The following is a 144,179-nucleotide window of genomic DNA, read 5'->3' as shown; positions in this document are numbered from 1 at the left end:
AGAATAACCATTATCTTATTGCTGGAATGAGTTTCCAGAGTGTGCATTGAAACAGCCCAGAACATTCTCAACCATTTAAAAAGAAGGTGGAGAACTAAACTGTTGTCTGCAGTATTTTCCTTTCCTTTATAGCAGAGTGAAAAGGTAATAATGTGTGTAAATCATGGTAAATAGAATAACACTGTGTTTAACTTGCAAGAATTCTTGCAGTATTTAAGACACACACTTGCAAAACTGAGCATCTTAGTGTTTAGATGAACTTTGTAGAAGTGTATTAGAGAATTAAAGGTAACTTTGCTTTGAGTGTATCAAGTGTCATTCATTAGGGGTTTTTTTCTCCTTTCTTACGGTTTTTGAAACATAATTTAACCCAGAATCTGAAGATTAAGCTAAGTCTGTGCTTTGTACAAGTTGTCTCCATAAATACCATGTGTGAGGCCACAAAGTCTGACAGAAGACCAGTTTTACTGTTATTGCACATGTCATTGATTTGTATTTAGCAGGGAATAAAAAGGAGAAAAATGATGTAATTTTGAAACCAAATACTCATATAGCATGTATTATAAGTAGTATTATTTCTGTATAGCTAATTTCAGAACTCTTACTACTTCATGTTCACTGGAATTCTATCTTTTTGTAAAAAAATTCAAATTGGTTTGGTTTGGGTTTTTTTGACTATACCCATTTCAAAGTGCAGACCTTCCGACTTTTGTGTTTTTTTCCATGAAGTGAACACGACCGTTAGTGATTTGTACCTTATTAACTCATTTGAATTGTGTGCTTAGATCCAAGCCCCTTCCTTCAGTATCTCTAGTGCTGTTTGCCTTTAAATTCTCTTGATCTGAAAAGGTGCATACTAAGGGGTTGTCACTCTAATATTTCAAAACCCAAAATACATTGTTGACTAATTCCCTTGTGTTTATATCTATCTATCTATCTATCTATCTATCTATCTATCTATATCCTTGAGACAGTTCATTTTTTCTGTCATTGTCACAGAAGAAATTAAGCCTAAAACTTAGGGAAGGAAGCTGAAAGACTTGTTTTTAATCCTGTATATTGTCAGAAGTTTGCTTATCCTTGTCTGTTACTGGAGGATTAGACAGGATTTTTAATGGATATTTCTGTTAGCAGCAGTCAGGTCCCCAGCTGAACCACAGCACTGCTCTGTGAGGTGTGGCCAGTTCCACCACTTCCAGGGGCTCTAAGGAGCCCTCAGGGCAGTGCTCAGCTCCTCAGGGGGAGCAGGAGGCAGAAAACTCAGGGCTGAAGTTGAGCCTGGGAAGAAGGCAGGGAGGTGGTTTTAGTTTTTGGGGTTTTTTGTTAACTGGTGAGGGAGCTCCCTGCCCTTACCTACACCATGGAGATTTTTTTCATCTTACACTCTCGCCCTGTCCTGCTGAGAATGGCAGTGAGGGTGGCTGACTGACAGCCAGGGCTAACCCACCACAGATCCATCTATAATCCTATTTCCAAAAAAACCAGCACCAAACAAGCAACAAACCCCCACAATTCCAAACAAACAAAAAAAGCTGCTACTGAAAATTTTAAAAATGTCACAAGAATGATGGCAATTACTTCCATTTCCTTTTCAGAAGGAAATGAAAATGGTGCTGTTTAGAAATGTCAAATAAAGTGCCTCCAGCATTTTAAATAAGACTTTAAAATATTATATTAAAATTAGTATTTTTCACCAGTTTGTTTTTTAAAAAAGAAAAACACCAAGATGCAGAATAATTACTATAAATAAATTTTTAAAGAGAAGTCATTTTTATTGCATTGCCTGCATTAGCAGTGTAATAATTTCTTTTGAAGAATGCCATTACCTCCAGTAAATATTTAGTCCTGTGCTTACACAAATCCAAACTGACTTTATCTGAAATCAGTTGGACGGCCAAAGGCAGTAAACTGTTGATGCATGTGATAAATGGTATGTAATTATTTAAGCATCTTAGTGCAAATCCATTTCCAAATAAAGCAAAGAACACTCAGTTATGGAGATGCTACGAGTCATCATTTTGGGGCTTGGTGCAGGAATCACGACCTTCCATCTTGGGCACCGGCTGGAATGTAGATGTCCGAATGTAGGAGTTTGGTGTCCTCGCAGCTGCTGTTAGGACAGAGAGAGGACACGAGTAATGCTGTGACAGCAGATTCCTGGTCCTCTCTCTTTCCCTTCTTTCCACAGACCTCCTCGCTCTGTTTCTGGTGCTGGGTCCCAGGAAAGCTGTAACAATGAGTGGCAGGTGCCTGGGAGGCAGCATCCTTGTAGGAGCAGGGTCTCTACCATGGCATGACTGCCGATGGACACCTGTCTCACGCTGGCACCTGTGTAGGCTTTGCCAGTTAGGTGTCCCTATATATAAACTGTGTGAAGGCCTCTGTAAACATTGTGCAGATGAGTTACGTGGAAGACCAATTTAGGAAAGCAGCCAGGTAACCACAGCCCTGCTGATGTTAGTGTATCCTTCTCTTTGGTTAAAATAAATGAAAGTCCTTCCCCTGAGATTAAAAATCCGTTTTTCAGGGTAAAGATTTGGTTTAAGTTTTCAACTTAGAGGGAAAAGGCAGAACAGAAAAGAGTTTTCTAGTGCAAAGTGATGAGAGGGTAAGAAAGGACTCTTTCCACCTATGGGAAAGTGCTGGCAGTGGTGGCAGAGCACAAGCAGGCAGATGTGTCTCTGTTTAGGAGACAGGAATGTTGTCCCATGCATGCAGGACCAGTTTTAATCTAGTGGTTCATTTTTAACTTGAACCTCTATCTGGCTTGCTGTTTTTCTGTGTTTAAAGAGTCAGCCGAGCAGTTCCATTAGTGTGTTGCTTTTGAAAATGGGAGGACAGAAATGGTCTATAACATTCTAACATTAGTAACATTCTAAAATTACTAATCTTGAGAATTTCTTCCAGTCCTTTATTTATAATCAAAGCATTTTCAAGACAGTTACAAGTCATTGTAGCCACATGAGGTAGATCTGGTCATGCTTTGATGGTCTGGAGAAGATTATGTTCAGAGTAGCTTTTGCGTGTTCTTTCACTCCGCCATTTATGAGTGAATATTCATAGATCATTTCCTTTCAAATATTTACTGGATTGTCTGTTTTCACATTTTAAGTCTTCACTTGAAATAGGCAAGATAATTTTGAGAAAACACTTTGATTAGAGCCAGAAGCTATAAGTATTCCACTATTTAATAAAACAGCGCTGCAATATGTAAATGATTAAGTGGAACATGTTTTAGATGCTTTAAATTGAATAACTTAAAATTACATATGCTTTCACACTCCCAGATGGAACAAAGCCTTGACATATTGAAACCCATATTTTTTGTTTCTCAGTGACTAAAATGATTTCTTTTCCCCCCCACACCCTTTTTTTCCAGTGTGGTACCGTAAGAAATGGTCCTCCTTCACTGAAAGCTAAAATACAAGGATTCCTTTTGGAAAAGGTAACTTGGTTTGCAGTTTTATCTTCAGTTTATGGACTATTTATTTAAATAACAATGCAGTCTCTTTAATTATCTTGAAAGATCATAAAGAAATCATAAGTAATAAAGCTGAAAATAGGAGGCATCAGGGTCAGGTAATACGATTTAGGAGTATTGTGAATACTCCTAAATTGTGAAGTTAAGTCTCATTGTACTTCCCCTTACTGAAAAGGTCAGGAGTGATTTTTGTTTAAAATTCTGAATGCTTTCTATTTGAATAATGAAAACAGGAAATGAAAGGTATAAAAAAACCCCTCTGGTTAATGCAAAGTGGTTAAAATGTGTATTTTCCTTCAGTGCTGTAAAAAGGTTTGTGTTGCAAGAACAATATTATTTTCAGAGTTTATTGCATCTGTATTCAATTTCTGCTGCTTTCCTTTCTGAAACACAAAGCTCAAGCTGCATTACTGTGCTGTGAGAATTTCATCAAAATTGAATGCAGCTATGTATTTGCATCTTGGCAGTCTGGGAAGGAGGGTCACACATTTACAATAAGTACAAAGCACTTTGATGTTCTCTTTTGTCCCTGAGAAGAGGGCAGACTGCATGAATGGTTTTGATAGCTTTTTCACGACAAGCTTATGTGAAACTTAACGGCAGACTCTGCTTTGAAGCAAAGTCAAAAATGAGGGAACATAGATTTCCAGTTAAAAACGAGAAGATTAAATAAGTAAAAATAGAAATAAGGGTTGAAAAAGAAAAGAAAGTGTAGATTAAGCAACTCAGATAAATACATAAGTAAGATTAATTTGTGACTTGGGCATTGCTTATGGCTTTCTTATGTTCTTGGGATTTTTTTGCAATGCTACTGAATGCACTCTTTCTGTATTGGGGTCACTTCATTTTTTCTTTTTAAATCTGGTGGACCATTTGCTTTCAAAGTCCCAAGCTCAGCTCTGATATTATGTTCCCAGCTGGAGGTTCTATAACAACCTGAGACTATTTCCTCTTGGAATAGAGGTACATATCTTGTGGTAATGTTTTGATAATACATGTCTACAACTAATGCTCAGATGTTATTTGCTGCCCTTACTGTCATCTGGTTTGCAAGATAACAAACGGATAAATTAAATTATATGGATTCTTTGACATCACATGTGATTTCTCGAGTGGTATTTTGACAGTAACTTGTACAATTTCTAGTGGAAATTAATTAAGAAATTACCACCAGGAATTGTGAAATAGCTAATTTTGCCCCCTAGCTGGGAGAAAACTAGAAAAAAATATGTTTTGTTTTTAAAAGAAAAATAGCCTTTTGCTTAACTCATCTAGATAATATAAATTAAATATTGTACAAGTATGAGGTTTAAAAATATTGTGAGTATACAAGAAAATGGTGTACATTCCTTGCTTAAAATTAAACCTTCACTGATATTGGCAGTTGAATAGTCGAACAGCAAAAATAAACTTTTCTGTCCTAGTCTGCTACATTGGAGTCTGGGGAATTAAAAAAAAAAGAAAGGTAGATTTAGTATTATAAAGAACAGCTGCTAAATACCTGCACCCTGCACTTCATCTCCAGGTAGCTCAGCACTTTGAGGGGTGGGCAGACTGAATGACACACAGAAGTATAAGGTAGACTTAGGGATATTACAAAGAGAATCATAAGACAGATGGCAGCACTCCCCTGCACCTGCCTTAGACAGATGAGCAGGCTTTCTTTGGAATTTCTTGTATTTCTTTAGAGTAAGGTGTCTGGAGGTTCAGTTATGTTTGACTTGGATTTTTAAGTGCTAGTGGTTATAAGACACAGACATTTTGGTAATTCCAGTGAGGTCATCAGAACTGTGTCCTTGCATCAACTGGAGATGATTTAAATATTTAAACTTCAGAAACTCTTGTTAATCTCTTTTGTAGGTTTTTATTTGCCCAACACATTGTAGAAATTACAAAAATTTTGTATACTGGCATAGGTTTTTTATTGACTTGGAATAATTATTAATTCATATTTCATAACTTTAACTCTGTTAAGATGAATGGTCCCTGGTGGAAGGAGGGAAAGCACAGAACAGATCAGAAAATCTTTGTTGTAACAGTAGTATGAGTACAAATGAATAAACAGAATGGAAAGGCAAATATAGGACTGAAGACTAGTCAGAATCATGCAAATGAACAGATGCCCTGCAATCAATATAAGAAGAGATGGGTATTTAATTAAACAAATAAACAAAAAAAGTCGTTTTGGCTAAAAATAACATCTGCAAAATTTATTTTATGGTATCACAGCAGCAGGTGTTTTTATGTGGGGATAACTTAACTCCGTTTTGAAAGTATTTTGCAAAAGCCAGATTGTGACAGCACTGCTTCAGCTGCCAAGTATCCTGCTCCGAAAGTGGTCCCATTAGTTTCAGCTGAACTCCTGCTATGTTTCTGGTGATTTCAAAGGGAATAGTTATTGCTGTACAAACCTGAGAATTCCATTCGAGTATTAGACATGCCAGCTAGAACGGACAAGACAGAGCTTGCAGGTCTTCATGTATTTTTACATTAAACATGGTTTTTACTGCCCCATAGAGTGGGAAGAGTAATCTTGCACCTCAAATGATTTGCATCTAACCTATTTCCAGTTTTGGAAAAATAAAACCGGCCAGACTTTCTTCTTAACTGTAGTTCCTGTCACTTCATATTATTTAGGTGAAAATTTTAAAATGTAGCTTTTTTGTCCCTTGACTAGAAACTTCAGCCCTTTGCTTGTAAGAATAGAATATATCCAAATGAAAATGAAGGACTTGATCCACCACATGATGTTGGCTCTACTCCTCTGAAATCAGCAACAAGACCACAGGAAGCTGTACAAACTCTTACTTACTTCTTGAGAAAACCGATGATGAAGAATTTTATCCTTGATTTTGGAAGAAGGAGAATACAAGTTTAGAGGAGTAATTTACCTTCCTAATCAGGTATATGTGACTTCCTTTTGAGATCTGCAGCAGCATTAGAAGGGACCAGTGGTGGAACTGGATTTCAGCTGATGTGTGGTAGATCATAAGCCTCTATAAAACTGTGAGATGGTGAAGCATACTGGTAAACTGGTGGGACTGGCTAACACAAAAGGAGTAGAGAAGTGAGGTGAAAGAAGCAGCTGACGGAACGTGTGGCAGTAGCAAACAGGTGTTTTCTAGTGTTTGCTGCACTCCTTGCTTCACAGGATTTTAGAAACACACTAAAGCAAGGTTTTGCCTTCTTCACTGAGAAGCCTTTGGAACAGTCTCAAACTGCAGTACCAATAGTAAAGAGTTTGAGAATAAAACAAGAATATGAACTGTAGCAAATCTAAGGTTAGCATGGTATTACCTTGGAGTCCTTGGGAAACTAAGAAATTAAGTGACTGAGTGAGTGGTTGTGTAGCATGACCTTGCACTAAATCAGCCCTGATTTCAAGGGAATAAAAGCTGGTGACTGCAAATACTGCTTTTATTTGACTTTGTGAAGAATGTTCATGTGATGCGACTAAAAGTCATGCAGAACTACACTATTCATAAATGCAAAGTAATGAATGCACTTAAGGACAAGTTAAAAGAGCTGCACTGACATATATCCAATGCTGGGCTCTAATTTAGTTCTCAGCACTTAAGAAAGACAGCTTGGAATTGTATTCAAAAACCAGGTAAGGCCCAGAGTGGGAAAGAACAGAGGTGTGGAAGAGGGGAAGTTCTTAAAAGAAAGATGAAACTGACTCTTCAAACGACAGAAAACTGGTGAGATGAAATATGATGGAGATTTAAGAAATCATGAGAGTATAGAGGAGGTGAATGGGGAGTGATTGCTCACTGTTTCTGACAATGCTGGTTCTAAAAGGTGCCCAATGCCATTATTCAAGCAGCAGTTCTAAAGTGGAAAAATAATACCCCTCTTCCCCCTTGGGGAGAGGTTAGTAGTTTAAACTTATGCTTTCTAGAGGTAGGGAGTCCAAGAGAATAAGAAAAAATTTGGAAAATACGGTGTCCATTAGTGACTATAAAACATCTTCCCTAAAATTGATTGTCAGATGCTTGTATGGTATTGGAGGGAGGGGTCTTTCTCCTGGCACATACTGTTTGTCACACTCATGCTCTTTTCCTGAACACCTGTGAGTAACTTGTTATTGGAAGTCGGGTAACAGGGTAAGTAAACCTTTGCTCTGATGTTGTAGAAGGGCTTCTCCATTCATATATTGTAACTGTATTTTAAAATTTAGTTGTCCTGAAGAAAAACATGTAACAATTTTCGTACTTAATCAGAGACACTTTCAGAGTTGCAGCTGATGAGAAGCAGTTGTTCAAGTCCACTTTGAAGAAAAGTAAGGCCTGGCCTTCAGCAGTAGGCATGGATCTAGTAGTTTTGGCTCTCTGCTGATATTTTACTCTGTAAGTGCCTGAATTACTTTGGTAATTGCATATGCTGTGAAACCCTGTGACAAAATGGAGCAAAAGCTGAATTTAAAGCTCTGCAAATTGCCTGGCAAAGGTAGGAACCTTGTTTACTGAGTTTGAATGCTTAGACCTGGCAGCTCTGAGTGTCTCTGATCCAGATGAAATTGATTCACAGTGGGCCTGAAGCATGCTGGTTATGACAGAGCAAGTCACTGGGATCAGTGTGTAAGTGCATCAGCTTTTGGAAGGTACTGCAGCATTACGTATAGGCACCAGGTGATCAGAAGTTTCCAGACCCATGGGAGTGCTCTGTCATCTAAATGGGGGTTCAGTGCCTAATGTCATTTGTGGCTTTATCCCTGTATTCTAAATCACTATTTCTCTAATTCTCTCGCTTTAACCCTGTATCAGCATATATTGAAAGAAAAGTCTCTCAATGCTGTTACTTCTTTTTCTTGTCCTCAATGATGATTTAGAATACCTGAGCAATAACCAAATTGATTGCATCCAGTCCTTAAATTTAGTAAAAGTTTAAGTTCTGGTAAAGCTGATAGCTGGGAAAGATTTTTAAAATTACCTCTCTGGCCCCTTCTGTCTTCAGTAGAATGGCTCGTCAGTGAGCTTCAAAATAAGAAACTCTCTAAAACATCCAGTGTTCTCTGCTTGTCAGAGACCTGTTTGCATCTGTGGCTGTATGTCTGCTGTCATTCTACTCAGCTGTATTGGAGAAATGTCTTTTGATATAGTTTTCCATGCAGCTCTTCCCAATCATCTGTAACAATCCTACAAGTTCATCTGATGACCATATTGTTAGGGTAGGGATTACACTATTATCAGGCTTGGGATAGCCAAAGATAATTATTAGAATGAAAAGACATTCTCAGTGCTAAACCAGCAGAAAACTGTAATGACATCAGGTATATCAAAACTGCTACTGTCACCTGCATTTACACTGGCATAAAAGAAAGTTTCTCTTTTTGGTTCTAAAATTTGTTAAGGAAATTTAAACACAGGAATTCTAAACCATTTTATTATATTTTTGTAGACCATTCTGTCTGTGTATACAATTCACATGTGTTTAGCTATTACTTACTGATTTTTTAAAACATGCTTCTATTAGTAACGTTGACTAAAGTAAATTAAAGTTTTTCACTTTCACAAAAAGTATGTAATATTCTTCAGAATTCTGTGGTTTGCTGTTATATTGTTTAAAAAGTCTATTTTTCTGACCTTATGTGCTAACTCAGGCTTTTGCATAGAGGCCTACAGAATAAAAGTTAAGTACAGGTTTATGCTAAAATACAATTTGTTTGCAGGCTAAATGTTGAGGTAGTACTTCAAAAGGAAACAGTAGAATCAGAGGAAATACCATAAGGATGGAAAAACTGAACAAACAGTGTAATACATTTTCTTTTATTTTGCCTAATGGTACTAAAGACATGTAACCTTTCATAAATTGACTCCACTCTTCTCTGGCTTCAACAAGGATGTGACTTTGTAGTGTTCTTTCATTTCTTTAATTTACTTTCCGATAATCCTATTAAGATGCCTATGTTGCCTTGTGCTCTGAACCAGATAACTAAAGAATATTTTTTAATTGATGAAAGGTATACTGGAAAAAAGTTATTTAAGTGACTAATATCTACTGATGAAAAGTAAGTAAAATACTTAAAATACATGCCTTTTCTAACTAAGATCTGCTTTTGTGTAATTATGTTTTTGAAACGTATTTCAAATATATTTTGAAATACATTCCAAACAAAAACCAAATTTTTTTTCTTTGAGGCTTGTTTTGTATTTTTCAAATGTGATTTTTTTTATAAATGGTCACTGAATAGTACTTTCAGAAAAAGACGTTTTATTCATATTAGAAATGTCTACATCAAAATAGTGTAAAGGTCATTCTCAGAATAGCCAGTCTCATTAATTCAATAATAATATATGAAATAACCTCTCATTCATCAGAAAAATGGATTTAGATATTGTTTGTATTCACCAATTATTCTCTTTAGTATTCTTTTTTTTTCAGTTGAGGTGGAGTAATTTAGACGACCTGAAGCAAACTATATTAGTATATAGCAAGGAGTACTATTGTTTAACCTTGTTTAAGTTTGTTTTTAGGTTTTTTTGATTGTCTATTTTTCGTTTGTTTTTAGTATTTTGTGTTTGCAGCAGCACCCAGCAGACCAGCAAGTATAAAGCTGATGTAAAATTGTACTTTGTCCTCCCACAGCTTCTTCCTTAGGAGAGAACTGTGGAGCTCTACAGATTAAGCTAGAGAGCAGAAGTCATAGAATGCAGGTTTTGATTTCTTAGGAGGGTGTGAGTTACTAGTACTGTGGTAGTATATAAACTTTTACCTCCTTAAAAAGAATGTTTTTTCTGTCTGAAGAATTTTTAGAAGCCAGGAGTTGATCAGAGAAGTAGCTGGTGGCACTCACAGTTCAGTGTCACTGTTAGGGTGTTTTTGGAGCTTCCTGCTGTGCTGTATAAAAGTTGTGTTCACCTCTGAAGGCAGGAACTTGTTAACACCTAACCCTGCTGAATGCTCCCTCACACAGCAAAAGGACAAGGTTTGTTGCCCCCTTCACCGAGGCTGGTGAAAAATCAATTTCCCGCTTGTCACACAATGGTCTATAGCTATGATATATAGCTGAAAAACCTCAACACAATATCCAAAAGGGGATATTTGTGTCCCCTGATGTCGTTCTGGTCATTAAGAGCAGATGCCAGTGTGTGCAATTGCCCCCATGTCCCTCCTCATCCTTAGCTTGTCCTTTATCTTGACTGGTAAGAGGTTCTTAGAGCCAGGAATACATCCAACATCCCTGATTTCCAGAGAGAGATCTGCCCAGAAGGATTTCACACGCACTCTGTGAAGCGTCTGCCAAATGGTACATCCCAACATTTCCTGTGTTCAGATTCTGCTGCTGTGTGTTGGCCCATCTCAGGAGGTACACAGTAGCTCTCAGGGAAGTGTAGAAATACAACCTACTGTGTCCCTGCTAGAAGTGATGCCATGTCCTTCTGTGGTCCATATCCTGATGTGCCTAATCAGTGGAGAAATACTAGAAAATAACATGAAATCCCATTGCCTTTCCCCATGCTGTTTGTCCTTGTCACACACAGGCATATTATCTGCACACATACTTATGCCCAGGAAGAAGACAAGGAGAAGGAAGATTACTATATCTGACCAAATGGTATCCACGTTCAGGATTGTTGTGCTTTAAATAAAATACTTCTCACATTTGAAGCTGACCTTTGGTTTTAATCTGGAGTTGTTGGTTCTTATGTTAGTGTGATCTTGTGTTCTTTCAAGAACTTCTTACTTGTACATTGCTTTCTCTTTAGTTGAGAGCAAACATTTGTTCTCTTCTTTTAGAAATGACATAAGAAAAAACTAGTAATATTATATATTTATTAATTTGTGCTAAATCCTGGATTTATTTTAGGCCTAAGCCTACAAAATGAATCATGCAGCAGATGTTGCTTTTTTGTTACCTACAGTAGGAGTCAGGCTGAATGACTAGAAGAGATGAAGAGGTAGAATTAACTATGGATTGTATCCATCTTTCTTCCTGCCCAGCAATCTATTTTTGCTTGTATGGTCATAGGCCAATAAACGTGCAATGGAGTACTGCCCTAAGCTATAGTATTTAATAGAATATGCTTGCGTTATGAGCTAAGAAGAAATTAAGAAAAATAAAAGATTTAATCACATGCTGCTGAAAGGTACAGTTTAAAACAGTGAACATATTTTTATTCTGTATTTTAAAATAAGCTGGCTTGTTTATACTATGAGGAATCTTCAAATTAATTGAAGTGAATATTCACTGGAACTATATTAAAAAATGTCGGTATGTTCAGTAATTTATGAACCTCTAGATTCTAATCTATTCTGCTGAATGCATTTATTATATAAAAAAAACTACTAAATACACTTTGTCAAATAAATGCATACATTTTTTCTCCCCTTTTTTTTCTCCTGTATAAGTTGAACAATGATCATAGTGCAGTTAACATAAAAAATATATTTGTAATCAAACAAAAGAAATTATGCAGGTTACAGAATTAGAACTGTTTAGGCAGTGGATTTAAACAAAACTCTTTAAGCATGTATTCATTCAACTTTTAAGATTGTATTTAGTCACGGATTATTACTAACTGAAACTTTCCTGCATTCTGTTCTAAAAGCCTATAATTTCCCGCTGATGAAGTTAGCAATTTAAATAAAATTGTAAGGTGTTCACAGAGACAGACTGAAGAGTCCATGAGAGGAGTATTTGGTCTCTAAGGGTAAATTTCTTTCTTTTTTGAATTGTCTACCAAGTAGCTTGGAGATAGTGAGGTGATTACATCTATAATTCAGTTCCTACAACGTAGGAGCTGAGTATAAATTGTATGTGTTCTCTCTCAACACAGGCACCGTACCCTATACAAAGACACAGGGTAAATGCAAAGGCTGTATCTTTTGGCAATGCAGAAATGAGCATCTGCTACTTCATGCAGCAAACGAGATTTTTCACAAAGTTCATGAAACAGTATGCTACAGAACCAAGCCTTGCTCCCCCATAGTATTCACTTATTGAATATAAAAGTGAACAAAACCAGAGGTTTAATCATCACTATCTCAAACATTTTAAATGCAAGCCGTATTTTGCTACTTAATCTTGTTTGTCTTTAAAGCTTCTTTACAGCTGTGGGACTAGATACCTTGCTGATTCACATGAGAATCCTGGTTTACTTTTTTATTTTAATGCTCTGATTCTTGGGTACAGTCAGCTATTATCCCAGAATGTTCTGACTTGCATCCAATCTGTCAAAGTCCCTATGAATATGTGAAAAAAGTGGAGGTTCACCTCTGTACTGAGAGAACTTGCTGAAAGGAGGAAGGAGAACCAAACCCTCTGAGTGTCAATGTTATGTGTCAGTTAGCTAATATAAGTAAGCCAGGAGCAGAATTTATTCCTTGATAAAAGGAAAGGTAAAAACATGAAAATAATAACTTGCCTTTGGACTTCAGGTCCATGTTCTCCTGTATGGCAAACTGAATTGCACAAGAATGACAATTCTAAAAGAAGAAAGGAAATGCTTTGTTATCTATGCTAAAATACAGTATAGTTTTTGGTATATTACCATTTTTCAATTAAATTTATAGCTTTAATTATGGAATTTAATTTTACTAAATTTATTAAATTTTAGCAATGCATTTTTTTACTGGCTAAAATTTTATTAATGACAGAATGGGTGAGGATTATTCAGTGTTGCTTGTTAATTTTAGAAGCTTTTTCATTCTGATGATACATTTTATCTTAAAGATACTGTGCTTTATCTTGGTAACATGTCATTTAGGAAATGTTTTGGTGAGGTCATCCTTGCTTTCTTTAAAGGCTGTTTATACAACAGTTCTCTTCAAGCTTCTGTTTCTTTGCTCCTAGAACACAGGACCTCTCTGCTCTGCATTGTGTTCGTATTGGTAGCCTTTCCCCATCTGCTCTTCTTGCACAGCTTCCTTATTCCTTTCTTGCTAGGCATATTTAGAAACTGCAAGCCGTGGAGTCTCATCCCAGGCTGTGCTGCTTGGTGACATTCTTTCCTGTAAACCTTGAGTTGGCCACGTTTTGTTTTGTTTTGTTTCTTTTTCTCCTCCATCTTTGATTCCACCAAGACCTTCAGAGGTTGTACTCCTTGGTTCCTCATGCTAGCAGAGAAGACATCCTGCATTAGGCTTTTCCCACTGTTTCTGGTTCTTAAGTGTGAGCATCTGCCTCATGACAGAAGCTGACAATAATTAAACAGTTTAGGTGGAGTCCCAGTGAAATTAAAAATAGGAAGGTCATAGACTTGACCAGATCAGTGAAATGTTTATAATTCTATCTATTCTAAAAATAATATGAAAAGAGTTTTCTTTCAGACAGTTTGTTGGTGATTTGAAATTTTCTGTCTGTGTAGAGCTTCTAAAAAATTTCTTAGAATTTGTTTTTGAGTTTTAACATCAAAGAAGGAGGAAAAATTCCCATGTTTTATAGTTATAATAGAGACCTATGACAAAATTAACTGGAATTTAGGAAAAGTGTTGAGGACTTTTTGGCACCTGTAGAACACGTTCTATTTTTTATAGTATGGTTACATTTAGAGTGATCCAGTAGTAATCCTATGTAAGAATCACACATTTGCTTGATTTGTGTGGGAATGCTGAGGACTTTTTGCTATGAGACTTCCTAAACTTAGTTGTTAAAATGTGCCAAAATGTTGTTTGAAAACTGACTCAACATACAAAGTACCATTGTAATTTCTCGTTTGGTTTTATTCTTAGAAACCTCTGAATATTCTACTCTTTTATGCTGGAAAATGTCTAGCTCTTCAGGGTTTCTTTATCTGAAAGATGCAACTTTTCCAAAAGTTTCAATTACCAAATAAGTGGGTTTTTTAAAATTCTGTTGATTCTGAAATGAAGATTATTTTTTCTTGAATACGATAATATTCTGGAGAAGATTTACACTTGTGGCAAGTGCTGAGATTGCACACTCTGAAATAGGGTTACAAAACTATTTTCTTATGAGCCAAATGCAATTCTATTCATTTGCAAAAATGAAAGTCATTAAATATTTACAAGCAGAGAGAAAATGGTGATTGAAGAACAGCAAGGCAAGTTTTTAAAGGATTTTGGTGGTTGATTCCAATTACAGCTTTCTAATAAAATCATAATTTGTGTTGTCAATATATGTAAATTAATCTGGATAATTACATTATGAAGATTTATATACACTTTTTATTTTGTCGTCAATTGTTTTGGCTCCCTGAAAATAAACTTTAAGTGTGTTTCTACAAAACAGAGACATGTTAAACCAAAACCGTCTTTTTTGGATCCATAAACGGTTCTCCTGACTGCTACCAGACATACTAGAAAAACAGTCAATTTCATTCACAAACAGATCATTAGGAAGAGCTGGTTTGCCTTACTTGTAGATGTAAGGAATACCCTGTCTTATGTGCTGCATGAGAATGACTTCTATTATAAGCAACCCTTCTGTGGTGAATCTGGTGAGTGAAAAAACAAGTTACTTTTTGTTGAAATACTAAAGGATTTAGAAGTGCAGAAATAAACTAACTGTATTGCTGCAACATTGGATTGTTGCTGCTCAGATTGGTGTGTTTGATTTTTTCATCTAAAATGACAAGAGTTTTCTTCTATTTAAAAGATTAGGAAAAATACCTCAGATTGGCAGAATTGCCTGTATTTTACCTGTTATTGAAGGAAGTTATTGTTCAAGTAATAGGCAACTTAGAGTACCCTGAATCACAGGAGTTCCACAAAGAGCTGTGACAGAAAATGTAGAAAATCATGATTTGTGCAATTAAGATAATTTTTTGTGAAATGCAGTGAGAAGATAAGCTTTCTTCCTTGAGGATGTTTCAGTATAAAAAGAAATTAGAGGTTTCCTAGAAACCCCTAAGTACACCCCCCCACCACCCCCGACCTCAGTATTTATGTGCAGGATATTTATTATATCCAGTATTACTGGATCCTGTAAGTATGGTGAAACAGGGTAAATTTTGTGGAGAGAGTTGAAAGAAGCAAGATACATCCAGATTCTGTCACCTTTATTGGTTTTGAGAATCATGGGAGTGAGGGCAATAGACCTTAGCGTTATGGTTAATGAAATACATAAAATGGAGTGTTAAAAGGGTAATGCTTTCAAAACACCCCAAACAAACAAACAAAAAACCTGTGATTCTCTAGTTCCTTTCATTTTAAGAGCTGTAACTCCAGGTGGAAAAAATAAACTCTTGGAAATGTCCAAGCTGGGGCTGACAGGGAAAGAAGGCTTTGGGTGAGCTCCCCAGGTGACTCAGCGGGCAGCAGGTGGATTAGCAGAAGCACTGTGCTATCTGGCCCTGCACTTGGATGCTCTGGGAATCTCCTGTTTCTAACGCAAGTGTAATGGTTTGGCTTGATGAATGTAAAAATAAGGGAGTATGGGTTTAAGTTTCAATTTGTTAAAGTGTTCACACCATGTTTAAAATTTCTACAGGAGTGTGATAATATTTACTAATATTTTTGTGTTAAATATTCCACCATTTGTGTTTTTCCTTGGCATTGAGCATATTGAAGTTATTTTCCTTTCATTGCTTTTTTTTCACCTGAATAAATTAATTGGTATACATTTTTTTTTCATCTGAAGTTGGTTGTCTAGTCAAATTTGAAGATTCTTACGGTCTTTGTGGCTTAGCAGAGGTTGGTATATCACAGTAATGATAGTTTAGTCTGTATTTTGCTGGAAATAGAAATTGTAAATAATTAATACTGAGTATATCTTCAGCTCCAGAACAAGTGTAGCATTTTCCAGTACTAGCACTTGCAGATAAAGGAATTCTTATTTGTATAGGATATTGGTTTACACAAAAGCTTGTTTCTTTCACAGATGGTTACAATATTGCTGAAGTTTTTCTGATAGTTATTCATGCATAAATTTGTTAAGCATATGTCAGGGAGGACAGTTGTTTTTTTCAGTATTTATGTATTTTTTCTCCATTGTTAAGGAGAACAGAGGATATATGCCTATGATAGGGAGGCATTTTGCAGTGGAAAAATTCAATTTGCTTGGTATATACATTATGTGATTTATAACAAGTTTCATGACAAGTATGGCTACTGGCTTGAGTGCTGTTTAAAAAAAACCCAGTTCATTAATCAATATTCATTTTTCATACAAAAACATTATTATTTTTAGGCATCTAAAGGCCATGAATACCCAAGAGTCAACACATTATTAAAACTGTTGAGTGTCACACTCGTCCATTTGTTTCAGTTTAAAGGCTGACAAAAAATTTCTTCTTGAGTAACTGGATCAGAATTCAATGTGCCTGTTTGCAACAACAGAACACCCTAATGATGAAGTGCAAGGCTATGTAATAGAAACGAATGAAGTGTAAAATAAAATAATAGAATAACATGACAAGCTAAATGCTTTCTGCAATGCAGTACTCTTGAAAGTGAGTGCAATATAAAAAAAAAAGTTGCTTTCATGTTTCCTAATTTCACATAGGAGATATTGCTGATTTATCATCTATCTCTTTGAACAATATTTTGTTGTTTATCTGGTTTAGCAGATCTCTGGATCCAAAGTTCAGGATTTAGTAGCCATGGTAGCTGCCATGCAATAAATCTTAACTCAAATATGCAGCAGTTCAGGACTAAATAGTTTGTGTTCTCACTTTTAATATATTTACTATATAATTTGCAGTGTATTTGCACAGTTTCAAGAGAGAGGCTTAAAATCACTCCGAAATTGGAACTTGCCAGCTTATTTCAAGTACTCCAGAAGTGCAACACGTATTTGCTGCACCATGCCATGTTCAGGGAAAGCTTCAGTCTGCAAAGGTGAGACCAAAAAACCACAGTAGGCTAAGGAATAATGAAGGAAATGCTGTGAAAGTTGGAAAATATCTACAACCTCAGCTTTATTTTACTAGTTTTGAGGCCACTATTCTCTCTTTATATCCAGTTAAATTGTGGTCAGCCTGCACAATTAGTCTACAATTAAGCAAATGAGGCGATTTTAATAAGTGTACAGACCACTTGCCTTGAAGCTCTTCCACCCTCGTTTGTGGAAGATGGCAGCCAGCAGTGGCACTGGGACTGCCTCTTGCAGCTGAAAATTTTGTACTTCCAAACATTTCCAGTTCCAGAGCAGGGCAGACTGAACTACACGTGACAGTCTTGGGGTAAGGTTTACCTGTTTTGGCAGCACTGTGCATCTGCCTCTTACAGACAGATTTGAGACCTGCCAAAGCAGTAGATGTGCAATCTGGAGGGTGCAGGGGGCAACAAAGAGACTTCAGAAGTTCCCCATACTTCATGTTTAAGATTCTCTGTGAATGAGCAATGCTTCGGATCAATTCTGATGAAAACTTAAGTTTGTTTGCCATCCTTCTTCCCATGCATTTGCCCTCTCTGAAATGGCAAACCATTGGTTATGTGGCATTGTGCCTGGGCCTGAGATAGTGGGGATTCCTTCCCTAATAGCCACAGGTGGTCATCCTGTAAGTCAGAGATTTGATTACCCATATCATTGGCTTAGCTTGCATAGCTGCAAATGCTATTAAAGGTAATAAAATAACCCAACCTTTACATCACTGTGCTGTGGGCAAAGGATATTGTTCTCAGCAATCAGCCTTTATGTCCAACCATTTAACACTGGTGAAGCTGTGCTAATGGCTTTCTGTGACATTTTTGAAAGGACAGCCATTAGATCAAATGAACAGATATGTACCTAGAAAAATGTAACATTCAAATATTTGGGAAGAAATGGAATTACCAACCTTGTTATCAAATTAAATTAGTAAACAAGGCTGTGTAGGTCTTAGGTTCAGAAACAGACCTCTGGCTCTTTCTTTTCACAGTTTAATAATTCGCTGCTGTGGACTGAAATTGGAGCTGATAGTGTGATTGGATTTGTAGAATGATATAGTTTGTAAGGCTTCAGATTAGTAGAAGAGTGAAATGAAATTGCAAACAGGTAGACAAAACAGGCAAGAAAGGCAATTCATTTCTTTAATTAGAAACAGTATGAAGTAAGAAGGGGGCTTTATGGATGGTATTATGGGCCACCCATATGGCCCCTGGCATATGTGATAATTCTGCCAGGGGTGGACATCAGGTCCAGGGAAAGGTAAAGTAACGATCTTATCATCTTTTTGCCTGGATTCATGCATCACCAGTACCCAGATTTTGCTCACTCCCTTTAAATAAAAATTGCTTTCTACAATTATTTTTAATATCTGAACGACATAATGTCCAAGCCATTTCCTTTTAAGTGATCCTTCTCTTTCTCCCTAAGTAAAAATGTAAACACAGTGTGTTGAATCAGAATGCTTATATGATGCTGGATGTTCATTCTGGTTATTCCATGTTCCCGGAAAAACCTAATATCCAGTGTATGCCTTTCAAATCCTAAATAATTCTTGTATATTATAGAATAATGTTTTAGATCAACAATGGTTTGCTCTTTTCTATCAGTGCAGATAATTGAAGTATTTAAGAGTATAGAAGTGACATAAATAGTGCTCATTACAGAAAAATCTAATTTTACCTATATGAGGCGTCAGGATTATGGTTTGATTTGGAGTCTCATCCTACTTTTATTCATTTGACTTTAACAGAAACCACCTTCTAGTCATTATTTAATCCTTAACACTAGTAGTACTGCTAAGGTCAGCATGTATTCCATAGAAACTGAAGTTAGTGCTAGGAGTGAAAGTTCTCAGAAATTAGTTTTCAAGTGTAAGTGAAATAGGTGAGGATAATGATTACCACCATATCAATTTGTAACTTTTAAAACAGTTAGAATATGTAAATATAAAGCCATAAAATATGGCTGTTAATACCATGACTTCTAAGTATATATGATAATGTAATTGAAAGGTCATAGAGAAGACCTCTTCTTGTAAATACTTAAATGAGAAATCTTTGCTCATGAATTATTCTTTTTAGGTGAGCAGGAATGGGCATTTCATTAAGTATTGCTCATGGGAATAAGCACTGCAGGATCAGACCTTCAGTACTTCAGTGTACTAAGCAGGAAGTTTATAATGTCACTCTGATAAATTTTTTAAATCAGTTTTTTGCAATGATCTGGTTAGTTCCCAAAGCAACTGGAATAGAAATCAGTCCAGTTCCAAAAGGCAATGCAGATCTGCTTCAATTGCTGGGTACCGTACCATTAGTCTTGCTTGTGGTACCAAGTTGAACACTGCACACTGTTGAAGAGCAGCTGATTCATGATCCATGGGAAATGATTCCACCCCACAGGCTGTTTTAATGTGGAACTATGCTAGTGATAAAATATAAATCTGGTGTCTCAGTTGCTGCTTAGTTTTATATCTATTTTTCTAACAACTCAGGCCTTCCTGTTGGGTATTTCACTCATTTCTAATGTTCTAATGTTGAAACCTTGACATTTTAATTTGAGCCTTCTGTATACCCTAATGACTGGAAGAGAGCTGTCTTCCACTGTTTTCCATCTGTGAATTGTTCAGCAACTTTGGTCACATTTGAAGGCAACAAGAATAATGAAAGTGTGAAGGGTTTGGGGTTTTTTCTCCTCCTGAATCCTTGGGATTAAGAAAAAAGCAGAATTCTTTGTTCAGTATCCAGATAGTAGTTTTTTGTTTGCTAAATTCTAATGAAAAGTATCAAAATTCATATATTGCTCCAGCTGTATAATACAAAAATAATTTGAAGATTTTGCAGGTTTTATCCTGAGGTAAGCTATGAAGCTGGATTTTGCTTTCACTTGGGTGGATACAACATTACAGAAACTCAGTCTAAATCTCCAGTTAAAAAATTACTGTGAATGGTCAGATTTAGATTTGTGGAGCAATTAACCCTGGGCTTCTTAGGAAAAGCAATAATTAACCCTTGTCTCCTCAGTCTGGTCCCATAATCTTTATCTTGTCTGTGTTAAAATATTTGAGGGCTAATTACATAGATCACCTTCAAATGTGTAAAGGCCTGGTTTCAAAGTTGTGAAACAGTGCATTTTACTACTTGATTAATATTTGTGCATAAATATTTTCAGTTTCAATTACTGTGGTGAAGTTAGATCTACATTCAGAGGATAACCATTTCACAACTATTGTGGAGTTGTATTTAGACAGTGGAGTCACAACATCAGAAACTTTATGCTATCCGCTGACTACTCACACACAAACAAAACAAATCTTCAGAGGAAGTTTTCTGTATACGTGCACATGCTAAACATTTTCATATAGGTAATGTTTTATAGTTTGATTTTGCTTCTTTCCAGATTTTGGCAGCCACAGAGGAGTGTCTCCATTCATTGGTCTGTGATACAGCACTGATAATGTGACTGATAGTGTGGTCCTTGCCTGCAGCATACTGCACAGAGCAACATGAGATGCATTTGCGGGCATTTGAATTCTGTGTGCAGAGATTACTGAATGTAAACAGCTGGTAATTCAGATACAGAAATAAAACACAACTTTTTCTATTTCTCAACTCGTTTAGGCTGCTCCACATAGTACCAGTTATTGCCCCCATCTTAATACGATTGTAAAAAACAGGAAAAAATTACAGGATATGTATCACACTGGCTTGTAGTACGTACATGCTACAACATGCTGCTTGCAATGTGCAGGTATCTACACCATATATTTGGGGATGGGGGAAGAGATTATTCTGCTGCTGGCTTGTGCTGGTTTCCTCTGAGTTGCCATGCTGATGGGTCTCAATCCCTGGAGTCCATATGCCATAACTTTGGGGAAGGTACAAGGTCATCATCACTCTAGATGTGAGAGCAGAAGGACTTAGAAGATATCTCAAAACCGTGGAAAATCAAAATGTCTGTTTGGAATGACTTGGTTGGCATCACTTAACTTTGTCCATTACCAACTGCAGAGCCCCAGTTCTTGCTCAGAGAGTTTATTTGAGGTATTACGTTTCCCTGAAATGGGCACACAGGAAAAATGCAACAGCTTTCTCAGGAGGTTAAAAACCAAACTTTACTGGCAAACTTTAGAAGATCAGGAATTTGGAAGATTTAAAACAAAACATTCAATCAACATTAAGCATTTCACTGAGCATCAATTTAGCAAACTCTGCCCATCCAATCTTAGATTACCCATATCTCAAGAAGAAAAAATTAGCAGTAGAAAAGAAGAGAAAGAGAGAAAAGAAAGAGAGAAAAGCAAGATTTAGCTATAGCCTCTTGGATTCTAGCACAATCTCAGATAACATAAAATCCAAGGACAAAAGTGATGTGACCACATGTGCCTCAGGGCAATGGTTTTTATCTGCTCTGGCCTCCTGTGGCCACCCCTCCATGCAGGAGAGCCTTCTGGTCATCCAGCTGCTCTGGGGTTAGGTTGGGGCTCCAGGAGTGAGCTGTGGGGCTCTGCTTCCAGTGTGCCAGTGACAGACAGCAGTTCTGGGCTGGACTCGAGACTCCAAGGGGATGGGTGTGGAGCAGTGCGTGGTCCTGCTGCTGCAGAACTTGCCCTGCCCCCTCACACACACACTTCAGTTGTTTTCTCCAGTCTCTCATAGCAACTATTGCTGATATCTCTCTCTCCTCCTGCAAATGAAATATGATCAGTATTTTAGTTTCAAACAGTGTAAATGACCATTTGTCTGAATTAAACACTTTCATTATAGTTATAGTCAACATTTCAGTGTGTTTGATCTCACTTTTCATTTCACTGATCAGCTGATGAATTAAAAATCTGAACTCTTTCACCACCAGTTTCACATGTGGAATTAAAGAAAGCATCATAGTTAGACACAGTTCCTTGTGCTAAGTGTGTGTCTGTATCCCATGCTGGCATCATCTGAGATTTAAAAGGTCACTAACTTGGGTATGCATTTCCATTATGGATGAAGAGCAGCATTCTTTCTTGCATAAATATAAGAAAAATTCTATTTATAAACCACAACTCTAAGCCTGAAAATTATGATCAGTGCCAATTCCTTAATGAACAGCATTTAACTCCTTGTGTGTTGTCCTAATTTTGCTGAAAGAAGAGATTGCCTTGGTGCCCTTGTCACTAGAGTGCACTGAAAGCACAACACAAGTAGCTTTTTATGGGAGGTAACAGCAGCAAAAACTTGTGTGGGGAGAAAGGGAACATTCTCACTTGTTTGATGTTTTGTTCTTTTGCTTTTCCAAATCTGTGAAAGTTATCTTTGGTTAAATTTTTTTCCCTTAAGTGCTCGAACATATTGATTTGAGACATCAAAGAAAACTCCCTTGTTTGTACTAGTATGATTTCATTTCCAGGCTGGTACTCCAGGCCACCAAAGAGAGAACCTACTCGGAACAGGGAGGTTTTCTGAGTGCTTGCAGCTTCTGGGGTCTTAGATCAAGGAGGAATTTTGGAGGAAAAAAAAAAATTTAAAATTGGACTGAAGTAGAGTTCAAGAGGTTCAGGAACCACTGGACACATTCCCAGCAGGTCTACAAAAAATATGGTGAGGAATCAGCCTGGCTATAGTTGAAACATCAGAATGGTTAACTTTTTTTTATTCTAGTTTAATGCATTTTAGGATCTATCTGAAGTAAAATGGAACTAACATTCAAATGCCATATAAGGGGTACATGAAAAGTGTTTAAGGAAATTTAAAATATCATGATTTTCTTAAAGGGTTGCTCCCAGTACCTCCTGAAGTTCACAAAGTACTGGCAGAGTACTCTGCCAGAAAAGAGAATTCACAATACAGTGTTATTCTGTTTAAAACTGTGATGTTTCAATAAGAATTTGGTTTTTTAAAGGCTCCATACTTCTAAGCTCTTAATGATTATTGAATCATTAGTCTAATGTATCCCCAGGGTCTTGTTGTAGAAAATTACAAATGAAACACCCACTTCCCACAACTTTAATGGTTCAGTAAATAGTTCTTACTTGCAAAAACTTCTGTAAATTTGTCCTAACTGCACTTGTTATGCATTGTTCCATTGTCAGAAACAATGGCATCCTAAATTAAAAAATGTCATGTGGGGGAAAGTAAAGACTATTAGTAGTCAATTTGTGGCATTTCACCTAAATTTGGTATTTTTCTAGAGAGATGTTTATTTTTTTTTCTCTGTGTTTAAATATTACCACTTAAAACACAACTTCCCTTAACTCTTTAAGTGAATCTTAGCTATCTAAAATACTGTAAATTGTTTGAAAGAGTGGTTGTTTGCAGACTGTGTAGATCTAAGTAATGTGATGCTTCAGACAGGTCTCATGATCAGTTAAGTATAGTGGCACTTGAGAGGTATCAGTCTTGAAGTGAATTCGCTTTAAAGCCATTTCAGGTTTTTGGTGAATATAGACAATATATATTGTGCATCAAAGTGCATACATTTGCAAAGTTTGCTTGAAACCCCATTTAGGGAGATGAGCAGTTTGTCTGCCTGTACATGGTGTCATCAGAACAGCAAATTTTGTTCCAAATTTTATTTTCAATCTTTTTTCAAAAGGTCTTTAGAATCTTGGGCTTGATGTACTGAAGAAATAAGCATTGCTTAATTGACAAAACATGATAAAAATAAGCTGGTAACCTGGAGAATGCTGAACTACACTTAAATCTGATGTGCAAATTATCTGGGTTTTTTCTACATGGTACAGCAACTTGCACTTTAACAGTATGCTATACACAATCCCATGGATACATACACTTTTATCATTTCATTAAAAAGGGCGTAAAGACAAGTACTTAGTTTTTAGGAAGTGCTACAATAGAGATGTGCCCCTAGAAGTTACCAATTTTACACAGGCAAAGGCCTGCTACTTTATATAATTACAAAGCCATGTTTATGGAATTTTCCAGTGAACAACAAAGAGAAACCAGAATATCAAAAGTCCGTTGGTGGGTAGGTATCAATTAATCTTGAGAAGTAAAACTGAAAAAGCATTTTTAAAAGAAAGGCATTATGGCCTGCCATGCTGCTCTTGATGATCATCCTTCAGGACAACTCTATTAAGAAGTAGATGTGATTTGTGCATGTCTGGCTCCTGCAGAAATACTAGAAGGTTTTGTCTTCAGATTAAAGAATTGCCCTCAAACCTAGAAAGGTATCAGGACAATACAGAAAGGAAAAAGGAAGACACAAATGAAAAATGGCCCAAACAAGATCTTTATAACTTTGGATTGTGCTTTCCTAGCCACTCTTGGCTTTCCTTTGGGAGTAAAAACTTGCATGTAAAAGGTCAGCTTTTTCATCTGTTGAGATCAATGGTAGGCTGCCCACTTACTTCAGTAAACAGTGAATCATGTCTCAGATTTCCACAGCTGATAACAGCATAAAAGTGGGCTTGCTCTCTCAGACTGCAAGAAATAGGAAATACCTTGGTCAAAGCATCACCCTGTCACCGAAAAAAACAAAAAAGAAAGAAAAAAAAAGGGAAAAAAAAAAAGGAAAAAAACCCCTAATTGTTGAAAAGCAGACCAGAAAAGAAGATGAGGTTTCTTGGGCAATAATTGCTATTTATCTTAGAGCAGAGATGAAGAAATCTGGAGTTAATTCTGGTTGGTCGGTAATGGGGAAGAACAGCCGTGACACGAACAGTACAGTCTGTGCTCTACATGTGATGAGCATGTTTCTTACAAGTCAGCTTGCTCATTGTGCTGTTGCTGCTAATGAAACCAGGAGTGCTTTGTGACAGCAATATGCCACAATTCTCATTCTTTCTGGTTGCAGAAGAGAGGATAGCATTTCACACTGGGTGTCAATCCTTAGCCTGGGATGATGTGAAGAACTGCAGGGAGGCGCAGAACAGTTCTGAGGCAGGAAAACATCTACCCCAATTTAAAGCAAAAAGGTATGTGTACGTGCACAGACTTCCACCAAACACTGGCATTTATATTCTTTAATATCGAGATTTATTTTCAACTCATAAATTTGGCCTACAGTCAATATTCACATCTTGAATCAAGAATTTGTGGTGGCCAAAAAAACCCCTGGTACTACTTTGTAAAACACTAGTCAGGGCTGTATTTGAAAATAATGTTGCACTGGTACTTGCCAAGCTGTAATTTCCATTTAAAGTGCATCTGATACAGGACTACACATATGCCAAGCAACCAAATCATAATTTTATTCTTATGTTGATGTATTTAGCTTTTGCTTATGATCTGTGGATATTGTGGGAAGGACTCCTTTACAGGCAGTAAAGTGTGGTTTCAATTTTTGTTTTGGTTTTGTAGTTTCCTTAGCCTAGAAAGAATTCAGAATGCAAATACACGGTTCCTTTTCATAAATGCAAAAACATAACAATTACATAGCCAATTATTTAGTAAAGATTAGGCTTTAAAAAAAAATCTTTTGTCATACAGTTTGTCAAAGGAGCTGTAAGATGAAATATGATCAAGAGCATTCATAATTTGAAACCTACTGAATGTTGAATGCTTTGATTTATAATTGATGCTTTAGATACATTATAAGTGTGAAAACTTCAGATAACTATGGTAGTTTACACACAGATATAAAGGACTGTGCACTAAAAGCTCTATTTTAATGGACCTGATCCTGTCAAAATATCAGTAAGAAAGAAATAATGCTACTAAATACTGAATTTTGTTTCACTCTACTGATGAAACACTCTGAGGAAAACAGAGCTTCTTTACAAAGTCATTTTTTTCTGAAGAAGTCCAGTTGTGTTTCATAATTAAGCAACCAATGCCATGCCTTAGAGGTCTGTGATAAAGTAGATCCCACTTTGATCACTCAAGATACCCCCGTAAAGTTGCTGACAGTAACTGCTTAATGGGCATATGACAGAGAAGTTTGGGGGTGAGTATAGCAAGAGTTCTGTGTTTGTGCCAGTATTTCACTTTTTCTTATATTTGGAGTATTAAAGCTGAAATATGTGTATCCTCAAATGGAACATGAACAATTCTGTCAGAGAGGTAGGTTAATAACGGAGAACAAAGGGTACCAAGAGAGAATTGAAACTTTGATGAAATGGGGAAATGGGACCGCTGGTGCACCTGTCATGGGTCAGCTGGGAAGTGAGGCCTCCCAGTAGCAAGGCAGCGAAAAGATCTAAGGATCTGTGCATAAAAATGCAGCAGATTCATCAGCACAATGCGTGTTTCAGAGAGAGAACTGCAGGCATAACTAAGGCAGTTCACGAGGCCAGGATGGTCCTCATCCCTGGAAACTCCAAATGCAGTGCAGAGCACTAATTAGTAGTAGGCATGGCATGGCATTCTGCAGTCTGTGTTTTTGAAGGTTTCCTCAAAACTTATTGTGTTCGAAGGATGGAAAAGCTTCAATAAAAAACCAGCTTTTGATTTCTAGCTTAGTTTAAAACTCAGCCTTTTATAATGTTACTGAAAATGAAGAGCAGATTTCTAATAAAAGAGCTAATTATTATTAAAATTCTGGTGTCAGCAGAACACTTCATCCTCACAGACAGAAGTGAATTAGTAGTTCACAGATATTTATTCTAAGTTTCCAATAAATACTTGGCAAAAATTCAATAATGTTCATTAAATACATAAATGGAAAAATTAAAAATAAAGATTTTTCCCTTGTGATTTATTATATAGTGTTTTTGAACAGCAAAGTTGAAGAAAGAAGTCGCTATCTGGCAGAGAAAGTACTACAGAAATGTTAATTAAATTGTATCGTCATAAGCAAGCTAGTGAGCAAGAAAAAAGCTCCCCTGCTTAGAATTGGAAGCCATATTTATTCTGGCTGGATGCTTAAAGATGTGAAAAGATTTTTCAGATATTAAAGTGAAATTTAAATAAAGCACATGCAGCAGTATTGTTAGACACTTTTCTTTTTGAATTGACCAAATGAGGAAAACCAGTTAGGAGGTCTTTCATAATTAAGAAGCTGGAAACAAGCATAGGGAGGTTTTTGCAGACACTTCTGTGGCACAATTACATTATGAAGTGATTACACAAAAGGTGAGGTGGTGCACAAGGAGCTCTTGTCACTGTGACTGATAGGAGCAAATTGGGAAACTCCCTGGACTGTGCTTGAATTGCTTCCCCTGCTGCAGAAGCTGGTTCTTAGGGACTCAGGGAAGGACTGTGGCTGTGGGCGTTGCAGCCAGCCCTCCTCTCTTCCTGCCAGCCTTGCCTTGGAGGTGAGTTATTGGATGGTTGTTGGGGAACGTGTTCCTCAGTGCTTCAAATACATGAGGTTTCTGCACTCTGAGCACCTATGGCTGGGACTAAAGCCAGAATCCTTTTGCTTTTGTGCTTGAAAAATAGTTTGCCTGTTTTAATTTGTTCTGCATAACCCTGGATATTGAATGCTGTGTTTCTTCTGTGAGCTTAACACCTTGAATATCGATTTGAAAGGGCAGATGAGAATTTTAAGTCTGTCTGAAAAAAAATCAAAGCCCTACCCACCCAAAAAATACCCTACCCAAACCACACATGAAGCAAAAAACAAAACCAAGAAAAACAAAACAAAACAAAACAAAACAAAGCAAAACAAAAAACAAAGCAAAGCAAAACAAAGCAAAACTTTTATTTGTGTAGCTCATGATAAAATTACATATCTCTTTTGAAAATGCATTCCCACCAGTGTAATGAGAGTCTATTTCTCAATACAACACCCCTCAGCCCCAATTTGCTTAATTTAGTGCGGCTTGTAAGCAGCGCTAGGCTTCACTTTAGGGGAAAAAAAACCAAAAAACCAAAACAAAAACAAGCAAACAAAAAAACCCCAAAAAACAAACCCTCTCTTTATATTGTTCTTCAAAATTATTGTTTACTTTAAACTGTTATATTAAAAGGACTCCTCAGAAGGGTATTCATGTGCTTCTGGACACCTGGTTAACATTAAGAACAGTTTACCAGAGTTTTGTGTAGGGATACAGAGCTTTCTCTGAGACTTTAATCAAATATTTTGCCAGCCTTATATGGGTAGTTCAGCTACGCACGCGAATGTTCCTCAGCAGGATTATGGTAGTTCTCTCTAAGAAGGTACACAGCTTTCTTTTTTACATCACAGGGTTTTGTAGCACTTTTTAATAATAAATATTCCTCCTCTCTGAAGGTGTTGCTTTATACAGCTAGAGCTTTCAGATCAGCATCATTTCTTGGCAGTGATTGCTAGTGCTGTGGTTTTTAATAAAAACAGTATCAGAGGATCGTGTTCTGAAGCATATTTTGTAAAGTGAAATTGTATAGGCATATTCTGCACAGTCTCTTGTTTTCTAAAACTTGACATTTGTAGAAGTTATTTGAATAGTTTGAATGAGCTTACTGATCCATTCACAAGGACTTCTTGTCTCATCTAATGTCAGGGATATGTTTGACAAATCTGATGGGAAATAAGATTCAACCTAAGGAAACTAGTGGGCTTTTGTTGGGTTTTTTGGTTGTTTTTTTTTTTTTCTGTGATGAACTGAGGGACTGAGTAACATTGTTCTTGCTCATTTTTAACACCTGATAAGAAATGAAGCAGTCAAATTTTTTCTTTTACTTGTTTCTGCATAACAGCATTAAAATTTTATACATAGAATTGATGCCAGTTTCAGCCATAATATTCCCAAAATTGCAGCCATGGACAAAGCTGGAAATTGGTGACAGAGTATGCAGTGGCAGATTTCTCTTGTGGTAGTGATCACTTGTAAAAGGAAGAATTGGGGTATATTTTGTTTGGCAGAAGAAATTTGTTTTGCTTGTTTGATTGTTGGGTTTTCTTTGCTTTTTTGGATTTTTTTTTTTTTTTTTAATCATAAAAAACCAGCTCCCTAACAACTTCCAAATTATTTTAATGTAGGTGGTGGGAAACATCCAATTAACTGGCACATGCATTTCATGTGGTTGCTAGAGCTTCTTTTCTCCTTTCTTCCCATCACCCAGGCACACATTGCAGAATGTTTTGTATATATAACAAATAACAATTTTCAATGAAGGATGGGGAGGAAGAGAGAGAAAGAGTAACAGCTGATTTGTAGGTATCCTGAATGTCTTGTAAAGTTGTCTGGTTGGGATTGAACTGTATTTTATTGCTGTGAAAACTGAAGGACACAGGGTCATAGGTGCTGAAATGAATTGGCATGCAGGTGAACAGACATAGATGCATCCAACGCCGTGACACAAAGCTGACACTTTACTCTTTTTTTATAAATACCTAAAAAAGTAGAGCTGATCAAGTATCACAAGTGACTCATAAAATGAAATAAGACTGTAAAGGCATCTAAAAACATCTGTAGAAGCCTTTGGAAATTTTCTGTGATAATTTCAAACTCTACTTGGTTTTGATTTTTTTGGTTTTTTTTTTTTTTTTTTTTTTTTTTGTTTGTTTCTATAAAGAGAATAAAATTATACATGCTTTTAAACCATCTCCATTTAAATAAACAGGTAAAATCCAGACTGGGACTGAATTTGGTGTGGATAGCCATAATATATACAGCCAAGGTAAATTTTAAATAATGTGAGCTCACTGGTTTTTATTTTCATTTTCTAGTGTAGCTTGATCATTTCACTGTGTTACTTAAACTGTTCTTGCTTTCTTAAACTGGCATCATTCTCCCAAACTTGCTTGAGGCTTGGCTGTTTCTGATTATTCATGACTTCCTCAAATATTCTCCATTTTTAAGAGATGCCACTAATGTTTGTTCCTTTACTTTCCAGGGAGTTGAAGGTATTTTCAGAAATTGTCTAGATAAAACCTAAATGTCAGCTTCTCTACCGCAGTTAAGTACCAAGTTCATTGGGAGTTAAGTGACTTATAGAAGACAGAAACACCTTTGGAGATAGGGGCTTAAGTGCCTTTTTCTATCTCAAAGAAAAAAGAGACAAAGGCTTCTATTATTTGTGCTTCATAAACACAGATGTACTTTCATATAGCAATTGCAAGTCTATAGAGCCTGTCAGAATTTTGTTTGCATTTGTAGCACAAAACCCTAATATATCTCTTTCACAAATAACCATAGTCAATAAACCCCTGAATCATGTGCACTGTGCTCCAGGTGATTTCTGTTGGGATTATGTGTTCTTTGCTTGTGCTTGTGGGTGTAAATGTGGTTGGGGGTGGAAGGGATCTTTTCGCCTTCCTACTCTGCTGCATTAGGAAGTTGTGATAGAGCAGATCTTCCGGGGAATTGTAGGGTAACCACAGCAAGGAAGGCCTGGGTGACTAGCATGCAGCCATTTGCCTTGTTTCTTCCCCTGGCTCCTTTTTGGAGACCTTGTACTCTCTATGGCAAAAAAAGACCACAGATCCTTTATTTGTAGTGAAAGCTCTTCTGGCTCAAGTCAACCCTGGGTTGTCACAGTGTCTTAACCCAGCAGTGCCTTGATCCTGAGAATGACGTTAAGTTTTCTCTCCTGAAAAAAATGCAGAGGTCTAATGTGGCACAATCCCGCACTATTTGTACTTAGAGGGGCCTTGCAGTTGCAGTGCAAATGGAAGAAATAGCACTTAGCATGGCTGTAGGCTGTCCTGCAGACTCCAGCAATACAGCATTTGGCTTTGACACCATTCCTCTTGAAATGGATGAAGTGACAACAAACATCTTCAAAGCAGTTTGCTTTAAGTTCACTCTTATCTGTTGAGTTTTAGGAGAGTGCCAAGAGGGGATATAGCAATCTACCTCTTGGGATTAATATGTTACATCACATCTGTCTGCCTAATGCAGAGGAATCTCTGGTAATGTCAAGTGCCTGACACTTCAAAGGCAGCTAGAAATCACCCGCCGAGTTATTTATAGAGTCCTTCTATAGGGAAATGTCTTAATGTCTCCAGATCAGTAACTGCCTTAGATCTGAAGCAGGACAAGTAATTCTGTTTTTATTATCCATTCCAGTGCCTCGTTAGTCTTTTTTTTTCTCTGATTGGTCACATGAAATGTGCAGGAAGGCACTACTTGTAGGTAAGTTGACTCAGTGTCACGTCAGTCACTGTAGAGAAAAGCATAAGAGAAGAGAGACAGACAAGCAGGGGAGAGCAAAGCAGGTCCCCTACAGGGCAGGAGCAAGATGGCTCTGCCTGCCCTCAGTAGAGAACACCTTGAACTTCACTTGTGTCACTGAGATGTGCCTGGGTGCCCAGATACAACCCAATAATCAGAGATTTTGGCATGCTGCTTTTCCAAACATATCCAGGTGGGAACAGAGTTGTGCACGGCCAGGCAGGGTTAAGCGAGTCGAGATATTCAAAGCTTGTAGTACTCTGCTCCATGCTGGGGGAATGTTTTGGAAGCAGGAGGCATTCACGGGCCTGGTGGGTGCTGTCTTGTCAAACTGCTTCAGAGAACAGGGAGAATATGTAAAGATCACAAAGGAAAAAAGACAAAAATAGGTTTGACTATGGAATGGTTTATGCAATACCAGGTATACTGGTATCAAATGTCTTTTACTCAGTAGAGGGAGGGGACTGCTCAGGAACTAGTGGGTCTCATTGGCACAGCTTTAAACTAGATGTGAGGAAGGAGCAGGTTATTGTCAGGCTTGTCCTTGGCAAGCTGCATGATGTGTCTTGGTTTAAGACAATTTATGGGGCAGACACTCCAGTGTGAGTTACCTCCCCTCTTAGCTTTAGCCACTACCTTAAACAATAAGGAGAGATGGACATGAAAAGATGTAAGTAAAAAAAAGTTTACTAGAAAAAAAAACCTAATAAACCTGCAACCACAAAAATAACAGCAATAACCACTAGTTACAAAGGTGTGGAATCCCGTGGACTCCCCAGGAACAAAGAAAACAAAATGGTGGCGAACCCCCTCCCCCCAAGATGGTGTCTTCCATAGATGACCGTGTGGTCCAAGGGACAAAGACAAGATGGTGGATAAGCCCCCTTCTCCTGATGTGTGGAGAAAGAAAACAGCAAAAAATCCCCAGCACAGTGACAGAACCACCATGATTACAAAAAGCTCCCTCTTCCCCCAAACAACAACCAACAGGGAACATGGACAAAATGAAAACAAACCTGGAGTCCAAAAACAGTCAAATGCCCCTCAAGCCATTACTTCACACCACCCAACAGGGTTTGTCCTGACAGTGGCAGCTCTGTCAACAATGGCAGCTGGAACCTGGGACCTGGGGCAGTGGTGAACCTGTGGTGTCAATTTCTCTGCGTCTTTTCTGTCCGGCTGGACCCAGCTGGTGTCAGCACTGCAGTTCCGAGTCACTGGTGTATTGCGGGAGGGGAAGAAGCAGCCCTGCTGGGCACTAAAAACAGCAGCCTCCAACCCCACAGGTCTGGTGGTGGCAGCTGCCACTGCAGAGAGGTATTTGTGAAATTTGCCCTGAAGCAGTTTAGGATTGCAAAATGCAGTTTCTTGGAGACCTAATCCAGGCAAGGAGGTTGGAAAGGAGCAAAAGAAGGCCTTTGTCTTGAGATGTTGAAGCTTCATGATGAGAACGAATCTTTTACAAGGACCCAGCTCTCCCTGCCTCCATGATTCCCTTTCTGGCCCCCAGGTCCTAAAGGGACAGTAGCAGTCTTGGGCATATGATGTAGCACAGACATGGAATACAACACACTTTTTTTTTGAGTTACCCAGAACAGAGGGGCAGGGGTTAGAGGGACAGGGTGCTAGTGAGGGTTCTCTTCTGCTGACTCTCAAATGTTCTGGCCACACTGGATCGCACTTGCAGTCTTATGGAGACGAGCCAGGGAGACTCCTGAGGTAATAAAAGCCAGCAGGGAAACACCAGAGAATTATCGTAAAGGAACTAAGGGGTGCTCCTTTAGGAAGGTGACATGGCTGACAACCCAGCTGAGGTGCTGTTACACCAATGCACACAGCACAGACAACAAACAGGAAGAGCTGAAAGGCACAGTGCTGATGGGAAGCTATGACCTTGCTGCCTCACTGAAACCTGGTGGGATGAATCCCATGACTGGAGTGTGAGTATCAATGGCTACAGGCTGTTCAGAAGAGACAAGGGAGGAAGGAGAGGCAGAAGACTTGTCCTCTACATCAAGAGGGCACCAAGATTGAGTGTGGAGAGTTGTCTCTGAAGAGCAGGTCGAAAGCTGGTGGTAGGAGTCAGAGACCCCAGCAACAAAGGGAGCCCTGTGGTCAGTTTCTACTACAGGCCCCTGACCAAGGGGATCATTTGACCAAGCTCTCTTGCTCCAGCTGCAGGAATTATTGTGATTGCAGACTCTTGTCCTGCTGGGGAACTTCAACTACCCTAGCATGTGATGGAGGTAGCATGTCGAGCTGTAGGCAATCCAGGAGACTCCTGGAATGCATGGAGGATAGCTTCTTGTGTCAGGTAATAGACAGACCTACCAGAGGGAAGGTGATCCTGGGTCTGTTGGTCACCAGTGTAAGTGAGCTAACTGGGGACACAAGGATTGGAGGCAGCCTGGGCTGCAGTGATCAGGCATCGGTGGTGTTGGCAGTCCTGAGGGATATGGGTCAGGTGAGGTCTAATGTTAGGCCCCTGAACTTTAAGAATGCAGAGTTCCAGCTCTACAAGGAGACAGTCAGTGGGATTCCCTGGGAGACTCCCCTTGGGGACAAGGGAGTGAAACAGAGATGGCAGATCTCTAAGGAAGTCTTCCATGGAGTGCAAGAGCTGGCGATTCCCAGAAGCATGAAATTGGTCAAGGAATGTGAGACAGTGCCATGGCTGAGTAGGGACAGGCTCAGGGCAAACTGAAGGGAAAAGAAGAAAATGAATAGAGAGTTGAAGCCAGCACAGGTGACCTGGGAAGAGTATGGAGGTGAAGTACAGTTGTGTAGGAAGTGAGGGGTGAGGAAGGCCAAGGCAAAGGTGGAACTGAACCTGGCAAGAGACACTCCATTAAGGCCAGGCTAGAGGTGTCATTTCCAGCACTGGGTTCTCTGCTTAATTGCATAGTTTGCTGTGGATTTCAGATGAGGCAACAGGCAAGCAAGGTGGGAGTCTGGTTAGTTTGAGACTAAGCCCCATGTCAGTTACCAAATTAACATAACAGGGCAAAAGCACTAAAAAAAGCTGTGCTTTTGAAAAAAAATTAAAAACTTTTGCAAAACCTAAAACTGTGGTTGAATTTTCCACATAGTGCCTTGTGTTTCCCTCTCACAGGGATGCAGCAGTCTCCATGCAGCTGTGAAAAGTCTCTACTTTGGAGCAGTGCCAGTCCTGCTGCAGCACAGTTTTGGGGAATTAAAATCCATGTGCATCCCTCTATCCAGATGTCCTTTTGCTTTACTTACACTGAATATGTAGGACATGCAATAAAAGTTTATCTCTCTGCTGATGAAGATTTAGCACAATATCAACATTTATTCTAGCAATTGAGTGCTCGGTAGGCATTTTAAATTATCTTTGCAAAAAGAAGTTGATGCTGAGATTGCCATGCCTGGAAAAATTGAGGATAATTCTGGATTTGTGTTTGTACCAATTCAGAATGATGTTCTACCAGTTGTGCAGTGTAGTGCAGTTGTATTTTCTTTGAGGGTCTGCACATATCCATGTTATTGCTACAGATCTCTCTTCTCATTTTCTTCTGGACTAGCACCAGAAGCTCGTACTGTGGTAGTAGTAGTGATATCACCTGTAAGCAGAATACCTTGTGCTGCATGCTTTTTTTTAACTGAATCATGATACCTTCACAGTCTACAATTTGCCCTTAGTCTAAAGGTTATTTATCATCTACCTTCAACCCTTTTTTTAATCTTGGGTTTTTTTGTCCAAGAAAAGACCAACTTAGTGATTTTTTTTCTCTTCTATACATGGATATGATTATATATATATATGTATATTTTTTTTTAATTTTTTTTTCCCCAGCAGAAAGAAAGCTTTTTATTTTGTTTTAATAGTTCCCCAAAATTGCATTTTCAAATACTAATTTTTTTTATCTGGTTTAGCTAATGCAAAAAAAAAAAAAAAATTTTGTGTTTAGGACAAGACACAAATAATTACGACTTAGGCAAATACAGAACAAAACCAGAGTCTTCCCAACAAGGAACTCCCAAATTGGTGCTTGGACTGTAGTTCATGTGAAGAAGAAACACCCTTGCTTTCTTACTTGTAGGCCAGTGCATAGTAACAGACAGAATCTCTCTCTGTGAGAGGTGAGGAATACTGAACCTTTATTTTAGTATTTAGGTTTCATGGATTACATTGTCTCCTTTAAGAAGAAAGGCTTGTAAGCTTTATTCTCATCTTTGCCTGCTGAGCTTGTAGCTTTCAGGTCTCAATTACTTGCTATTCTGTAAGCTTACATCACTGATGCCCTTCATTAATTTGTCTTTCAATGAATTTAGCCACCCTGTTGTCTCATCTCAGGCCTGGTACCATATTTTATGGCTGAGATGAAAGCTTCAGATTGGCTTGAAGATAACCCTTATTTTAGGAGTGTCATCATTAATCCATTTTTCCTTTTTAGCTTTGTTTGCCTAAAACCTGCAATTAGACATCCTTGCTAGGGAAAAAAGTATTTATTTTTAAAAAGAGAGCTCCAAAATTAAATTTATCTTCTTGTGATCCACTTTGTCACTTTGAAATAAATTTCTTGGGCTTTGTCAATACAGATTTTTCCCAAAGACTTAGTTGCTGTCATCTTTGTCTTCTTGGAAAGAACCTGGGTTTCCAATTTGGTGGCACACAGATGACTGATTGAGCAGTGGAGTTGTGCAGGATCTCACAGACCATTATTTCTGGCAGACTGGGACACTACTGTCTTGCCATACTAAATTGTGTGTCACCTTCAGTTAATGCATTGAATTGGGAAAAGAATAGTTGAAACCCACTTCCTTGGAGAAAAGTTCTATGGTCTGTTCAGGTGTATCAAAATACAATTAGATAAAATAATATTTCTATACACTTGAAACTCTTCATTGAAGCTAAACAATAGTGTTGCGTTTTAACCTTCTTTAATGCCTTAGCCATCTGTGGTTAATTTATAAGCAGTTAATTGAGGCAGAGGTTGTATGCTGAGATGACTAGTCAAAACACTGACACTTCTAAAGACACCTTTCAAGTGAAAGTGTGGGTGTTTTTCTTGTCTTACGCTACTGTTGCCTCCTTTTTTAGACTAAAAATCTCACTTCAGATGAAGGACAAAGATATGTTTTGGTTAAATCTCTGTAATACTACTGAAAAAAATTACTCACTTTAGGGTAATCCTGAATACATAAATACAAATAAGGCAGGCCTAAGCAACAATTTAAATGCCAGCATGTTTTTTTGTGCTGAACAAAGCAAGAGCATATGTAGTTGCTTATGTAGTGGTGGGACACTGCAATGGGTTGGTAATGAGACTTTTGTAAAGGAAGTACTAATGTTCATGTTTTCCTGAACCAGAATCAACAAAGATGTAAACATTAGTGTCTACGCACAGCTCTGTTACAAAATATGCTGATTTTCCTGTCTGATCTGCCTCCTGCTGAGTTAAAGAGGCAGCTTTAGGGGCAGCATACAAAAATCCTCATGCATGATACATTTATTTAATGTCTTTATTGCTAAAATCTGCCTACATTTCTTAATTTTTTTGGTTGGCAGAAAGCATCCTGAATAAGATTCTTCTCTCCTTGTGTCTAATAGAAACAAATTCTGAGGTTCTGTTGTTTAACAACTGTGCAACCTCTTGCATCAAGATTAAACACTTTGTTTTGTCCCCAAGTATTTGTATATTTATTACTCTTGAGGCAGTGGTACTTGAAATAAATAGAATTGAAAGATCCTGAGAAATGGTTTCTGAAACACATATATTGAGTTATTCTCTCCTATGTGAGCAGAAAATGCTTCTGATGCTTCTCGCTACACCCTTGCAAAGGAAAATAGCTGATATAAAAATATCACATGATGGGGTGGTGAAAAGGTAAGCATTTTTATCCTCAGTCGCTGAGGCTTTTTGCTGCTTATTGTCCTGAAAATAATTAAGTTATCTTTATGAAGTGTATTACTATTCACTAAAGATAATGTAGGTAAGGGCATAATAAAGGATGGAAAAAGAAAGATAAAAGGAAAAAGTCTCTCCTTTTCTGCCTCAAAAGGTACAATATGAAAAAGAAAAAAATAATCCATGGCTTGGAAATAGTCTTAAAAACTTCTCAAGATTCAGGTATATATTTTGGGCTGGTGACAGGGCTTATCTATTCTCCCTGATCAAAATAATAAATGCTCACCAAGAGAAAAAGTTCTTTTATGTTATAAGGAAAACAATTTCCATGTAGCTTTTGTGTGTGCGTACGCATATTCATAAAATATGGATTAGCAGGACTAGGTATTCAGCTAAGTAAATATTCATAAAATAAAGGTGAAATTGATATGCATTTCCCAATAGAGAGTAATAAGCATATTTTGATTTCTTAGTAAAAAAATCAAACTAAGGGGAGAGAAAGCACTTTCTTTTGCCCGGACATGTTTTATTCCTCATTTTCATTGTGTTGATCCTGCTGGCAAAGATTTCCTGACATTTTGAATATACAGTATTGCTAATATTGGTAAATGTAGAAGAATCAGGTGTATTGCTTAGAACATAAAAAGACATTTTGGATTCTTTTTTTTTTGTTTGATTCTTGCTTTTGTCTTTGGGGTACATTAAAGTTGCACATTTAAGTTCTATTTTATATATGAGAGATAGATATGCCTTTTTTACTAAAATCTTAGATTCTCAGAAGTGTAGGTTCTGGAGTCTTGTTAACAATATGTGCTAACAACTATTGGAAGACTCAATAAATAAGATATATGCTGCAGTCATGAGCTGTATACTTAAATAGGCATGCCTTATAGGCATTTCTTTGCAGTACACATGATCATTTTGAGTAATAGAAAGGAATTGTTTTTGAATAAACTGAAAATTAAGTGGATGTTCTAAAGCGCTACCTGAGAGATCTCAAGAACAGCACTATTTCAAGCAGCCTGTTGAATCATGGAAAAATTACATGTTGGTATGCAAACAGGCAAAATTTTAATAAAAATCAAATCCTCGAAGTAAAACAGAATTCAAATAGGTGCTTTGCTACTGATTTTATTTAACGTCTAAAGAGTTAGCTTAGGCTTCTGTTTTTCAGAAGCAAGATGTTTAAAACCCAAACTTGAAGTATATGTGTTTCTAAATATGGTGTGGAATGTGTCTTGTTCTTTACCTGAATTTCTGTTGATATTGATTCTTTGTTTCAGTTGGGCCTGTTTGTAAAAACTGTTTCATCCCCTTCTTCTGTTTTACCCCTTTGCTTGGATCAGTTGGGTCAGTTCTCTTTCCAAGCTGGGGAGATGGGCTTATTTGTGCATGTACAGAGCAGACAGCTCATATCCTTATCCCTCTCTGCTGTTGTGGTGTTTTGCTCTTTGAACACAAACAGTAATTTCCAATAGCAGCCATCTTTTGGACAGTCAGGAAATATGAGGTCTTTGTTCTACTCATTTTATGGACTTTGCTGATTTATCAGTGCATGGGCTATGTGTGCTCAGTAGTGTAATTTCAGCGTATTCATTGCCAACGAGGAAAATAAAAACAAAACTGTCTTTGGCAACTGGCATGGAGCTGGAATGAGCCAGTAAATAAATGTTATGTATTTAAAAGAGAGGGTGTTGGTGTTTTGTTTTTTTTTTTTATTTTAGAGCTGTTAGAGGAAAGATGACCATTGTCATATAGTTTGAATTTTTTTTCTAAATTACGCCATCATCTGCATGCCACTGATCATTTCCACATGCTGAATAAATTAGAACCATCATAAATGATGGCAGCAATCTCCACTAACAGAGCTTGTTGATACCTGCTTGTTGAAGTCTATTATTTAAAATAATTCCTTTGGCTTTGTCAATGTTTACACAGGCCAGCATCTTTAATGTTGATTTAAGGTTATCTCTATGTTCCATAACTAGAATACAGAACATTTTTATCGATTTCTTAGCCACACTCTTCTACTTTACTATCCATAAATGAATTTTGATTCATAAAAGAAAAACCCTGGGAGTCAAATGTCAGCTATTATCCAATATATTGCTCTCTGCTGCAAGTAAAATAGTCTGCATCTCATCTTGAAAATATAATGTATATAAGTCTTCTCTGAAAGAATTTCAATAAAATATTGACGTAAGCACTTTTTAAAATTTTGTTTGATAAGGTATTTTGAAGATATGGACAACAGCACAAAACAAAGCCTGGAGTCATCCCATTTCATGTTTTATATTTATTTGAGCTTTTCCACAAAAATTGGATGTTTTATTTGTGATAAAGAAAATAGTCTGTGGTATTGTCTTGAGTGATCTGTCTTAGTAGATTTTGTGCTGGGAGTTATGATCAAGCCAAACAAAGCCTAATAACAAACAAAACAAGTACTGTACACACTCCTCTGGATATCACATTTGTTACTTTTATTACATTCAGGTGCCCTCCTTTTAAAGAATGTGTTTCTACACAATGCTTTTAATTTTTTCCTCCTAAGTTTGTGGCTTAGTAATATGTGTTATTAGAATGTTTTGTTTTGTTTAAAGACAAGTTTGTAATTCATGAACAATCTAACCTGATTTTCTCTTCATACTTCAGAGCCTGAATACAGACAAAGAAAGGCAGCTCATAATAAGAAGGCTGATGCCACCTGAAAATTTTGGACACCATAGGAGGTAGAAAAAAGTCACCTTCTAGGGACTTACATGCTTGTAAAAAGATGCATTGGAATTGATGTGATTTTTTTTTTTTAATTTTTTTTTTTTTTTTTTTTTTTTTTTACTCAGAATAAAAATGATTGCAATCACAGGGCACATAGGATTCTGTGGGGACTGGTCATGATGATGTCAGGTAGTATAGCTGTCCATTTTTATTAAAAATAGTAATTTAATCTCTCTTGGTGACATACCATGTACTGGCTGGCTGACAGGAGAGAGGGTCAAAGAGAGATGTTTACCCTTCAGTGACAATAACAGAGTCAGTAACAGATTTGGGATCTGCTGCCCACGGAGCTCTGGATGCAGCCCAGGACATGTTTGGCTTTCTGGGCTGTGAGTGCCCATGGCCAGGGCATGTCCAGCCTCTCCTCCACCAGCACCCCCGAGTCCTCCTGGGCAGGGCTGCTCTCCATCTGTTCATCCCCCAGCCTGGATTGATACAGGGGGTTGCTGTGACCCAGGTGCAGCACCTTGCACTTGGTCTTGTTAAACCTCATAAGACTCCCAATGGGAATTACAGATGGGCCAATTCCTGAGCGTTTCCAGGTTCTTCTGGAAGACATCCCATCCTTCAGAGGTATAAACCAGACCCCTTAGCTTGGTGTCACCTGCTGAGGGTGCCCTCGATCCCTTTGTGTAATTAATGAAGGTATTGAATGACACTGGTCCCAGCATAGACCCCTGATGGACACCACTTGTCACCGATGTTCTCTGGGACTCTGAGCTGTTGATCACAACCCTCTGGATGTGACCGTCCATCCGCTTTCTTACCCATCTAGCAGACCATCCATCAAATCCATCTCCCTCCAGTTTAGAGAGAAGGGTGATATTGTGGGAGACCGTGTCACAGGCTTTACAGAAGTCCAGATAAATGACATCTATAGCCCTTCCTTTGTCCACTTATGGAATCACCCCATCATAGAAGGCCTCTGGGTTGGTCAGGCAGGACTTGCCCTTGGTGAAGCCGTGCTGGATGTCCTGAACCACCTCCCTGCCCTCCATGTGCCTTAGCAGAGCTTCTGGCAGGGTCTGGTCCATGATCCTTCCAGGCCCAGAGGTGAGGCTGACAGGTCGGTAGCTCCCAACATCCTCCTTTCTACCCTTTTTAAAGATGGGTACAGTGCTTCCTCTTTTCCAGTCACCTGGGACTTCACCTGACAGAAATCAGGTGACTGTACTTCATTCTTTTAATCCTTTTGCAGCAAGAAAAGGCAAATTTTGTGATTTTTGTGGTACAAATTAAAAAATGGTGATCACTAGCATTGCAGTGAATATCAAATGAATATATAATAACAGAACATTAGGAAACAATTAGAAAAACTGCCTAGACATTATTAATTCATGTGCTATTCATTGTACCAACATTGATCATGTGAAAGAAGTGTGGTGTTAGTTACATTTTAATCATTCAGTGTTGAAGAAGGACTAATTATTTTCAAATAGCGATGGGAAGGATCCAGTTTTATAAAGAAATCATGGAATATCTAATTTACTCCCGCAGCGTTTTAATAGGGAAACATATGGCTGCCATTATTTGTAGGACAATGGGGGGGGGATATCACAGCAATTGCTCATGTTTCAACTCTTACAAAGAAGGTAGAGGTAGTGTTGCCCTCACAGGAGCCTGTGTTAACTACGGGATGGGTGTGCTGTGCAGCACCTCTTGTTCCTTGCCCATCCAGACTAGGGCTTGACCAGGCTGAGCATTATGTCCCTGCCAGCCAAACTACTTGGATTTCTTCAGAGCCTTCAGAAAAGTACTGGGGAATGAGAGCAGCAGGTAACTTTCTTCATGGACTCAGTGTCAGTGAGGGATATTCCTGCAATGGATAAAACTGGATAATAAAGGGAGTAGGACTGTTTGTGTCCATCTCCCTGCTGCCCCTTTCCTCCACTGTGGAAAGCATTTAGGGGCTTTCAGTCCCCTCTGAAGAAAGAAGTTACACATTTCTATTTGGAAAATTATCTCTGATCTTGCACAGGTGTATGCTGGAGAGGACACCTGAAAGTTTGGTGCCTCGTTCATAGGAAAGTTTCTCAGGTTGAGGGGGTATGCAGAGGCTCAGATAAGGTGCTCAGGGGTTTAGAACCTGGTGGAGCAGCTGTGAATTAGAGAAGCAGATACTGACATACTTCATGGTCAAGCTGCCAAACTCCAAGCCCATTGGATGTTTTGTATGTGATAGCTCCTTGGATTTTGTTCTCCCTTCTTCCCTTCTCTAGGCAAAGTACCTCATAAATGTTTCCAAATGGAGAGGTGGATCTCTAGGGACTTCTCTGCTACCCAAATGCACTTCTGTGAGCTTTACTTCCTGGAGTGACATCCCCATGGGTGAAGGCTTGGCAGGCTTGCTTTGAAAATAGCATGTGTCTCGCTCTTATTTCTGTATCTTGCCATAACTTGTGTTTTAGGAGACCTCAGATCAGTTGTAATGATACAGTCAAAACACAGAAGGACAGCTGGGTGATGAGAATCAGTGAGCTAAATCTGGGATAATTTAAGCAGTTATTTCGCTTTAAATGAATAGTGCTTGGAAAAAGCTCAAGAACATGGGTTCAGATCAGTGTAAACAAAGCCCACTGTAGCTTTTTGGCTTTATACTCTGTCTATTTTGCATGTTAGAGGAAGGTACAGATCAGCTTGTAAACTGTAGTAACGTACAGTTAGTATTGTATCAGGTTTCCTTGGGTATATTGTCTTTTGTGTAACCTCTGAGTTTGGTGTATTTATGTTATTTGGGGGCAAAAATAACACATATTTTCTCTGTGTATATTGGCTGGTTTAAATTCACAGAAAAGGCAACATGTTCTTGCTTCAGTATTGGACTCCGAGTGGATGCTTCTTATTATATTATCTTCCTTAGATTTATATAGTATTGATGAAATTGAAAATCAGTGACCTGACAAAAACAAAATAATACAGCATGAAAATTGCTACCATGATTTCGTGCTGTGTTAATGCAAGGATGTCATTCCTGCTTCAGAATAATAACAGTGTTTTGCTTCTGAACTTACAGCATCTCTCTCTATCCCTCTCTTCCTCTTCCCACCCCTCCTTTTCCTTTTAAAGAGAGTTGATGCCACGATGAATTTTTTTTTAATCACATATCTTGGCTGTTTGTTAGTGAGTAACCACTACTAACAGGTAATTTTTTGAAGCAGATAGTGGAATGTCTGTATTCCATAAGCATATGCAGAAATGCAGAAAGAATCAGGCAGAACAGTCACTATAACGTGGCTAATTGCAGAGTTTGGGAATTTTTTTAGTTGTTCTTCCTCAAGGAGCCATCATTCAGGCTGCATGGCAGCACTCTTTGAATTCCCACAGGGCACTGCTTGTCTTGGAATATGCAGAAGTGATATTTGCTCTCTGTTCTTAACAATTCCTATTCTCCTACAGGTGCCAGAAAAGATTTGAGGAAAGACACTAAATTCTGATTAATGTACTCACTGAAATTGCAACGATGTGATCAGGTTTCATATTTTAACTGATTAGAGACCTCCTTATTGAACCTTCCTATGTTGCCAAGAATGGTAGAACCTACAGATTTGATGTAAACATTCTAAGTTTGATATGAAAGGTGAGGAGCTACTTGGCAAATTCTGCCATGTGGGAAGTGTCTCTTTCAGATCCCAGATACCTGTTCAGACTCTGCCATCATAAAGACTTAACTGTTCTGAGAGGGAAGGAGCAAACGCCAACTCTGAAGTCAAAGGCCAGCACCAATTCCACTTCATTTTGGCTGTCCCTCTGTTTATTCATTGCTTGCAGAAGAGGGTGGGTGTGGCTGTTCATGTGTGTACAGAATGAAATGACTATCTCTGCTGTACTTCATGGAGGAGATGGAATGGGGACAGGAAGAAACAGAGCACCATGCCCTCTCCTCGTGCTCTACCTGACTTGGCTCAAGAATAGAGGTCAATTTAAAAAACCAAACAAACAGACCCTTTCCCCAACCCAAGAGATAGTTTATTGCATGCACAGCAGGGAGCTGAAGGGCTGCTGACACAAAATCTCTGTGTGTGTATTTGCTTTACAGTTGAGGCACTCGCCCACTCTCCTTGAGGTCTGAACTGGTTCAGAATCTCTTCTCACATACAAGGAGTTTCCGTGACCTTGGTTATTTTAGGCAGAAAATAATTTATGGTTCAGTGAGCCAGAGAGAAAATACATGTGAACATGAGGCTTAGTGGTTTGTAGTCACCTGAGGCCTCCATTTTCCATGCTAAGGACAGATTCAGCCCTGATGTCAGATTTTGACACAGGGATTTGAACTTCTCTTCCCAGCTAAGGTGGCTCATATGCTGCAGAATTCTCCAGTTTAGCATTGTCCTCTGTAACCTCATAGCCTCCATGAGGAGTGTGAGGAATGTCCTGATGGGTATGGTAACCCACCTCTTTAAAGACAGATAAGAATATGGAGTTGAATTCCCTGACCATAGGAAATAATTCAAGCAGCCTGGAAGAGTGGAAGAGTGTTCTCACTGTTTATGAGCTGTTTTGTAGGGTCAAATAAGAGGTACCTCAACCTGTATCCTAATTAAAAAAACAAGGACAACCTCTCCTTTATCTTGAAAGAGGTAATATTGGTCACTTCTTACTTAAGACAGAGGTTTTTTGTGAAGTCACACTTCTATTCTGGATGCTTATTAATAAACTCAAATGGTTCTTTGCTGAGCAGGCTAGTTCTGCTCACCAGCTGGGTTGTCATTCTGTCATGTTCTCTTCTTAGAATGATTTTCAGAATTTTCAATCTCTATCAGATAGTACTAGGACAAATACAAAACAGGTGATAAAGGAAAAAAGAAAGTCTCCTTCCAAAGGATAATTTTTATTTGCTGAATTAATTTTATTTTGGAACCAAGTGTTTGAAATCCATCACTAACTCCTGCTTGCCTTTCAGGGTGCCTGAAGCTCTCCGTGCTTTGTCTTGCTAATAAAGTGTTATGTGGTTCAGTTTTACGTTTGTTTCTTAAACTGCTCTTCTCTGTTGCTACTGTTTTTTCCGGTTGTTTGCAGTTTTAGCATCTCTTGTTTGTTTTCCCCCCCTGCTGCCTTTCCATTCTTGCAACCCTCTAGGGTTTTGCCGTGAACTGCCCATCTGATGGGTTTCCTGCCGACTTTATTTGATTGCTGGAGCTCTAGCATTAGCTGCACTGAACGCTGGAGCACCATCCGTGGGCTCTGCACTCCCTGGTGGGAGGCCAGGTGCTCCAGCCACTCAGCTCCAACAACTGATCCAGCTCCGAGACTGGCTGGTATCAGCCAGACTGGAAGAAAGGAATTTTTTGGTCTGTTCTTTCATTTTTATATATTTATGCCAAAGGATTCTCCAAGTGTGGTTATTTAGTTGTTTGGATTTTGCTGCTGTAGCAGCAAATAGGGGACTATTGTAACTTAATGAAGTCTAACCTAAGTATAGCAATGTCATGTGAGGACCTTGATTTCTTTGTGCTTTTTACTAAAATGATGGGGGTTTTGGGTTTTTTTTTGTGTGAACAACATCTTTTCCCACCACAGATAAAATGTTTTGAATGAGTATGATCTGTTCCTAATTACTTGTTATGAAAACCAGATTTTTATTACTGATAGAAGCATGAGGCGAAAAAAGAGGTATAGAGTTTAACATTCTTTATGATAGAATTTAAATTTACCATAAAATTAAACCCTGAAATTGAATTACATTAATTGATTTAAAACCTTTGAGGAGTTGTTCATTCAGTCTTGCATCTTGTTGAATCTTTCAAGAGATTTTTTTAGTAGGATATGTACAGGATGGCGGTTAACACTGGGATGGAGATAAAAGTCAAAAGATGTGTTATGTATCATATCCTTGCTAATACATTTAATCAATATAGTTATTGATATTAAAAATTGTGTTTTTGCAGATTTGTAGAACTGCCCACATACTGTATGAAGACAAAGTAATCATATCCAACTAAACAGTGTAAAAAAGAATATGAAGGAGGGGATGGAACAAAAAAGAATGATAGAGTGATTGTTGTTATTATACCAGAACACGTGGGCTTTGATTTTTGTACTTACTTTTCCTTTTCTTTTCATCATGGGAGAGGTCTTTTTCAGAGCTTACAGAGTTTTGAAAATTTTTTAATGGAATTTTTTTGGGAGGATATTTTTAGTCATGAAGAGTCAAAGTGGGGGGTCATAAAGGGAAAGGGCATGTTGAGTGGGGGAAGAGGGAGAATTGGAAGATGGTGCAGGAGGAAGGTGGGGTGGACGTGAGAGCAGGGGTGCGGGTGCTCTGGGGGTTGCCAAATGCAAAAATGGCCCAAGAGAAAACCACAGAGAGCAGAGTGGTCATAGTAGCAGGGCCAGGTTTGTGGTTCCTCTTCCTGGGGAGAGTTTCTTTGTTTGCAGAGACAGGAATCTCCCAAGGCTTTTTTATTAGCCAAATGCAGGACAAATGACTTTGTGGCAGTGGGAGTGTAAAGGACTGTTAAAAGTGCGAGGTGATAATGGGCCATGATTTTCCATCCATAATCAGCCATGATTGTCAATGATAGAGATGCTGAATACACCCCCACCCGCCACTCCACCATCCCAAGTCATGTTCATACCTTCCCAGTTTCTGAGAAATCAAACCTACATCTAGGTGCAGATTCCAGACTCCGTGGTTGGATCATTTTTGATTTCTTGCTGAGAAGAGTTTTCTTCCTGATATTTTAAAATTCTTCTGCGATTAGAAAATAATGCCTTTTCTAATGCCAGATTAAATGCTAATAAAATGTCACATTTAAAACCAGGTGAAGAACTGTGAAGTACACAGATGGTTCCAAAGAGAAATGGTGATATTCTGATTTATTTTGTTTATTTCTATATAATTTGTTTTTCAGTTCACATGCAAGAATGGTTGATATTAAAGTACATTGTGAATGCAATGGGTCAATTTCACATTTGCGAGAACAAATTCAGATAAAAACAAGATATGAATTATTAATGAGCTTAATTCATCATTGGCACACTGTGTCTTTAAATGTGGTGGTTGTTTGTTGTTGGAACCCTAAATTTCACCTATATATCCTCCTAAAATAAACAGCAATTGAAACAGCATATTTTGGTTTGATGTAGAATTTCTCAGATTTTAGGTGAATTCTATAGATGCTGTTAGGCTAGATGAACACATTTGTTCTTTATGTCTTTTTAATTCCTGAAGGCACACTGTGCAACAGCTTTACAAGTCAGTTGTAGCAATTAAATTAGGCCACTGGGTCCCTAAATCAAGTGCTCCAGGCCAGAGTGGAGGCAGAGGCTGCCCTCACACTCTTCCTGCCGGGAGGTGAAAAGCTGGGAGCACTCCACCTCTGCGGCACCACGTGTCAGATGCAAAGTAAACTTGCCTGCATAGGCCCACATCAGCTGCGAGGTAAGCTATCTGAACAGCCGCAGGTAGGTTTTTGTTTTGCGTGTGCTGTGTTGCTTTAGGGGCCATTTCAAGCAGTGCTTTCCAAGAATACGCATCAGTGGTTTTCCAAAAGCCTTGCAGAGATCCAAACTGATCTGCCACAGTATATACCACCTCCTTGTGGTATCCCTATGGATAGGAACTGCTTTGCTGTTTCTCTTGCTTCCTCTTATTAAACGTGATGTGTTCAGAGAAGGTTAATCCAGAAACTATCCGTGTCTTCTTCAGAAACAGGAATGCCAATTTCGGCCAGTTACTGACAGAGGATTTAAATAGCAAGCAGAAAATTCTTCCTACGTATGATCAGGAAGGGACCTAGCAATAAGTTTTTTGTAGGTGCAGGCTTGTCACAGTAAATGGCAAAGTAGTAAATCTGCTCCAGGTATTTATGTTCTGCTTTAGGTTGCAGAAAATTCCACAATTCTACTTCTTTATTGCATAGCTTGCTCTTGCTAGTTGCTGTACAGTTACTGAATTAGAAAGTCAGATGAAATTACAAAAAGCCATATAGAATAGATATGAGTTTGAATTAGTGTAGTGCAAAGTAATTGTTGTTCATGGATACATTTGCTTTGTTGTTGGAATACGTGTGTAGTGATACAATGCTTTGTGAAACTCATGAATACTTTTATCAAGATAAAAACAGAAGATATTTTTCTCTGATTTATTCCATTTTAGGAATTAGAGAAATTAAGCTTCCTTCTCTTTTAATTATATTTTACAGAGAAACTGTAATCTCTTAATCTCTGTGAAGCTTCTCCCTATTAGTTTACCCATTGGCATTGGCTGACATGGAGCCAGTGGAGCCTGCAGTTGGTATTCTGCAGCTGAGAGGGGTGTATTCAGGAAGCAAAGGCTAAATTTTGCCTGCATATGTGCAACTTGCTTTGACTCCAGGGCAGGCGATTTGCACTTGGGGTACATAATAAATTGATTTGTCAGTTCAGTGACCGACTTAAAAATAAATACATTAGAATGGTTCCAGTTGACAAGAAACAGATCTTTCTTTACTCCTCCACTTTTTTTTCCATCTAATCAAAGCAAGATGCTTTTTTCAAGCGAAAAAAAATGCATTCCATAACATTTTAGATAAAAGCAAAAGCTAGATTTTCAGGATGATATAGACACTATCACAAAACAGGTGCTGCAGTTTTCTTATGTATATTGAAACAGTTCAAGTCTCTACTGATTTTAAGTAGATGGACTTTTTTCCCCGCTCACCTAACTTAGAAGAAAATGTCCTTACTGTGGAGTTATATGCTATTACAGAATGTTGTATTTTTCTCCTGGAACATCTCCACTAGGTATAAAATGCTTAAGCAGCTCTTTTCATCAGCAGCACAAAAAATTGCTTTACAGCCTGATGCTAAGAACATTCTGGGGATTCCCAGGTTACTGTATTAATGAGTCCAAGTGCTCAACAGAAAAAAACCCAATAGACTGAGGGGGCACCAGCCCACAATTCTTCATTACTTTGTGTCTAAGGTATTTTCCTAAATGCTTGATTTGGTTCAGAGAGAGATTAGATTTGTATCTGAGCCTCTAACAACATGTTCTAATTGTTGGGCCACAAAGCCAGAGAGCTCCTTTTTTGTGCAAAGTATTGTGGAGCTAAAAGTTATTAAAATATTGTGGGAAAATGAGAAGGAGCCACTTTGACATTAGCAGATCACTGTCTACAACTACCTGAAAGGAGATTGTGGTGAGGTGTAGGTTGGTCTCTTCTACCAGGTGACAAGTGATACGATGAGATGAAACAGCCTCATGCTGCACTGGAGAGGTTTAGATTGGATAGTAGGAAAAATGTCTTCACTGAAAGGCTTGTCAGACATCGGAACAAGCTGCCAAAAGAAGTGGTTGAGTCACCATCCCTGGAGATTTTTAAAAGACATGTAGATGTGGAACTTGGGGACACGGTTTAGTGGCAGTGCTTGGCAGTGCTGGGCTGACAGTTGGACTCAATCTTAGAGGTCTTTTATAACCTAAAATTTCAGTGATTGTATGAAGTAGTCATTGGGACTTTTGTTTCTTTTTTATTATTTGGTGGGAGTTACTCAGTGTGACTGCTCCACAGTTACTTTTGGAGGAAGAAGTGTTTACTTTAAAAATAATTAATCCAAACTTAGGAGATAGATTTTACCTTTTCTTCCAAAACCTTGTCTGCAAATGCATAAGAGTGCAGTTGAGCAGGAGAGTTTTTTCCAGGCTGAAATGAGAGCCTCACTTCACGTAGGTGAAGATGTAGGCATCTTTCCTGTCATATTTCACCTTATTTCTGTGGGGAGTAGATGGTAGGTAGGATCCTCACAGAAGGGACTTCAAAACGTGGCAAGAAAGAGAAGGGTCATAGTCAGAATCAGTGGACACTTGTCATTTCTTTCTGTAACAGTGATAGAAATCGCCTCAAGAATCAAGGCAACCTAGAGAAAATGATCGAAGCTTGGGAAAATACCACAGCATAAGATCCAGCCACCTCTGCTACAAATGAAACATATTTACTTTTGCTGTCATATGATTCTCATCATACATTATCAATTATTCTGTATCTCTTAATTTTAGATTCTTGCTGCTATCTGCAGCAGGGAGTGTGGTTCTATAAACCTGATGCTTTTTAAATGGGAAGGCCTATAGGTCTCTGTTCTTAAGCGATGCATGTGAATAGCATTGCTGTTTGATGAAAAATGTAGAACATTTTGTGGAATTGCCTTGATTTTCCATTTCCTTGAGTTTAGAAAGAAAAAGACATACAGTTTGCAGTCTGAGAGTTTAATATATTTGAAATGTATGGTGAAATGTTTTTTGGTCATGAGAATTAAATTACTTGCATTATTATAATTTTAGCATGGTGATATTTTAATTTTTGCAGAATTCTCTACTGCACTTATGTATCCAGAAGATATTTTCCCTTTTAAATGCAGTGAGGACACACTATGTCTCTTAAAGTAATACTCTCATAAAAAGTTGCAAGAATTAGCTCCAGAAAATATTCTTGAAGCTAAACTTCATAAAGACAATGGTATAATTGGTTGTACAGAGTCATTATTCTTTTCATCCATTCCTTTGTTGAGACAAGTTAGTGCAAAATGTTACCTGCCTGGTCTGGCATAATGATTTGAAGCCAGTGGCAACTGTCATGATTTCAGTCTCCTTTTCAGACCCCCTCTCACCATTTTTCAGGCACTCCTAGTGTCTGGCATGGTATTTTTAAATGTCTTCTGAACTGCACCGTTTAACATCGACATTTCACTCAGTTTGGACAGTTTTCCTTTGTGTGACAGTTAATTTAAACCTTGTGCTTCTGTTCTAGCATAATTTCCCCATCCTCTTCAGGTGAGCAGCCTCTTACCTGAAGCCACAAGCCACTTGCTTACATTTGTTGAAGAAATCTTATTACAAGACCTTGAATAATTTATCTGCTTGAGTTTTTCCAGAAGTCGCATGACCAATGGCCTTGAAGGACAGCAGTGTAAGGAAGACCAGCACTGGGAATGTTCAGCTCCTCATGAAGAGGTAGCTTCATCGTGTGAGCCTGTGGTGACAGGCACTGGATTTTTGCATGGTGCCCTGAGATGGCTCTGTCTGCTTGCAGTGTGTGAAAAACAGCCCCAAACAGCTTGTAAGGGCTTCCTCTTTGAGTTGGCTTGGCTCTGTTGGTCCCAACTCCTTTTCCTCCCTGCCAGAAGGTTCAGGGGACAAGAAGCTTGGAGATTCATTTCGGAACAGAACTCCAAGCAGTTTGTGACTGTACCTCAGAATTGTGTGTCTATGAACACATGGGTTAAATTTTTTTCATTCTTTGAGAAGGAAAGTGGAAGAAAGCTGGTTGGCTTTTTGTAAATATAATAATTTTTTGAGTATACTGTCTGTCTGAGTCATGCAAAATCTCAGTGATTCCCCACTGTGAATAGGGTTGCCTAAAAATAACCTTAGATGTTCAAATGTTTTTTGTTACTTCCAATTCTGTCTCAAATTTTTGAGAAATGTACTTTATTCTGCTAACTATGTTTCCTCCTATACTTGGTAGGCTTTTTTTTTCTTTTCTCTCTGTATATGTACCTATTTGCAAATGCTCAGTAGACTAATTAAGGTTTCTGAAGGTTTAACCTCGTCTTATACAGTAGATCCTGAGACTTGCCATGGTGTTATCTCAGTAGGCTGCAGGGAAGGGCTCCAGAAAGTATTGTGTAATATTGCCAAGCAGGGCTTTGCTGTTGAAATTACTTATGCCACAGAGCTTAGGCCAGTGTTAATGTGACAGGAGAGGTTTAATCCTGTGGAAAGGTGTTTCCATCACGTGGTTTTTAAAGAAATTTTATCAGGTGAGTCTAAAAGGAACTGTGCTGTTTGTCTATTATTTAAAGGAACTGTGCTGTTTGTATATTATTTAATTGTTCTTTAAATTGTGAAAGGAAATTATATTTTTAATTAATTGCCAAACAAAAGCAAGTTATATACTTTGCTTGTAACTGAACACATTGGAATGGTTCTGCATCAGCTGTTTTTATGTAAAGGAAACTTATTTCTGAAATAATTGCAAAAGTATTAGGGGAACCCTCCCACCCTAGTTATTTCAAAGGAGATGCAAGACAGTTACAGCAGCTTAGGTCAGCCAGATCCTGCTCTCCTTGATGTCACGGTGTGATGCCATCAAACAGCGCTAGCTTCTGATGCTGTACCTTTTATTTGATAAAATGATAAACATTTAAAATGCCACTGATCTTACCTCATGGAACTATTGCTAGTTCTTTTCCTTGAGATTTTGCACCCTAAATCTGGAATACTTATTATTTTCTTATAAGAGCTTCTATTTCCCTACTATTTGTGTTACTTATTTTTGCCAAAGCCACCAGGTGGCTTGGCCTCGACCTGGCTCATGGCAGAACTCCCACTGCCCACACTGGCTGGCAATGGGCAGAGAGAGAGACAGAGATCTTCACTGGATTTGCAGTAGTCAAAAAATAATAGAGGGTAGCGTAATTTATATTTTTGGGTTTGTTGATTGTCCAGATAGTGGATGATGTCATTAGCCTGTGTTTGGGCTGAGTACACAATGTATACACATCCCAGAGCAAAGATTTGTGCCAAAATTACACCCTCTCCTATAGCATTGACAAGACTCAAAAAATACACACATACATAAAAATGAAAAAACTAAAAAAAAAAAAAAACCAAAACAAAACAAAACAAAAAAAAAAACCAAACAAAAACACCAAACACGGAAAGGGAGAAAGAAATCCTCTTTTTTTGTGTAATAGTGAAGAGATATAAAGAGATGTATCAAAATCCATAAATTAGGCACAACTTTAAAGCCACATATAATTTCAATTACATACATCTGTTTCTCCTTAGGAAGAATGAAGTGAGGTCAACAACTAAACATTTTACAACCATCAAGATTCTGGGATGCTTTTTAAGCTATATACATATGTGATTTGTAAGAAACCTATTTATATGTAAAATTTCTCATTTGAACATTCATTCCTTTTATTATGCAAACACCAAATTTTTTGGAAGCTACAGGCTTCAAAGTGCAGTGAATGCATGTATTTCAGCCCAATGTTATTGCTCTAAGTTTTTTCCATTTTAACCCCCTGATGTTTCTGTCATCATGAAGAAAAATATCTGTTTAACTTTCAGATCTGTAGATAATAAGAAATATATGTGGCATAGATTTTCTTTAAGAAAATTATGTCAAAGGTTTCTGACCTCTTTGACAAAAAAAAAAATTAAAGTCTTATCGGAGGTTTTTGAGGGAAGATGGGCAAGGGAGGAACATTATATGCTGGGAATCAAGGCAGAACATTTTTTAAATCTTTGAATTATATGTAATTTCATATATTTGAGTGGCACTTCCTTTCCTTCTCTCACCCAGTACCACTCACAGCCTTGAACAGAGCCCGGTTCATACAGCTGTGACAGTCTCATTGTGACCCTGGTGAGGGTTATGTCCAAGATGTGGCATATATCATCATTTTACCAGTGATGTTAATGAAGTTGATGACTTTACTTGTAAGGTTTTTAGTAACACAGAATAAAATGGAAATATATTTTGCATTCATCCTAAATGTATGATATAATGTATTGACCCCCCTTGAGTCTGCAGACTTTTTGAATTCCTCAAATATTAAAAAGTGAGCAAAGACTTAAGTAAGCTTGCTCAACAATAAATCAAACAAGAAAGCAGAATCACTTGGAATACATAATCATAAAACCTTCATGCATAAAATAAAAAGCAAAATACTGACCTAAATTGTTAATAACAGGAAAAGTCTGTTAATACCTGTTGTATAAACCCCTAATCTTTACAGTTGTTAACAGAAACTGAAGTGCATGCATAAAAAACCTCTCTTCACAGCAATGCTGTTATCCACATCAATCAAGATAATCCCACAGTAAAACCTTGCTAAAGAGGAAATGTGGCATGTTTGGATAATGTCAATGATTAGAAAACATGTCCCAGAAAATGCCATGCAAAACAAGTTTAAATATTAATGCACACCTTCCTAGCCCTTTTCCAGCTGAGAGTCTCAAATTATTTACGTGGACCTCAAGGACTGAACTCTTGATTTCAGTTCCAGATGTGAAACGAACAGAAGTTTCTGTATATTTGAAAGCAAAGTGTGATTCTATGCCACAAAACTTCACAGCTGGTTTTTTTTTTTTTTTCACAAAATATGAATTCTCTGTCTACACAAGGGTAAATTGAGTCACAGAGCAGGGACATGACTGATTGAATGTGAACACAGTGAACCACAGCACATAACAAACCTTGCTGTCTCTTATTGCCACTTCCTCCTTCATGGCTCAAGGAAACACGCTGCTGGTTGAAATTCATTCTGTCTTAGGCTGACAATGTATTTGATCATAGCTCATCAAAGAGGACAATTTTGTTCTTTAGACCACAGTATAAATTAAATGCCTGGAAGATTTTCATAGGGTGTATAGTATGTTCTGGAGAAATCATTGAAAAAAAAGACAGAATTACACACTAAACCTCTGTGAGCAATCATGTCCTTATGTTCTGCTCTAGACTGATGGTAATTGAATATGATTTGCACTTGCAGGTTGGCACTCATGGACTGCTAATCACTTGGGAAAATACAACACATTGCGCTCTCGAGTGCTGTTCCGCTGTTGTTTCTCAGGGCAATCAAAGAATTGGCTCTCCTTGTGTGCTTCTGAGGAAGGTGGTATTAAAACAATATGTAAGTGAAACAGAATTAGCTCAGTTAATTTTAGATGGCTAGAGTTTAAAAGTCTAGATCTCAGCTGGTTCTTGTGATTTCACGAGACTGGAGTATATTGTCCTATAAAATGCCTTTTTCTCTCCACAAACTTAGCAGGGACCTTCTTATGCAGATTCAGATGACTATGTCATAGCTATCCAAAGTTAGTGAGGTGGATCTCACCTAAAGTTAAATTGAACAAGTCACCTTTCTGCAGAGCTTAGCAAAATTGGAGCCTTTTGAACTTTCTGGAGCAGTGCAGCAGCCAAACCCTACAGAAACCAACGGGCATGGGAGAAACACAAAGGAAAGAGTGAAAATATAGTAGAAGTAATGTTCACACTAATACAAAAAAATTGCATAAACTCTGTTTCAGTAAGAAGGTGGTTAGGTTTGTCAATGAAACCTGTCAATATTATAATTGATGAGAAGTCTCACAATGCCATAGCAGAACTCATTATTCAACAAGCTCTCAGTTCAGCTGCATGAAATGCTGTGTGGCTTTAAGGAAACAGCTGAAAACCTGGATGATCAGCTGGGTAGCCTTACCAACTAAGCAAGGAAGTGTGAGGAAGTACGCCATGCTAAAGCACATCTTTAATGAAGGGCTGCCTGGAAAGACCACATGTAGGAAAGGGCTTGGGTTGGGGTTTTTTTAAGGTTTTAATTTTTAAAATAGAAGAAATATGTTATTTCTGACCTCCTTTCTGGGAAAAGAAAAAAAAAAAGAAATTAATAAATTATTTTATAATAATTTTAAAAAATAAGATATTATTTGTTACAGGAACAAGCATCCTACCTGTAGAGCTTCTAAACTGTGATTAAATAGTTTAATTGTTTTAATTTAAAAAACCGCAAACAACTGTGACCAAAAATTTGTAGGGCACCTTAGGCACAAAACAGAGGAAAATATGATTCTGGCAGTGGACTGAGCTGTAGGAATACTGCTCTCACTTTGTGGTTCACTCTCTTTATGTTAAACATTTATGAATAGCATGTGCTTTGACCTAGATGGCTGCAGAAGGATGTAGGATCCCCATACCTTCAAGAACATCCAAAATCTGGAGGTTTGTTTGTGTGGGCTTATGCTGATCATATATAACCTCTTCAAATAAGTAGGAGTGGACTTGGAAGGTAAAGCATGCCTTGTGCTGTACATTGCATAACCTTGTTGTTTTGGGCTTTTTTTAAAATCCATGTTAGCAATGAGCAGTGCCAGGGCATGCTCACTGGCCCCAGGGCCACCAGGCGGCATCTGGCCATGCTATTAAACACTCCCAACATCCAAAGGTGGAAGGACTGCATCCAAAATGCCCATGGGGAACACACTTAACCTAATGTGCTGCACTGCAGATGGTGCTATCCAAAGAGTACCAGGTCACTGCACCAAAGGTGTGACAAGGGCAATTTTAAGGGTTTAATAACTGCAAAGAGATGAATTCTTGTGAGTAGGAATGGTTTTGGCTCCTGAATTTACCGGAATAGTTGTAGTGCTGGTGAACCAGGATTTTTGACAGTATACACAGACATTTCCTTTAGGAAACTAAGCATTTTTGAAATGAGAAAAAATGTTTTCACTTGACTGTCACTGTTTCTTAATCATAGTAATTATCAGTTGTGATTATTAATGCCTGGTTTAAAGGTGAGACAGAGTATTATGGCTAATAGAAGTATTAACTAGAGATGGATGTTACCAAATATATGAGGATGTATTTCTTCTGAGGAAACAGAGGACACAAAATGTACAAGAAAGAGGGTCAGAGAGAGATCAATAAAAACATGTCATTACAAAGTTGTCTGTGAACAATTTACTTAGGAAAGAATAGAACCTACCTCTCTGTTTTCAAGGAACAGGTCTAAAGCAAGCAGGAGGAAATATTTTTTTCATAAAGTTGTAATTAAATTGTAGAATTTGGTTCCAGATAAATGGCAGATAGGCAGTTCAGGAAGTCCTTAACCTTCTGACTGCCAAAAGCAGTTTGCTAAGCAGGACCAGTCTGTCCTTACCTTGTTTCTCCCATGTCCCCTAAGCATCAGCTACTGTCTGCAGTGGGAGGCAGGATTTAGCCATTTCACTCTAACCCAGCATGACTGTTTCTACTTTTCTGTAGCCCAGATCATGTGTGGGGAGACCATAAAAAGGAATGGGCAACATTTGTTGACAGCATTTTATTCTTTTTCTTTATCACCCACTTGTCAGCAGCCCTGAGATGGTTTTAGAACTCAGCAGAGCAAAAGAAGCGTTGCAAGAGGCACTGGAGGGGAAGTTATGACTCTAAAGCATTTGTTTGCCTCATTATGCTAATTTCTCCATTATCTCTGGGGTAGCGCCACATGTTGATCCAGGTGAATTTACATTCAGGTCTTTATGCCATTGTTCGTGGGTTCTCACTCTGTAAAACTGGGATGCTGTCATGAGAAGTAGTGATGGCAAATAAACCATCTGTGAGATTCTCAGCTTGCGTTACAATAACGACCGTCAAATTCTCCATAACATGGGTTTTTAGATACAGTGCCATAATAAGTTACCAGGGAATAAATCATGCAGTCCAACCAGGGACTAAACCATGTAGTCCAACATTTATACAGTCAGGCAGCAAAAACAAAGATCTTCAGGTTCATACCTGAGTAAGTGCAGCAGGACTGCTGCTGCTGACACAGGGAGGCTTTGGAAACCCTACATACATCACTGCAAACCGTGGATATTTGTCACCTCTGTGGTTTTGGGCACTCTGATTTTTACTCAGGAACATGTGAAATGTCTGAAGGTGGGAATCTCATCCTCCAGTTTCCCCAGTTATAAAGTAAAAATAATTTTCCTGTTGCAGGGTGTTACGATTGTTTAAGTTACCTTGAGACTTATAGATCAAGTGCATCAAAAAAGCACAAAATATTTCTGTGTTCAATAGATACAGCATAAAGGAGCTGCACGTTGGTGCACAGATAGTTAAAAGAAAAGCTGCAGTTTTGAGCAAGTGCATATGCAATTTCTGTAGACAACTGCCATTATCCTGTGAGGCACAAGTATTGCCAAATTATTAAACTAATTACAGATATTAAACTAAATATCAGTCTTCAAACCCTCTGTTGTCTTTTTTTCTTCCTTTGAAGGCTTTTTAGTATTTTTTATTACTGTGAATACCTATAAAACTTTTAATTTGAATAATTTAGAAATTTGCATTTAATTTTATTATATTTCTTTTCATGTTACTGCAGTGTTGTCTTTGGGCTTTTAATTGATTTTTTTGTTATTGTTAAACACTTTGAAACTTCTGAAATGAACTGCATGAAAAGAATAAATAATGACCCAGTCTTAAGAGAAAACCAGCAATATTTTATTAAAGAGACTCTTTCACAGAATTAAATTTTGTGATTTTAGTACTTTCTGAGCAATTACAATAGCATTTGTAGCAGGTCTTATGGAAATAACATATCTGCATCTATAGAGCAGGCATAGAAAATGCTGCAAGTACATGCCTTTGATCTAAATGACAGAAATAAATTTTCTAGGGACACGGTCGCATTAAGCATGTTTAAACTGACCCATATTGCTTGAAGTGCAGGTAGAGTATTTCTCTTTTTGATCAGGCCATTTGATTTAAAGTATAAAGAAAATTAAGTTATATGCAGAATACATGTAATATAATTTGACACATTAACTCTTACAGATGGAGGTTAATATTTTATCTATTCCCTGTTTTTTTCCCCTTCTGCAGTTAAATTTATCACGAGTCTGCAGGCATGACTTGCTGCTACACATGGACACGAACAATTAAGTTTTCAGCCAGAACTACAGTGAGACACTCCAATCCAACTGCACTCACTAAGCCTTTTGGTAGCTGCATTGATAAGGTGGAAAGAAGTTCATGTGCAAGAAATCTGAAGTAAAGGTGCAAATCTCATTCTTGGCTGGTATTTTGTTATCTATGAATAAGTTGATCCTGAGTGGCATCAGAGAAGCTTTACTCTCAGTGTTTCTGTTTCTTTTAAAACTATCCTAAATCTTTTGGACTCTTATCATTACAGGGAACTCAAATTTTTTAATGTTGTGATTTGAATTACCATTTCATAAAGTTTTAAGCAATTTTTCGGAAAGTGTTCATTAATATTCAAAGCTTTTTAAAAAAGTCATAGATTTGTGCCTAACATTCAATAAGACACATTTTAGTTGCTTTTTATAGATCTGGAAGTTGGAGATGTGCTTTTGTAGTTTAAAGCTGTCATAAATGCCTTAAATCATTATGATAAAATTAGAATATTGAAAATACCATCAAACTTGTGTTCGGTTTTTTTTCCCACATATCCAAAGGCTCTAGGATTCTAAAATATTTTGCAAATAAAATAATGAAATAATCAATCAGTTTTTTCAGTTAATCATTAAGCTACTGTAGTTGATTTTGAGCACAGCATACTGCTGTGTTTACTCCTTGTTTGAATAGTACAAGGGTTGGCCGTCTAGGTTTCTACAGAGCTATAATATTTTAAACTCCCTGGAGAAAAGAGGCAGACTAAATCTAAGATGACTGTTGAGTGAAATCTGACATATTTAAAGAAGATGCTTCCATTGTCTGACCATTCAGATGGTAACTTCTGAACTACTTCTTACCTGTTGAGATACCCAGCATGTAGAACTCCCACTCAACATTGTCAGATTGAGGAGCTTGCCGTTTTTTTCATTTTTATCAGAACACTCACAGTACTTTGGGTTTGAGTGTAAACACGTGTTAGAAGTTTTCAGGCTTTTTCTGCAGCCTGCAAGACCTGGATGCTGCCCCAGGGGATAATTCAGAACAGGAATCGCTTGTGACCAGCTGTCTGAAGAGCTTACTGAGTCCAACCTCATACTTGACTAAGTTGGCTGTGTTGGGTTACATTCAGAAAATTATTCCTCTAGAAATTCCAGTGCTAAGTAGGCTGTAGGGCTTCAGGACTATTACTGTTCTCCACCTCTTTGCCACCTTTTGCTTGTGGGTACAGGGTGTGCTTGTGTGTATGTCTAGGCACAGTGTTAAATTTTGTAGACTTGTCACGTTAGAAATTTGTGCAAGCACTCAAAGTGAAGAGGATACAGCCCTTTTGGAACAATTGTAAGTACACTCATTAGCCTAATGAAGTCATGGAAGTGTGTTTATGGGGACAGGGCTGCAGCAGAGTCACTGCAAGTTTGTTGTGAGGATATGTTGAATTATTTTTTGATTAATGATATACAGGCCCCAAAGAAATAAAAAACTAATACTAGAGATACAAAACTATGTTGCCAAAAGATTTACCAGTGTGATACAGGAAGAGATTCTTGTATAAAACTTAATTTGTAATTATTAATCATAAGATCCTGTCTGTACTCAGTTCTTAAATACATAATTCATGAGTAAAGCCTGAGTAAGTTTCTCAGCCAATAAAAACAACAGTGAAATTGGAATTTAGGGGATTACGAGCACAATAAATTTGATGAACAGTTATAGCTTTTCAGTCTTTTTCTCCTTTAATAGAAATGAGAGAAAGAAGTTCTTGTAACCTAGAAAGTCAAGTAGCTGTATTTCCACTTGAGAGCTTTTATGGGAAGGTGCAGTTAAACACAAAGCTTAGAGTAGCAAAACTTAGGTGAAATTTAGTTTAATAGACAAGATAATATGAAATCTCATTGTGTTTAAATAGCAGAAGCCAATGAAGAAAAGCTCCCAAAAATCTGAGGCAAAATTTCCAGTGCTTTTTCACAATGAAGTATTTGCTTGATGCTTTTCCATAGGCTGAAAGAACTTCCATACTGTTTTTCTCAGTTTTCAGTACACATTGATGTCCAGAACACCTCAGTTCTTGCTCAAAGTTGGTTGTACATTGCATGCATGCTACAGAGAGATAAAATTCTAACAATAAATGTGCTGTGCCCTTGATTATTTTTTTAAAATACTGGATATAAAGGGTACTGCTTGTTCAGAGAAGCATCTGTTATGAGATTAGTCAAAGAGATATCAAATGCAGTGATAAAAATTTCCTTATTGTTCAAGAAACTTTACAGTGAGCTGGGAAGAAGAATGTGGGATAGCGAAGAGCAGATTAATGAAAAACTTGGAAAAAGTTTGTTGACATTCACAACATTTTTTCTTGGTGTTTTCCTGGAAGCATGGAATGTAAAAAAAAATATTTTATTTCATGAACTAAAATACTGATTAGACTGGCCAAAAATTAAGTGATTAAAATTGTAGTTTACAATCTCAAATCAATAACTCATTTGTCAAAAAGAATTTGACAATTCAAATCTCACTCTAAATTTTTCTGAAATAATCAAAAGAGGAAAGATGGGGAGAATGGAAAGCAATAGGTGGGTCTCTCTTCATATTTGAGAGTGGATGGTTTGGATATTTCCTGAAAATCTTCAGAAGTCTTTTGAAATGCTTTGGATGTCAAAATGGAAACACCTGAAGGCCTGTTATCAAAATAATGGCATCTACAGTCTGTGAACTTGGATCAAGAGAAATGACTCTTCTCCAATGATAGGGGACTGATGGATTCCACTGGCAGACAGTGACTTGTGTGACATGACTAGATAATAAGGGCTTTTATAAACTCCTTTGCCTATTTAAGGGCCTAAAAATGAATTCTGAATCACAGGCCAAGATCAGGCACCCAGAGATGGATTCCTTGCTATTTTTAAGAACTCTTGAGACTGCAGCTACGGATGGTATCTATGCACACTCTTTGCTTTAGTGGTAAAATATTCTGTCCTCTTTAGTGAACAAGGGAATAGCTATTCCTGTAATTTTTAATATAAGCTTAGAAAATGTAACTGACAATGATAACCTCAGTGAACCATCCTGGAGACTACAGGTATTCATTAAATAATAATCATTCTTTGTAGTGCATTAGCACAAGGAACCTTAGCAATGGACAATGAAGATGTTCTGCCAGTTAGGAAAAAAACCTCCCCTGGCAGAAAGACCTTCCACTTTATATTCTCAGTGTGCCACAACAGTTGGATGCAGCAGATGATAGAGCAGATAAAATGATATAGGAGTCTTTTTGGTAGTATTTAATATTTAACTCGTAACGTAGACATCTTCAAGAGTATTCTACACATTTTAAAGTATGAGAGTGTGATTAAAAGAAAGGTGTGTGGTCTTGTGTTTCAAAGAGAAATTCAGCCTATTGGATTCATTGTAGTCACGTGAGATCAAGTAAAATATCAAGCTCTTTTGTATTAACTGAGTAAATATTTTATTCGGACTAATTAGAGTATTGTTTTACAAACATTAAAAGGCTTGCTAAAAGCCATGTCATTCATTATTTTCATTAAAAATATTGGTATTAGGTCTTTGGAATAATTACAAACAGCAATTCTTCCTAAGATAAATGAGTAGGATTAAAAATAAGCACATACAAAGCTATTCATCAATTAAATAAATCAGCCCATGCTATGAAAACTTCATGGAAAGATACCTTAGAGACTTAGTTAATATCAAGGCATTACTTATTACAGGAATGCTGATTGGACACGATGAGAAGGAAATTTTAGAAGTATTGTCTAGATAAGATTAGAGACTAATTTTCTTTCTAAAATACAGGGGAAGTAGCATGGACACAAAAACATTGTGATCTTTTTTTTAGAGTAACTCTAATACATCTGTGCGAAAAGCCAGATTATCCTGTATAATAGCATACAGACACAGGATCCAGTTGTGCCTATGTCACGTGTTGTATTCTCCTGACACCACACTCACCCCAAAAAGTCCTTCCAATCCCACCACTCTTTAGTCTTCAAATGTTTCATTTTGTGGCCCTGTTTAGGCTATTTCTTACCTACAAATGTGGTGCCTTTGGAAAGCAGAGATGCAGGTCTTTTTTGCCAAGAGTATCAGAGATCAGTAGGTCCATCTGTAGGCACTGGAGTGATGTTCAGCAGTCTTCAAGTCTTCAGAGACCAAGTCAGTTTTAAGAACATGTCTGAGTTTGTGTGTTGTGCAGCTTGAGAAAACAAACAAATATTATTAGCCTGGGTGGCAGGGCAATGCCAGACTGACCAGACAGCATTTAGCACCTTCAGCAATATTGTGCCTTGTCACTGTATCAGCCCTCTCAAATATGCTGGGGGAACTGGTGCTGTAGTGACACTGTGTAACAGAGAGATGAGAAAAATGGTAGCTGAGGAGGAGCCAAGGGCCACCTCCGGCTTCCCTGCACAGTGTGACACCCACACTGGGTTCTCTCTGTCCCCCAACACTTCACAGCTGCTATCCATTCTCCCATTGTATCCCAGACTCCAGTTATCTCTGGGCTGTGTGGAGGAGTCTCACCGAGACCCTGTTGGCACATTGTCTGCAGAGAAGCTTCAGAGACCAAACTTCCTGTGCTGAGCAGCCTGTGAAGAGAGTTATGCATTCACTTGAGATGGAAACCAGCTTGCTTACCTGAGCAAATGGAACACTTAGCTGGAAAGTCGGAGAGCTTACTTTACTGTGGCAGCTTACCCTCATTATCACCGCAGCGTTAGTAAATTATAAGTATCTACTCATTAGGAGAGGAAAACTCAAACACAAGCTCTGTTATTTCTACTGGGCTTCCTATTACTTTATTATTTCTAATCCTGTAAACAATAATATTTCAAAAGTAAAATACGTTCATAGTGCATGTAACTTTACAAAGCAGCATCTTCTGCTACATATAAACAGCAGTACATGAGCAATTCCAGCTTGTCAAGTCTGAGTATGTACTTGCTGCACGCAGCCTCTAAACTGAAAGAGACCAAAATTTAAGTCAGAAATGTGTCACTTCCCCATATCCATTCTCCAGATCAGTTCTAAAAGGAATGAAAGACAGCTGCATAACATGGAAGGCCTCTGGTGTGCATGTTGCAGGGAGCAGGGCTGTGGCAACTGCTGAGGGAGCTTTGCTTCCTGCAGTGTGTGCCCTGGCAAAGTGTCTGCCATGAGGTATGTGTTGGCTGAAAGGTCTGCAGAATTACCTATATATGTCTAAACAGGGATATAGCTAGAAAAGCAGGTTGGGTAGTGTGTGCAGACTTTATTTGAAAAAAAAACAACAAAACAGTCTGAGAACAAAAAGAGCTTTTCACTGCCTTGAGCCTGACTCTGGCCAAGTTCCAGATGGATCCCTACTGCTGCCTGAAATTAGAGCTGTGTCAGTCTACACTAAGTTGTGTCTGGCTGCCTGTAGCCCTGGATGGCTCTTCTGAGAGCTACAGGTCATCCAGATTTGGGAGTGTCCATCTTCTTTTGCTTGGCCTCATTCCTTACATTAATGGCTAAGAGATAATATGATGTAAGACATTCTGAAAAGCTGCCTTTGACTCTACCTTTTCCTCTGAGAAAATCCTTTGGTTGGCAATGGTACACTTGGACTCCCTTTTGCACTTCAAGATTAAGAATATTGACTTAAAATATGCAGTGAGGAGGAGTTAACTCTTGCTTTCCATAAATATATAATGCATTTTTAGTGTACACATTTACATAACGATTAAAAAAAAAACTTCTTTTTTTTTTTTTTTTTTTTTTACTATAAAGGACCTTTATTGATGCCTGATAATCTAAATAACCAGAAAAAAAGCTCATAAAAATTCCCTTACATGATGAAAAGGTATGAGAAAAAGTATTCAAGGAAATATATCTTGTTTCTTTGAGAATCTGAGCCTACAAAATCTATACTAAGAATATACAACTTTGAGAATAGATTGAACTCTGAGGGGCAAATGAAGACCCTACCTTCTGCAAAGATTGATTTTAGGCTGCATTTGTCTTCATGTCTCCTGTAATATGCCTAAATTCACTGCTATATAATCAGGGTGGTTTGAGTTTTGAGTGCTGTAAAAAATGCGTAAAACCTCTGTATCTTTGCTTACTTTACATTTTCAGGTTTTCTTGTGACAAGACATAACTACATTAAATGTCATCCTGGCAGAACACAAGCATACTGTTGTGTGATGGTCTCACAGTCAGCAGTCTTGGCTTTACATTTTTGAATCTGAATGTGCGCAGCTCAAAATACAGGTTTATTAGGAGTCATCAATCCCAGTTTATGCAAAGAGCAGACAGTTCCTTTATGGTGGAGTCTGCTTGCTAGTCTGTTACACAGCTGGGTATACCTGAAGAACAAGTAGGAGACAAATTAGGAAGTTTGATTCTTGAAGTAACTGGAAACATCCAAAAATATTCTCCATATCTCAGGTGGTTAACAAGAGCAAAGGCAGTACGAAGCACATCCTTCCGAGAATTCTGGCTCCTGAAGACAGCTTCTATGTCTTCTGGAAGGAGCGTACTTCTCTCTGAACTTCTCTGGAGACCTGTGTTGCTGCTAACGATGGCATGTGCTTATGTGAAGGCAGAAGGGTCCTGCCAGCTCTCAGCTCAGGAGAGCTGGCCTCTGCATTTGGCTTCATCCACTCACCCTACTCAAAAAACCCCACAACATCCTGCCCTACACTGCAGGAACTGGGTGTTTGATGTCCATTTAATTTCATTGCATCCTAATGTCTAATTACATCCTAATAACCTTACCATTTGTACTCTAGCTTGTACAACTTTTGTGTTTTTCATCTCTGTCTGTGAGTGGTTCTCTCGATATGGCTCATAAGTAACCTGTTGGCAATACGAAATAATGTAGGCACTAGGAGTGCTTATCTCTACAGTGTATCAGGGATTCTGTAGAAATAGCTCTTATGTAGATGTTAAACTAAATGCTGATAGTTCTCACCTTTTATTTTTAACACCTGTTAGCTCACTGCAAGATGTTCTGTAGAAATTGGGAGTTTGTTTACTTCAAATGTGGAATCAACTTTTTCCTACTATAGAAATGGCATCAAAATTTTGGAAATACTTAATGCTGTCAATGATAAGAGTAAAGAGCTAGGAAAGAAGAGGAAAAATGCTAAAAGCTCTTCCACCTCCTGTTCTGCCAATCCATCAGTATATCCTTTATTACATTTACAGCAAGTGCTTTGTCCAAATTCCAGGAGATGTAATTTCCATCAAAGTTTTTTCCATAATCCAGAAGAACGTATTATCAGAGAAAACGTCTTCTCTATATTTTCACTTTATTTTCACTATACTACTGGCTGTACTTCTAGAGTATCACTCACAATGAAATAATAATTTCCTTTTCAAGTCTTCTCTCCACAAAAATCCATCATTGTGTTGCATTCTTAGTATTTCCTTAGGTGTTTACTTCTCTGTGGTTTAGATACGAAGACAAATTTTCCCGCTGTATTAAGGTATTCTGTGATGTTTTGCCACAAAAAAAAAATGCATAAGGTTTACCATGAGGATGTTCCCAAGATAAGGGAACATCCTTCTGGAATGCCTGAACAGGAGATTATATATAGTTGATATGCATCTTCATTTCTTTCCAGATCAGCACTTTTTATCTATAACACTGAATGGACCTTGATCAGCTGTAAAACTATTCTGAGTTTCTCACTGAGTTCCGAAGCAACCAGACTGCTTTTTGAAATCTGTGTATTTTCACTAATTCTTTGGAACAGATCTCTTTCCTGTCTGGTGTTCACAGAACATACAGAGCTCATGTCTACTGAGTATTTCATGTGCACACAGTTCCTTTTTCCATATAAATTTTTTAATGAAACAAGATGTGGCTTCTCAAGCTGGTGCTGTGAGAGTTTTTCTTATATGAAAAGCCCCTTCATTAAAGATAATATTTAATTTTTATTACAAGCTTTCATTTTACAAAGATATTTTTCCTGTTACTTCTCAGAGTACTCTGTGTGTTATAGGTGGCAAATTGATTGACTCATGGCTAATTATTTTTCATTTATGCAGAATTAGTACTATTGGTGACAACTCTGAAAGTCCATCAATAGTCTGATGATAATACTACACAGCGCTACTGCATTTTCTGTCAAACAAAACAGTATTCACATCATGAGGCCAGAGAGAAGGCCAGTCTTAGAACAATTAGGGTTTTTTTTCTTTAAATAGATTATATCTTCAGTTCCTTATTTCATTGTTTCCAAAGGTGGAGCAGGTAACGCAGTAACACTTATAGTTGTGTTTGACCAATAGAGTAAATTCCTAAACTTTCTCCTTCAGAAAAGTCAGATACAATGTCTAGGGTAGAAGTTAAAGCTGACTCGTGATCAAACTAAGGCACTTGACTGAAAGTCTATCCCTAAACAGCCTCTTGAATAATCCCTGAATAAACAATGGTTCTGTGAAATATTCTGCATAGAAGTACAAACGGGTAAGTTATAATAGGCTAGCTTACATGTGTTGTCAAGTGTCTTGTGGACATTTTATTGTTGCTGTGTCTGGAAACCTTCAAAGAAAGAAAAGAAAGAAAAATTCAATCTCCTTCTGAACGTAGGGATCCTAACATCTTAATAAGGCTGTGAAATCACCTTCAATCAAAGAACAAATCCTTCAAAAAGTTATTTGTTTTTCTTGGACACAATCAATGACTTTTCCAAAACCAGCAGGCTTTCAAGTGAACTAAGACAAAGGGTTGTGTGAAATCAGAGATGCTTACACTGGTGTTTTATGGGATAATGATCTTTCTTCAAGTCTGATAAAACATTTATGGAGTTGCTATGAGCTCCCCATGATGTTACTAATGTAGTTGATAGTTAGGGAAGAAACAGACTAACAGGGGTACTAACCGTTGTCTTAGAGCAACTGTGTTTTACTGTCTGAATTCCAGATACTTTGTAAATGATCTATGAAGCTATTGCTAATTATTTTATGGAGTTATCTGTAGCTTTAATCAGGAAATTAATTACTGCTATAGCTGTATGTTTCTGTAATGTAAGATATCCTTTTCCTGATTCCCATATAGAGGGGAGTGATTACAATTTAATATGTGTCTACATGCTTTCAAATTATATTATAATATTGTAATACTTTACAGTTTATATCAGATTCAAAGCAATGCTTCAGTGCCTTCATTTGCCTCCTCAAATGGAGGGCAGTCCATGCCTGTTGAGGATGACTGGAAAGAGATATCACCTCTTCCTTCAGAGACCATGCTATGGGTCCTTATGAGATGAACTGAATGCAGCTTTAATTAGTGAAAGGAAGGTAAACTGAAATGAAGTACTAGAAATCTCTGTTATTACTTTTACTAGAGAAACTCTTCCTAGTTCAGCTGCTCTTATTGAGACAGAGTTGTCGTTGAAAAAAATTATCTCATTTTGTCATGTCTACATTTTTCCATTTGCAATTTTTTTGTTAATATATTCCTTACCAGTCCTACAGCATTTGCCTACACAACCATATCAGTGAGAAGGATTTTCTCTACTTTTTAAAATGTAACATTCTCCTGTATATTTTCACTTGATATCCCACACAGACTTCTGATAAAGTAAAAATGCCACCAAAACCAACAAACAAAGCCCCAGTTATACAAGATCACTCCAAACATCTGGAAGCAGAACACCTAATAACAGAACATAAAGAACAGAACATTGATTTTCTGTAATTCACCAGTTGGCATATCAGCAGAAAGCAGAAACTTACTTTCTGAATGAAATTATCCAATTTTCTTTCCCTAGTCCATACCCCATTTCAGTGTAGGTGATTCAAAACTATTGATTTGCATATGCTTGCAGTAGACTATTGCCTGAAGAACTCATACATTAAGAGTGAGCAAAACCACTCTTCCAGTAAACACTCTCTTGGCTATTTAGAATAGACACTGAGCAAGTGAAAGAAGTCTTGTATCAAAATTCAGCTTAGGTATTTTCTCATAAACTGTATAATCTTTAGCGATTGAAGTTGTACTGAATCAATAAGATGCCTTTATTCCTACCCAAAGGTTTTTTGGGACTACTGCCTAACAATCAGTTCCCAACCAGCCAATTGCTTTTTGATTTTTCTTGCACATTAGAAAGTAGCCAATTAAAAGCTGATTCCTGGAGAAAAAAAGAGGGAAGATAACACCTGCTTAGTAAATGGCATAAAATAGCGCTAAAGTAAGGATGTATTTAAAGTGAGAACATATGAACACAGATGTGCTTTTCTTTATGTGAATTGCTAATAATGTTTCTAAGACTTTTGGGAAACTTGCCTTTGTTGATCTGTTCATCAAAGAGTTAAAAGAACAAAATTGTGAGAGAGTTTTGCTTCACATCAATCATTCGCTTCAGAATTTGAAGATCACTCTTCCCTTTTAATCAGCACATGGAATATATTCTCTTTTCTTGGAGAGGGCAATTTGTTCATTACTAATTGAAGTAGACTAATTATAAATGATTAGCATTTGAAGAAGGCTTTTAACTGCTATATAAGACCAGTTCAGTGTGCCTTTCTCTGCACTTCTCATGAGTGTAACTTAAAATACATGATTCAATAAAGACCTCTGTATAAAATAGGATTAAATGTACTTATAAGTCTTTAGCAGTCATTTCTGCTGGTCTTTAATCCTAAACCAAATGATGCTAAATATGCAGAATCACAAAAGAGAGAAATCAGGTAATTCAGTATAAACATGCTTGCCTTCTGTGAGATATTCCTACTACTTTTCCAGGCACCATTTTACTGCAAATACTGTTTCACAAAGAATGTTAAAAATACCTGAAGCTTTTAGTTCAAAATGGAGAGCAACTCAAGAGGTAATACTGATCCTGTAAATCCAGATGGAAAGAGTCACAGAAATCTACGCTGAAAAGAATTGGACAGATTTTGTAGTTCCTTGGACTAGCCGTAACAGTATTGATAGGAGCATCAGTTTAGAATAAAACCATTAAAATAAATTGTTTACAAACCTACATATGTCTAGAACAGAAATAGATTTGTTAGCTCGTTGTCCCTCTCCTTGCTGCCTGGTTATGACAATAGATTCTGTATTACTCTTCACAGTTTTCATCCTGTGAACATGAATGTGACCCCTGCCCTTAGAATGGATCATGTTTGCAAAGCTAGGACAGGGAGAAGAGCAAAGGGAAAAAGTGAAGTGACTTTTTGCTAGAAGCCCTTCTGGGAGACCAGTTTTGCTCCTGGTGAAAAGATTTTTCATTTGACTTTTCTATTTTGTCCTGTGCAATTTGTGTCAGTTCTCCAGACTCTGTCTTCTTTGTGAAGGCCTCTATCTCTATAAAAATTCCTTGTAATTCCCCCTCTCCTTCCCATGAGACATTTTAGGACCACCTTTGAACATGAACAAGGACCAGTCTCAAACATGAACAAGGAGATGCAACCAGGTGTCCCCCCATGAGAACATCTCTACACAGCATCATAAATGTGGGAGTTGTGCATTTGGCTGTGCCCTGTATGAATGCACCAATGAATATGCCTGCCCAGCTGATCTGAGAATAAAACCAAACACCAGATGCCAAAAATTGCAGTGCACAAGAAAAGCACAGTCATGGTATCTTGTAGTCATAGACCTTAACAAGAATCACTGTCAGGTTTTCTGTGGCTTCATAAATAAGGGAAATTTTTTATTAATGGGGTGGAGAATGACGGGGAGATATTTTTTACTTTGTCGTGTGAGAGAAAGGTAGAGTGGTTAAAATATGGAGACTGAGATGAGAAGTTGTTTGGAGTTCCTGCTGCTGAATTACTGGAAATTGCTGAATGGGGAATTGGGTGGGGCTAGGATGTACTTAGCATTAGGAATAAAGACAAATAGATTGTGTTTCCTACAAAAAAGTGACCTAGTAGTGGAAGAATGTAAAGAGAGGGGTGATATGGATACAATTTTGTAGTAGAGGACCAGTCTTTGCAGCAGCATTTTAATAAGCGGGGGGATACCAAGTATGTCTTGTATTTATAAACAGACATGGCAGTGAAATGCTGGTTGTTCAGATTAAAAAAATGGGAAAAAATGGTTCAAATGAATATCAAGATGCCTGTTTTAATTTTGTAGAGTTTGAAACATTGATAGCTGGTCACTCATGAAAAGATGTCAGAGAGACCAGGAGGCAAGGGGTCAGGGATGCTGAGTTAGGGCTGTTAGTTGCTTTAAAAAAGTAGTTAAATTTAAATTTGCAGGTATGGGTAGACTGAGATAATTTAAAGGCAATATTGAAGGAGACAAAATAAAAATATTTTGGATTTGCCACCAAGAACCGGTAAAATCTAAAGAGATCTGTGGAAGAGAGATGGTGGGAGAAAATTATCACAGTGCAGAGTCAGAGAAAGCAAAAGGGGACTGATTTCAAGAGGAACGTAGCTGTATTGAAGGGAGCTGGCAGTTCAAGGCAGGACACAGAGTGCTATTTCTGAGCATAAAGAGATTAAACAGAGAGGAGAAATGGTAGTTAAAGAGGCTGGGGTGTGGGACAAGTGTGTTTGTGCTGTGACATGAGAGGATGGGAAAGTAAGGCAGCGATTAAAAGAGGGAATAAGAACAGAGACTAGCAAAATCTGAAGTTGTTGTTCCAGTTTTGTGATAGGTAAAATGAAAGTAAGTAGCAGGGAGGAAAGACAAAAGATGGTGATGAAAAGCAAATGGAGAGGACTGAAGTAAGTTCTAAAAATATGTCACAGATGTTGCTTGAATCACCAGACGGTGATCTTTCTGCCTACTGAGGATGATGAAAGTAGGCAGGTCCAGATATTACCGGACAGACTGAATCGTTCTGTACTGCTCTGATCCAGGCTGCCTTGTTTTCAGGCTAAGGCACTGTAGGGGGAAGCTGGGGGTTGAATTCCTTGTAATTAGGCTGAGGTGGATAGGGACACACATGTTTCTGCATGAGGCTATTACACAAGATGAGTGTCAGCTAAACCACTGAGTGACTTTTGAAGAGGCAGTGGGTTAAACCTGTGGGTCAAGCATGCCATGAACAGGTGTGTGAACATGCTCTGAGCTCTGAAAAGAGAATCTAGAAACCTAAACATTATTCTGTTGATTTTTCTTATTCTGCTGACATTGCAACAGGGTGAAATTGAGACAAGTTAATGTAGAAATAAAGTTTCAAATCAAAATCAGATATTCAGTATTTGCAAAGCCTTATTATTCAAGGAGACAACAAACAGAAACATCTTGGATCACACAGTTGAAGTCAGATATCCAAAGTCACACCTATTTCAGAAGTCTGAGTCCTTTTACAAATTGTTTTTAGGCTTTCCTTTTCATCCCTTTCTTCAGAGTTGATCTGCCATTATTGCGTGCTCTTGTTAACGTTTAGTAACTGTAGGGATGTTGATGTTCCAAACAAGAAGATGGCTGGGGATGTCCTTCTTTTCCTGTCTCCCTTGTAGAAAAGTATCTGGTGTAGCATAGCAAGAGTAATGAGATTTTTGTATTATATAGATAAAAGTACATTTTAGCTGTTATCTTCCAATGTTGCCATCTTTTGCACAGGTACTCTCTGCACAAACTAAAACCATCTGTAGAAAAATGGGTTATAAAGCCTCTCCTTTAAATATAACACAGAAAACCATTGAAGGGTAGTATGGCAAAGTGAACTACAAGTAGCTTGCAGGGCTTATAGTTCAAGTATTCTAACAAACTCATCAAACCAGAATATAAACCACTAAGTATTTAAATATCCTTGCTATAATACAAAACTAAATACCCTGTATTTTTTTTTATATGGCAGGAGATTCTTCCAAATATATTTACCATAGTTTTTTTTCCCCATTATCTCCTATTTTTTTTTTGCAAATTTGAGCTCAGAAATACTTACCTGTATAAAAATTCGTGACATTTCTCCTCCTCTCTTAATTTCTCTGTTCCTCTTTCCTATCTCATATCAGAAGCAAAGTGTAAGTGTATTCACAGATTTCTCTTTTTTCTCTCCAGCTTTTCTCCACCAGCAGGCCTTTGATTTAAAATTGTAAGGCTCTAAAATCTTCAGCCAGCATTCTTATAAACAGATTCAACTTGTCCTTTTATCGGTGCTTCAGCATGTAGCCAATTTCCTCTCTTTTCTTGCAGTTTAGAAGACCTCAGATAATTCTTCCTCTGTTCTCTCACAAATATATGAAATTCTAAGTAGTCATCTAACTTCACATTCATGAGGCAATTTCATCACCACCAAATTGCAGACTTGGCAAAACATTGTCCATCTGCCTTTAAAAAGATTTAAGAAAGGGTTGAATTTCAGAGATGGTGGTACAGACAGTTTAATCTACTACGTCTGCTTGTTCCTTTACAGAATAGCCTTGTTCTTTTGCATATCCCAGAATGGAATGCTTAAACTGTTGTTGAGCTTAGTTAAAGTTTCCATTCAATTCACCAGTGCTTCGCATTTTATTTGATAAAAGACAAGGTCACTGGGATTCATAGAATTTGGCCTAAAACTGCTGGTTGCATGAAACAACGCAATTCTGTATCGGTCTTTAGAAAGGACTGATCTGATGTCAGTATGCACTCTCGCGGCTTGGCTCCAATTTTAGCCTGCTGAAGTAGAAGTGGTGAATGCTTTTACTTGTGTTCCAAACTCTTAGTTAACGCCTTTGCAGATAGGTTATCTAGGAACGGTGTGATATATTAATCCCTCAGGTTTGGTTAGATAACCCCTTCCAAAGCTTTAAGAAGCTGCCGCCTCAGATTCTTCAGTCTGAATCCGGTCAGATCATACGGAATCCAGTTTTTCCCCCCTTTCCTCTTCATTTTAGGACTTTCAGTCTGCACGCTGTAAGCATCCACAAAGGAATGCGAGCAGCTGCAGTTGCAGAGACATGTCTGGTAAGCAGCAATGTGTGATTCGCAGTGGCACGGCCTGATGCATGGAATTCTTTTAAAAAAGTATTCATCCCATCTCTTTAACAGTGTGTTTAAATGTAGAACAAGCAAAAATTCTGGCTCACTGTCCTGTCTCAGTGGTCACTGTCCCTCAAACAGTGGTAGTCCAAATATTTCAGTGTTAACTTCCAAGCACACGAAATCTGCTGCAGTCAGGAAAGATATTAAATACTAAAAAAAGAAACATACTGACTAAGTTGCTGGCTCTCTCAGTCTGAACAGGCTCATACATCTTTTACCCTCGATAGCTTTAGACTCTGACGTAAGAGAGGAAGAGTGGCCATGTACTCAGAGAGAAGGCATTTTCATTATGTCAAAAATAGATGGCTGAAAACTAAAGTGTGGCTAGTGCTGAGTGTACTTCCTTGGCAGGAGCTGATGCCATTCTGAATAGCAAAGCCTTTGAGATGTTTCAGTAGTCCTGTATTATTTATTTTGATCACATAAATGTTTATTGTCTGTCTCTAAAAATAGATGAAGTGAATTTGAGAATGTTGCAATGTGAATAAATGGCGAGTCGGTGAAAACTCTTTTGGCGATGTATCTAAGCCACAACCAACCAACCACCCACACACAATTTTGTTATATAAAGATTTTGGGGAGCAGGGGGGAGTTAATGTCTGTAGGCTTATTGGCTCTGTGTACATTTGCTATGACCCTTTTGTTTGTGAAATAACCCAGGAAAGAGATAGGAATCAATGCAGCAGAGTAGGCAGTGTAAACGAACTTGTGCATGTTTCAAATAGAGTTGTTAAGATCTTATCTTGTCATGCTTGCCCAAATGATAACAAACCCCAAATACATTCTAACCGTGAAGCTACTCTAAACCACACTGTAGACATGGATATTTTGAGCAATAATCCAGAAATTTATAGCAACAAACTCTGCTTTCTCTTTTTGCCAACAGTACCTAACTGTTTGCTGCTGCAAGCTGAACTCAAAGATGCTGATGTGTGTAACTGTTGTGATGGGTTTATGGTAAGTATTTGAAGCAGAATTTTTCTTTTTTTTTTTTTTTTTGAGGCTTATGACCTATATTTCAGTTAGTTGTGGAAAAGCCTTGGAGTGGTTAGGAGCAATTCTTGTGACTTTTCAGCTATTCTGAAATCTTATTCCTCAGTTTGTGTCCTGTGCAGTAGGATACCAATTATAAAAACGTCTTTTAGTGGGTTTTGAAATGGCGTAGTCTTCTAAATACTAGTGAATATTTGAATTGTGATCCCTTATTGAATTGTGCCCTTTATTTGATATGTTGTCAAATGCCATTTCAAATTTCTTTCTAATATTTCATCAGACTGATGCTTCTTTTGTCTCTTCCATCATCTCTTCCACCATTACAACATAGCAGTTAGAATAACAGTCCCACTTAAATAATCTGTTTAACATTTTTATAGGTTAAATAACATCTTTTTCCCAAGACAGAACCACTTTTATGAGATTTAATTAGACGTTCAGCACCATTAAAATAATATTTAAAAATAATCTTTAACATTTTGGTCTTTCCAGAAAAGTTAAAAAAAAAGAAAAAGAAAAAAATCTGTGTGATTAGGAGAATAGTAGCCCTGAGGTTATTCTCTCCTATCTGTTAAAATCCATTCCTACCAGACATAACAAGAGCTCAACTTCATGGCAAAATTGATTTGAAGTGCATCTTCACTCTTGACTTTCTCTGCGGTGGCTCATTTCCCTTTTCCGTGCTCCTTTGCAATGGCATTCTTCCAAGCTGTGAGACTGAGAAGTACAAGCCCAACACTGATTTCAGCAGGGAACTGCAGAGACATTTGCCCTTTATTGTAGATGCAGATCATAAATTGAATCCAGGGAGAGCAGCATCCTGAAATTACCCCAGGAGTAATTTTTCTAGACCAGACATTTAGATGATGAGCATTGTTCCCTTTTGCTAAGCTTTTTTAATATCATAGAAAGTCAAGCATGTTCCTACTGTAAACATTGTATATCCCTTTTTTATACATGATTTTTACAAGAACCCTTTTGGGCGGCAATACAAATGCAAAAAAGGATCCAAATTAATTCAGAAGATCCAATTTGGAACTTTGCGCAATAAATAACTGCTGAGTGTGGATTTTGATGGAGCATAATTTATCAGATAAAACTGCAGGTCACAGTGTATTTAAGGCCACTACTTCTAATACTGGATTTTCTTGTAAAATCAATTAATTGATTAATTAATTATAGTCAGTCATTTATCATCCTGATGCAGACACTTTTTCTCCCTGAAAGTCAGAATATGCCTGTCTCATAGGAGTCATGCTTTCCAGAGCACTTTTTATTTTATTGGATTAGTTTGGAAAGGGAGAAGGCAGACCTCAAAGCTACACAGGCAGACAAAACCAATCACTTTGCTTCCTCTACAGAAGCAAAAATCACAGGCAAAACTTTCATCTGCAGGGAAAGAGATATTACCAACCTAAACTAGAACCTGAGGTTGTTGTCATCCTTGCCCAATTGAATGTAGGGATCGTATTCAGAAATAGTTTTTGAGACTTTTCACAGGAGTTGAGTCTATACAGTGTTGCCAGAATGGGTTTTTAGTAATAGTCAAAAATTCCTCTTAGCTTGCACCAGTTGAAAAAGAGGTTCCTGTTTGTTTGCCTGTGTATCACCAAGGGGCGCACATATCCAGTGGCATTTAAGCAGCACAGCATTCAACATGGTAGTAACCATCCTCAAAACCAATCACCATGTCAAAAATCTACAGGTTGTCTTTGTTGCCTTGTACAAGGGAGGGTTCAGAATGGAATCCAGAGAACACAGAGCAATTACATCCAGTTAATAGGAAATGCTGAAGATAAGAACCCATATGAACAACTTCAGAAGGTGTTTCATATCCTTACCAGATTCTTTCCTTTTCTGCAGTTACTTATTTTTCCTATGTCTGTCACAATGAGGCACAGCCAGAGAGGTGGGGTCAGGGGAGATTGAAATCTACATCCTCTATGTATCTGCTTTGTCCAGTGGATCTTCTACAATTACTGCTCCTTTTGAATTTCTTCTCTTTTGAAAAGTGCAATTAAATATTCAAGGGGCCAGAAAGAAAAAAGGGGAGAAGTATCTGTGATGGGTGGAACTAATTATTCACATGCTGATATTTGAATCTAGCATCAAGCAATTCTTAGCTGGGGTTTATTTATGGACCTTCAAGTGTCTTTTTTTGATGTATCCTTCTATCACAGTTTAGCATTCATCGTTTAGCTGTCTATGATCAAATTTCCTATTATACCTGGAGGTGTATATATACTGACTATATATAAAAGCTTTGTCTCTAAGTTTTTTTTTGATTACACACCACTCATTTTGAGGAAGTATATGATTTAATCTACTTTAATTATGAATCCTTGTTTTCCTACTGTATGCTTTACTGCTCAGTTTTTTGACCATGTGATACATATATTTCAGTTATTTCTTTCATATAAATTTAATTTTTCCATGTGAATCCCAAAAAATAAATAAGCATGAAGAATTTATTAAATGTTAATTCTTCTTTGGAAATTATTTTTAGTGAGAGTCTAGTCTGCATTGAAGTAATGTGTTATTCTATACAATTTTCTGCAAAAACAATAAAAAGGAAAAAAGAACAGAAACTCACAGGTTGAGTTTTGCAATCTTAAAATATGGCCATCATCATGAAAGTTCCTATTGAGATTACAGGATTAGATTCACAAAAGGAAGCATGCTTTTTACAAATTTAAATAATAATTATCCATTGGACAAGTTTTGGTTTCATTGTTCTGTATTCACTGTAAGTATGATGGAGAGGAAGCATTTGCTACTCAGGGAATAAAAAGAGCTCCATATCTCTGTTACTTGCAATCTCATTGTGTGGCTTGTGTATGACTTCTTTTGCCATGTTCTTCATGTCTGACAAGAAACAATGAGAAACTCAGCAAACTGTGAAAAAGTTCCATTAGACAGCATCTGTTTTCTGGTGCTTCCTTTTTATTTTTTCACCTTGAATACGGTCATCTAGCTATTCTCCAGAATGTTTAACAACACTGGTTGAGGAAGAGATTCATAGCATTAGTGGATCACTAGTGCATTTTTGTCAGTGGTCTGTATTTCTCCTTCAATAGATGTTGTTGTTTTTACACTTGGAACTACAGCACGAGTTCATTGAGACTGAACTTTAACATGGAAGTAAATAGTGATTATATCATGAAGTTTTTCTCTTGTGTGGGGAAAAAATAGGTAAAATATCCTTAAACATTTATCTCATTCCTTGTTGCATCTTGTAAAGAAGTCAGCATAGCAGATTTAACCAGGAAGCTCCAAAGTATATTTGTAGTCTGGATATTTGAAAAGCTCCTTTATTATGTTGGCATACAATATTGCTAATAACATTTTCCAAAGGAGAGCTGGGTATTTAATGCAACTCTCAAATTTTTTAAACAGAAAATGGAGTCATATGAAAATGCTGAATATATTCTAAATAAATAATTGAAATTTGCATATCATAGGGAAGTGCCTGCCATAGAGTAGTTGATTATAATGAGATTTGTTACACAGGGAAAACATTTTTATATGCTGATTCAATTAACTTTGAAAACTTGCAGTAGTGTGCTAGTATTGCTTATTGCCATTACTTCCTTCCAAGGCAACAAATTTATTGACTGTGTTCAGTATAAGTCCTAGGAATGGTTTGGGTTTGAAGGGACCTTAAACATCGCCTAGTTCCAACCCCCTGCCATGGGCAGGGACATTTTTCACTAGACCAGGTTGCTCAAAGCTCCATCCAACCTGGTCTTGAGCACTTCAAAGGATGGGGCATCCACAGCTTCTCCAGGCAACCTGTGCCGGTGCCTCACCATCGTTACAGTAAAGAATTTCTTCCTCAAGTCTGATCAAAACCTACTTTCTCTCAGTTTGAAGCCATTCCCCCTTCTCCTGTCGTCCCAGGCTCTTGTAAATAGTCCCTCTCCAGCTCTCTTGTAAGTTCACTTCAGGTACTGGAAGGCCACAATTAGGTGACTCCAAAGCCTTCTCTTTTCCAGGCCAAACAAACCCAGTTCTCCCAGCCTTTCCTCACAGGTGAGATGCTCCATCCCTCCAATCAACTTGGTTTCCCTCCTCTGGAGTCACTCCAACAGCTCCATGTCCTTCCTATGCTGGGACCCCAGAGCTGGATGCAGCACTGCAGGTGGGGTCTCACCAGAGCAGAGCAGAGGGGCAGAATCCCCTCCCTCCCCTGCTGCCCACGGTGCTCAGGATGCAGCCCAGGACATGTTTGGCTTTCTGGGCTGTGAGTGCCCATGGCCAGGGCATGTCCAGCCTCTCCTCCACCAGCACCCCCAAGTCCTTCTGGGCAGGGCTGCTCTCCATCTGTTCATCCCCCAGCCTGGATTGATAACGGGAGTGGCCCCAACTCAGGTGCTGCAGCAGCAGCATTTGGTCTTTTTAAACCTCATGAAATTGCCATGGGCCCACTTGCTGAGCTTTCCCTCTGGATGACATTGAATGAACATATTATTTCTGCAGAGGCAACGTGGATACATCCTGATGCTTAGTTTTCTTGCAATCAGGGTTATGCCATCAAGTCTTCTAGTTTCAGCTCTTCTAGGGCTTGACCCAGAAGTGTTACAAAGTTTTGGCCATTGAATTTAGTCAAACTGTACTAAAAATTGCTTTGGTATTCCATGGAGTTTTTCAGAGCTCAATTAAATATTTTCAGATAGCATATTACTGCAGCTAGAGTTATTCATTAATGCCAGATCCAGCACCCTTTGAAATAAATGTATTTTTAAGGCTCTGAACTTCAGACCATATACTCAAAGACAAGGAGGTATGTAAATGGAATGTGATTCCCTGTCCAAGATGAATACATGCTTCTGATCATATCTGTATGAAATATTTAATTCCTGGTTTAAAGCACTTCAGTGCTATTTTAACATTAAGCACATGAGTTGTCAGTTGGGCTGTTTGGGCTTAGAATCAGCCATGAAGCTGAGATCATGGTAATCAAGAAAGTTCTCAAATACTACTTAAGACTTTTCTCTTGGTTAAGAAATATAATCAAATAAATTTTCCTGTTTGATTTTCAAATTCTGAAATAATGGTTTGTTAGGTCATTACTATGCTCTCCTTCAAAATGATTCACTGAGAATAATAATACTCTATAAAGTAGCCTATTATTATAAATGAATAAAACACAACTTCTTAAGCAACAGGAACGTGTGAAATGCATATCTTGGTCAAACTCTTTCAAACATGGGGAATTTTTGTGAGAATTATGGTACTTCAAAAATTATGTTTCCTTAATTTCTGCTATAATTATTTGACTTATGTCATGGAATCACTTCTTCTAACTACCTAATGTTATCTACTTTAAATGGTAACAAGCTTTATATTTGAAACTTTACAGGATGGCTCATAGGTATTTCTAGAAGAACATCTTAAAAGAGAACTTGGGGCTCTAAGCAACAAAACAGAATAAAACCGCTTAAATTAACAAGCAACTTTTAGTCAGATTAACAATTAGTGTAGTGAAAAAATATCATTGGGAAACTTCAGTAATGTGTTGCAGCAGAAACAGCTATTTTCAAAATTTCTCAGTCATTACAACTCCTTAAATTTTACCCTTTCTCTCAGTCTATAAAACTATGTAAAGTTATACGGGATCAGGAAAGAGAGGAGGGGAAGCATGTAAAACTGAGCTATTTGTATCTTGAACTGGATGAAAAAGAAAAAAATAATATACAGTTTTTTGGGTTTTTTTTATTTTTCCACAGCAAAAGACATACAGCTAGTCTTGATCAACTATGTTGCGGGATGAAAAACAGATGGGAAGGAGAAAGTTTGAATTGAAAATATAACCCAATAGTTATTTACTTTCCAGGGCAGAGATGGGAGTGACTGTTAGAGAAGCCTCCTGGGTAACAACACACTAAAAACTCTCTGCCTGTACGGGTTGGAAAATATTTAACTCGATCCTGAAAAACTCTGTCACTTATGCGTTATGTAGCTGGCAATGTCAAGTATTCAGCTTTAAAAAGATCATCCATTAAAGGTTATCAACCTTGGTAAATGTGCAAATGAGAAAAAATAATGGCTGAAAGTAGAAAGCAAACTTGTTTATTTTGAATGAAATAGGACATAGATTAAATCTAATGACAACACATCTCCTGGCAAATAAAAATGGCCATTCAGTCCTGAATGGTGATGCTTATGGTCTTATAATTATTTGAGCTTTCTACTTTTCCCTTGAGCATTATGGAATAATGGTCCCAAACTCTGAAGGGAAAGGGAAAGGTGTGTGTTCAACTCTTTTCGTGAAAAAAATTCAGCTTTTCTCTATATCTTCAAGGGCTTTATTCTCCTTATTTTGTCTCCTATTTAAAATCAATGTTTTATGCATTTTCGTCTTCTGGATGATACAGAAAGCTTGCTCTAATTCTGTCTTTCCAGTGACTCTAAGACTTGCACTTTTTGCCTTTCTTCATGTGTTGTTTAGCCAAGTCATGTCTTGGTTGCCATTAACTCAGTTTTACCAATACAAAAAGAGGCAATATTTCATATAAAAAACTTCCCAGTGTGTAAAATTCACTACCACAACAGTGCAGCCTTCCCGTCCAAACAAACAAATGCTATCTGACAAAATAGTAGCTGGTGTAAAACTGATAGTTTTGAAGGATGTGCTACAATCAGATAATCTTTTTCGTGTTGTTTTAGCAGAGTCTGATAAAGAATGTTTTCTCATGTAGGACATAGGAAATTTGTATTACTGCACTGAATTTGTTTAGCTGAAAGAAGTGGTCTATTTCTATAGTTTGAGACTGCTTGTGCAGATTTCCTTCCTACAAAGTAAAACCTGTTGGCTTCTGCTGCGGGGGAAAACACAGGCTTTATGACCCATTATGGAAAACATTTCAGTTCCTTAAGATGAGGCGAGACAAGAGACAGTTGTAGAGCAGTATATCAGCTTGCAGTGAATCTCCTCCATCATTAGATTGTGTTAGGTTAGTTACGTCCCTCTTCTTGGTGAAATCCCAAGGCTCTGCTTAGTCTTTTGTGGCATTGGAATTCCTTGTGATCTATTATCAGATTATCCTTGAACAAGTACTGTATCTTTCACTCATAGAAATAAGCAATCTGCTCTGTAGCACTCACCATTACATGGAGTCATTTATTACAGCAGAACTTTGTCATTCGATTATGCTTTTGTACAGAGCACATGGCCAAAAGTCTCAATCACAGGTGTCTGAAGTTGGTTAAAGAAGTTGTCGGTGTTCCAAACTTCAGAGATGCTGATCTGGTGCTGATGTGCCTGTCTGCTATTAACCATGGCAGAGAGGGGCCTACGGCAGTCATTTGCTGACTTCTGATCCTTTTGCTCTCTCTTTCTTTCAGACTGTGAATATTTTCCTATGGCATGTGAAATACTTTTCCTTCTTTTGTATGTTATTTTTCTCAGCATGCAGTGAACTGATAAAAGAGAAAAATACTTAGCTAAAGCTTTGACTATTTTAGCCTGCTTATTATGTTCAAAACCTTGCTGTATGCCTTATTTTAACTTCTTTTTATCCACATTTTTATGAGGAAAAACTGATTATAGGTATTACAGGTAGAGACCTGACTAACAGTAAGAGACTTGTGGCACAGAAGAAACCTGTCAAATTCATAGCCTAGTTGTTTTTGTGTGAAATGTTTTGTTATGCCATGTAGGTAGGGATTTAAATAGCTGATAATTCCACTCCCCAAACAGGTTAGCTTTGGTTTAGACTTAACTGCTGCTAGTAACTGCTTTATACCCGAGATAGGAATTCCTTGTGTTTCTGTGTGTAGATAAACTACCATATTGACATAGCACAATATCGGCAAAGGTACTTGTGTAGCCCAGACAGCTGTGTCTGTCTCTTGTTGAACCTTGTGAAACCCACTAGCCATGAACTATTTGTCCTTGCAGTTAGCCCATTCCTTTCTTAACCCACAGGCAACGTAAAAGAATATCATAAAGAAATGGGAGAATTATGTAGAAAAGGTAATTGTGTCTGTTCTATTCATTCCAGGAGGCAGGAGAAGGAGCTTCTGTGGTGGAAAGTTGGTCTTTGAGTATATAGAGACCCTGGAAGGAAAGAACAAACCCTCAGAATGGCACCGCTGAAGAAAGCACTGCTGAGGAAGGAAGCTTTGGATTTGGTCAACTTTTACTAATTCCTTCTTCAAGTCACTCCAGAATTTTCTGTACACCTTGTCCTTCCTTGCTGGCTCTGCTGTGAGGTCAGTTGTTGGCTAACACATGCAAGAGGCTGTTAAACACAGTAGAGTGGAGACAGATCTCCTCAGATATCAGGAAAAATGGTGCACAATCAGGATGTGTAAAAAACAAAAAATTTTTATCTTTCTTCCTATTTCAGCTGCTTGAATCATGATTCATTTGTATTTCTATTGGAAATAATATGTATCCAGATGAAGTGTTGATCTTTCAGGGCAACTACCAGCTCAAGAGTATTATTAAGTGTTTTCTGTGCAACATGGTACTATAATTGGGGCCTGATTTTCACAGAATCACAGAATATGCTGATTTTGAAGGGACACGCAAGGATTATTGAGTCCAACCCCTGGTCCTGCAAAGGACCATCCCGAAGAGTCACACTATGTGCCTGAGAGCATTGTCCAAATGCTTCTTGAACTCTGTCAGTATGGTTCTGTGACCATTCCCTGGGGAGCCTGTTCCAGTGCCCAACCAGCCTCTGGGTGAAGAACCTATTCCTGATAACCAACCTAACCCTCCCCTGACACAACTTCGGGCCATTCCTTGGGTCCTGTCACTGTCACCACAGAGAACAGATCAGTGCCTGCCCCCCTCTTCGCCTCACAAGGAGGTTGTAACTGTGATGAGATCTCCCCTCAGTCTCCTCCAGGCTGAACAGACCAAGTCCACTCAGCCACTCCTCATACAGCTTCACCTCAAGGCCCTTCATCATCTTTGCTGCTCTCCTTTCAATGCTCTCTATCAGCTTAATATCTTTCTTGTATTGTGGTGACCAAAACTGGTCAATATGGCATATAATTTTCCCTATTTTATAGAACTCACATTACTCCTATTTGTCATTGTCTTGTGTAAAGCTCCCCTCATTCTAATTGTGTGTCATCACTTTCCTTTTGTGCTGAGAAAACATATTCCACTAATCATCTGACTCATTCAGCAGTTACTAGTCCTTAGTACTGCTGTGCTGCTGGTGCAATAGCTGCTCCTGCTTCTCTTGAGTCCTAGACTACCATAACAGGATGCTATTTGAACACGTTAATGTTGGTAAACAATCATTGGTTATTCTTTTCAGAGAAGAAGTGAAAAGTCACCTACTACTAAAGTAGTGAAGCATTCAGATTTTCGTCATCGTACTGGGAACAGCAATTCCTTCCCAAGTATCTTGTTTGAATCTGTCAGTGAAAGACCATCATTAGAGAGGAGCAAAGAAGGTGTGACAGCACCTTGGGCAAGCTACCAAGTGCATGCAAAGGTCAAATAGTGGATGAAAGAGGAGAGCAGGAATTAAATGAAAGGAGGAAAATGCCAGCATTATGCTGACGTTTTCATTAAGAAAATCACTGAATAGATGAAACAAGCCTGACATTTACTTATACGGTGGTGGAAATCACTGCGCTGTGTGTACTGCATGTTTTCCTGTTCAGTCAGCATATTGTACAGCTGTGATAAAGGGGGCTGTATTCATTTAGCAATAATGGTGATACAAAATTGTTCATTGACTCAGCTTTTCCTCCATTATGTGAAATATATTATAACTGGCCATATAAGTCAGTTTCTTTCACTATGCCTCCACACACATCATGACTGTAATCATCCTTTTAAAGAGATTTCTCGGATGATGCTACTTTCTTCACAAATCACCCACCTTTCCTCTATCTTCATGTAAACAGGTATGTTCACTGAATTTCTGTAACTGGGCACATACATTGTAAAGTCTCATTCGTTATATAGCTAGAAACTTTCAGTGCAATGCTGCTTAGTGAGAGGAGAAATTCATTAGGCCTGAGTGACAGATAAATTCAGCATGGACTGTGGTGGGGTGCATTTCTGCATTCACCAGCTTAAAATGCACATGAAAGAGTTAAGTCTCCATTGGGCTCATCCAAATTACATCACTTTGGCAATATAAAGGGGTCATAAAAGGGTAACAGCTTTAGAAATACTCCTTACTTGGGAGGTGTTCTGGGGTTACAGGCAGGCCCAGAGTGGTCCATTATCTGGCTCTTCTGGACAGGTGGATGGCTCATGAGGGATACTTGCAGCCAGAAGAGTAGCTTTAAGCTTTCTCTAATTGATGCCAGAAGTTCAACAGGTTCCCAGGCAACCTGAAAATACAAGAAATACAAAGGTGATTCTGAAAGTTTGGTAGTACATTTCCCCCCCTGGAAACTCAGTAACAAAATTCATACTTTGAGTTTGAGTGTGACGGAGTGGGAGGCCAGATTTAATGCTTGATGCTTAATCTTCTTGGAAGATGCTTGTAGCACTGAGCCAAAATCCCTTGGGGTATGACACATGGCCTGTTCATTTCAATTTCATGTCCTTTGAGTTTTGTTCCGTCTGCTGTTTCTTTGTCTGCATTGGATGTTTCATTTGCACAAAGAATGGCATTAAAATCAGTGTCCATCAAAAGACATAAAAAGGTCCTTCAAACGTTGATCAGTTTTATTTTACCACACACTGATGAGATGGGATGTGCAGTGAACCAGTTCACAGGCCACTGGAAAGGGATAGAAGGAATATTGGTTCTGCAGCACTAGTCTTTGTCTATCATGGGATTATCACTAGAAATGGGGAGATAAATCAAACAGAGAAGTTCAGCCAGAGGATAGCAGTGACTACCTAGGTTGGTCTGTGCTGCTTCTTGCTAATACTGGGTGGTAACAAGCAACTGGGGAAAAGTGGTACCCTAAATTTTTCCAACTCTTTCTATAGTTGTGTGTAAGCATGTAGACAAGTCAGGCAAGGAGACACTAGTAGGTAAAAATGCAGTGGAATTGAGAAAAGGGGGATCTTTGTGCTTGGAAGCAGAGTCATGTCCTGACTTCCCAAAGACTCAGTAGACCCTTGGGAGCCTGCTTGACTAACATACACAGTGCCTACTTTTCTTTTGGAGTACACCAGTCAGTTCCTTTTCAAATCAAACCTGGATGAGGGTTTGCAGTCAACTCACTCCAGGGACAACTCAAGTTTGTGTAAAGCTTTTTTATCTTTGTTTACATGATCTTCCCTCACTGTCTTGGCAAAACTTGCACCCTAAAATATCTTCATATGTCACATGCTATACCCACGGCACACAATATAGACTCAGTATCATGTTTAAAAAATACCTTTCCAGCAGATTGTGCCAGGTTTGCATGCTTTGAACAGGAAAAAAACAACCCCCTTTTTCAGGATGGGTAACAAAACAGCAAATGGGGCCAAAGGGACTAAAGCCAAACACTGAACAGTGTGGTCTGCAGTACGCTTTGGGCAGAGTTAATCCTTTATTGATGAAACTGAACCCGAAGGAAGTGTAGATGCAAGTGCACTGTACCAGGTGGCCTGATACAGAGAATGTTTCTTGTAGTGTAAATGTAACCTTTATCTTCTTATAAGTGTTGCCAAGCAAGGCCAAGGTCACCAAAAAGGGCTGATTGGGGGCTGACAAGAAATAGAGGAGTTTGAGTTCTAGACATAAACTTTTTTCTGAGGTAGAGGTGTTTCTTTTCATATGAAGTTTCCTTTCATGGCATCAAGTTAGTTAGCCTCCAAGAAAAAGTAACAGGATACAGCAAAGGTTGTGGCCTTATTTTATAAATGATAAAGTGACTGAGGAATGTGGGAGTGAAGTTCCATATTTCCATCCTTATCCTTCAGATTAAATTGAAGTCCATACCAATAATTTATTGAATCTGATATTTCTCATTAAGTGGTCACAGAATGAAGAAATGAATCATTGCATTCCTCTCAGTGCTGGGTGGGTTTAACAGGTGCCACATATGGAATATTTACTAATATTCTTTTCCATGAGCCACAAAATTGAGTCTAGCTGAAGCAGGGATTTCTAACTTACTGCCCTGTAGTCCTGTGGGCAGAGCCCCCTCCATACATACTGGACTGTAGTCCTTGTAGTTAGAAAGCAAATAGCATAATCAATCCAAACCCACTGTCAGTAGAATAAAAAGGAGAGGTCAGGAAAAAAAGCTGATGTGTTCTTTTTTCTTCCTGGGTAAACACAACATTAATATGCTGATAATAATCAAATTATCTGTTTTCTAAGAAACTATATTTGTAAACAAATGTGTTTTCTGTATTTGCAGATGTGATAAACCAAAACCAAATGATGTACTGAGGTAAAAGGCATATTCTACCAGTCCTACTGCTTCAGAAAATAGGGGTTTAGTCTGTCTTCTGTTTCTGTATCTCCATAGTTGTAATGTCTTCTGCTTTCCTGTAATGTCTTTTGCTTTCCTCTTTTCAGCTGTTTCTGTGACCGTGTCACATAGTCATTTCTGTTTAATGATCATAATTGTTAGCTTGAACTTGTTAGGTGTTTAACAAACGTACAAAAATCAATAATAGATTGTGAAAAACTAAGAAAATGAACTTATTCCTATTTCCATCTGCTTTGAAAACACATGCTGTAACTAACCATTATCAGATAAAACATGAACACTGAAATAAAAAGGTGTGGGAGCTGAATTTATGACCTGTAATATAACCAAGTGGGAATGAATGCAGTAATATAATATTAATATACTTTTAAGAAGCTAGATGCTTGTTAAAATATGAGAATTTCACACTCATTATATTTTTGTTATGAAAGTAGTTTCATTTGTAATAGCGAAGTATATGTGTTGCAGCTAAAATGCATGTATATATTTTCATAGTATATATTTTTTAAATAAACCTATCATCAGACAGCCCAAATGCCTGAAGTGCTGAAATAAACTTCTGATTCAGGAAAGTCCTGGAGATGGTGATTAGGTGACGTTGTTGGAGGCATATAATATATAAGAGGAGATGGATAATTTAAGGGGGCAGAAGACTTCTCAGTGCAACAAAATGCCTACTGCAAGTAACAAGTGGGCTTTGAAGAAATTCCAGTTGGTTCTGGAGGATGCTAAGCTGCATCTTGAAAAGATAATATATAATATCTAGTAAGTCTTAATATGGGGCAGTTTGAAACAATTATTTTAGCCTGGGTCAATTGTAATATGTGATGAGAAGTATTTAATGTAGCGGCTGTATATCAACAAGCTTGTTTTGTTTCAGAAATGAATGTCTTTTCTGAGGCTCTCAAACATTTCCAAATGAGAAATAATTACCCAATACTAATTACTACCAAAATAATAAGAAATAACCCAGCATTAAAATGCTGGTTTATCTGGTAGGTCTCACCCCTAAACATATAAAACAGTTAGGGTGTCGCTGGAAACCGAGTTACTGTCCAGATTGTGCAGCACACTGTCTGATTTTCCTGAGCTTTTTAAAGAGATGTATCTCTCTGGTATAGATCCCTGTGGTCTACTTACAGGGAAATTTCATTACCATGCTGTGTGGTCCTCACGGTGCTGAAAGTAAAATATTGGATTGACAGGTTCTTGTTGTGGAGCAGGGCTTATTGATGATGGAAAGACTGATTCAATCTCTAATCCTGAGGAACGACCTGCCACCTGGAGTGATAGTATACAGATGGGTGCAATCTAAACTCTCTTTCCGCCTCAAGTTGCATTTGGCTGTAGATTAACAATGTGATTCCATATAATGAAGATGGTTGCTGGGTGCAGTGGCAATTTTCCATTACTGACATGCCATGTCAACAGTTCTGACAAAGCTGTAAGGACAACGTTTAAATGTGCTACATCTGGCTGGGATGGTTGCCAGGTTATTAACAGCCCCATTAAAATTACCTGCAGAGATCTACGTTGGGAGAAGGGAACATAGTGCACTGCTTCCCCTGCAACTGTCTGTGCAGGCATAATTACAGTCCGATAGCACACACTTTGAATATTACAGTGTTACGGTGGTAGAGTAGCAGCTCTTTTACTGTTTTATTTTGGTGAGGGAATATTTCATAGCTTTATTTGTATCAAATCCAAATCCCACAGCCTTGCTCAGGCAGATATACCATTGAAGTGAAAGAAAACTTCACCTGAGGGTGGAGTTTCATCAGTAAGTTTTGATTTTATTAATGGTATTTCAAATAAAAGTACTCTAAAGATGCTTGCATATTTATATATGCATATATATAACCCTTTTTAAAGAAATATATAACTATCTTTTTAATGATCCATTATTTTTCTTTCCTCCTGCATGGCTGTACAAGGCTCCCAGTGAAGCATATATAATATGAAAGGGGTTTAAGGCATTTTTCTGAGTACGAGTAAAGGGCCGTGCTGTCCCAGAGGACACTGCAGAAGGCACAGCGCATTTTCTGGTGAGATTCCCCCCATTCCTTTTGAATGCAAAGGGAGCACTTGCCAGTATAATGATATATGGGCTTGTGATCCTAGCTCTCCATAAGCAGTTTCTAGTACAAGTTAAAGCACTCTAAGTTCAGTACTTGAATGCTGAAGGAGATTCTTACACTCTGTCTCTTACAAATCCAGGTAGTGCCTGCCCTAATTCAGTTCTAAGCTGTGTCTGTTCATGTGTGTGAAAAGGATCTCTGCCTGCTGAACAGTGCCTGCTTCCCATCCATGTAGCCTGTGAGCCCAAGTCCAGGGCTTGTGGTGGGGTTACCTGGCTGTGCCTGGGACTGTGCTGCCTTGCCAGGTCTGCTCAGGAGGGCTGAGCTGGGAACAACACAGAAATACCAACTGCACCTCAGCCTGTCTTAACCATTCCTGTCACTCCTGGTACCAAGTGTCATCTTCAGGGTGACTTCAGGGTTAGTGCATAACCTGCAATGAGAAAAGGAGCCCAAATGTGGCCATCTTTGCTTATTATTGTTGTGTGATCAATGGTGTCAATAAAGAGCTGGAGGCACTTCACATCTGATTATAGTTCTCTTCTCTGGTTTGCTGTAGTGAGCAAATTCATTTTTTTGCAGCCTGAAGAAAAGTACAAGTCTCTGGGTGTTTTTGTGTGGGGGTGTGCAGCCTCTGGTCTGTGTCCCTCCTGCTTCAGCTGCCTGATCAATGGGAAGAATTTTCAAAAATTTGGGGCAATGCAAGGGCTCTTGACATTTATTACACATGGAACTTTCCACATGTGGCAGAAATAGAAAACTATGTTTAGAACAAGCAATATGACTTCATGTCTGTTATGCCATATGTTTTTCCTCCTGCTGCTGTACCAGAGAAAAGGGATGTGGAATAACCTGACCTCATTCTGACCGTGGCTGTGTTTGTAACTCCTTGGGGCTCTTACAGCCACATGAAGAATTATCATTCTGTTGCACCATAGAATAGACAGATAAAATACACATCTATCACAAAACCTGGAGCAAAGGGAGTACAGTTTTGTCACCTGAATTCTGCATAAAACATGTATACTCAGAAACATCTATTGTCTCTTATTTAAAATTTTTTTGTTAAAGTAACCATGAAGCTTTTGGAGTTGATATGAGACATAGCAATATACATGTAATGCCTATGGTTTGTCATGAATTGTATGTGTACCAAGTAGGTGATATGAAGAGTTCTGTGCAAAGACAAAGGATAAAACACATAAGTTTTAATTTGACTTGGAGTTTGGTCTATGTTCTGTGCTTTAGAAGTAAGAAATGAAAAGCAGTGAAGACCAGTCATTTTGTAGTGTGCAGTGACATGTAGGTTCACATTTTGACTCATTTAATTGTCTGGTGACAGCTCAGAAGTAGAAACACAAGCCTGTGGTGTGAACTATCTGGCTTGGAAGATAGGGTTGATCTGACAAATGAGCGTCCTTATTTTGTTTTATGTTTTAGTCACATACTGAGATAGGTGTAGGTCTTTTAATACACCTTAGGAGAAGAAAGGGCTAAGAAAAATAATGAAGGAATCTAATAAAAAATCTGGCTTTTCCACCTGTGCTGAGAAGTTCCAGTGACTGAACATCCAGCCATGTTCTGTGCACAGAGTGTTGACTTAAAAAGGTGACATCCAGCTGAGATATTCCACAGGGAGTGTGCAAAGATCTGTATTTACATGACTTTGTGGGACTTGTATCTGCCTATACTAGCAATTTAGCTTCATATTTTTAATGTAAGTATCTTTTACTTAGACTGTGTTGGAACTAACAAATTACATTATCTAAATTGGAAAAGTAAACACAAAATGTTAAGCTGTTCTTTTTGTTATAAATACCCCTACTTTTCTCATTTGGAAATGGGAATAGTCAATTACAGTCTATTTCACTTTCAGATCCCAATACTTGGAATATACTTTTTAATCTTTTCTAAAACTAAACATATTTTACCTTCTGATGGAGAAGGAGGAAATCATCCTTTTCCGTCTCAAATATATTCCACTTAAAAGTATTTTTATGAAACTCATTTGTATAGAAATTAATATTTGAGACAAATCTGGTTAAATGGTGTCTCTACTGAGAGATATATAAAGCAGAGTATTGCAAGCTCAGTTTGCTTTTTCTTCAAAAGAATCTGAGATTGTCTTAGCACATTCACCTTAAATTATGTGGTTAAATTAGTTTCTGGTGCTATTACACTAGATAGGTACAATAGTACCTGTGTTTAGGTACTACCCATAGTAATGGGTATGTAAGATGAATTGTACCAGTCCTATTAGTGCACTGTCTAGCTACAGCCAGATAATTCCTTTATTTTAGAATTAATATGATCTCTGTTTCTCATAGCAGGTCTGGCATCATTTTCATTTCTTTTTCTATCCCTTCTCAGACACTGATAAATAATGATGGCTCCCTTACATTTCAGAGTCCTATTGTAGTTTCAGCTGTCTTTTTCTGTCTTTCTTCTTCAATGAGTTTGACTCCTGGAACTCTCTGTTCTTTGCCATTTCCCTTCAATTTTTGTTACTTAGCTTTTATTTAGCTTTGCACCTTGTCTTGCTCATTTTCATTTTATTTGTAGTTCTGGATCAGTTCCTTCACTTATAGTCTTTTCAGGATGTGGGACTTTTAAAAGCCTTCTTTTCTTCATGGTCTACTAGCTGCAAATTTCTTAAATAATCAGCTTGTTTTGTCATTTTGCCTATTGAGCTCTGTCTTTTGTCCTACTTATACAACCGCTAATGTTTAAGATTTTCTCTCATTTGATTTTCTCACCTTCCACTCTAGGATTATGTTTATACTAGAGAGTAAGCCAGGTAATGGGCTAAAGCCAAAGCTCATCACAGTCTAGATCCACTTAACTATATGGCTGGTAGAATGCAAGTGTCCCTGTATTTAGTAATCACACACTGCCTAAAAATCCTTGCTTTCCATGTAGCAGTTGGTGCCTAAACCCTCTGGGAAAGTCTCCTCAAGAGCAGGTGGGATGTTCAGTAGCAGCCAATAAGGCAGGGCTGTGTTCTTCCAACCTACAGATGTGTCGGTAGGTTGGGCCGGTACTACAGAGTTGAGTAAACCTGACTTTTAGGATTGCCCAAAGTCAGTGCCTTAGTATGCATTTGTAAAATGGGCCAAAAATTTGTAGAATGTTTTGTCTAAGTATTGTACCATCTGAGGTGTCTTCTCTTCCCCTGTATATTGATTTTAAAAGGCTTTGATCTACAGAGAATTACAGGAGAAACGCCCTTCTTTCCAGCCCTGAAACAGACACCAGCTAGAAATCTTACTTGATGTGTTCTTTTGTCACTGTTTTTTTACTTTCTCCCTGATTCCTCTGCCTGTTTTTCTCAGCAGCAGTTCTGACATTGTCCTTGCTTTGCCTTTCTTTTTTTCCTCTCTTCTTTTTTTACCTTCAGATGTCTTCTCATCTTTATTAAAAAAAAAAAAAAAAAAACAACAAAAAAAACCAAAAAAAAAACCAAAAACCCACCAAAAAAAAAAATAACCCCTCATGTCACCTTGCCAGCCACCATATGGCAAGTGTTAGGCTTGGATATGTAGTCTCTATGTTGTTTTTACAAGAATAAATGTTCTCAAGAGTTATGTAATTTCCAGGTGTTGATGGGAAGAAAAATACTACAAGTAATGGTGGGACCCAGACATATTTTTGCATGGATTTCCTTACTAGTAAAATTTTTGAAAGTAATGACCATGTTGTAGAAGATCAGCCATTAAAAATGCAAAACACAAAGAACTGTAAACAACTTTGATGGGCTGATTAATAATTCAGTTAAACTGGAGGTTAAGAGATGAGTCTATTGCTTCAATTTAAAGGCATGCAAAAGAAAGAAAAAAAAGAAATTTAGGAAATCAGTTGGGTGAAGTAAACTGAACATACTCATTTCTAGTATATTTAGAATTTATTTCCATGTAAGCAAAAAAGCTGTGAGGATGAACCTCAGGCTGCATAGATAAATAATAACTTAAAAGAGACTGTTAGGGTTATACCTGAAAGGGAAAGATAAACTAACCAGCAAAGACAGCTACAGCATGGAGGTTAGCAGCTGTTGGGGTTAAGTGAGAACCGTCAGTATTTCATCTGTTAGACCTTAATAAGGACTTTGGATCTTAACAGCCTTGAGGAACTCCAGGGTGGGGATTCAGAGGAGGTTTCTAGCAGTCCAACATTCTGGAGCAGTCATTTAGTGATGGCAGAGAGAGACTTCCAATTGAACTTTAAGATAGGTTTTGATGAGCCTTCCTCATCAAACACCCACTTACCTCACTCCTTTAACACTTTTCCAGCCAACCTGTATTTGTTGTCTATGTAGTCAGTCTTTGAAGTTAAGGTCTCAGACTTGCCTACCACAGTTTATGTTCACTGGACTTCAAGTACTCTTCTTTTTAACACTTGAGAAAGAGCAAAGCAAAAAGTAAAACCAAACACATGTCAGGCATGCAATGAATACAAGTTAGGAAGGATTTTTTTTTCCAACTGAAAGATAAATATACTGGAACAATGTAAGGCCCCAAACAACTTGCTCGATGAGGCTTTAAAAAGGGCTTTGCAGTTGTTCGTCTGCTCTGAGTTAGATGCATGGGATATCCTCAAGAGGTGAAAACAACGAAAAGACTACTGGCAACTTCAGAAAATCAAAGAACTTCTGCAAAATATTTAGTGAAATAGTTAACACAAAACACTTCTGAAAGCATTAATTTGGACTGTTCAACTTAGGGAACTCTAAGCTCGTTTGATTTTAAGTTACTCAAAAATTCTGAGAAGAGGGAATTAGAAGAGAGAAAGACAGAAAAGATACAGAAAAGGACACATATAGCTACCAACTCCTGGCTTCCAGCAGTGTTCAGCTGATAGAAATTGCAAGTGGAGGTAGGGTCAACATATGTGCTTGCCTCATATTCAGCCCTAAATGCCCTTTGGCCTTCCTGAGGCCTTCCCCAGGTGGGACTTCTGGTCATTTGGCTACTCAGGAGCTGGGTTAGGGGCTCCAGAGGTGAGTGTGGAGCATTTCCTCTGCTGTGCCAGGGATTGGCAGCCACTGCCAGGCTGGGATACAGGCTCTGGAGGTGGGGTGCACAGGGCAGGGCACTTCCTCACCTGGGCAAGGCCTGACCTGTTCCTTCCCCCACACACATGCACCCCAAAATGTCTCGAGACATCAATCTTTCCAGTCTTTCACAAAAAGAAAATTTTCATTAACAGCTTCCTCCCCCAGTGTTATCTCATTCATGTTTCTTGGGATTCTTCCTCCTTTTCTATAGTTTGTCTAGCATTAAGCCCACAGCTGAACAATTCTCTATCCCCAAGGTTTGTATTTGCAAGGAGAGACATGGGCACTGAGCCCTACGCTGACAGAATTCCATTATTACCATCTACATTTCAGTCACTTTTCAAACTCTGATGTAGATTCAGCACCTCCCTTTTTAGTTCCAGATGTCCAGCACAGTAGGGTTTAGACCTCACAAGAGCAAACTCAGAATTAACTATACATGCCTCTGGAGCATCAGCTAAGACATCCAAGGTCAGGGTGCCCGTATCACCATCCAGAGAGTTCCTCAGTGCTGATATGTTGCAATGTGTCAAGCACATTTCTATATGGCACTTCACTGTGGGTTACCTGGTGTCTGGCTGTCCCAAAATAATTTTGACAAGAATCCAGTGCATGACAAAACTGCATTCTTTAAATAAGGTTATCTAAAATGGATTTAACAATTCAGGACAGAAAAATATAAGTTCTGCTTTTAGCACTTCTCCGAACAGATATCAAAATTTTCCTCCTACTTCTATTTCTGTTCCTCTTGCCCTTGGTCCCTGGAGAAGGCCTTCCCACCTTGGGTCTTAACATGGTCTTACTTTTCTCGTGCCCTTGTTCTGTTTGAGCTGCATTCTATACGCTGGCTTAGATCTAACTCTTCTTCACAGGGGCACCTCATTTTCCTGACATCTACTGTTACTTGTCCATCAGCAGTTTCAGCATCTTCCCTGTCATTCAGGCTTACAGCTCCTGTGTCAGTTTTGACACTCTCTTCCCTCTTTGCAGAGCAAGTTGTCACTCCATCATGTCACTGTTCTCTGTCTAACTCCGTCTTTACCTTCCATGACTGGAAATGTTATTTGGGGTTTAGTGTCTCAAGCACTGTGGGTCTAATGGCAACTTGCACCCCCTGTAATTGTCCTAGGAGTATCTAGGAGATCCCTCTCACCCCTGGCACTGTTTGGCATCGCTACACTGCACATTCTTTGTCTCCCACAGCTTTCAAATTTCATGTGTTTCAGAGGAAGTTGTTACATTCTGGGACTGAAAACCGGCAGCAGACAACAGAGGCACTGTGACTCCTTACTAAATCTGTTGTGCTGGCGCAGTAAACCCAGCAAGGTTTTATTGTCCAAGAAACCTGGGCAGGTTCAGTGCCCTCCCTGAATCGCTCGAGTCAGTGTGCATCATTGGCCAAGTGGTTTTTGGTGGGCAACAGGATCCTTTGTAGCATCATCTGATCAGTTCCTCTGACTAGAAAGAGATTTGCACTGTTCTCTGGTCTTGACTTAAATAATAGATTACTTGGGGTTTTTAAGTGTTTTGAGGTTTTGATGTATTCAAAAACCTATCAGGGAAAAAAGTATGTTTTGTTGTGGAGGGTTAAACATTATTTCTGATATGATGGAGAGGTTCAGTGTCTGTGGTGTGCCTATGTAATGCTGCAGTTAGCAGTGTGATGGGACAGTGTGATGCTGTGCTGCAGTTGTGGCCTGAAAAAACAAAGGCCCTCTTATTTATTTCTGTTACTGTTATGATATTTGATCAGCAGTTGCTGTTTAGCTAGTGATTCTTGACATAATGCATCATCAGCATAAGCCTATTTGCTATTGTTCCCTTCATAGTGAGATTTTATACCAGCCCTGTGACTGTACTTCCCAAGCATCACAGTGTTACCTGCTATGACACAGTCCAAAACTCAGAAACACTGAACTTTTGTTTACTGTTTTTTAAATTGTTTCAGAAACTTGATGTGGACTATAAAAGCTTTCACAATAAGTGACTGTTCTAGTTCTGTAAGGTGCAGTCTTCCAAAATTCAATTTTTTTTGGTCTTAGAATATTAAATTGCTGTTCATCCTTATTTGACTGATTTAAAAGGTTGAGAACTACAAGATTATCGATGTTCTATTTTTTCCAATGTCTCTTCTTTATTGCCTTTTTTCTTTGTTAACTCCCCTCTTTTTAAAGTCTTAGTGTAATCCTCACCCCCCTCTACATGGAACTGAATACAAACAGTTCCCTTGACAGGAGTTAGAACAGGGCTCCATAAAGAGATGGCACAAAATTAAAGCAGCAGTGAAATTTCCAGTAAAAATATTGCATAATCTATTCATATAGATGGAATATCTTTGTAGCATAATTATGAATGTGTCACTCTCCTGATGAAAGAAGCTTGAGATATTTATTACCAATAACTAAAAAAGTTATCTTCAGTTAAGATCCCTTTATCCTTTTTTTTGTCCTCTCTTTATTTTTTGGTTTCTCCGTGTGTAAATGAGTTTCATTCTTTCCTGTCATTCATTTCTAGGGAGGATGACTTCCCTACTGCAAGGTGAGGGATGGTGATGTGCTGATAAAGACTATTAACAGTGTTCACAACAGTGAATCACTTTAAAATCAAGGGACTATTTTCAAGATAAGGTGCTTCTGTGAACCCAGTCAGGAATGTGTTGGTAGTTGTGAGGGGTCCAGTGTTGTGTTCCTCTAGTCTGTGTTACTGAGACTCAACAGTGACAGAATGATTGCTAGGTATGTCAGGGCACCCCTGCCCTCATCTAAGTGTGTGTTTAAGGCATGTCATGCAGTTTCTTTAGTAATGAGAACACTTTGACACTTAAGCATGACAAATGAACACATAGTGCATTTAAAACTCTTGTACCTGGCTTTTTTTTTGCATATGTGGTCTCTTCCCTGGTGTTTACTCTGGCGTTTCAAAACAGCTGCCAAGTATCATCTGAAATGATGGCAGCTAGGGCTGCCTGGCAAACAAATCTGCTTTCTGAACATTTTAGCTGGAAATTCAGTTTTTATCTCTTCTTTAGATGTTTACAGCTAAAAATACATATTCATGAGGGTGAGATTGATATTAAAACTGTCACAGTCCCATTTGCTATGGCACTTCCTTGGTACATAGGAGATAGTGCTTTTTCCTACCCTCCTTGATTGCAGCCATGGTCTTGTGGTTTATCAGGGACTGTTCTTGTGTAAAAACCCCAGCTGAGTACGTGTAGAGAGGCACAGCATCAGCTTCTCAATAGTTCTGTAAATCTGAATGTCTCTCACTGCTTTGCATTCATCATATCATGCTATTATGTGTATTAATGAAAAGGCGTGTAAGAAAACAAAAGTGAAGCAGAAACTATAAATGATACTGTGATTTTAATTTCCATTTCTCAGTTTCACATTGCCTGAGAGAAGATATTTGGCTAGCTATTTTTCAGGACAAACATGGCAAATAATAAATTTACTATTAGCGTGTATTTGCCTGTGTACTGGAACCACACAAAACAGGATGGAAGAGCAACAACTTGCTATTGGCTTAGTTCTCTATTCCAGCAGAGCCTTGAAATTGGCCACAATTTCTGTGTTCTTGGATGGGATTTTTTTGCTGCTCCAAATAAGAGTGAAGAATTCCTTCCTGTAGTTAAAATATGTTTTGAATGAGCAGGTGTTGATTCAGTCAAATTTTCAAGCTAATTTAACTTCCTGGAATTTCAACTGTTGAGGCACCAGGGGAAACATTTAAAAAGTGCTGGCAGCAGTAAGTGCCTATAGATCATTATTTCAGATTGTTGTTGTGGGAGGAAATGTGATGCAGTGTTTGGTTCATCAGCTAAAGTTCTATTTTAAAGCATCAGTCAAGCTCAAGGAGGTCAGACCGTACCCAGAAAGATGTCTTGTGAAACCCTTTAGTTCTCTAACTCCATGAAAGAATAGTTGGAAGCAAAAAATAGACCATGCCAGATGAAAGTTGGTATTTTGGCATAGTTCCATTATCTTAAATGGTGTGATACTGATTTACACAAGCTAAGTGTCTGCCCTTAAGTCGATTGTTTAGAAGTCATCCAGGGGTATTTTCATACCTTTCAAGGGGAAGTTCAGATGGTCTTTAAAACCTGTGACACTTCACTAACTGAAGTGTAAAGCTGCAAAGCAGTAACCAAGGCACTTTCTTTTTAAAAATTGCACTCCTAAGAAAAATCAAATGCTACAAAATAGCTTTATAGCTAAAAAATCATTCTGTCTTGGCAATTTGGAAAGTTCAGGTGCTGTGGACTTAACTGCTTGTATTCAGGCTGTGGTAGGCATTCTTCTATTAACAATGAGAATTTCTTTACATGCTGATGGTGCAAAATGTATTCTTGATCAGTGAATGGCATGTGATCAGGCAGTTCCAGATTATCCACACTATTATTATTTATCATGGCAGCAATAGGAAATGTTTTATGCTATTTCTAGATCAATTAGAGGGATTTTTTTTATGTAACACCACTGAAGAGTTTCACTCCTTCTAAGAGAGAAAAGAAAGGCTTGAAAAAGTAATAGAACATTCCTATTTCCTTTTGCTTTTATTAATTACCCTTTTTAGTCATTTTTTAATGCATGAAGTCTTTTTGATACATAAAGTGAAATTATAGAAATGGTTTGCTAGTCCAGAAATTCTGCACTGGGAAACATGTACAGACAGATCTGTCTGTGTTTTCTACATACCCGGTACTCCTGACATATTTCATGGTATCCCATTTTCAATCCCCTTCTTCTCTGTAGAGAGGGCTCTTTGTCTAGGCTAGATGGCAGACGATGCTCTTCCTTTGACTGAAGTACAGGGGAGATTGGGTGAGTTGGAGTTGGTGCTGTCCTAGCATCTCATCCTCCCCTGAGAGGGTTGGACCGCAAGAAGAAACGAAGCCTTGTAGATATCTTGATATGCTTCCCTTCGGAGGGATTTGTTCAGACAGAATTAAAAAGCAAAGCAATTATACTGGAATAAAATATTTTTTATCCTTAGAACAGAGTATCCACATGGGGGAGTTATATCAGCATGGCTATGGCACTGTAATTACCCTTTTAAAGTGAGGCTGCTCAGATTCTCCCTCTAGCTAAACCCCAACATGACCTGTTACCACAAGTGGGAAGAAAGGGAATAAAGCAGGTTCATTGGGCCCTTCATCACCTCCCACGTAACACCTTCAGATAAAAACTGTAATTCTGGTGTGGATAAGAACAGCAATGAATGAAATAAAGTGAAGTATAAAAGCTTTTTTTTTGGTTTTTTGGTTTTTTTTTTTTTATTTTACGTTATTGAAATGTTCTGTTAAACAAAATGAGCCTGAAAAAAGAGAGAATATGATGATACAGCACAGAGCCATGCTCCATGGAGAAGTCTAGGCAGTTCTGAACACCTGGACTAGTGTAATCAGTAGCTTATCTTATTAGTACATTGAAATGCATTTTTAAAGGCAGTATTTTGCAATTCCTGAATATTTAATTTTAAAATTAAAAAGACATTTGAGAGTTGAGAATAATAGATGAGATTTTTTAAAAATAAGCAGTTTATTTACTTTGCTAACAGAATTTGTGTGACAGACAATAAATCATGATTTCAAATTCTCTCAGGAGATTAAATACAGGGCTCTCCCAAAGGTTTGAGTCATAATTCTTGGTCAGATTCTCTCTTAAAATTCATTTCTAGATAAGAAATTTAAAATACCCCTTTAATTCATCTTTTTACAGTAATATGTTAACTCAGTAATTTGTTCTCTAAGGCTTTAACACTGCATGTTATCAGTGTGTATCATAGTGCCTTATTTCACTTTAATCTTGGTGAAATCTAGTGTCCTTACAAAAGGATGTTCTTGGTAAAGTCAGTTCCTTGGAGAAGTTGTTTCTCTTGTTTTTTTACCTAAGTTGCTTTAAGATACTCTCTTTTTCCTTGTGATACAATACTTTGCAGAAATACACAAATTGTGTAAAAGAGCTGTCAATTATTTGATCAAGGTAAGAGACATTCTCAAGAAGAGAGTTTATTAAAAAGGAATTGTTGATCAGTTTATCAAAGAAAGATCTGATGTAAAAATGATATGGGTGCAATGTAAGGGTTACCAATTCAGTATGTGTCACTTACAAGTTCTTATAGTACAGTTTGTAAAGTAGATGCTTTCTTGAACTTCAGGCTCGTCAGGGAAGGAGCCATTCTTTTATACTTCTCTGTTAAGCAACCTAGAAGAATCTGGATGCCCAGAGATGTGAAAATGATTAAAACACTACTAATTAGTTTGACAAAGTAAGAGATTTAAGTGTGAAAAACCTCTAAGAGATCTATTAATGTTGTAAAAATTAAAAAGGAAGTTAATAAGCCCATGCTTGTGGAGTAGAGAACATACCTCAAAGCACTGATGGCAGCTTCCTCCTTGCAGTGGGGTCACCAAGAAGTTACTAGGGCTTTGGGGATAGGACATATGAAAGAGAAAAAGCAGAGAAATGAACTGGCTTTTATTTCCAAATCTTGCACATCTCGAAAACTTTTCAATGTCCTTTTGCAGTATCCCAGCTGCAGAATACATGGCCAGCTCCAAAATCTGTGGCTCAGGGATGACATCAGTGGAGAAGCAGGATAGTAGAAGCAACTACCAACCCCTCTGAGGTCTTGCCAGCAGCAGCAGCTGTTCCCCAAGCACAGCTGGCCAGGAAAGTGCAGTAACAGCAGCTGGTTTTAAAGTGACTGAAGGAAAAACGTTCAAACATTTCATCTGATTTATTATGGGATGCAGATAGGTAACAAAGCCTATTCCTATCTTTCCCTTGGCAAGAATCTCATGCTTAGGAGTCTGTGTGGATTTTAGAGTAGAAATAAATTGTGTAGTCTGTAAAGTTGGGAAGCATCAGCCTTATGACTGCCTATGCAAGCTTAATTTTTACCATTTTATAGAACACATACAGACGTCATTAGACACTGAGATCACCATTTCCTCAGAGGGATTCTCCTTCCTAGAAAGAGTGTGAAGACACAAGGGACATAGATAAGTTCTCACCATCTCTATAAATATGTTTATAAGCTTTACCTTTGTCCTAAATCTCTTTAAAGAGATTGGGTTTGTTCAGTAGATATCATTTTAATAAAATATGTGTTTTCAATGTTGGTTGCTTCTTTTTTGGGGTAGCATATCTGAAGCAATGATAGTTTTTTCAGTGTAAGAATTCATTATTTTCAAGAAGATAACCTCAAAACACATGGACTTTAGCAAGACTACATACCACTAGACTATCTATTTGTATTTTTAAGGTAAAAAACACAAAACTATGTTTCATGTGCCATTGTGGATGGGAATTTGATGGATTATGCTTCATAAATGCATTATTTTTTGAGTGAATCCTTATCAATGTCTATTGATTCATCAAATATTTCTATTTGATGTATAGTGTGACATATAAGTATGGTGTATATTTACTTATCAAATTATCTTAGCAATGTCTATCAGGACCTGCAGGGAGGGTGTCAAGGGGATGGAGCCAGGCTCTGTTCTGTGCTGTTGAGCAGTAGGACAAGAGGCAATGGCCAGAAAGTGAGGCACAATGATGAAGTTCCACCTGAATACGAGTAAGAACTTCTTTACTGGGCACAGGGTCATGCAAGGAAAAGATTACCCAGAGAAGGCGCGGAGTCTCCCTCACTGGAGATTTCCTAAAGCTGTCTGGACACAATCCTGAGTAACGTGCTGTAAAGGACCCTGCTTAAGCAGGGAGGTTGGACTAGATGACCTTCAGTGGTCTCTTCCAAACTTACCTATTCCATGATGCTGTGTTTTAAGTAAGAAATTATTCCTAAATTCAAAGCTTAGTTTTTGTTTGGAGCTTTTCAGCTGTTACCTGCTCTGGTAGAACAAAGCTCAGTTCACTGCATTAACAATGGCTGCAGTGAGCTCTCAGATCAGCCACTGCATATAATCACCTAAAGACACAACAATAATAAAAACATATTTTCCAAATAGTTATTTGGCAGCGACTGTGCTTGACTGTATTCCCAGCGGAAAAAAGGGAATGGCTTGGATTTAACACTTTCAAATGAATGTAAATTAGTTTAATACAAACATAAACTTCACTCTGAAGTGAACACTAGTTATTAAAAATAAATAAATCTGAAACTAACATGCTCCAGTAGAGAAGATTGGCATGAGAGTAGCAGCTATGCTAAAAGGTATTAGATTAACATCCTCTAATCACACAATTTGTCGGCTCTCTCTCTCTCTATATATATATATGTGTGTGTGTATATATATGTATATATATAGGAAGTAATTCATCAGAAGATTTCCTTTTCTTAGCATCACAGAAACATGTTTTAAAAATCTTAAGATGCAAAATAAATGTGTGGAAAACAAACAGAATTAGATTTACCCAGCCTTAAAGAACCATCATCCAAAAAAGGTTATGAAATTTTAATTCCTACACAAGCTACCAATAATCTTTTTTTTACTGGCAGAATGTGTCACTATTTCTAGGTAACAATCCACTCCTTTTCTTCACTGGGCATGGTTACCACTGAAATGCAACCATTAGTATGCGTTTGTATTTTGACTCTAATCAGCAGATTTGAATGTAATTATGTATTTTGCAGGTGAGGTGTTAATGCTAATATGGCCCATCAGCTGTGTGCTGCCACTTGAAATGGTCCACTGGAAAATCTTGAGACAAACAACACTGAATTAGGCGCACAGCCACGAGCAGCTGTGCTAAGTACCACTGGCATCGCCTCAGACATGCAATTCTCAGAGTGAGCCTACTGCTAGCTGCTTTTAAAATGTGTTTATGGTGGTGACAAAAACTTTCCATCATCAATTCTTCTTGGACCTCTCTGCCTCTTAGCTGAAAAATTACAGCTGCCTGCAAGGGGAGGGATGCTCAGTCCTATTAATTTTCATTGGATGAAAAGGATCTTTTTTCCTTCAGGCTAAAGGTTTAACCTTTATGAGTTTCATGAGTAACAAAAGGCAGCAGATTTTTATTATATGGGGTAGAACTGCACATTTGTTCAAAATAATCAGCACTGGGCAATTTACTGCGTATCGATCCAAAACAAACCTTATTACCCATGTAAGCTGTTTCCTTCTCAAGCCTACATTTGGCATAGGAAAACAAACTTGTTTAATCATCAGTTTTCAAATGCTCACCATGTATGTCACCACAGCCTGATATAATGTTTGAGATCGATGAAAGGGATACTATCTGGAGAAGTGCATCAACAGATTTTTGTAGGATATTTTCCCCTCTCAACAACCCTTCATGTATTTAGAAGTTACCTTTCTGAGTACACAAGCATTTCCACCGGTACCCTGTCTGGCTCAGCAGTCTAAAGAGGAAAGAGCCATCAACACTTTTACAGCAGTGTCTTTTCAGCTGTTATAAAATTAAAGGCCACAGAGGTTTCTTAATTTATAGAACAGTGCTGGTGGATTGCTTCTGACTTGCTGTGGAGGCTTTGCCAACCTTCACAGGGTTGGAGAGTGGAATACATACTATGAGGGCCTTTTTGGAAAGAATTTCTTGAGCAAGCTCATCATTGAAGAGAGGAGAGGGAAAAAGGAGGAAAGAAGACATGGAAGTGAATTTACAATTAGTTTTGGAATCCTCTTTTAGTTACAAAAGCCAAGATAGTGTAGAAACTGTCTTTGGACTTGTTTCTCTGTTGAGAAAACCTTCAGCTTGGTATAGTTACAAAGACATCATGAAAGTATGATGGATGAGGCAGCAGTAGTTGGGAGATGAAATGTAAACTCATGAGGTCCTTGTATCACTTGACAATGAGGATATTTCTCTGTTGAAGGGATTGACAAGAAATGCTTACAAGCAGAAGGGCACTTTGATCATAAATGGGAGTTAGGATATGAGAATTGGATTTCTTTTTTTCAGTGTCTGTCAGCCCTCTCAGTAGGTAAGAAGGCCTTTGTTCGGCCTTGATTTGGACCTGTGATTGAATACAAGGTGTTGCACTATAGTCATGAGGTGACTGGTGCTAGAGAGATTTACAAGTCAAATGGGCAGTAAAGTGTAGCAGCACTGGGGAGACAGCAATGGAGGGAACTGAGGCACACGAGGGCCACTGCCCTTGCAGTGTAAGCATAGTTTATACATGCCAACAGTCTATTCCTATGTGCTTTTAATCTCTGGTTGTTCAAGAAGTTGTGAAAGATGGGAAATCTGCTGAGCAGCTGCTAGATATTTTAAAACTACAAAAGGAAAAAGTAAGCATTATGATATCAAAGTTATGCTCTTCCCCAATTTTCTGTAATCTTAAAAAGGAGAATTAATCATAATAAAAGAAAAATCATAAATTTTGCTTCTAAGAGACCAAAAAGGCATTTGGAAGTAAAGGAGTCCCGCTAATGGGTTAGTGAAGTCAGCTAGCATGTAGGTTGTAATGTTGAAGGGATTGCAGATCTCTGGGCATTTCAGATGTATCTTGTGCAGAGTTAATGCACCAAAATGTCTTTGTATTGATAGAAATAGCGTGAATGGCTGAATGAGAGCTCTTAGTAAAGCCTTTAAGTGAGACTTGTCATCATACATAGAATATGATTTCTCTCTTGTTTTCACTGTTTGGTGTGTTTAATGTAGTAAGTGAAGTAAAGAATGTGGAACTGAGACTAGTCTAGTAGTCATATTCTCCTCAAGTGCAATTTTAAAACTTAATTAAACAATTCTTTTCTACACAGCATTAAAAAAAAAAAAAAAAGCAGCAAAGTATGGAATGTGTGATGTGGTTTTGGTAAGCAGAAATTAAATAGAAGACTCCTTCTTCACCACTGATCTTTTAACCCAAACTTACTTACACTTAGTAGACCAAATAACAATCAGCTGTACAGCAAGGTTGCTGGATTCTTCTTGTACTTATCTGCATAACAAAAGCTAGTTCCATACAAAATCTAAGTACTTAGTCTATCATTGCTGGTTTAAGATGTACAGCAACATTCCTCAGGCATTTTGTCTTGGAAGAATATGGTACTTCATAGCCTTGTATATCTCCTTCTAAGGAAGATGGGAATAAAGTAGATAAGATCTAGTTTAGTCTAGTTCTGTGTATTTTCAGAGTGCCTTGCAAACACAGTTCTGAGTGAAAGCAGTTTTTTCTGTATACTTTTAACTAATACAATTTCTGTCTGTTTTAGAAAGAGAAACAGGCTAATTTTACTCTTGGTATATTAGTTTCTACTTCTCAATGTAAAACTCATTTTTCTATAATTTGGATTTTCTGTATTGTTTTGCATCAGTTTTGGTGGGGATTTTTGCTGTCTCTCTGCATTTTAAATGTAGATTCATGTATATATTTTATCAGAGATCTCTTCAGGTAAATGTGATTCAAATCATTTAACCAAAAGATGAAAGTAGCTTTTAGTAGGTATTCCAGGGAATTTTGTTTTCTAAATTTACATCTGTTGATGATAAGAATTCCTTTTCAAGCGAAGAGTTATTTTGAGTCTTTAAAATTATGTTCTGCTTCTCCTCTTCCTCCTCATTTCTCTGTCTTGTATTGTTAGCAGCATCAGTCAGTGATATGTAAGTTAATTCATATGACATTTTGGAAATACACAGAAGAATAACAGAAAACATCCAATGCAAAGTCCGTTGTGATGATACAGGAGGAGCTCAGCCCCTGTGCTGTTCTGTTTCTTCTGCCACTTTCAGAATGGCCCTTAGGAGAATTAATAAGGGCGTACCTGCATGGAGAGATACTCTGTTGTTCTTTTAAGATCTGAGGTTTGTATTGTTGTGTTTTGTTTGGTTTGGAGGTTCTTTTGCTACTTTTTTATCTTTTCAGTTGGTTCTGCTGTTTCAAGGAGAAAGAGACACCTCAGCGAGAAGTAATATCCAGTGTAAGGCCTTTGAATACTTGGCCATACAGCAATGAAAGATGTCTTACATAACTCGACTTCTAAAAGCTCTTTTTAAACTTAGCCTTCCTCTTACAATAGCAATAGGAAGGTTTCTGTCTCATCTTGTGGCTAAAGGAGCTTATGCAGCACTGTGTTGCTTAAATGAGGAGTTTGTCTTGGAAATGGGGTGGAGACTTTAACTTGCATTACTCAGAGATTGATACTACCATTTTGCATATAAAACTATTGTCCCTATTTTAAGGATTGTTAAAAGATTGGATGGATTATAGAAAATAGTTACAAAAAAAGAGGAAATATTGTATCAAGTGTCTTTCAATAAAAGATTTTTAAAAGTCCATCCCTTTCACTGACTCAAAAAACATTGAGAGATTACGTAATTGCAGTATATAAATGAATGTTTTGATGCTAAGACACTGTTGAGTTCTAAAGGCTTTTTAATGACTCTTCAGCAGTAGTGCAAAAAGGGGTAATAAGAGAAGGACTAAAACATTAAACCACACAACTTACAATTAGAATTGAGGAATGTTTTAAATGCAAAGGATAGTCTTTATGATTGGAGGTGGCAGGTTCTCTTTTATCTGAAGGTGTTTTAAAATTCCTCTGAGATGATGTTTGCATTTGAAATGCACCTTTCAAGAAGGCTGATATGGATTTGGCACAGGCATTACTGGTTGATGTTAATGATCTTTGGAGTGTGGCCCTATTTCTTTCACTGTCCTTCTTGCCTTTAAACTTCATGAACTTTAGATTCACTTACGAAATATTATTTGTGATTTTATCTTATTGTTTGAAACATTTATTTTTTCAGGCTATATTAGGAATGAAGATATGATGGCCGTATTTCACATGATTTTATGTCCTCTGATTTGGCTGTTTTGAAAGCAAGATGCTGGGGAATACTTTCCTCTCCTTTTTTCATATTGACTGGTAGAAAGTAGGTGTTTAAAAAACTCACTCTACCCGAGACAGTGCTAATGCAAACCCAGACTTGCTAACCCAAGAGACTTGAGTAAGGCTATTGGAAGAAGTAAGTTAGATTCTTTTCTGAAGTGAGTCTGTCATCTTATGAAACTCTCTAACCTCTATGGGACAGTATAGGACAAAAAAAAAAAAAAAAAAAAAAAAAAAAAAAAAAAAGAAAAAGAGAAAAATATGTTTTGGATTTGGTTTTCAGAAACCTAGGGAATAAAAAAAGCAGGTATCTGTAGAAACACCTACACTTACAGTCTTACAGGTGTTCCAGATTAAAAAGGCACAGAAAAGACATTTTAAATTATGTTTCCCCTTTCAATTGCGAAGGAAAAAAAGATATCTTCCACTATTTATGTGCTTACTATAAGGCCTCTTAAAGATGGTTGTGGTGCTGTTCAGACTACTGAGTGTACTAGGATCCTGGCTGATAGCCACCATCAGGCAATGAGGCACCTGGATGTGGTGGGAACAGAAAGGTATGCAGATGGAGGAGTGTTGTGGGCTCTTCACAGTTTGTCTACTCAAACATCTGAAACTTTTGAAAGGAGATGGGATTCTTTGGGGAAGAAAAACATGGCATAGTGGAAAATCTGCATCTGAAAGTAATATAATTACTGCTGTGCATCAGATACACATTTGCACACTTGAATTCATTGGGAAAAGGTTTCTAATGAAAAAGAGGCTATTTTATCCCAGTAGAGATGAGAAGCAGTAAGATAATGCAGTTTACAGAAGATAAGGGTAAAGTTTTCTTTTATCTCTCCAGTCTCTACCTGTCTCTATGTTGTTCTCACACAGACTTGTATGTCTGCTAACCTGAGGACATCTATCAGACTATTTCAGCAGGAAAAAGTATGACTTAACTGTGCTATCTTAGTGGAAATGTGTTTGCAAGAGAGAGACTTCTGGCAAGAACATTTACGTCCTTAAAGCTGCATAGGAGTTATCCTTCCCTCATACAGAAAAATGCTTTACAGTATTACCATTGGAAATTAACCCCGGGAAGACATGCCATGTAACAAATGTAGCACAATGAAATGGTTTCTCTGCTACAGTCATTTACAAATTTATAAACTTTAAACTATAGTTAAGAAGTTTTGTTTTCAGGCTTTTCTTAATATGATGCAGAATATCTTTTAAAAATATTCATGGAAATGTGCAATGTCCTTTCTTTTTCTCTAATCCTCTGTATTACCTGTACAAAGAACAAGGATTTGCACACCCCCTCCCCGCCTTTTTTTTTTGCTTATCTATGCTGCAGTCCTACTGTCATTGTTTGATTCTGCTTAAATCCCTCTGTACCTAAAGGTACAGCCTTATCAATTGAAAAGCTAATGCTATATAAGAAGTGAAAAGAACACAGAAAGGTTTCCTAGCAACTACTGTGAATCCTTCTAAAGTAAGTCAGTTAAAACCATGTAGTACGTGCAATGGGTGTAAATTAGGGAGCTAAGCTGATCCTCAGATTTACAGATGCCCACTATAAAGTACAATAAAACCCGTAATAGAAGGTGAATTGCTCAAGAAGAAAATCACATCAGTCTTGACAGCTTTATCATTATTTAAATGATCCAGCTTAAATTCTACTATGTAGTTAGTAAGACGGAGTGTCAGAGCTACATCAAGGGTTTACAAAGCAGAGTTAATAGCATTGGTTAGTGTTGCTGCTGTGATTATGCCTTTTACAGCTCCTTCTGAAAAACAACCAGCATACATAAACAAACAGACCCAACTCCAAGGGGCAGTTGCGGGGGAGCCATTATAAGGTGCAATTATACAAACTCATGTCTGTGAAAGACGGTCTTTGTTCTGTTCTGCTTTTGCATACCATGAATTAAATCAGACCTTTAAGGTTACTAAAATCTGTTCAGTAAAGTGTGTGGAGGCTAACATTTCTCTGTCTCCATATACACTGCTCTCCTGCACTCTTCCATTTCTTCACTCAACACTTTTATATTGTAGATTTTTTTTAGAGAACTTGTTGGACTGTGATTATTTAGAGAATCAAGCTAAACCCCTCACTTTTATTTAAAAAAAAAAAATTGTTATTTCTGCAGAATGCTTGCTTGACACTTGTGTTGTTTACATAAAATTTGAAAAGTTTTCCCAAAAAAAAGTTTGTGGCTCACACAATTAATTTTTTATAATTTATTTAAGTCAATTGGTGGGTTGAATTTTAAAACAGGTAGTGCAATACCTTTTCACTCAACCAAAATATTTTTAGTTTACACTTAATCTGAAATGACTAATAATATGTGTAAGAGAAATATGTGGACCTGCAAAAGCTAAGTCCAAAATATTTAAAATTTTACACTACTGCTGAAATTCCTTCCATATTCCTGGGTGATTTATAGCATTGAATTAGTTCTTCAGAATCTTTAGAAACAACAAATAATACAGGAATACAGTGAAGTATATTTACAAGCAAGGGTACTATCAAACCAAGTTTCTCCATTGTTCCCTAGTAAACAAATGCACCTTCTAGTAAAGACAGGATGGGCTTTAAGTGCCACCTAGAACCTCAGCCCAACAAGACAAAGCTGTATCTAGAGAATGCCATTTGGGAACCACATTTGGTGATGATGGTTTTCTTTTTGTTGTTCAAGTCATCACCCCTGAAATGAGACTCACATATGAAAACAAGACCCAAATCACAGTCCTGTTACAAGAGCAACAGACGCATGCATGTGAGGGTTCCTGTTCTTATTTTAACAGCTTTAGTCTTTGGTTTCTTCCATTTTGCAGATTTTGATAAAGAAACCTGAAAAGTTCTGGAACACACTCTGGTACTTACCCAATGCTTATTCCTCCCTGGCATCTCTGATCTGAAAATCAGGTCGAAACTGTCAACAGACTGACTTTTCTCACCCTATTGTTTTATTTCTGCTTCTCATTTTGACTTCTAACAGAAAGGGCAAAGACACAGACATATTGAAATACAAAAAAACCAACCAACCAACCAAACAAACAAAAAAACCAAAGCAGGAACAGCAGCACTTTGAACACCAAGCAAGTTCAAGTTCAAAGTTGTTTTGAAGTCTGGTAGTAGTCTGAGATGACTTTTATTGTTGAGGTGCCTATTCATCCGTTTTGTAGTGTGGAGAGTGGGCTGACTTTCCTAACTCTTCTGGAGGGCAGGCATGAAAATTGTGAAGCAGCAGGTTTTGACATGTACTTCTTCCTTACCCTCTCCAGCCTCACTTAGCAACCACTGCACTTTTAGTAGTACTATGGTAGAAATATTAATTCATTCAATATATTGAAGTAGATTCAGCACCCTCAGGTCTTTTTCATCAGGCAGCTTTCACAGGAAAGCAGCATAGTGAATGCTGCTTAGGGGCATTGCTCACTTTCTTCTTTATGGCATAAGAAATAGACTCATCAACTATCATCATTCTACTAAGATATGTCAGTGCAGTACTGGAGAGGAGGCCTTCCAATCGTTTGTGGAATTTAATTTTTACCCTCTCCATAATTAAATTGCCACTCTTAGAGATTTGTAGGGGAATAATTTAGACGCACAATGTAATAACACTTCCAGATGGTATGTTCATGAATCTGTTTTCTAATGGTTTAATTAATTATTCTAGTCTTTCATAACATGTGAACCATCATTATCCACCACAGTGTCCTTAACCTGAGCCAGAGTCTGAATACCTGCTCCTTATGTTTCTTGATTGTATTCTCTTTGCATGCTTGCCCGAATCAAGGAATTATTGTAAAGCAAAAACAATAAATAACTGAAAGTCATAGAGTATAAAAATCTGTTTATTAGTACCCAGTATGGAAATTATTGGTATGCCAAGGGTGATTTGGGTGTATTATCAGGATCTGACTTTTTATTACTCTGTCTGATAGTCTGATACCAGCAGCAACACTGTAGTCATAAGAGTAAATGAACTTACTTTACCTTCTGGCTTATATGAAATAGGCTGAAATAAATTATGTGGTGGGTATTTTCTGCTACTGCTTTCTCTGTGAGCATGATTCTGTGTTCTCATTCTGCATGATTTGCAAAAAATCATCTTTTAAAAGAAAGAAGTGCACTATCTGTAAATCTGTAATTGACATGGGATGTTTATTCTAGTTTATCTAAAATTTATATATGAGTGAGAATAAATATTGCTTATCTACTCTGCAGGTGTGTATAGCCACATAATATTTATATTTCACCGTTTGCCAGGTAATTTATTTATTTTTGGCAGTTGATATTTTTAGGATAGTTCTCATCTAGACTTTCATGAAATTTGCTTCCTGCAGGAAATGTCTTAAGTTTTAAAGATGTCCTGAACAGTTTCTCAGAAGCACCCCTAGCTGTCAAATTCTGAAACGTATTTTCATCAAGATCTTGTGCTGATAATTATTAATATGTCCATTAGTATTCTTGGGACTGGTACAAGATCTTTTATTGATATCTAAATGTTTGCAGGGTAGAAAAACTATAGAACTTTACAGATCATTAGACAGAAAGCTATATAGGTAATGAAACTACTCATCTGGACTTGAAAGTATTTGCCTTATGTTTATGGAAAAAAATTCTGACACGATACCTAAAATTCACTTCACCCAGCTTCCTCTTATGTCATCAGTTAGGAGCACAATGCTTGGATACATTCAGGACCAAAAAATCTGGAAAAAAGCTTTCTTGATTTGTCTTGAGAGTTTTTGAGTCATCACAGAAGCCCCTGCACAACACAGCATTTCATTTTGTATAACTCACGGTCATGCATGAAGCAATTCCCTATACATTGGATTTCTAATCTATTTAATCCTTTCTCCTCACTGCTCCTGTTCTTCAATTAGTGCCTTTTCACACACTTTTCTCTAATCTTAATCTTATTTCATCTTCCTATACCCTGGGAATTGCAGGATCTATTCAGTATTTTTTGAAGCTGATAAAAGCTGGTTTGTTTTTCTGAGGAAAAAAGAAAACCTAGTGCTATGCCCAGCTGTGGTGATAATAAACTTGTGTGCACCACCCACCTTTCAGAATGTTCCTGTATTTTGTTTCCTGAAAAATGACATGATATTTCTACTATCAGGAACGCACAATAGCATAATTAGGGAAAAATGTGGTTGATTCTCTTCTTTACAGATCAAATTGCACCTCACTTCTTCTCATGAGATTTGTATTATCAGCGCTGCTGGTAATATAAAGAAAAAATGACTATGTTTTTCTTGAAAATCCTCCTCCTTTTTCTTCTTTCAAATAGGAAAAGAGTCCACTCAGAATAAAAATATATATAACTGAAAAGGAGGGAAACATCAAATTTTACAGTATTATCTCACAAAACACTTACAGTCCTCCTGCACAGCTAAACTATCACAGGAAAAGACGTGGAATGTTCCTTAAAGGTAAAATTCTATCTGTACAAGGCAATGCATCACCGAAGTGCTACTTAAACCCTGAAATAAGGGAGCCTCAAGTAGTTTGTAGACCATCCCATAATGATGAATTTCACTCTAAGAAATATCAAGTAGTATTTTTCAATCTGAATCAATGGTCTGAGAAGCACAATAGAGTCAAAGTACTGTTGATTTATAAAACTGTGTGTATAGGGCTTACATAAATAGAAATATAAGCAAATATATATGTATATAGACAAACACAAAATATGAACATTAAAATGTATTTAGTAAGGTTTTACTGAAGTAACGATCTTGTCTCAAGAGGGAGATTACAGTTGCTTTTTCTTCTTTTTGTGGAAAATTTTGCTCATCCAAGCACTTGAGAGAAACAAACAGCTTGGAAACATGGGCACAGTTTTGCTTTACCAACTGTAAACCAGTAATAATGTTGATTTTGTTTAACATGGTACCTAAGGATTACAATACAGTAATGTCATGCAACTATTCTGAAAAGAAACAGTGATTTGGGCATGAAAAGACTAAAATTTCAGGAAAATGGCCCTCAAAATTACATGCCCTCTGATAATTAAGTCCTTGGTGTGCAAAAAGCCAGAATATCAGATATAAGCCTATTATACTAGTTACCTGCCTTTCAGTTGGAAATTGCTGCAAGCCATAAAACATAGTGGTGTTCACACTGCTCAAGTTTAATTCCATCAGATTTGTTGAAGCTTGAGTCTTTAATGAAGGACATTTTTTCAAGAAAGCAAACTTATCTCTTTCCCCTTTAGGGTTTTCTCCTCTCATCCTTTCCTAGTGAAACTGCTAAAGTAAAAAACAGGACCACAACTGTCTGCTATCATATGGCACTTTAAAGTTTCACCATGACATTGTTTTCCAGAGATGACTGATACAGATGTTAAACAGAATGGCAGCTTCGAAGGATGCTCAGAAAGATGTAAAATGGGTTCTTTAATACTGACTGAATTAATGCATTAACACTTTGACCTTACCTTCCATAAATTCAAAAGGGCAACGGAAAACAAAACAAGCACAACAAAAATCAACAAGCCAACTGAAAATATTTACATCTGACCTCAAAGATCAATAAATCAGAATTTCTACTTCACTAGTTCTGGTGGAAAATCGCCATTTCTCTTTAGGCTAGAGAAGATATCCTATGTGTTTTAAACTGTATGTGCTTTTTTTGAATATATTTTTTTGTCTTTTGACTCTGTAATTTCTACATAAATCACCATAGACATAAACAAAAGATGTGGAAATCTTCATTTCTGTGGTCTGAATAAGAGAAAATTAATAACTTTCACGGTATGTTGTAGGTATTGAAGTTAGCAGTGATTAAATCCATGCATAGTTGCTCAAGACTAAAAGAATGGAAAATGGCCATTGATTTACAGCCTACACACAAATTTTGTTCTCCATCCTTGACATTAAGAGTTTATGTAGAAAAATATATTGCATATATGCATCTTTGTTCATGTTCACAAGAGGTAGTAGCAAAATCCCTCACATTTGTGGCTAAATTATGTGTGTGAACATACAGATTCTGATATACATTTAGGTTACTTCTCTGTACAGCTAAGAAATGTGTTGGCACTCTCAGTAACTCTCCCAGAAGGTGTCAGTCTCCACACAAAGAGAGTGTTTTTCTCTGTTTCTTGTTCGATTTTTTTGTTGTTGTTGTTTTGCTTTGTTTTCATTAAGCTGGTTAAGAGCCCCTTAAAATCTCTAGAGTTTGGTTTCTCTTTCTGCTGCCGTGGATTTTTATTTTGGTGACAGAAAGGTAGTAGTTCCACATTTCATTATGTTCTCTGTTCTTTCAAACAGACAGCGCAGCTCAGAAAGAACAAGGTGTACCCTTCCATACTCTGGGGAATTGTAACAGTGTGGTAAGCATGGCAGTTGCCTTTACCACCTCAGTTGAAAGATCATCAGATCCAATATAACAGGGTGCTTTCTTGTGTACCTGCTTCTTTGCAATCATCCTTTAAAAAAGCACAAATGATTATATCATCCTATTACTTAAATCAACACTTCATATTACTTAAATAAACACAATTAACTTCCTATTACTTATACCCATAGGCATTTTTCTCTGTGATCCAGCTGGCAGATGAAGTTCTTTGGTTGCATTAATGGAAAACATCTGGATTTTGGGCCCTGTGCTTGCTTCTATAAGCTAGATTAAGCGTTTGGGATTTATTCATATTTGATTCCCTCCTCAGAAGGTTTCTTAGTCTTTAAATTAATCAGGAAAGACCATTGAGCTTCCTACTCCCTGTTCCCTCCAGCCAATATCCCCTAGGTGTAGCAAACCAGGCTAGTGGCTTCTCCATGCCTTGGCTGAGTTTTGCACTGGGAAACAGGGCAAAATGAAAATTCCAGAGAAATTTGCAAGACATCATAAATTTTAAATCCCATCTGAAATTGCAACTTGCTAATCCTTCTTCATACAATTTCATAACTAGGATCAATGGATTTGGAGGCCATTAACCTGAATCCTGCCTTTAAGTGATGCTGTCACAGAAAGGTTGTGGTCCAGTGAATCATCTGTGTCCTTATCTTTTCTCCTTCTGCCAAATGGATATAACAAGACTAACAACAGTTCTAAAGTTGCCTTCAAATTTTTCTGCTTTTTTCTCTGACATTAATAGTTCTAAGAGCAAAGATCTTCAGGTTCTTTGTTCTTTTATTAAAAAATTTCCTTTTTGGTTGTTTTTTGCAGTTTTGGCTTGCATTAAACATTTCACTTTGTGGTTCTCAGGTATGGAAAAGAGGCACACCTATTTGGTTAGAGAAGTTACGGAATGAGAGTCATGTTTTTGTCCTGCTCCCCAAAAATAAATCAGGTAGCTGAAATTCTAGCCATTATAAATTCAGATTACAAGATAAAAATTTTTAAAAACCCAAGAAACATGTCTTTCAATTGTTGTCAGCCAAAAGTGGCTAACAAAGAGGTAAATGGTTTTGTACTAGTCCTTTGCACTATCAGCCTGGCATAGAAAAATTATTTGTTAGAGCCAGAAATCTGGATTGCAGTGAAGCTGAAATATATTTTTGGATGATGTATTTTGAGATGGCACCATTAAGAAAAGGTTGATCAGTATGGAGTCAAAACTAAATAGGGAGTTGAGCTGCCTCCTCCTTGTCTTTCGGCAGGGTTGTTAACCTATATCAAATTCTTCATCGGCACTCTGTTGGCCTAGATTTTCTTTTTTTTGTTTGAAGAAGAGTTTTATGGCACAACTTATAAAATTAATGCCAAGGGATAATCTTTAATTACTGACATATTTTTTTTCCTTTAAAATTAGAAGCACTTATCAAACAGCAACTCATTGTCATGATTGTAAAAATGAATATATTATACAGATATTGTCATCACAGCAGAAATAATGGCCTGACCCAAAGTCCGTTAGAATCAATGAGCCTAGAACTGTATTATTCAGATTTTAAAGATTTTCTCAGTAGCCTTTATGAATCTATGACCTTCTTATTTCTTACTGTGCTTCTGTGTTCATATAACATGGCATTTTGTCTTTTCTTTGCAAGGGTTAAAGTATCAATCCCTAACAAAACACTGCCGGACACAAAAAGCCTGACTGGAAAGTTTCCAATGCCTATTGTAATCTTTGTAATGTTTCGGGTTTTTTGGGGGTTTTTTTTGTGGCAACAAAACCTACCTCAAACCTCCTGAATAGTCAGTAATCTGTATTTAGTTCACTAACCAATCATTGGGAGAATTTAGTACTTGATTGGCAATCAGCTACAGAGATTGCCTTTATCACAGAATGTTGTTAGCCAGAGCCAGACCTCTTCCTTGAATATCATGGATAATTTGTTTTCTTAATTTGGGGCAATATTGAATTTCAGTTTCAGAGAGTATTTCTGCAAAAACTAATGCATTTTGGTTCCCATTATTAGGCTCTCTTCTTGTCAACTATGTTTGTAACAGAAATGTTACTTTCACAAGTAGCTATAGAAAGAATTTACCAAGTGGGCATTACCATGTACAGAAAGAAATTTTTTGAAATGTCTGCACACTTTTTTCTTTTTATTCATCTATTAGTCAGAGAACAGACAAGGTGCTTTGACTGACTGACCAGGGGCAAACTGTACAGAGTGAATAGTGAATTTTAAATACTCTAGGAAATGACCCAGAGAGGTCATAATGAATATACTCGGGAAATCCTTATCTTCTTATCAGTATTCTAAAAGCAGAAAATAGACATTGAATAAGTTAGGATAAAATTTGTAGTCTAAATTGTCTATTTTTTATTCTTCATTCAGCTGAATTGTTTTCTTTTTTTCTAATAAGAAAAATAGAGAAAAAAAGTCTCTCATTGAGATAAGGCAAGTGACAGCTATACTGCAGATGTGTTACTTGCAGTGTTCTTCATTTTAAAAGACACGATATGAACACAATATGCATTGGAAATGTTACAATTTCCACAGGTGTGTAGGTTTAGGAAATACTCTGTGCTGCTGCATCCACTCAAAAGTGCTTATGTTTTTCAGCAGCAGGAGGGGACTGAACTGGCTATTCTTTATTTCCCAATGCCAGGGAGTTTCAAGACATAGTTTGTTAACATGCCAGAATATGAAACTTCCCATTTTATAGTTACGGGTAGGGATATATGTGTGTGAGTCTTAAAATTTTATAAGGCATGGTATTTTAAAAATCCTTAGGAAAAAAGGTTAGGAATTTGAACCTGCAATTATCCTCCAACATAAAACTTAGGCTATAAGACTAGTGGCTGTGTCTCTAGTGCTTCACTACCTGTCCAGCCCCTGTGCTCACCACTGTGTGCTTGAGGCACCTGTTAGGGCACGCCTGGTAATATTTGTCATATTGAAGAATAGAGGTTTACCGGGGATACAGCCACGACACTGAACAACAGACAGAAAAAGCTTGAGCTTTCACTTCTCCATTGCTGCACTCTGGATTAACAGAGACATGCAGGCTATTTTGGGGGTGAGCTGCGTTTGGGCTCGCACGTGAAATACAGTTTAGATCCAGCCTACACACTGTCTCCATGGGTGATCTCATCTAAGAAGCAAAGTGAAAACTCTATCAAATGACATTAGACCCTGGAACCTGATAGTCAGGGCAGGTTAATTAAATGAGCAGCTGCCCACAGTGTCTCTGCTCATTTGGGATTTTGCAGTCACTATGACAGACACAAAGAAGTATCTCTTGTTTTATACTGCAGCTGCATCTTAGGATCACATGAAATCCCTTCTGCCTAAACTAATCAGATTCAGAGTCATTCTCCTGTCTCCTGATGCTCTAATCTCCTCTCCTTTTGCATCATCTATCACGGGACACCAATGAACTGTGCTGACCTGTGAGAATAATGGAGAGCGCGGGGGCATTTGTAGGTTAATGTGTCAGCTGTGCTGGATAACAGATGCCTGCAATGATCTGGCCCATGATGCGATGCTACAGCCAGAAAGGTAGCAACACTGCAGAAGCAAGTCACACAGAGGCATAGAGAAAGCACTGGATGGAGAGAAAACAAACAAAAAATACTTGTTAAATGTACAGGGAAACATCTTCAAAGATCAAGGGAAAGATGAGAGAACAACAGAGGATTTAAGGTTCTAAAGATGAGGAGCTACATAAAAATAATTGTTTCATTCTGCAGCTTAGGGCAGTACTATAACTCTTTATTAGGCAATTATTTTCTGTCATTTTGAAGACTTTATCTCTTCCAACAACATAAAGATTCTACCTGAACTCTTTGCAGCCTTGTTCCCTTCACCCCTGTAATAGCAGTATGCACCTACTCTGTAATTCTTCTTTGCTCTTCTCAAGCACTGGACTTCTTGTGTTATCACAGCAACCTGTCAATAACTGCATAGCAAAACTGATAATAAAACTAACACTTTTAGTATACTAATGTGTTTTACCTCACTACTCTGTGGGTTAGATTCTGATAACCTCATTTATAATGAATAGTATCTTCTTCTGAGTGGTAGATTGCCTAATAGGATAAAGTGCTATCAATACTTGTCCCTGAAGTTTTGAATTAAAGGGTCACACTTTATCAGTCAGTGAAATACCAGTGGCTTTGGGATGAGATGTGACAACAGCTTAACAGTACATACCACCTGCTACCCAACAGTTTAAGACAGAAAATAAAGAATACCATGGCCACTTGAAGAGACAGAAGAAATTGAACTACTATCTGCCTTGGATAGCTTTGGTCTCTCTGGACACACCAGCAGTTACAGGTGGTGTTACAGGCCCCATCTAGGGGCTGGATAGGTTAATTTAGCCTCAGGTCTTGGCCTCTTCCAGCTACAGGTAATTGATTAGGTGAACCTTCAGTTACTGGAAGGGTGCTGTTCCACTTCCCTTCCTGCAGGAACAGAACCTTTATTTTGTCTTTGCTCAGCTTTTTCCTTATGTTCCCCTTTGGAGAGCCACTATAGTTCTCTTTTACTACATTCCTATATAGAGGATCCTTTTGCATACAAGCAACAGATATTTTTAAATTATTTTATTGTTTCACTGATTTTATATTTATATCCTCTTCTTTTTTTCTTCTCTCTTTTCTTTCCACAACTTTTCCAGTGGAATATGGTTTCATACTGGTTCATTATTACAGTAGAAAAAGGCTAAAATTTATGTAAAAGGAGGTCACAGCTGTACACATCTCTGGCTTTTACCTGCAAGTAAAGTCTTTGATTGCCATAAAGTACTTACATGTTTTATCTTTGTATGATTTATTAGAACTATTAAATGAGATTGTTTTGTCCAGGAAACCAAACAAACCACTAAATTATTCCACTGTCTCTAACGGAGCCTCTATTGTGACTTTTGCAGTAGAAAACATCCCAGTTACTGGGTTTTTGATTATGAGTAGGAAATATATCCTCTTTTGCAAAATTAGCCACCTAAGGTGCTATCTGCTAAGCTGTATGCCAAGAGGTACATACTGCCTGGAGACTGACAGAGTGATGGCAAGAAAATATTCTACGTGCATAGATAGAGTCAAAGAGATTTTGAAAGCAAGATGAGGGAAAAGGAGAGTGACGGAGTAGGGTTAGAACAGTGAGGGGTAGAATTGGACTGGGGAACTGCAAGATGGCTGAGGAGAGATGAAAGGCATTGGAGCAGAGGGAGGAAATAAAAAGGAAAGTAAAATAATCAAGAAGCTGGAAGACAGAATAAAAAGACTGAGAAAGAACAGGAGAAGGGGGGGAGGGGAGGGAAAGAAAGTGAGAGATTAAGGAAGTTGAAAAAGAAAATCCTGAAGTACAACTGGTATTATCAGCCCAAACCCCAAACTGGAACCATAAATGTTTGTCTTTTGGTTTTTATGAAGTTCTCTTGGTTTATGTCAGGTTTCATGAGGTATTACTGCAGCATCAGGATACTGACCTAGGAAGGAAATAGATAGGCGAACAGATGTCATAGAATACAAATTAATATAGCAGAGGAAAAGGAAACATAAAGTTAAAATTCACCAAAAAAAATAGGGAAGGTGGATAAAATTAAGATAAACATCCTGAAGACTACTTTCCATTGACTCCACTGGCACAGTGGAAATAGAGAATCCTGCTGGGCTAGAAGTTTATTGATGCATTTCAGGACACTTGTGTGGGTAGGCTACTTGTGGCAATTAATTCCTGCATACACCAGTGTTGGTAGTAAAGCATCTGAAGTCTGAGTTTCATTAATGCTACTTGGCAAGGCTTGGCTGGTAACAATAAAGTATGATTAGAAATCCCTAATTAGACTCCTTAAAATATTGTGCCTGAATATTCATTGATTATATTTTAGTTGAAATACTTTGGTTTAGATGGTTTCCTTATCCAAGTGGTAAAATTTATTGACTATTGGAGAAGTGTTATTTGCATAAATTATATCAAATATGTAAATCCAGTGAAACTTTTGAATGTAGAAAAAGAAAATCATCCATATCTGGAAAATGGTATGGTGATGTCAGTGTGAAAAAGGTGGGGAAAGAGATAAAAACATTGCTCTTCCTTGAAGAAATGGATAGTGTACAGTTCATTCGCTCCCTTGTTTTTTGCTACACCCTGTCTGTGATTTAGGTTTGTTTACAGTTATTACATGAACTATTGCACTGGCAATAGAACTTTCTCCTCCCCTCCCCCCCTTTTTTTCTTATTTTCCTTTCTGACTTGACAAACGCCATTTCCAGATGTATATTTATCCTACCTAGTACATAAAGTACTTTGAAGAACATGAATAAAACAAAAAACAACGGTGTGTATATTACAGAAATGTGAGATTTCATTCACAAGTTGTCCCACAGACTGTTTGCTAGCCAGTTACTATTTCCAGTATGTATTGCTCAGTGTATTCATTATGTTCATAAAGGTAAGTGCCATTTACCTAGTGCATTAATTCAGTTGGAGTAACTGTGATTAGTTCAAATGCCTGACGTAGCATAGGGCTGTACTAATCAAGGTATTTGCTTAAACACATGACTCAGAGCTATGGAAGACAGTAGGGCTAAGCACTAAAACATGTACTTAAGACTAAAGACTGAAATATGTGTTAGGGCTAACTACATTCTTTAGTCAATATACTAAGATCCTGATAGTATTGTATATATCCCTCTGCTTTTAGAGACTTGTAAGGCGTGGGGGTTCTGCCATAGTAAATCTGTCAACACTCTCTGATAAGATCTTGTGCTGATTCCATACCAGTAAAATCCTGTACATTCCACCGGCCACAGGCAGAGTTACGATCATCTGTAGATACAGTCACATGCTGCAGTGATGAACATGTTATATGAATAATATAAAGCTTTCTACATGGAAAACATTTAGTGAGTAACAGTGGGTTTGTTTGCAGTATAAACCATACCCATAAAGGCTTCACTGGATTTCTTTATTTATGTACTTACTTGACATTAGCACCACTGTCATTGTGATGAAAATCTGAATCTCTAGTGATGAGCATACACAGGCACACAGACAGCACCTCTAATTGGCAGAATCACAAAGGGGAAATTCACAAGGCTTGGCTAAAAGAGGATGAATGCTTCTGGTGCCACTGAAAATCTCTCCATACCTGTGCTCACAATCAGTTTGTGTGAAGTCTGTGTACCTCAGTGAGGACTTTGGAAGCCTGCTGTGTCACTTCAATCACAGCTCCGCCAGAAATGATGTGCCATAAAAACCTGTGTCAAATTCTGCCTATTAGAACTACCTGGAGCATCAGCATGGGTGAATAAAATAAACTATCAAAGTGAGATGCACAGTTTTGTATTACAAGTGTTTGTTCTCCAGAGAAGGCAGAATACTGAAACAAACCATCTTGACTTATGTGTCAGTTTTTAAGTTCAGCATGTGTCTAATACTTACTCCTGAAAAGTGCTGAGAACCCATGACTCCTATTGAATTGGTATTTGCTTCCAGCCTAAAGAAAATTAGAGAAGGCTATTTCTGAGAGCTGAGGGAGCTGGCACTGAGAGTAAGTGATAGGGATTGGCTTGGCAAGTAAATATCATCATCTTCCAGAATTGTTTCTGATCCAATTCTCATAATGACAGCTAAGCTTCCAAATCGAGTCAGTCAGCAATGCAAACAAGTTGGAGCTCTTCCTTTGCAGACTCTAGGTGCTTTTCTGCCCTCCTCTATAGTCCTCTGTTGGTCCTTATTTCCCTCTTTGTGGGTCCTTTCTCACCCCTCCTCTCCCTCCCCATGACAGGGTGCCAAACTCCTGACAAGTCAAAAGCTCTCTCTGCTCCACTCCCCCAGATGCTGGCTAAGGAGCAATGTTTTCCAGCCCCCCAGGAAGATCAGCACAAGCCCCCAGTGCTCTTTGCAGATGTGGACATAGCACGCTTCAGCATCCCGTGTGTTTTGGAGCTAGGTTTTAATCCCAAAGCAGCTGGGGAAGCAGCCTGTGAACATGTGCAGCCCTTAGCACTTTCATAATACTTCCAGTGGCAGCAGAAGGTACTCAGGGATTAATTCTGTACCAAACCTGCTGCTTCTGGCTTCAGCCCGAGGAACTGTGCTTTCCTGGCTCGTGCTGCGGGATCTTCCCTGCCAGTCCTTCCTCCCCAGACACACTTCTTTTTTTGCCTGCCTCTCTCTTTTAGGCTTGCACTTACTAAGAAGGGCAAAGAGGAATTATCATCCACAGAGCAGCAAAGAAAAGAAAAAAGCCACCAGATATTGGCACGTTTTCTCTGTTTCAAGCAGTTGAATGTTTTTGGAGGTTTGGTTTTGATTACTAGAAGTCGGCAGGTGCCAACTCAAAGTGCTGAGCAGTTCTATCAAGTCTTAAGAAATTCATGGAGCATTTTAACAAACAGCCAGGCTCTTAATTTACTGACTGCTAAGTTTGTATCAAACATTTTCAACTGGAAAGCTTGCAATAATGATTGGGGAAATATCTCTGCCCTACATGCAACCATTTTTGGTGATGATAGAGGTGGGATGGGAAGGGTGGTGAATCTGATGTGAAACAGACACTCATTAGAGTTTCATAGTTGGGCTGTGGCCTGTTAAATCCTGTCTTCCAAAAAACGTTCTTATGGAAATGACATTTCTTTGTTTTGATGGAAGATTTTATTGGAAATTTTTACTCGTTTAAAAATAGGAAAAAGCTGAGTAAAGTGTCCCTTAAATCATACTTTGTCCTGTGAAGAACATCTAAATCACAAAATTTCATGTCTCAGTAAGGCCACCATATGTAAGGACATGTTCTCCCTGCATTTAACAGAGATTTAACTCAGCTGGACTTTGAATTCTGTCTAAAACAGTCTGCTTGCAAGCTGTATTTCCTAACCAGGGGGAAAAAAAACCCTTTCCTTAAGTATCTCCTGTGTAACTCAGAGTAGGATATGGCCTGGTGTCCTGCTAAAAAGAAAAAAAACAAAAGCATTGAAATTTTTAAATGAATAGATGATAGATTGCACTTCCACGCTTTTTATTAAATGTGTTCTTCTGGAACGAAGGGCAGAAGGAGTACATGGTATTCATGGAGTCACCTTAGCTCAGCAAGCAACAGAAATACAAATACTTTTAGCTGTAATTATGGATTTTGCTGGCACATCACTAAATTAGCCAAGTGACAAAATTAGCTGGTTGATTGGCTAAAGACCAAAAAGAATTAATCTGAGCCACTGATGTTACTATCCCTGGGCAGTGCAAGGCTTTTAATAAACCACAGAATCAGAAAGAGTAAACCGGGGAAATGTAGCTTGCCACAAGCAGTGGTTGGTAGGTGGAGGTCTCTTACAAACCACCTAACAGATGGGTAAAAGAAGTGCAAGCCATGAGGATGAGTAAACAGACCTGATTTTGCTTCTTCTTGAGATAAACAGACACAAATTTTACAGACCCCAAACCAAAATATTTGTAAGGAGTAAGTATAAGAATATGAGCCCTTATAGGTTAGGCACTTTGGGGAAAAGGAGAAGAGAGAAGAGAGGCCAATTCTTTCGTAAGGTGGTGACTTTTCATCTAAATAGAAATGCATAGTTGTGTACAGCCTTCTGAACATGTTCAAAACAAAGGAGATCATTCTGTGCATCTAATAAATATACATATGAATAATTTGAAGACATAAAGACTAGTAGGAATATCAAAACTTTAATCAGTATAGACATAAATCTAAATCTCAGCCCTACCTTAGATAATGCCTTCCACTGGTATATCAAATTTGTCCTGGCCCTTACAGATTTAATTTTCAGAACTAAAAGACTGCACAGTTTCCTTGAGGAGGCTTTGAAATCTTATACATCAAACAGACATGCCATTGGCAGCTTTCAACCCAACAATATTAGCACTTCTGATCTAAATGGGATAACTACAGTAAACTACTGAACTGAGAAAATCAAATAATACAAAACTTTGGTTAAATTAAAGCTACTAGCATTTAGGAATTGAGAGAGAAATGGAATTAATGGTAAAATGCTTTGTTGTGTATAGCATCAGTAGGAGAGCGTATGGAACTGCAAAAGACAAAACAGCAGGATCTTCCTGTGACAGGAGATGGAAATGAGTAATAATTATCATTAAATGTTAATTTTATTCTCATCCAGATATAAAACCAGGACATCCATTTATCTTGCAGTATTGCTGCTCTCCTCTAGGTAAATTCTATCATTATGACCAGTGTTTTAGAAAGGTGACTGTACAAACAGTGACTTCCAAGGGATGCCACTTATAACAACATTCACATGTCAGCAGGTTGGTTAAAGTCAAACTTAGAGCTGCTGGATACACAGCCAGGTGCCATGTATGTGTGCATTCAGAAATGAAGGAAGAACAGTAGAAATCATAATAAATAAATATGAATAGTTTAACATTGGATTGTTTTTTTCTCTGGAGAAGAAGAACACGAACATTTAAACCTGCAGAGAGAAAAAGATAGTGATCTTTTCCCCTCAGCTGACCTTGAGGGCTTCTAGGACCAGACACCACTTGATGCACTGTGGCATTTTTGCAGAGCTGCTTGCTGTAATCAGGCCACTCTCTCACATGTTCAAGAGTGCCCCCTGTGCCAGCAGTTGGCCAGGAGCAAGTGCCGAAAGCTGCCAATGGGGCTTTCTGGCTGAGAGATCTCAGCTGGTTCCTCAATCCAGCTTTGTAAATTGGCATAACAATAAGGTTGCCACCTGGCTAGTCAAAAAAAAAAAAAGAAAACAAAGACAAAATTGGTCCTTACTTCTTTCTGTGATGATTTGCACGTGTGTTGACGCACTCAGCCTGAGGTTTTCAGGAGTACTGCTGCACAGGAACGTGGTGAGCCTCATGCTTGGCTGGGCTGCTGTGGCACATCCCTGCACTTCTGGCCTTTGTGGGGCACCTCTGCTCCCCCTGCACCCCACGAACTCTTCCCCCCCTGACTGCACCCACTGCTGCTTTAGCGGCACCAGCGGATCAGCTGGAAACGGTCCAGCTGCGCAGGGGCTGTGGAGTAGGACGTGGATGGATAAAGTGTTCTGGCTCAAAGCGGTTTGGCAGCTTTGCAGTGCTCTGGGGATGCTCTTCAGACACTTCACAGGTGGGAGAACGCCCGTGGGAAGCAGGAGAGGTGAAGTGGCTAACTCACTCTGCAGGAGAGGCGCAGTTCCCTCCATGATGAGCTAACACCACACACTGCTCGTTCCCATTCTCTTCCCAGAGGTGTTTGGGATGTGAACAGCAAGGAGCTGCTGGCAGCCTGTGTTCTGCCTGTCTGTGTCGTCTTCCTCGTGCTGGGCACCTGTGTGTCATCTGTGAGCCACACTAGTGGTGTACACCAGTACCCTTAGGAAGGGCTTTATTTCTCACTCCAGATACTTTGTTACCTTGCCCAAACAATAAACAAACACAAAATATTAAGAATTTACAGAACCACAAAAAATGCTTGATAATTCCTATTACACATATGACTTACATCAGGAGTCTCTTGTAAATGTCATAAAAAATGTTTCCCATCAAAGAACAGAAATGTACATTGAATGCATTTTTTTAAAAATACTGTTTTAAAAGCCAGGTGGGAGACCTGTGCTGAGCACATTTCAAGCATCAATGACACAGTTTAAGAACAGATAAAAAGATGTCCTTAACCCTATGTTAAACTAGAGAAAACATGAGTGAGCCTAATAAATGAAGGAGATTTTTTTATTGTTTTAGAGATTTTTTAAAATTAATTTTAAAAGTTCATTTAAATGTCTGAGAGGACTTCAACTTCTGGAAATACAATTAACTGCAGAGCAGAGTATTAAATAAAAAGGATACTTAACAGCAAAGTACAAGAGGAATGAAAAACTTGAAACAGCAGAGAAGCAACAGATGAAAAAAACCATCCAGAGTAACTACTGATCTTCCCACTTACCTTCAAAAGCTTATGAACAATTATTAAAATGAGAAGAATAAGCCTGACTTTGTATTTCTAAAACCCTCAAAACATTTCTAGATGCTCTAAAAAAGAAGTTTAAAGCATTTCTAGAGATCTGGAAATATTTTTAGATAATAACCCATTTTGGCTAGTGATGACTCTTTCTGCTCCATAAAAATCTTAGTGCAAGACAGAGCTGCAGGACTGCCATGGGGTTAATTAATCCAGAGGGTTAATGATGGAGCACTTCTCCTACAAGGAAAGACTGAGAGAATTCAGTTATTTCAGCCTGAAAAAAAGAAGGCTTTGAGGTGACCTAATTGTGGCCTTCTGGTACCTGAAGGGAGTGTGTAGTATCAGGACAAGGGGGAATGGCTTCAAACTGAAACAGAGTGGGTTTAGGTTAGATGTTAGGAAGTTCTTTACTGTGCTGCTGGTGAGATACTAGAACAGGTTGCCCAAGAGACATTATGGATGCTTCATCCCTGGAATTGTTCAAGGCCAGGCTGGATGGGGGTCTCAGCAACCTGGTCTATTGGAAGGTGTCCCTGCCCCTAACAGGAAGGTTGAAACGAAGATCTTCGAGGTCCCTTCCAACCCATTCTACTTCTAATAATTCTATGATTACCTGAAGAGACAGACTACTGGAAGATGTTTGTCTAACTTCCTTTTATGAATGTCCAGTATCAGGGATTCCAAAATGCCCCAGGAATAAGTCCCCTGGAATCCACTGTAGTATCTTACTATGTCTTATTAGGGAGATGTTTCTGAAATGTCTAGCTCAGCTATTGTTGCTGTTCAAACTCATTGTATTCGTTGCTTTCAGACAGCAGATTCTCCTCTGCATTGTAAATAAGCACCACCCTCTCTGAAAGCTTTAAATAGCTGCAGACTGTTATGTTGACCAAGCAAATAAAATCCTTTTAGTTTTTACTTTTTCTTATGGCTTTTCAGAGTTTCTTTTTTTTTTTCTGTGGTTTTAGATTCTTTTAGGAGTCCACTGTATATTATTCAAAAGGAAGATGAAAATTATCAAATCCTATCTTTACCTGTGAAATTTTCGATGCTAGTATTCTTAATCTAATGTTAGATTTTGCTTTGAGAATTGAAAGGATAAACCTATTTTTAAAGCATTTAAAGGGTTTATGTGCAATCAAAATAATATATTTCATCAAGATGGGACAAATTTCTTTTTTCCCCAGGGGTGGGTATGCAATACTGTAGGACTGCAGTGTATACAACATTTAAAAATTTTTGGCAGCTTACTACCAGATTAATTATTTGAACAACTTGAGTTTAAATATTCCATAGGAAACGAAGCCAGATTAATAAAGAACAAACTATATTTCAAACAGTACAATTAGATAACCCTGTATGAAACTTCTCAAGACATAGATGGAAAATATAGATTCCAGGAGAAAATAGTAATCACTGGTTCCTTGATTTCTCCCTATCCTACCTTTTTCCTAATTTTTCAGCATATGAGTTTTACCTTCCAAAACACACTGTTAAACAGATCCAGAAAAATATCAGAGTATAATTCAGTGAAATTCAGACTGGATCAGCTTTTGCAATGTGCTCTGGAAAGACAGATGATCTGTCTGGAAGGAGATCTTTTTATTTAAGCGCATGACAAGAAATATTTGGCCTGACCTTGGCCATAAAAGAAAAGCACTTCATGCTGTCCTGAGTTAATCAAAGTTCAGTGAGAACCAGAACTGCCACATGGAAATCTGCAGGCTGCCATTCCAGGGTTAGAAAAATGATTCTCCTTTTTGGGTTGAGTCATTTGACTTGCACTGCAGAAGTTATATGTTTTCTTATCTTTCAAGAGAACATTCCCCTCATGTTTTCCATCTTGATTCATGATTCACTCATGATCGTTTGATGATCCTGAAAGAACTACGACCTTCTTTTTGAAAGCATGCAGGCAGTCCTGGAAGCGCTTGTGGGTGCATGTCAGGAATACCAACTAGGTTAGAAATATAAACAGGAAATTCAATAAGGCTGGATTTTGTCACACAAGAGTCAAGGGCCAGCTTTTCACTGACTTGCATAATCGAGCCCTAAGTGAACTCAAGAGAGACAGAATGGGTGAAAAGGAAACATTTCTTCATTTCACTACATGGTTCAGTGCTGGTTTTCTAAGTAAGACTCTCCTGTCCCTAATAAATTGTACATGGTAGTAAATCTGTCTTCAAATCATGATTTTGGCTAAAGAAGATTATCACTGAAAACTTGGCTTGTGGAATAACACAGTGACTTTTTTTACCAAGTTTCTTTACAAATAATGAACCATATTCATTTGTAATTGATACTTGTTGGAAGAAAGAAGATGTCTTTTCAGCAAAGTGTATGTCCTTAGAGGTAGTCTGATTTGTGTAGAGACTACAAGAAGAGAAGAAAATGTTATTGAATCTCTGAGACTGAACATTAGATGGTAAATTCTCAATGTAAATTATTTTGGAAATTTATCTCAGTTTTTCAGTTACTCATGATTTTCATCTGTATTTGGCAACATGGAGGCTTGTCTGGAGGAAACTGATAATTGGCACATTGCTTCATTCTACTACTACTACTACTACTACTTTCATCATAATAATTCATATTTCAAATGAGTTAAGAACATCTGACTGCAAACAAAATTAACAGAATTATAAATATTTCTTTGTATCTTCATCAGAACCTGGGATACTGCACAGATGTTTTCAACATACCTCAGTACGTATTTTAAACTTCATAATGTGTTCATTAAACCAACTATTAAGCAGATATAAGAATTTTGAAAAAGAGTACCATTCTCTAGCAAACCAAAACTGCTCATTTCTTGCCATTTCCTGGTAAGATGAGCCACAGGGACAAACTGACTATCTTGAAATTCTCCCTCATTTTGATGGGGGTGAAAAGGAGAAGTACAGAGTAAGGTCCCCGGCCTGTCCAGTGATGGGCAGAGGACCAAAGTGCTCCTGGTGCAGGATGAGTGCTCAGCCTGTTGGCAGCCCCAGGGCACCCAGGGGCTGCGACCACAGCCCTTGCACATCAGTCCTGCATTCGCTGTGCCTGCGGGAGTGCAGTGCTGATGAAGTTTAGGAAAGGGAGGACTTTTGTGCAAGGAGTGCCTTCCTCTGAAAATGACCATTTTCTCCTTAGCTGAGGACACTTTTAACCCCAAATACAGTATTTAGCACACCAGGGAGCCATGCAAAGATTTGGGAGGGTTTTTACCGTGTGGTTGAGATACTTAAACATGAAGAAAGAACCTGTGTTGTTTTCATTTGTGATCAAAAGTAATGTGGTACTTTTTTCCAGTCTACTCTAGAAAAATTCAGTACTCTCTATTCATGTTAATAAAAGTCATGGAATATGAACACAAGCCAACACTGAAATTATCCCACAGTGGTATTTAAATTAGCAGAGAAAAAATATGTTCACTCCCTGTAATACTGGATTCTTTTTGCCCCTTTCTTTTTAACTTCTATTAATACAAATTATTTGAGCATTAGTATATTGGCCTTAATTAGTTTTCATCTTTCCCCTTTTGATTTAAATATTGCCAAGCTCCATTAAACTGGCTGCGTGAATGCCAGAAAATGGTCTACTACTGAATTCCAAGTGTGTGTCTTTGTCACAGTGTAAATTGAAAGGTCACAACAGGCCATCTAATTGCTTGGTACATATTCTATTAATTGCACTTTTAATGTGTAAAGCACACTGAAATGATCAGATAAAGGATCCTATATTCTGGTAAAACATCAGGCATGCCAGAATTATAGTCAGACAACATAGGAAAATGATTCTAGTATCTGTTGAAAAATTTTTGATGTGCGTCCATTTCCCTTTTATTTTAATTGACAGTGACTTGCTCACCTCCACTGCTCCTGCTGTCAGCTCCTTTGCTTCTCAGAGCAGGGATACGTGGAAAATCCAAGAGCAGCAAGCTGCCCTCTCCTTTTATTTGTGGGATGTGCTCTGTTCAGGCAAGAATGAAGGAATTCTGCGGTACTTCTCAGTATTTGTCTCTCTTAATTCCTTCAGAAGGTGTGTTTATACTGTATCATTTCTCTAAAGAAACACTGTCAAGATGAAAAATGGAAGGCCTAGGAGTGAGGAAAAAAATTAAGATGGTGGGACTCTGCTTTAGCTTTATCTAGTATCTGCAAAAATTGATGAATAACAGCTGCAGAATTGGTATTTGCCTAATCCTGCAAAGTGTTGGCTCCTCTGAGTGATAAAATGCACCCTAAATTCCCAGTGTGCAACAGAATATATTTTTATCCTTTTTAATTAATCAAAAACTTACTGTCTTAGGCCAAGGTCTCATCACTCAATCTCCACTTTCCACAATCATTATTGCTTCCTGGTGCATATGTGGAGCTTATGCATCACTACTTCCAACAATATGTCATCTTTCAACCAGATATCATAAACCAAAGACCAGTGAAACAAAACTTGTTTTAAAGCAACTCACTCAGCATCAGATTGGAGCTCTGCTCACTTTTTGGGATGTATTTAGTACTCTATCACATTTAGTTTTGAGAAGCTGAATGATTTTCTCCCTGTTTCAATTTATGAAATGATGACATTTAATCTTTAAAAACAAAGGAGGAAAAAATTTAGTGTCTTACTTACGGAGGTTATGAAACAAAAGCTTTCAAATTGCTTAGCATTTGTAGGAATTGTTATGGTGGAAAAGCTGAGCAACCATTCTGGCTCCAGTAAAACTTACGTACAGTCAGGAAAGCAAGATGGCAAGATAAACATTAAAAAAAGCATTCATTGCAATATTATTCTTTTGCAAAAGAATTCAAATTTTTCTTCAGAAACCTTGGCACAATTTCAAATGTCAAAATTGCTTTTATTTTGCCTCAAGAAATTATATGTTGTCTAAATTAAACTGCCTTTTCCCTAAAAATTAATTTTTTAAGCAGAAATTTTCAAAACTGAGTTATTCAGCTCAGCAGCCAAAAGAAAACAGTAGTTCAATAGCTCTGTTAATAATGATAATGTAGAAGATATGTGTTAAACCCCAAACCTAATTCACTTTCTTATTTGTTGCATATCACTGAGTGTGAAAAAAAAATGGAAAATATTAGAAATAAAGTGGCAGCCTTGACTGTTACATAATGGCCAGATTTTGGTAAGGGACTTTCTCATGTGACTGAAATACAACACAAGGGGAATTTAGACACGACACTAGAAGAAAAAAAAGGACACAAAAGATCCTTTCCACAGGAATTTTCATTCAGTTCCAGATTCACTTTAGCTGGAACACATATGCAGATACCAGGAAGGTCACAGACCTGCAGCACTTAAGTAACTGCATTCAATTCTTCAAAATATTCCCAGGAAGTGCATTTCCAACCCCCCCTGTGAACATATTCTTGAATATTCTTGAAACAGAATGTCATCATCTTGTGCATAAATATTTGTGCTGGGAAGACTTTTCCATAAATAAAGCTTGGAAACATAATCATGCAATTAGAAAGAGGTATGTTTCTTTTATAGATAAGGAGTGTTTCCAAAGTGTTGACAACCAACCCAAACAAGAAAACAAAGAGCTTTTCAGAGTATAGATGGATGTACTAATAATTTTAGCTGTGTCAGGATGTTACTTGCCAAAGTAACAAATTTTATATATTCCTGTGGTAGAACCAATTTTGGTTCTGTAGTATGTTTTCAGAATTGCTGTCCAATATTTAAGCTGATGCAATTCAATATAGATTATTGAGCAGAATATTGTCTGCACTTATTTTATTAACTATCAGTCTACACTGTGAAGTTATTTCTATTTTGTCTTTTTTTGAGAAGAGACTGCCCCAAGAGATGGGTCCCAAAAGGCTTGACAATATCACTGTTGAAACTATTTACATTCCTGACACTGCATAATAAAATTTTTATTCTGTTCTTTTGTGACTTTTTTATTGCTTGCTTTTGAAACATCATGTTTTATTATCTTTCAGTCCTGTTATCAGTCTTGAGCAATAAGATGACTGTAATGACCTGTTTTAATAAGCCTATAACAGATTTCTATGTTGATTTGACATACCTAAGTGTAGTAAAATGGTTTACGAGGAATAAACAGCTGAGTAATATCACATTCATATCCTTGGAGATGAAGTGATTGTAGATGAGAAATAAATAATTGAAGAAGACACAGCCTGGTTATTTCAGTTTCTGAACTCCTGTGAAACAATGTGAGACTGTGTCACAGATAGAGTCATGCACTTCACTCATAACAAAGAAGACACAGTACACTTTCTTGATACAAAGGAGGGAGTTAAGCAAGTTCAGAGGTAAATGTGATAGTGGTTTGAGAAGATTTAGTGGCAAGGTATGCTTGGTTATTTACAGCATTTAAGACAAGCTCAGACAAAACTGTCTAGGAGACCCTACTTTGAGTCATGAGGCTCAGAAAAGATGGCCTTGTTTTCCAAATTCCTTCTCAGAGGGGAGTCTGGGTGCAGATAGATCCACTCTTAGTCCCAGACATGGTCCGTGGTTTATGTCTAAAGGATTATATATGCACAATCAATACTTTATATCACTTAGGTAAGATTTCAAAGCTTAGCAGGCTATTAATCACTTGCAGAGACTCTAGTGTGGCAAAAAATCTCTCAGCCTCAAGGACTAACCTTGGGAGGCATTCCTGCTGGAAGGGAGATCCTGGCATGCAGCCTGCCGCTGTGCAGTAGAGCTCAGCAGGCCTGGAGCTGTCCACTATTTATGGAGTAAGATAATTGACTTTTACCTATATTTGCATAGCAGCAAGATGTCTGGCCACCATTCCAGACAGCCCTTGACTACTCTGTTGCCATCCATCCCCCAAAGTCCAGAGCAAGGTGGTTGCAGCCGTCACAACCCCACTGGGAGTTATGGCGTAAGCAAGGCGACACCCGCAGTGTTTTACACCCTATAGGGCCCCCCCTTGAGATCTAGGAACTTTATGGTTTGATCAAAGATCCAAAGAATGGGTCAGGTTGGAATGGACTACATGCCTCATCTGGTACCACCTCCCTGCTTAAGCAGGGCCTTCCCAGAGCACATGGCGCTGGATTTTGTCCAGATGATTCTGGAATATCCCCGGTGAGGGAGACTCTACACCCCCTCTGGGCAATCTGTTCTAATGTGCAGTCACTGCACAGTAAAGTTGTTCTTCTTCACTCCACAGTAAAGCTGTTCTTTTTCATATTTGGGTGGAATTTGCTGTGCACCAGTTTCTCCACTTTGCCTCTTGTTCTGTTGCTGGGCACCACTGAGAAGAGCCTGGCTGCCACACACAGCCTTTCTCTGTACGTATGCATTAATATGGATGTAGATATGGTGTTGGAGAGGTTTCTTTTTGAAAGTGTCTGAGTTCTAAAGGGTCATGGGCTTCAAAGCAGGCTCAGGCATCTGTTTTTTGGCTCAGAAGCATATGGGCTTGACTGGTGCGAGAGTGAACCTGTTGTATTAAGAAGCATGCATACCTATGGCACCACCTTCTTAGAATTCATGAATAGATATATAGGAAAGGCAGAGATGTACTTTTATGTCTATTTATAGACGTCTATATTTTCACGTTGTGTGTATATAGACCTTTACCACTAAGGCCTGGGAAACTTGATCCTTCATTCTGTATTGTGCCTCAGACAGGTGCAGTAGTGTACTTGGAAGCCTAGCACGAAGGTTGGCTCCACTAGGGTGACCTTCATCTGCTCAGTAACACCAATACAGGCTTCTTTATGGGCAAATGTGACCCCAATGGTACCGATCAGCGCCGAGCCAGCATTTAGGGGCATGTCTTTACTTTTGGGTTCCATTATGCTGTATGAACAGCTGGCAGCACGAACCAATACTGGCTGTTTTCTCTCCTCACTCACTCACTTCCCCACTACTCAACTGTTTGGACATTGATACTCTTCTGAGGAATCTATTTTCCAAACTAAACTATGTGTGACGAAAATAAGCTGTTATTCCCCATTTGAACACTTGGAATTTGGGCTTGGGTTTTTATAGCAACAGTTGACAATCAGAAAGGAGAAATGCTGTAAGATGAACAACCGTTTAGCACACCTAATGAAAACAGTAGTGAGAAGCTTGACTTTTTCTGGGATGGTGTTAGACACATATTTGTTAAACACCCTTAAATTCTAAGAAATCCTTATTTTCTTCACAGATTCAAAGACATTAATCTCCCTGCATCCACGGTCACATAATTTCAAGCGAATGTCTTCTGTCTCTTCAAATTGTACCAAAATTAATAGGTAAGTTTAGAATTCAATTTTTATGCACAGTATTTATGAACAATAACTTATATGGAAATTAATTATGTAAAGTATATTGGAAAAAGTGTGCTGTGGGTCACATGGGACTTAATTTTATCTAGTAGTCTGAACACAGGGAAGCTCCCTTAGCCCTGCACTCCAGCCAGCCCAAAATTGTAAAATCCTATTAATAATCCACATAGTGTGATGATATAGTCATGAAGCTTTCACTTTTTGAAAGCAAAATACATTAGTTGTGAAGTATATTTAATATTTGGCATTTTCACTACTCCTGTCAGGAGACCATATTTGTACTACTGTATTTAAATGCTTAAATTCTGTAATAAAAAAGTTCATTTTCATTCACTTACGCAGAAAAAAGGGACCATCATGGGGGAAGAAATCCTAATTAGGACGAAGTTATGAAAAATGAACATTAAGACCCATGAAGTTTCAAATAATCAAGCCCTGTAATCTACCAGGAAATAGACCTTTCAATCCTTTTAAAATGTATTTACTCAGTTTCAGTAAACAATAAACTTGGGATATGGAGAAGTCACTTCCCAAAACACAAGGGACCTGTGTCTTTTACTAAGGGAAAGGGAAATTAGTCAAAGTGGTTATTTTAGCAGTTTGGTTTACAGTAGTTGGTACATTATAAACTCACAGTGCTGGCTTAAGGAGCAGTAATTTAAGAGTATAGTTGGTTCACTAGGTTGTTTTGGGATAAATTGATTTTTGCAAGAGACCTGGAAATTTGAGCACACACTCACCTCTCTTACTCATTTCTTCCTCTGTTCAGTTAGAGAAGATTTGTGCAGGCTCTGAAAGCCCTTCTGCTGCAAAAACAACCTGAATTTTAGCTCAAACCAAAGGGATAATAAAATATTTGAAATGTAAATAATAGTTCCTTTACTAAAAAATTCTCAGCTATTTTTGATGTATAATTTTCCATTTTATTGTGACCTATCTGCTTGTATTTCAGATCTGTTTTTGCATCCTGTACTTTTCTTCAGGAACACTGAGGAAAAAAAGATTATCATGAACCTTTCAGAGACAGAAGAAATAGTTTGTAATAATCATATACCATGTGTGTCCTTTTCATAAGCTACCGTCACAAATATTTATGCATTATGCACTTGTTCCAGAAATTGCAGTACAGTGTGTATTCCAGAGATAACATGTAGAGGAATCTCCCCCTTATGTTTTAGTTTGTTTTGTATGTTGGCATATATTCTAATAATAGACGCAACTTGGAGATTCTTTTTTTAAAATGTATCTTTTCCCATATATGGAAATACATATATGTCTTAACTGGAATCAACCAAACACTTTGACTACTGTATTGACATTTATGCTTGAGAAAGTTCAGGCCTGGAAGCTCTTGCAAGGCAAGTCAAAAGGCCAATCCCAGCCTCTGACCCAAAAGAGAACATTTAAGTTCAGGCTCAATCACTTGAAAATGCAGGGCAAAATATGCCTTTAGATGACAGAGTTTGATTTACAAGATACACAGATATTTTCCATCACGCTGAGCTAATTCAAGTTTGTATTTTGACTGTGTACGTAGAATATCTATAATTTATTTACGACATATTAAGGAGTTTGTTTCCAGCATGCAAGAAAACCTAATTAAGACCACTGTTTTTAAAAAGGAAACTCACAATTTCTTTTATATCCTGTCATCAAAGGCACAAAGGAGAAGGCTTTTGTTCTTGTTTTTGTTGGGTTTGGTTTGCTTTTCTCCTTGGTGTCTGTTGAATGTCAAGAGGCCATACACCTGCTATTGAACCGTCATGTCTTTGAAGTCCCCAAAGAATTTCAGAATTCTCCTGAGGAGTTTATTTCTTGCAGTACTTATTTCCTCCATGAAATCAGGATTCCTGAGGGACCTGTGATGCCATATCATCTGCAAGGGCTGTTGTCTTACTCTGAGCATGGGAGGCACAGCATTAAATTATGTTTGGGACTTTTAATGTATGCGCCAGGGCCTCATGAAGAGACAATGGCATGAAGATAAAGCCTTCCAAACTCATTCCCATTCACCCTTCTCGCATAACATGTCCTGGCTGCTGCCCCTAAACAGGGATTGAGGTGGAAGAACAGAAGGCCATAGGCACCTGGGGACACAGTATGTACAGATCAGAATCAGTATCAGAGGGTAATAGACTGAAAAGTAGGTAATGGATAATTAAATAAAGATACAGAAAATCATAGTTGTCCAGATGATGGACAGAGTGGCTCAAAGACAGCACAGCTCACTGCTGCAGGGTTACTTGGGACCTCTTTAATCAACATAATTATTCCCACAACACCCACCCTTGGGCAGAAAGGTGTAGCAGGAGTACAGCAAATATGCTGTGAAATATGTATGGTTTTGCCATTTTCCTGTCAATATCATGAATTATGCTTTGATTTATCCTGAGACCAGAATGGGCAGCCAGGACTGAGTGACACCAAAGCAGGATTTGCATGCAGCTTTTCCTGTGTCAAGGTCCTTTCAGATCTTTCAAATTTACGAAACAATACACTCCGCGATTTCAACTTTATTTCCTTAGCTTCTTAAACAATATAATAAACATGACAAACCAAGGCTCCATCATCTTTTACCCAAGCTAGTCTATCACGTTAATCAACTTATTCACCATTCCAGTGAAGTTTTCACAAGATTTTGTTGCTTGATATTACTCTTGATATCATATGCCTATGAGAAAAAGGAAAGAATTGGTTACCTAGCCAACAGAGAAAGTGCTGACCTTTCCTCTTCCATCACAGTGCAGGCATCCCCTGCATCCCCTGTATCACACCAGGAAGCAGGAAAACCTCAGCAGTCCAGCTGCAGCTGGATCTATTTCAAAAGCTTTTTGGGTAAGATCGTAGATCCATAGAATGGTTTGGGTTGAAGGAGACCTTTACAGTCCAACCCTCTGTAATGAGCAGGGACATCTTCAGACAGATGTGTTATACTCTCAGGCTTGGAGGCTTAGTCTATCCCGTTTCTGTAAGTTAGTGGATTCTGGGGACACTGCCAGACAAAATATAGGGGCTGCTGGAGGCAGCAATTTGCAGGCCATGATGGCTGAATAGTGGCTTTTCAGCTCTTTCTGGCCACCTGTTCTGCCTACCTGGTGCTCTCACCTTGACCTAATGCTGCTGCTGTCAGCATGAGCCAGCGTAGCCAAAATCTGAACTGGAGACAAGTAAACAGTCACACTGTGGACCACTTTGTACATCATACACATGTGCCTCAGCACCACTGGCAGTGCCAGCACAGCCTGGTCCTGGGGTGTGCATGCCATCCAGAACTCTGCTTCCCTGTAGCTTAGTCTCTCAGCATTGGTTGGTGTGGAAATGGAATAGGATAACTGAGGCCAACCAGTTTGTGCATTGTGTGACAGGAAAAGGGATGCAATAGCCTTGCACCTACTTTCTTCTTTTACCTTACTTGAATATTTCTGTCTCAGACTCCTAAGAGAAATACACATGAAAAGTGTGTTTGCTTATAACCCATGACCTCATTTGTACTACTCCCTCATCATAAAGTTGCCTCTCTCAGGGACAGGAGTATTAATGAAGGTAAATACACAGTCCTACTCTCCCTGTATGGCTGCATAATTTATTCTTTTACATTACACGGAATCAGCAGGATTTGAACACTATATATACCAGGACAATGCCCAAGCAACCAGTGTGGAAGCCTCTGTTCTTTCAGATAAATTAGTAAAAGTAATGGGGTGGATCCATCTTATTATAGGAAACTGTATTAAGGCAGATTAATGCTGTTAGGCTGAATAACACCATAAAGCTGGGAGACATTCCCAGGTTCAGGCTAACAGACTGCCAGCCCCAGTGAGAAGTGCGGGATATGCCTTTCAGCTGTGAATACCAAGGGAAATGAAGCTACTGATGAGACCAAAAGGCATCCCATAAAGACAGAAGTGTCTCCTGCACCTGAAAGCATGTTTATCTTTACAATGGAAGCTTTTTTGGGTATCCTTTATTTCAAAAAACATGAAAATAAAATTAACTGCATTTATTGGTTCAGTTTTCTGGGATTTAAAGGCCTGAAAATCTTGTTAGTTATTGAGAGGAAAACAAAAGAACTCTGGGTCAAAGCTCACTCCTTTCATAGTCTTTTATTTCTTCAGCACAGACTTGATTTCTGCATAGATTTGGTATTATCTAAACTATTTTGCTTGAATGCTGTCATGTCATTCTGTATACTGATCCTGCCAAAGGAATATTCACTGTTGCCTGTTTTCCTCTAAGGCTTTCAGGTGTGTTTTTAGAAGTGCCTCTAGGGCTTTTTGTTTCTTATACCTCAAAAGAAATCTTGCATGTGCATCCTTTCTTTCTTCCTCTTTACATTCATCAAAAATGAACAAAGGATGATGTGGACAGTGAGTTACAGTCATACATAAACCATACCTCTGTCTCAAGCTATTGCTGCGAAAGCTGTGTTGAAGGCAGTATTTAGTGAAAGCCCCTTTTATATATCAGTACTGTGGAAGTCACCAGGGGTACAACAAAGTACCAGCAATTATTTGTTGTTTTGGCTGTTCAGGTACCAGGGCTTCACACGCATATCCAGCGGGCTGCCTCCAGAAGGACAATCACATCAGCATATCCCTAATGGATTGCAGTGCTGCGGGTCCCTCCGCGAGGATTTGGAAGGTCTTTCTGCCGTGGCAAACAATCTCTACTAACTTCCTGGGTTTCCAGAAATACTAATCAGCAGTTCTAGTCTGTAGCACATTTATTACACCCTGACGTGCTGAAGACAGCCTGTTACAAATAGAACTGCCTCGTGAAAAATGCTGTTCCAGTGTTTTATAATAAAGTGCACCAATTAGATGCATTCATTAGGACAAACTGCTTGTCTTTTCTTATATTAGATCTTTTAAAAGGCACAATGCATTTCATAGCTCATTCCGCTCTGTATTATTATTAATTGAACAGAGCACATTACAGAGTTTTAATCCAATAACTGTAAATACATAATGAATAATATTTCCTTGGAGGCTGCCAGGGTTGTAGCAGCCTCCTGTGCAGCTCTGCATACTCAGAGTAAGATATATCATTGCAAAGACCGCTCTTCCCTGGCTGTAGGTTCCCCACAGGTATTGCAGGGACACCACCAGAGCAAGGAATAGTGTGTATGTGCTAGAAGACAAATGCACCATTCATTAAAAGGCAAATTAGGAGCCAAGCCTAAACTGCAGCCTGTCAGCTTTTTCTTGTTGAAAAGGGTCACATGCTCCAGTTCTTCATGTTGTCTTGCAGGTCCTTGGATGCCAAAGGGAAAACAATTTTTTAATTTTACCAGCATGAGGGTTCCTAACTGCAGCATATTATTTATGAAGGGGAAATGGCAAACACTAAATGAAGACAAAAGGAAACATTCTGTTCCTCTCTGGAGGAGCACAGCATTATTATACAAGGTTGTGATTGGGCATAGTAAGATGAATTGAGCAGCTGTTCCTCCTGACAAGAACATTACTTCTCAGATTGCTGGTAATACATGAGGTAGCTGGCACTCCCTGGTTATACTTAAGTAACAGATATGATCTCGGCAACAGTAGCCTGAACTCGATGATGACACAGAATTTTATATAAAAGAAAGGCTCTAGGGCATGTTGAAGTGATTCTTTTTTTTCATTGTACTTACTAATATTTTCATACGGAATAAGTATTTGCAGTAATTTATGCCTGGACAGTACTCAAAGTGTTTAGCAGGGCTAATTAGCTTGAAGAAAAGTGGTGCATTAATACAGTCCTATGACCACTAATGAAGCCCCATAACTTCCAATTTTGAGCTATTTTATGGTCAATTGCATGAAAAATGGTCAGAGAGGGAGATAAGGCCTCTTTGTAGGTATCCTTGTAGCCATATCTGTTAACCTGCTGAAAGTTACAGCAACATGAATTATTTTCAGAAATTCAGATTTTTGCTCTTAATTAATGAGATCTGTTTTTCCAGGATCTAGGCCTTTGGCACCTAAGAATATGTGATCCAATAATATTCATCTCCCAAGACCTGATCCCATGACAACTGAAAACACTAGGAGAAAATTAAAGAGGAGTTTTGCACCTATTGTCATTTTGGCCTGAAAATATCCTATAGCTGTGAAAATTCTAACAGTATCCAGCAGGATCAGGGCATAGGGAAGTGAAGAAGTAAAATATATACCAGAAATAAGAAAAAGGAAAAATATCTGAGCATAGTAGCTACTGAAAAGCTGAAAACCTGGGGAATTTTTTCACAACAGGTAGTAAATCTTAAATTTGCCATCCACTGGTTTTCCTAATATCATGAAATATATGATGTTGCTAAGCACTATTAGGACTCTGTGGATATCTAGGATTATTAGCACTTTCATTCTTTAATTCTCATCACTTCATCACCTTTCTATTAAGTGCCTGATGATGAGTCTGAAGAAAGGCAGTAGAATATGTCCCACACCTGGAGACAGGGATGGGGAAGCTGCAGTGCTACACTTTTCATAAGTGAAGTACTTCTTCAAGGTTTTGAAAGCACAAATCACAGTGATGCACACTTTTACCTGGCAGAATAAGATCCAATATTTATCCCATTTGATTGAAATGGTTCTAACCTTTACCAATGCCAGTTGGGGAAATTCATAAATTTCATTACATTGCTGAGGACATATTCCACAAAATTCTTTCTGTCGGTATAAGTAGGGTCACTTTGTCCATATAGTCATTTTTCAAAAGAAGCAACTTGACGCTTGAAGACCAATCTCAGACACCTAACTGTAATCCTGGAATCCACCTCAGCTACTGCCTAATTCTGGACACACCTGACCTCCTTAGATGCCTCCTTTTTAATCAGAAGAATCCCCAGGTATTGATAAATTGACTTTTTAGCATATCTAATTAAAACTTTGTAGAAGACTGAGCAGATTTACAGATTTAAAGACGCCTTATCCAAGGCTGAGCTTCACCACAAATGCAGTAATAGTAACTATTTTCATGTAAGGATGTAAGGAAGAACCAGAACATCAAGTCTGCTGTATGTGCTTCCACATATTTGTGCAGGCATGGTCTTAAAATGATGGTGACTAAAAAAAACCTCTCAGGATGCCTAAATACCAGCTTCAACTCAGTCTTGGGCCTTGTCTAGAAAAATAGAAGAAAATAGAGCAGACTTCTTCCTTCAAGTTTGTTTTATAAGAAATCTATATCATGTATCTTAAGGAGATAAAACAAGTCCCTTCCTACCTCCAGTAGAGTTTTCCAGGGGAATCCTCTCTCAGTAACCCGGAATGGACGCGTGAGTCTTAAGGAGAGAGTATGAAATGTGTTGCAGCGGGGATTACTGCAACAAGCATATTTCAAACCAGGAGTCCCGTGGAAACGAAGTATATATGGACAGATTCGTGGTAGATGTTTCAGAGATGTTTATTTCTCCAGCCACATGGCCGGGGCTCAGCTCAGGAACTCCGCAGTCATGGGACCCGAGGGTCCTTGGCCGCACCAGGGAACCCAAACCAACCAATGGGAAACAAAGGTGACCAGGGGCAGGGAAACCCCATGTCTCCCCTCAGGGCTCCTCTCCCAGGGCTCCATGGCAGGGGAGGGACCCCAACATCTCACCCGTTTTATTTTAATAAAAGGAGAATGAAAACAACTGGATAAACATAACAAGAACTGTTTCAAGACAAAACAAGCCACCCTCCTGAGTCTTTAAATGTCCAAACAGATTCTGTGGAACATCTTAGGGCTGACACAAGGGAGACAGAACTCTCCGGGCATGCTTTGTGGGGAAACTGAGGCAGGAGAGGGTTTAATTTCTTCCCTCCCGCTTTTCATCTCCCCCTCGGTAGCGGAGAGGAATTGTAGGGAAATGGAATTGTATAGGGAAGCCATGGGGTGAAAAACGGATTAGGAATAAACTGGGGATGGAGTAAACTTAGGAAGGGGTTCATATTGGGTATAGGGTAAGAGGGGGAAGTAGGCTGTGGGTAGGGAAATTGCAGGGATGGATATTGTTTATAATTTTGTGCATAACGGCTGCCTTTGACTGGAATACCTCCAGGCCCAGTAACATTCACTGCTTGTAAACCCTTCTTTCCTTGCACTATATCAAATTGTACAACTTCCCCATCTCCTACACTTTGCCGGTAATTTTTAGGGTTATTCCTTTTAATGGCAGTTCTTTGGATGAATAGATCTCCCCCTGTATCATCTCGTGTTATAAATCCATAATTGTTTTTTACATTGTACCATTTCACAGTTCCTGTGACTTTTGTGGCTACAACTCCTCCTACCCCATGCTTGCGTGTTTGTCGTGGCTGCTGGTCCCGCGTGGCCACCATCTCGCCGACTCCGACGTCTCGGCCGGGCCCCCGAGTTGCGGCTGCTCTGCGCCCTCCGAGCGGCGCTGCTCCGGCGCGTGTCTGGGCGCTGCGCGGCCCCGCGTTGCCATCGCCGCTGGCCCCGTGCCCTGTGAGTGGTTCCGCTCCGCCAACTCCACGCTGCTTTGAGTGCGGCCCCGTTCTGGCTCGGCGCTGCGCTGCGTGGCTTCTCGTGCTGCTGTGGAAACCGCCGCTTCTCCCTCCGCAGGGCTCTCTGAGCTGTGTGCTCAGAGCGGCCTGCCACGCCGATGCCCGGTTCCTGGCTGCTCGTGGCCCACGGCACCCACGGCGCCTGCGGCATCGCTCCCTCACTCGCGGCCGCGTGGCCGGGGACCCCGAGACAGGGATGGGGTCTGCGATAAGGCGCGCACTCCCGAGGGGGCCGGGCGCATCCAGCGCAGGCGCATCCAGCGCAGGCACCTCCGCCGGCACGGCTGCGGTCATGTGCTCCCGGGATGGCGGCCGCGCGGGCTCGGCCACGGGATAAGTAGGATTCTCTGCTTTAGGGGTAATGGGACCGTACAAATGCTCCTCAAGAGCTTCCCTGATTATAAGGTATGCACGGAAAGCTTCTCTTTGATCCCATACTTTATCCCAGATCTCGTCCCAGAAACACCCCTCACAAGACACAGGAGGTTCGATATTAAAAAGTAAGTCTCGAGAAATACAGGAGAACCTTTCGAAAAGCCAGATGAAAAAGTGTTCTAGATCTCCCGGTTGCATTACTTTTTTGTTTTGTTGTTCAAGGATTCCTTTAACTTCTAGATACATTTTTCTCTGTGGCTCAGAGAGCCCCATTTCCCACGATTCCTCCATAGTCCAGAGAGAATATCCAAACCAAAATGAGAAGAGAGAGGTCTAGAGTGATTATGTTACTCACGAATCTTCTTCAAGGATCGGTATCTTGCTCGCATTCCTCCACCAGTTTATTGCAGCGGGGATTACTGCAACAAGCATATTTCAAACCAGGAGTCCTGTGGAAACGAAGTATATATGGACAGATTCATGGTAGATGTTTCAGAGATGTTTATTTCTCCAGACGCATGGCCGGGGCTCAGCTCAGGAGCTCCGCAGTCACGGGACCCGAGGGTCCTTGGCCACCCTGTGGAACCCAAACCAACCAATGGGAAACAAAGGTGACCAGGGGCAGGGGAACCCCGTGTCTCCCCTCAGGGCCCCTCTCCCAGGGCTCCATGGCAGGGGAGGGACCCCAACAGAAATGAAGCAATGTTTTCCAAGAGCATTTCCTGTGGGAAGATGGACAGTAAAAATAGCAGGCCATTTAAAACAATCTCCAAACATTGCATTAAGAACCTTGACACTCAGAGAGGTTTTGGTATTTTGTTGAGTCAGCAGATAACAAAAAAATGAAGCTTCGGACATTGCAGACCTCAAGTCTGGTCTTCAGGTCAAATTTAGGTATTCTCCTAATGGGAAAAAAAAATTACTACTTATGCTTGGGTGCTTAATAATTCAAGCTGGAATGTAGGAAAATCAGCTTTCAGCATGTGCTCCAATTTTAAATGAACAAAATTCAATTAAATGCTGAAATGAAAAATGTCCAATCGGGCAAGCAAGGACTAGATTCTGACTGCCATATTTCAGGTAACAATTTATCCTCTAAGCTTCAAGTAACACTTGATCCTCCCATATCCAAAATTGTCCTTCAGCACAATTACACATCTGTGAAACTATTTCATATGCTTTGTTTTTTCACTAATACACAGTAAAAATACACATTAAAAACCTTCTAAAGGGAAGAAGTATCTTACAGTTGAACTTGAAATCTGTTTTGAAACACAATATGGTTCTAGAGTCCTATAACATTAA

The 144,179-nt window shown here is 38.2% G+C and overlaps 1 long non-coding RNA gene across 2 annotated transcripts; it reads left to right on the top strand.

Annotated features, from left to right (window-relative positions):
- Nucleotides 1-40,325: 40,325 nt before the first annotated feature.
- Nucleotides 40,326-87,096, top strand: LOC116444545. 2 transcript variants are annotated; one of them, XR_004240378.1, is made up of 5 exons: nucleotides 40,326-50,811; nucleotides 54,366-54,506; nucleotides 58,244-58,417; nucleotides 74,089-74,159; nucleotides 82,202-87,096. It is a non-coding gene; the product is annotated as an uncharacterized LOC116444545 (long non-coding RNA). The 2 variants fall into 2 exon arrangements; XR_004240377.1 differs by lacking the exons at nucleotides 74,089-74,159; nucleotides 82,202-87,096 and having other exon boundaries at nucleotides 58,244-58,794.
- Nucleotides 87,097-144,179: the final 57,083 nt, after the last annotated feature.

This window comes from Corvus moneduloides, chromosome 5, assembly GCF_009650955.1.
Source record: "Corvus moneduloides isolate bCorMon1 chromosome 5, bCorMon1.pri, whole genome shotgun sequence".
In the NCBI taxonomy this organism is placed as follows: Eukaryota; Metazoa; Chordata; class Aves; order Passeriformes; family Corvidae; genus Corvus; species Corvus moneduloides.
The sequence above is the reverse complement of the archived record's forward strand: the minus strand, read 5'-3'. Positions and strand labels throughout refer to the sequence as shown.